Consider the following 115088-nt stretch of genomic DNA (forward strand, 5'->3'; position numbering starts at 1 on the left):
ACCATTTTAATCTTAAATATTTACCGGGCATATATTTGGTTCGCAAGTGTATATACAAGTAAATATGTCCAATTCGGTTCAAACTTATCTTAGTGGCGGTCAAATATGACTTGCAACCTGTGAATATTTCAACAATTATAGGCAAGAAACATCCATCTGTTTAAAGTCCCTGTTAATACAAAATGTTAGACCTATAAAAATACAAATTATTTACCATGAACATGACCATTATTCAAATTTCCTATAAGGGGATAACTGTTTTAGGGACAAACATGTCTGATTTCAAAACAACAAACCCAGACCTGAAATTTTCTTTTGTCCTGGAGTAAGAATAATAAAAAAAAAATACACTAAACAGCGTTATATCTTTTAGCACAATAGTATTGACTTTTGACAACTTAAAAGAAAGTGTATTGGCCCAATTCAAACTGAACCAATTTTTGCAATCGTGGATTGTCATTACTATACGTACATTATAACTCTTAGAATACCATTTTTTTAATAGATTGTAGTATAGGTTTTTCAGTATATATAGGTAAAATAATTGGTTCCTCATCAAAATTTTTTTATAATCACTCATTTCTATCACGTCAACAACTCCCAGAATAAAAAAATTTTGTGACAGAGGCCACGGCACATGTTTTTCGATTTGGTGGCTTAGATCAAGTGATGGGGCTGCCCTCTTGGACAATATGATTGAAAATACATCTGCACGACCAGTATTAGCTAAAACTATTAAAAACCATCGTCGTCATGATGACATGGCTACAATATATGACATCCGTCGCTACCCAGACTAACTTTAGCGTCTGCTTCGCTGTAAAGATATCAGGTTCTTCTTGCTTTACCTTAATCTCCGAGAAATGTGGACGATGGAGTGTAGTGAACGGCCTGGTACATTGACTGGCCGATTGTCGTAAAGTGTCGGTCAAGATGTCTCCATAGAGTACACTGTCCGATCAAAATACTGACAGTGGGAAGTGTTCTGTTCCCATTTATGTTGACCGATATAAAAATGAAGATTCGTGCATTCTCTCCCTGTTACTAAAAAGAGACTCTCTATACTTCTCAGTAGGTGAGCGTGGCCTTGAATAATAAAAAATAGACTGTTCTATATATTGAATAATAGTCATTCCAAAACTTAAATATTTTTGTACTTATTGGCCTGAAAACGTATCAATACCTGTAATGTACAATCACTTCGTAAACAAAATCTAAAACATTTCAAGATACTGAAATATGTATTGGCCGACACTCCGTTCTGAAGCTACCAAATCATTTAGGAGATGAATAAACCATTCGGAAATTTAATTTTAGTAATTCAGTTGTATTTATTTTAGTCTTTTTTATTTAGTTGAAGTACAACAAGTCGCGATGTCCTCAACTAGTGCTGTCAACCTCTATTGTTCGCTAGACAAAGAGAATTTTAATGAAAATCTCGTAAATGTTTAATGTGTTTCCATTTCATTTCAACAGAGTGACACCAAGCACAAATTGTTGCAATATTTAAGAAAAAACAGAAAATTCCATCACCATTTTAAAGTCTTTTAATACCACAGAATAGTTATATAAAGTTTACTTTTTTGGTCACGTATAGGACCAATCTTATATCTACGAAACAGAATTGTATCGATGTTTGGAATTTACACAAATTCTTTGAAATGGAATACAAAGATACAACAAACAAAATAAATGAAAAAGATACAATTTTGAGATAGATTCTTAGAAATTTTGTACAAAAACATAACAATTCGTTTCTGCGAGAATTTTAATGAATTTTAATCCCAATCATAGGAGAAATTGATTTTTGATGCAAAAAAAACGAGAATTTGTTTTATATTTAAAATATATCTCCGAATGGTAATACACGCTTTTGTCGTTTTTCATAACAAATATCAACATTTTTTTGTATGATTTCAAATATTGTTTGAATGACGCCAATTTCGACCCACTTTGCATTTATCCATGATAGTAACCAGAAAATTCATTTGATTTGCCAGAATTTAAAAAAAATCGTTTTTCCCCATTCCGTTTGATATTAGCTCCTTATTATCACTGCTTGACACTCACTTTTGGCCTTTACCATAAGCGCATATTATGAATTACTCATTAGGAGTCCCCCAAAAACATCCACTGCGGTTTTTTTGGTCAACAGATATTCTGACTTAACTGTATACCATATTACAAAACGCCTCCCCCCCCAAAAAAAAAAATAAATAAATAAAAGAAATAAAAATAAAAAATAAAAAAATGGTTTGCATGTTTATAAGCAGCATTTGATTAAAAATATCTACCAAACTACCATTTGAAAGTACTTTCAGATCATTTTTAGGCTTGTTCTTGCTACTAAGATGAAACTCTTCAATTATTGAATCTCAATTAACTCATTGAATTATTTGATTTATATCTAGACTAAACTAAACTAAACACTGAAACCATAAAAACGAGTCAGTGTATAGTGTGAATCTTTTCAGAGATGACCCATGTACAATCATTCAAATACGACGACCATATCACTATTCAAACAAATAATAAATTAGGTTTATAAACGTCGCTTAGACGCTTTCATACAAATTAATCTCGCACTTTCGATGAAATTTTAGCGCTAGTATTTTTACATCTTCACTAAATCAGAAATAAACATTTCTTATTTCTATATTAACGAAATCCTATAACTTTCAACGCATAGATTTCAACAAAAATTGTCAAGTTTCAATGGCGCTTGAAATCTAACCTGTTGGTCGTTATAGTATGTAATGCATATATTATCAATAGTCCTATCTTGCAGATGCGTGTAGTCCGTCATGCATTCTCCATGATTCATATTCTCCGTGATTCATATTTCATGGAACGATTGCGCGCATTTAAGAAGTTTGTCTGTAACCATTTATTAGGATTAGCTTCTGTATAACAAGATTTGATTTTGAAGCCATTTTGCAAAACTATGTGACGTTTGACAAATACAATTAAAAGTATTCAGGAACTTTACCTGTCTTTATAAGTAATTACAGTAGTATGTGAAACGATCATTTTGTGTGCTGGTTGTTCAACCAATGCTATTTTTTGTAAAAATAATAATGGAAAAAAGTGTAATTCGGAAACTTCATGCCTCCGTTCCGTGCTTGATTTTCAAATTGAGAACTAGATATGACAATAGCATAAGTTAATAATTACACGCAGCTAGAGATGATTAACGCTGTTTAATTTTATTTTTTATTTTTTGATTCCGCGCTAACAGCAAAGTTGAAAATGAATGAATAACACTGTTTTTTTAGAGTCGCAGTTCTTACCACTTCATTGCAGCTCCTGCCACGAACAAACCGATGGCGGCTCTTGCCATGTGTTATGGCGCTATTACCGGTATATTAACAAAGTCATGTACCAGATTTTAATTTATCATGCGAAATTATATCTGTTTAAACCTGAAACCTAATCCCAAATCCATCAAAACTTTAAAACTATATCCACAAGAGAAAAGTTTCAATTCACCCAATATTTGTGACCATCAGGACAGTCGTGCCATTACAGCCGTGGTTCCGGCAGCAAAACTTTACCCGCCATTGGTTTTTGATTTGCTGCCGTTGTAAAGGCATCTCGCCAATGGTTTGCGGAAGCTAAAAAGTTAGTCGCCGTGGGTTTGGCCATAGCGGCCATGGTTTGGAAATCCCGCCATGGTTTTGCGGTAGCTTCAGACGCCACAAAATACTTAAAACTGCACTTGGTTTTTTAGAAACCTTCCAAGCAAAAAGATTGCACAAATCGACTTTGAATAACCAAAATCTAAATATCATCACCGTTTTTATATTTTGTGCCTTTTAGTGGTCAGGAAGTATGTTTCAATAATTTAAATATTCAAACAATTATTTTGATCAGCTACAAAAATTCTTTGAATTTACAATTTTTTTTTAACTTCCGTTAGGAAGCAACAAAATTGGAAATGTGGGTTGTTGCTTAGTAACCAAAAGGAAGTGGGTGTTAATTGGCGTTTGATTTGAATCACGCTAATTTCGACTCATTCCACAGTGCCTATGGTAGTAACAAAAAATGCGTTTGATTTACCAAAATTAAAAAATAGTTTTATTTTCCACCCATCCTGTAATGTTTTTCGATTTTAGCTCCTTGTTATTACAGCTTGATATTCACTATTGTCGGCGCTTACATTTAGCGCAGGGGTTCCCAATTTTTATTGGCTGCGGGCCAAAATTAGAATCGAAAGGATGTTCGCGGGCCGAAAGTGCGCGACGGTTTAGTTGGGGTTCTGTGGATTCACTTTTATTTGACATTTTTTGAAACATGTTTGTTTTTCTCATAGTGGTGCTTAATGTCGTATTTCTTCAGAACTGGAATAGTTCGTTGGCAAAAAAGACAAATCGCTGAAGTCTGATTCTTTTCAACGCAGAAATACGAACGCTGACATTAAACCAAGAAACGTCTGTTTTCAGCGTCTAGGTTTCGTTTGCTTTTTGAAATCTCTGGGCTTTCCTATGTGACTGATAATTAAATTCCCGCCCCATGTAACCACAATACCTTACGTATAACTGAGATGGCGATACCGATACCGTGGTTTAGGAACCCCTGATTCAGCGCATATTATGAATTACTCATTAATCATTAAGAGTTCTATGAAAGATAACGATTTCCAAACCTTATTAACGAGTCCGACGATCGGTTTATATAGTGATAGAATTTTAGTGGAATAAGATTATCCAAAACCATCCACTGTAGAATTCTCGGTCATCCGGTATTGTTACTTGACAAGACTGTATAACATATTACAAAACGATATACACATCACAATCCTCTTGGCCATAAATACCAACCACATTCGAATATTTGATTAAATAAAAGTTACCACCGGTGGATTACGGGATCAGTATCTCATATGTGTGGATACAAATGTTACAGCCCAAAATACAAACTGGGTAACATGTTCATACTCATCATTTTAATTAAAAATATTTAACAAACTACCGTTTGATAGTACTTTCAGCTCAATTTTAAGCTAAAATATCGCAATTTTTTGGGACTAAGCTAAAACCCCTCGAATGTCAAATGACCATTGAATTAATCAATTTATAACTAAATTTTGTAAGCGCAACTACGTACTGACAAATCACACATAAAACTATGAAAAAATTCGATGTTCATTGTGAATCTTTCCAGATTCACGGATACATATTGACCACAATTTATCCATGTAAATTCATTCGAATACGAGGTTCATGTCACAATTTGAACAAATAATAAAATTGGTTGTATGAACGTCGCTTAGACATTTTCATACAAATGAAGCTCGCACTTTCGATAAAGTGTCGGTACTCGTACTTTCACGTCTTTACTAAATCAGAAATAAACGTTCAAAGTTTCATACAACGACATTTTTATAAATTCTAAAACATAGATTTGAACAAAAATTGTCAAGTACTAAGAAATCTCAATTGGAATCTAACCTATTAGTCGTTGTAGCATAACTACATAAATTACTGATGTTTCTGCTTTCCATAGTTTCCAGAAGCGTACTCCGCCATGCACTAGTTATTTCTCCATGATTCATATTTCAGGGAACGATTGATCTCATTTAGGAAGGTTGTCTGTAACCATTTATTAAAATTAGCTTCTGTATAACAAGATTTGATTTTAAAGACATTTCGTAAACTGGATGTTAACGTCACATTACTTTGTAACTTTTGACTAATACAATTAAAAGTATTCATAAACTTTACCTGCCTGCATCAGTAATTACACATGCCAAGTATGTGAAAACGATCATGTTGTGTGATGATTGTTAAACTAATGTCATAAATTTGTCGTACAATACGAGTCCACTCAATACAATATTACTATCTAGATTTTGTGTAAATTATAATGGAAAAACATTTGATTCGTAAGCCTTAGACCAGTAGTTCTTAAACTGGGTTCGATCGAACCCCTGGGGTTCGGTGGAGCTGTTCCAGGGGTTCGACGAAGGTGCTCTGAAACAGTTGCATATTATGAGACTTTTTTATCACCCTGCATACTAATTATGCAAAAATAACTATAGTTCATGATGACTAATTACTAATGACTTGAACAATTGAATGGAACAATTAATTGGTGTTACCCTTATTCATATTCTACCGTACTAATAAAATTTAACTCAATTTTACGGATAAATCGAAGATAGGCAGTAATTGTAAATGAATGAATGCAAAATCATAGCGTGTTTGAATTTCACTAGGTGATAAATTTGCGTCAAGGAATAGTTTATCGCAGAGCTTTACCCTAAATTATTATGATCCATTCAGAACAACCTCGATATGGCGCCGAATTAATCCTATCTCTATTTCTGTAAAATAAAACAATTGGCAAACGATTTTATTCGCATTTCAGCGCAGTTTAAAGTCCGAGAACAAATTGCTTGAACTACCAACGTTTATGGGGTATATTATCATCTTTCGGATTTTCAAAGTTATTTTTTATCAGTTTTCGCCTGTTCACCCGCATAACTTATACAACAAAAACCATCTGCTCATTCTGCCGCCAACGCCATTGTGACAAAACAATGGTTATTCCCACATGGGTATTGATATCTAAGGTTTCATCACAATGTTTATATTCTATAACCTTGCAAGAATTAGCTTCCGCTTTATGACGTTACGGTTTGGCTTCTAATTTCAACCGTTCATTACAATGGGGTTCGGCGGGAGCTTGCAGAATAGCGCAGGGGTTCGGCAGGCTCATAAAGATTAAGAACCACTGCCTTAGACCTTCTTTCCGTGCTTGACTTCCAAAATGAGAACCAGATATGACCATACCTAGGTATAAATTACACACAGCTAGAGATAATGGGCCAACTGCAAGATTGAAAATGAATAAATAACACCGTTTTAATATTGCAAAGATTGCACAAATCGACTTTCATAACTAAAATCTTAATATCATCACCGTTTTTTATATTTTTTGCCTTTTAGTGGTCAGAAAGTATGTTTCAATAATTTAAATATTCAAACTATTATTTTGATTAACTACAAAAATTCTTTAAATTTACAATTTTTTTCAACTTCCGTTAAGAAGCAACGAAAATGAAAATGTGGATTGTTGTTTATTAACCAAAAAGAAGTGGGTGTTGGTTTATAAAATTTAAAATAGGAAGTTGTGGTCGTAAGACAGATTACTATAAGTAAGTTTGTATCCATTTTCATTCTTCAAACGACAGTGTGAGAAAGAGTGGTTGGATTTGAAGTTATGCTATCCAAAATATTGACTTTTTTTCATTTTAATTTCACTTATTTTCTGTTTTGTTTTTATAGCTAAAGAATTGAGCATTGGCTTATATATAAACATGGATACCACAGTATTGAAAATAGCAGTGATCTTCATTGTTGTACTAATCTTCCCGTGCGAAGGTAAGATAATATAGGCATGAATGATGAAAATAAAAATTTGTGATATTATTTCGACTACAGCGTGTTAAATTATTTTCATCACAAAATTGTTAACTTTCAATTGAGATCGTTTGTTCGTAGGGAAGAATATTTAGTAGTGTTCTAATATTGGCGACCGAAACATTCCGTATGTCTCTTAGGAACACAGCGTTCCACTGTGATACCTTATTGAAAAATTGTAAAAAAAAATTCGTTTAAAAGTTTAATTGCCCTTTCTTACTTACACTATCGGCGACTCATGTTCTAAAGAAGTGCTCGTCATATATCGACCATTGGCAGACGGGATGGCATCCCGTACTCTGTGCGATGAATGGTTTGAAGATGGGATTAAAATTAAACTTAGTATTTGTCTATGAAATAGGTCAGATATTCTGTCAATAAAAACCGATTTTTTTTACTTTTTTCAATATATCAAATGTTCCATTCTATTTAAATGTAACAATTTTACTTTGAACTTAGATGATTCAATGTAATGTAAATGCATTATGACTTTTGTTGTAGAGGCAAAGTATTTGACGCCAAAACAAAATATCGATTTTTTTTTGCGTTCTTCATTTAAAAACGTTGCACATAGTGCAATGGTTTTCTTCGTTGTGATATTTGTAAGATTTGAATTAAATATTAAGGGCTGAAAGGAATATAAATCTTAAATTAAAGTTCAAAAATTTATAACTTATAGATGGGTTACGCCAAGGCTTCCATATTTGGGACATGAACTGCGTTTAAGCAATAACCCGCACATATTATGTTCGATTACATTTCCCAGGTTTGGATTGTTATGTTTGCGTGGATACTAATTATGACGGGGAAATACATCAAACATGTTTCAAGACAGTGTCTGGAACAACTACAATTTATACTTGTACCGCAGATTCTGGATCTACTGTTCATTATTGTGGAACAAAATTTGTAGTGACAGATGGTGGGTGGTATAACATCATATATTTTTTATCATATTTGACATAAATTATACCAATTATTCAGAATTACCAACATCTACGATTATAAATTAAAGGCATTAGCTAAACTATTTTTTACGTGAAGATTTATTACTTTTTGCACTCGGACATAAAAACTGACAAATATGCCCAATCTTTCGCGTAACATGATAAAACTTAACCAATGGTAATTATAATGGATGTTTTCCCGACCTAACCCCGGGAAAGTTCTTCCAATACTTTACCATTGCGAAACTTTTGATGCTAATTTTAGGAGTGGTACTGTGAGTTGGTGTCTATAAAATAGTTTACATGTTTCGAAAAAAAATTTGATTCTAAATATTCAATCACCTATCATTTCGAAGTGCCGACAGAACATTTTGATAAAGACGAATTGAGTTAGGTAGATTTATACTTAAATTCGCGAAGACAACTAAAAAAACTGACAATTAGCATGCAAAATTACGAAAATGAGGCAATGTTCACAGACATGCCTGAAAATCTTTTGAGTGACAAAAGTATTTGAGCCGATGCTAAAGTTCCCATTGTTACGTCATTTTTGCATTTCTCTGATTAGACAATGTTACGGAAGTAAACGGTGTCAGTGTTGGAGAAACATCCCAATTATTCCAACATTCGGAATTAATTGTTCATAAATCAGTATGTTTCTTTTTAAACGTCATATTAGCAGAAAAAATAAAATAGGTTTTCAGAAATGGTTACTTGCTATCAAAATGTATCTAAAAGTTTAGACTTTAGAATAACAATAAATGTAGATTTGGTCAGATATAATCAAATAACTGATGTTTTTTGTGTATGTATCAAGGAGTAACAACTAGTGTTGAACGTTATTGTATGGCTAGTACATCAGATGAAGATGTTTATACAGACGCAGTACCATCTTCTACAAACTGTAAAACCTATTTGGACGAATGGGGCAACCCAACTTCTACAACTGAATGTTATTACCATTGTACAACTGACAATTGCAATAATATAACGACTAGTAAGTGGTAATTGGTGAGCATTTTAGCATAAGATAATAACTGGGCAATGTTTTTGTTACAGTGATATAAATTGAAAAAAAAAATACTTCAATCTCCTGACGTCGTTGTTTCTGTTTTGGGCACAACATGTACGCATGGATCGTTTTGTTATTATATTGTTGTTGTTGTTAGTATTCTTCATGCTGTTGTGAAAAAATCGCTTCATCTTCATTTACTGGCCCAATTGCTTCAAAATTTCACTATTTTATGCTAGAAGACTATTACTTTTATTTATTTCAAAAATATCTATGGGCTGTATGGGATTCGTTTTTAGTGTGCGATGGCGTCATCCGCTGTGGCGTAAGTGTTCAGGCGACGTCATTTGGACTGCGGTACGTTTTGGTTTTGGTTGTTGTAAAAACTACTGAATCAATTGCTTTGAAATGCTCAGTAGATAAAGATTGTTGCCTTCGCTGGGAGGGTATTGATTTTCATTATTTAAAAAAAACTATGTGGGCGCTTCGGCATCGTTTTTCATTTTTAAATTTCGAAATTTCGCGTGATGACGTCATCAAAATTAAAAATTGTGCATCTTGTGACATGCCGCGATCTGCGATTTGATACTAATTCGTTTTTAGCTTTCGTGTCCACATATTTGGGTATTCCTATCTTGATTTTTTACAAATTTGTATCAGAGACTACATTTTGTAAGCTATATAGATAAACATGCATTTATTATTTCAGGCTCTCTTAAGCAATGTTCATCAGACTGTAATATAGGAACATCACAGGGAAGTTGTAACTATATTACCGGAACATGTGTTTGTAGTTCGCCATATGCTGGATCTGATTGCTCAAGTTAGATTAATCATATATGTTTATATGTATAATAAATAGATTAATTATATATGTTTATTTGTCTAATAAATTACAGTACGTTTTCAGAATCTTTTCTACATTATGTTTATCAACCTCTATAATATGTGCTGCGTATTCCAATATATGACTGCGGTAATACGTATCATAAGTTTTCTACACAGAAATAAGATGATGCAATAAAAATAAATTCAGAAGTTTATCATTTTAATTACTTTCTTGACTAATTATTCGTAAATTGAAACATCCATGAAATGAATGATTATAACTTGAGTCATTTGATCGTGTACAAACGGCATGTAAAAAAATCAATACTTCTTATTAAAATATTGTACTGACCCGATTAAAAACATAAAAGCAGACACGAAATCTTCGAAGGTTCATGATTGCTAGGGTATTCAAAATGTTATAGCTTATTAAATAAATTCGTAAACCGGATGGAATTTTTGTTAAAAAACAGCTCCACAAGTATATGCTACAAGAAAAAGTTGCGTTCAATGTAACTCAGAAACCGAAAGTGGATGTATTTCGTTTACAACAAGCACAACTTGTCCTGGAACTGAAAATTATTGTTCGACAACAACTTCAACTATTTACGATTCAGGTGAGTGACTGACAGGAGCGTGGTCGTGATGTGTCTTCACCTAGGTAAAAGCTGGCTTTGTGTGACTGATTGCGATGATGGTGAAGCAGCAATGACCGACTGCTCTTTGCTGCCAATGTGATCGCCTGGTCATTGCGTGATTTAGCGCAATAATACAAATATTCTCCTGCTACTTGATCTTTAATTTATTCATTCTCATGTAAAACAACATTTATAATTCGTTTATCTGTCGATTCAATTTTTAAAGTTAGGTATAAAGGACATCATTATCCAAAACTTGCCCTGGGCAAATGAAAAGTTTGGTACATCCTCACATACTGCTGACCTGATTGCAGTAATTTGAAATGTTGAAGCCTGCCTTTTTCTTATTGGTATTGAAACTGCGGTCTTTGTCGATTTTATAACCTCTAAGGAAAATAGTCAAAACTCCAGACCTCGATAAGAATTTCTGGTGAACTCAAATTTTTATAAATATTTCATGATAAACAGATACCAAATAGAAAATAGATTTTTCTAACTGGCCCGGTAATAATTAAATAATGAAAATTTTGAATATTCCTGAGGTTTGCTTGCCTTAAGTATTCATGGAACGCTTATTTTGCAGCATTTGCAATTGTCAAATCTACAATAACGAGGGGCTGCACGTCCAATTTGAGGGCTGTTGATGAGTGCAGGTTTAATGATGTGTACACTGATTTTCCGATAAATGACGCTTCTTTAGGATATAAGGAATTTAATTGCTATTCTACTTGTGATACGAACGGATGCAATAATGGCACAGGTGAATATAGTATATTTGACATCATGAAAATCAGTGAAAATTTTTTTATGCTAGTAGCAGAGTGTAAGACAACTGAAAATATTGATTCTATTTTGTTGTTAATATTATTACTTCTTTAATAGTGATTTAAGATAAGCCTTTAGAATCACCTCCATATTTATTTATTTTAGCTGACGGAATAATAAACGGAAACGAGGCGGTGACACTCCAATGTGTTGTTTGTACTGATTCTGTTGGAGCTGGTACGTGCAACACAGCAACTGTGAGGCAAGCTTGTCCATCTGGTTCGACTTACTGTAAATCTACGGTTACTTATCTGATTTCTGAAAAAAATGACCTACGTCATAGAGGTAGGACCCCTCATAAAAATATTACCCCTATAGAAAAAAAAAAAAGCGAAAGCAATGGCGCACAAATATATGAACACAAAGTATACTGGTAACGGCTCGCCTCATTCATTCGTTGATACCGGAATTTGCCTACTGAAATATTATGATTATATAGCATGTCAAACCACTGCATCTCGTTGAAATGACAGTCCGGTATAAATAGTCTGCGATTTGGTCGTTCCAAAATCACGGACTTTGATGGAGGAGCAAGCCGAAACCCAGCAGCTGGTACGTGAACCACATGGTGGCGGCAATGAGCTCATGAATCCTTTTATACGCATTATCTTTTCTGAATCATTAATCAATCGGACGAGTATTTCAACTCGAAGCGATTGCCCATCGGATACATAATAACAAATGAAGTTAATTCAAGTTTTTTTTGGCACTTCATCACATGATTCTTTGTAGCGTCTCCTACATACCATCTAGTCAGCGTCGTTCGTGAATGTGCCAACTTTTCGATACCTACTCAATGCACAGAATCAAATGTTGAAGCAATGAGTTTTAAGAAAATTACGTGTAGTGAAACTTGCCAAGAAGATGGTTGTAACATTGGATGGCGTGAGTTCAAATCATATTCGTTCAGTTTAGAAGTTAGAATTTAGGTTACGTAGGTCAAGTTTCCTGAATGAATGGATATAATATATATTCTTCTTCGGTGTTGCAACAATACGCACTGAAATAGGGTGCAGGTCAGTGTAATTTAGTGTTTATTTAATGTCGAATGTAATTTACCTTGAAATTCTCATCTATTAAACGCTCAAACCACCTACGTGAGAATTGTGTATAAAATCAGCAGCAACTAATAGGGAAATTATGCATTACTAAAATAAAGCATATCTGCCCTAAGTTTTGTTATTGAAAAGTACGTCGAGGTAAACATAATCTGTAAATAATACGCTGTAGTATGTTTTCCTAATACGTTGTAGGCCTACATAAGCTGAGAATGCTCCATTGCCATAGTTTATAAACTGTTTTGATGCTAATTTAATGTTATACACCTCTTGTGTTATGAAGAATTAAATTTTTTTTACTCATTCCAGCTGGGAGACCAAAATGCCTAACTTGCAGCAGTTCTCAGAATTATAATAACAAATACGACGACGATGGTTATGATCAATGCCGCGAAAATCCACCCATTGCAACACCCTGTAGTTTTCCGTATGAAACCCACTGCATTATACAAGAACATGGAATACAGAAAAGTATATTTTCTCGTCTCCCTCGATTTCGCTTTCTAGTTCTTCTATCACAATGTTCTGTTATACGTTGCCTTATTTTGTTCGCTTTTCCATTTATCTCCTTCCCCCCTATTTATCGTTTTCATTATACTCATTTAATCTATATTTATTTTGTAATTTCTAGGTTATATACCTGGGATTCCTAGGAGAATAACTAGAGGTTGTTCCTATTATGACATCGGAAATGAATGTTCTTCAACAATGATTCGGAATATTACAATCCAGAATTGTAATTATACCTGCACTACTGATGGATGTAACATAGGTACGCCTATTGTAACGCGAAAAAATCTGGCCTTTGTTGAAATGTTTCCTTTATGTATATCATAGAAAGATGGTAGGAGTGAGTCCTTTATCTCGATGATCTTTGGGGGCGACAAATACGTTCCGGCAGAGATGGCCGGTCTGAAGACTTTGTTAGCTGGCTTTATTCCTAAATCCCTTTGTCTAATATTACCGACATTGACTTGCAATGTGTTGGGATGTCTTGAAGCGGACATCCACTGACGGCAAAGAAAACTCAAAAATACAATCCCTACCTTGGCCTGAATCCTAAACTAAAAGAAAGCTTCCAAATGCAAAGCGCAACCTGGAGTCTGAGTCGGCCAAACGCTGGCTCGTGGCACGTGACATTTGTTTGACGTCATGATTTGTGTTAAATGACCCGTGACATTACTATAAAATAAATGAGAGAATATTGATGGTTGCAATGGTTTACGAGTGTATTTCTTACAACAAAATTTCAAAATGGGACTTTCATTTCAATAAAATAAATCTAGTTTTGGTTATTATTTGTACTTAATCTTTTTCAGAGTTTTTTTTAACGAGTGTTATATTATTACATGTTTGTATCATTTATCATACATTCACATTTTTGTTACAGGAGGCGCATCGACAGAATCTTTGCAAGCTGTTGTAGCAGCAGTTGTATTCAATCCATGAAACTTCTGAAGTGCATAAAAAGAAAACATACATTATGAGAAAATTAAAATTGTGTATTCAATGCATAATTGTGTATTGACAACACGCTGAATGAGTTTTCTCATAAAGTTAATTTATACTTTCATAATCGGAGAATCGAATCGAAAAATATTTTTTTTTCTTTATTTAAAACATACTCTGTCCAGAGCGTATTCGAACAACAAAATTGTATTTGAATTTCGTATTTTCGTTTTATCGAACAAGATTTCGTCTATAAATTATACGTTAGTCGATTTATTGAATAATGAACAGCAGAGGTGACCCCTCGTCACTTTTGTGATTGGCAGTGACCTATGAATTAAGTTTTGAAACTGGCATTTAGCTTCATAATATAACTTATATATTAATATGTATGAACTAAATTATCATTGTTGTAATCAAATGAGTAAAATAGTAAAGATACATTTGAAAATTTGTTCATGTTTATTTTTCCAAATGTTCATCAAAATACCAATCGGTAGGTTGTCAGAAAGAAGATTTTTATCATGCTTGTGTCATAAATCAGTCTCTTTTTCAAATTGTCGTCATAGATGGACGACGCTCGAATATACAGGGATGATTTAAAATACTCTGATTAAAAATTACCAGTGAGGGACTTTGGCAGAAAAGACAGTTGACGAGAATTTACTGAAATCCGACGACGATATGATCGATATAGGTAATCGATAAACGCTTTGAACATTTTTTCATCTTCGTTATTGAAGTCAATAATTCAAAGATTGAATTCACTTTACTAGTACGCGAGGAAGCGCTGAATGATCACATTCGGGAAGTGAGCCAAAGGATACGATTAACCCAGTGTCAATTGGTCTTTAGCAGGCACGCTTTTCAGGTATTTGTTTTTACAAGTGTATGAATGTCATCTTGAGAATAGATTAAAAGATCCAGTGATCTTCAAACAGAGGGTCCGATAGACAGGGTGCCGAAAAGGATCAAAACGGGTCGCGGTGAAATCTCTCTTGACACTAACCTATGCTAAACGAAAATATCGATTAAATTTGAAGATTTGGAACCGGTACTGAAACCCACCATCATCGAAATAAAGTCAAGATTCGATCTTTTCTGCGAGAATATGAAACTTATCGGTATCAATAATTTCACTTTATTTTTATTTCAGTTCAAGGGGGCCGCGGAAAAAGTTGGCCTTACCAAGTGCAAGGGCAGGAATCAAATTTTATATTGAAATTCACGTGTAAAATGACCAATTATTTACTCAGACGTATAACTTCATCCAAATGATTCAGATGCGAAAATTATCAAAGAGAAAAAATATAGAATTTTGTGACACAAAAATTGAATTGAGGTTTTGCTTTTATATAACAGTTAGACATGAACAGTATTCACCAATTTTTCTTTAATAAAGTTCCGTTTCAATATCACAGTATTTTTATCGAGTGGAAATATCAATATTAATCACAAATGATAACGATTGACCATATGTTGTTCATTCTCTGAGTTTTAAACTAAGAAACAATAACCTTCTGATCGATTTTACGACCTAGCGCATTAAATATTGAATGCGGTTCCGCTAACTTTATTGATATGAGGGTTTATCTCCAAATGTTACGTACAGAAGGCAATCCATGGTTGGTCTTCAGCGTTTCAGTAAAGATTGTAAATTAGATATGTATTGTTGAAAACTAGAGCAGCGTATATGGGTGGGCAAATTGCGTAAAGCACTTCCACGGGAAGAAGTTTACCGGTATATGTATGTATATATGTATATAGAAAAAACGGAAACATTTTTAAAGTGTAAGTTAATGATGAAGAGATTATGCAAAACAATGCTACTTTTCAGAATCTATAGTATATATATCTGAGACAATAAAGAAAAAATATGAAGAAATTATACGGTAATATTTTAGTTTTTGTTTCATCATTGGCCTTGGTTTTGGATGTTGTAGCGTTAGCAACGCCAGGCTGGTTGGTTACGACAATCGATGCAAATGGAATAACGACGTGGACGTGTAATGGAATCTTCTTGAGTTATGTTGGAGAGATTTATTACGGAAAAGGTAAAAGTTTTGAACGACATTTCCCTAAGTTTATTCCTAGGCATAATGCTTAAACGTATTAGACTAGTCATGTTTTCATCGCGGATTAAAAGCCAAGGGTTCATTTCTAATGCCCAGTCGGGGTTTATTAAATTGAAATGGTAGTGCCGGAAGGGAATGGCTGGGTTTCTTCTGGATTACAGTACATCTCTTTTCTAGTATTGGTCGCAGGTATCTTTATCTAGTATCTTTTTCTAGTATCTTTATTTTAAGTGGAAGGCATATTAAACGTCGCATAAAAGATCTTGTAAGCGAGGCTTAAGACGAAATGAGGTTATGGTAAAAATGCTATTCGAATGTTAAAATTTATTCAATAATATATACTACCTCTAATATGCAACGTGTTTAATGAATTGGCATTCTAGAAAGAAAATATATTATTAATAAATAAAATTGCATCTGGTCATTTAACTATCGTGCGCTTGTATTCTTTAATTTCGATTGCATAATTAAGAATGTGAAAATGAATTTTTCTGTGTACCGTTGGAGGGCACTTTTCACAGATATGTCGCTACAGGTAACGGAAGGAGTACATAGATACACTCAATGTCTAAAACAAAAAAAGTACTGGTTCGCTGATAATCACTATATTCAAAGATCTCGGTAACTGGTTATATATCCAGTGGTGGGATTCAGCCGGTTCGCACCGGTTCTATAGAACCGTCTCACGGAATTTTATGAGATCAGCGAACCGGTTGGCATCACTGAAAAAACAACAGAACCGGCTGACAAAAAATTTGAATCCCACCACTGGATATATATAACCCATGTCATTCCCCATTGTTTCCCAAGATCTTGTATTCGATTACATATATATGATATTTTGCTAGCGCTCACAGTTGACGAAACATTTACCGCTGTTCTTCTTGTCGTTTCTGCGATTTCACTTTGTTGCGCAATTACACTCACTATTCGGACGATGATCGGAAAAGAGAACCATAGTATATTAACTATCGAGTTATGTCTTGCTGCCGGTAAGTATCATATAGATACTGTTTGAAATGAGTTTTTATAGATGAATTTGTCTTCTTTAAATATTAAATACCTTTAAGGAAATACATTTAATCATCACATTCAACAAAATGAAACACAACTAGAACAGAAAATTACAGCAAAAATTAACAGAACTGTGAAGATATTTCCACCAGTCATCCAACGAGAAGCTTAGGCAATAGACTAGCCCGTGAAATGTATATTGTTTCTGTCTCACATTGTCGCATATGTACGCCTAAACCAGTGGTTCCGAACCTTTCTACCCTGACGGGCCGGTATAATTAAATAAAATGTACTCGCGGACCGACAAAAATTAAAATGAGTGCAACAGAAAATAATAACATATATTTGCTTAATGCGCAAATCACTATGCTTTTAGAAAGAGAAAGGTACACTTAAAAATAATTTACATGAGGAAAAACTATCACATAATGGCGGCCAGAAATTGAAATGGGTGGTACCCCCCTAAAAAATAATATATATTTGCGTGATAAAATGCAGTGCTGGGCACCCATTATGCATAAAAAAGGCACACATCCCACATAAAAAACATGTACATGGCAAATCATGTAGAAACACAATTAATCCCAGTGAGAATTTTGCTACTGTTTCGTTTCCAATACAGGATTGCAAACGAGGCATCAAAAAATGGTTTTGCAACACGTGGCTCTGCAGCGGTTCACGGTCAATTTATTTGCTTCGTTTCAATTAACTAGAAGTAACTGGTTGAAAATTCGGATTCGGAAAATCTTGACTGTAAAGTAGAGATTTCATCGGGTTCGTCATATTAATCTCTCTGCAGTTGATTTGACAGAGCGCTTTCGCGATGAATCTGGAACCGAAAAGCATGGGCGCCCAGACGACCCCCGGCCGTTAATACCGCACTTATCAAACACCAATATAACGGCGGAAGAGAAACTGTGTGATAAACCAACGTAACTTCGACTAAATAATCAAGAAACGCATTCAGAACGAAATAAGCACGCATGCTGATTTTCAGGTTTCTGAATCTTTCGAGATTTGACGCAGCGCTTTCGCGATAAATCTGGAACCGAAAAGCCTCGGCGCCAAGACGTCGCCAGGCCATTAATACCGCACTTTATCAACCACCAATATGACGGTGAAAGAGAAATTGCGTAAGAAACCAACGTAACTTTGAGTTATTAATCAAGAAAAGCATGCTAACGGAAAGAGCACGCATGCTGATTTTCAGGTTTCTAAATCTTGCGAGATTTGACGATGCGCCTTCGCGATGAATCGAAACCGAAAAAGTAAAAAGTGTGATTACTCGGCGCCAAGACGTCGCCGGGCTATAGCCTACCGCACTTATCACATAGCAATATGACGGCGGAAGATAAATTGCGTAATAAACCAAGGTAACTGCGTCTTATCGATTTCGGTGAAAGGGATTGAGACGGTAGAAAAACAACCAAATGAAATTTTCCGCGGACCGGCAAAAAAGCTCCGCGGACCGGCGGTTGGGAACCATTGGCTCAAACGACATTCACCCAATTTCGAAGTGATTTAAATCGTGTTATAAATTTACTGAAATTGTGAAATACTAAACACTCTGAAAACTTAGCGACTTGGCTTGACTCGTGAGTCGCGACTAAAGCCTTAGGGCGCGGTATCCAACATTGGTAATATTGTTGTTCTGATTATTCGTTCAATTTGAAAATTGAAACCTGGAGTAAAACAAAAATACCTGGCGTTGCTTAAACCTGCGACTTTAAAATATATTTTATTATCATTTACAGCTATTTTTATCCTGTCGGGAATAGCAATATACTGTGTATTAAAATCAAACCGCGGATACTTGAAGCACAGCTCACTAGGATATAGTTTCGTGCTTTGTTGCATTTCTGGTGGACTCTGTCTCGTATCTTCTCTTGTTGCGGCAAAAATAGCAATTCTCAAAGATGATGTTGACGATTATGATGATGCATTTTTGATTTTATGAACTTATTCATTAGAAAAAATTAAATTAAAAAACGATATTAAATTTAATTGCAATGACATACTCTTATTTTTCAATATAAAGAAGTGTTCATGTAACTTTGTGATCAAAATACGATCCGTTACAAATCAGTGCAATTTTATCTGGAATAAAAAACAAATCAGTTTGATGGGTCTCCTATATAGGATGCATCCCCGCGTCACTTCGGGGTTTCCAACGGATAATAGTGTATCATGAAAATGGATGCGCGATCCAACCAGGCAACTTCGTAAAGTTACTGATTACTGCCAGATTCCAATCGAGCAATCTGTTATCTTCCATGCAATATTGTAGATGTGTAACAGCAGCGTGATAGGGAGACCGGGTTTTTTGAAACTGTCAATTTATTATGGGAGCCACGCGTCTCGTAGGCATCCTTGCATGAGTGGTATACAGTGGCTAAAATTGAAACATGTTCACTCAAATCCCTAAGGCCACCTCAGTGTATGGATTATTAAATTATTGATTATTGAAACGCACATTGCCAGGGTGAAAACATAACCCATCTGAGAAAATTCATCCAAATAGGTCGAGCCGTTCCGACCAGGGTGCACAACACATGGCACGATGCCCAATATCACACGCCATGAGCTCGAACGTGGCATGCGAACGGACTCGGTTAGACATTAAATTGTTTCAGTACTGAGTAAATAGTTATCCCTTATCACGTGGCAACTATTCGAACCTACCGTGGCATGTGACAAGATAATTTTAAAAACTTTGGCACGTATTCTCACTGCACACTGGTTTAGATGCTACAGTCAGACAGACAGAACGAATACGGGATAAGAAGAAGGGTCTCCTATAGCTAGAACGAGATCGACTACTCTCGCGCTTTTTATTTCTGATAAAAGTCGCGTCTTCAAGGAGCATTGAATTGTCTCTAAAGCAGGTATACCCATGCTAAATTGCATCCAAAGTGACAACTGGCCATTCTAATCGTCATAAATAACATTTGACAATGGGAGCTTCAAGTTGCGTTTTTATTTTCAAGTTGACATTTTTCGACTGTAAAGCATCAAAATGCCCACCTACTCAGCTCCAAGCTGTGCCAGAAGACCCGATGACATTGCCCAACTGTTGAGCCGCATTGTACGGCGTCAGATTGGTGTGATGGTATGTTTTTTTAAAACATATCAAAAAGGGTGTAATGTTGTGTTCGCGGCAATAGATAGTCTACATTTATTATATATTTAGATAATTCAAATTCTACCCTTTGGTTTTATTCTAGCCGTTTCTAGCCCATGTTTAAAAAAATTTAAAAGAACTATAGAACACAAATTCAGCCTTGTGTGTGCTGGATTGATCTAATCCTGGAAGCAAAACAACCTTCTTGCACGGCCATTTTCGCATTATTTGTTCGAATGCCAATCGCGAGCCAATCCCATTCGGTTATTTTTCTTGAATTCGGCCCAGTAGATTTAGTACGGGAGATATTGCTTTTGCCCTTGGTCAATTTCTACATCATTATAATAGTTTATTTTCGTCTATTCTCGTGATAAATATACGCATATAAGTGTTTCAAGTTTCAGATAGTTGAAAGCAATTAAGTCACAAAGATATGATCATCTTTGGACCATTCGAGTTCCTGGTTTTGTCGTTTATTTTATCATGACGTGTTCATTATGTAAAATCATTATGCAAATACTCGAGAATAAACAATTGTCCATTCTCATATAACAAAGAGAGAGAAAAATGCTTAAATAGCCAATTCATTTCAATACAATTCCCAGAACTAATGACTGTTTAATTTTATAGCAGTAGGCATACACAAAATATTTTTGACAAATCAATTTCTAAGGTAAAATAAGAAATAATAATTAAAATAAATAAATAATTGCAACACGGAGTCTAATCAAAAGTCTCTTTATCTGTCATACGAACGTGTTGTTTAGTAATGCATGAATATATTCCCGATTCCCGATTTTATGCTTTTTTTTACTTTTTCTATGTTATTTCAATATAAAAAATTGATAATTTTGGCGAATATAAAACCAGTTGGTCATAGCCTATGTGTAAGGTACCCATTTACAACGAAAAGAATGCTAGGGATGATGATATCAAGGTAAAAACAGCACCAACGCAAGTAAGCCAAAAGCTGTATCCCATTGAAATAACGAGATGTTTTATTCCTGCTAGTGCTCCCATATTTCCACTTTGCTTCTGTCTTTCAGCGAGTAATATCCCGATAAAGCTTGCAATTCCAGCAATGCTCAAAATAGCTATAATGAAAATTGAAATAGTAAGATTATTATCTATTATAAAATAGCAATTTGATTTCTACCTTTTTATTTTTTTGATTTTACAACAATTTATTGGCATATTTTCAATTTCGTTCATGGGTTGGCATACTGTTGTAGATAGAACGGCATGTCCAAGCTTTCTGTTGCTCACCTCATTTGAGATTTGTTCTATCAAACAGTCGGAGCAAATCAGACCCAATGCAATGTGTAAAAAGATTAGGATACACTAAAATCTAATGATATCAATAGATCTTATGCATTTTAGCAAGAAATCAGCGATGTTCATATAAGCAAGCTTCACTGGCTATTTAGCGCCATCATGTCCTATAATCATGATCATACTAAGAATTGTATTGTTGTCATTTGTCAAGTGATTGATTGTTAAAGGCTTTTTTTAAACTGATTGCGCCGCACCAAGGCTGAATACAATCCAAAATAAAAGTTCTGCGATTAATTACCAACAAAGTTTACCTGAAACCAGAAGGAATGTTCCTCCGATGACTGGTCCCCGTTTCCCGCCTTCTTTGTCGCCGCATACGTGTTGCCCCAGTAAGACCAGTGCAATAAATGAGAAAATTATAGCCGCAGTCAGTGTCCCAAGAACGACTTTGATGGCAGTAAATATTGCCGGGGGAAGTAACATTGCATATAGGTTGTCATTGCTGTCGCCGAATACATACTCTGTACATATATAATAAGAGTACAAGTACACATTTATATCTGTGCACAGTTTTCACTAATTCTAATTATTGCTTACGCGCACAGAAGAAACGTGAATTTGCCTGTAACGTAGTTGTGACAGCAACAAAAAAGCGAGACGCCACTTAAAATAAAAGGTGTAAGTAAGGGGTTCACAAGCCAAGATTCTACTTAAGGCTGTGAGAATGCCACCGGTTGCCAATGAATGTTTAAGAATGCCACCGGTTGCCACATTTTTTTTGTAACATTGTCACGCAGGGTTATCTAAAAACATATGCAGACACAAATAACAGCAGCGCATGTCCCAGTTGTTCGACTCAAAATCGATTTGGAACAGTCATGTACCTGATTATGAGCATCTACAACTATATTATCCGGCGTGAACAAGTAGCATCGGCTGTAATCTCCCTTCATATAAGTCTTGCTATTTAGATGATGAACTAAGCCATAATTTTGCCACTTCTTAATCCCAATTCACCATATTACACATACAAATGTTTTAAGTAAGTCTGATAAGATTGATTCCAAAATATCGACAGAGAGAAAAAGTACTGGTAGACCCAACAAACGTAGAGACTTGTTAAATTGAAAATTCAACTTACCTACAATGCTGCTGCAAGCAGAGTTCCCATATCCAGCCTCGCATATCTGAAAGATGCCTAAAGTGATATCAATTTTCTTCAAAACTGTGCTAATCCAAGACGGCGTTGCTAGACCAACACAAATAGCTAATGTTGCGATTAAAGCTACGACAAATCCCGAGATAGCTAAAGATTTATTAGCCATTATTTCTGCCGTAAGTCCGTAGTCTTTCTCCAGTCACAAGAAAAGCAGCTGCTGCAGTAGACTGAAATTTGAACCATGCTGTCATGGCGCGTGTGCTCTATATAAATGCGCGTCATGCATCCTCCGTTTCCGCTATGTGGGTATTATTGACACTTAATTCTCATTCGCAATAAAGTATACTATGAACGAGTCAATTCTACCAAAACGACGAGGAACGTACATATGCTTCCTACCTTCAATTCTAAAGATGATACTAATTGTTGACGCCTGGACGTTTCCGTCGTGTCAACTCATGACATATATATTATTACGACTAAAAATGTCAGCCAGACGCATAACAATGCCAATCGCGTAAAGTGAGTTGCGCTTTCGACGAATTTTTTGAATTGCCACATTTGAGTTTAACTAAATTGTAGAAAGCACGATGGGAATTCGCGCACTTCGAAGACTCCAAAACTGTGAACCCGTGCAGAGTATCATGAATTCGGCGGAGATTGTAGTTGAATCATCGGCTTTATTTTCACAATGAAAATTTTAGCGCTGTAGTAAGACAGTTTTATGATGGAAGCCATCGTCGCCAAATGCATCTTATTATGGTCAACACATACTTGGTGTTTCAGAATTTCTATCCCAGTTAACGATTTTACATAATCTCATAGAGGTATACGTGTGTGTTTAACAATACTCTAACAAACATCTTACCACATAATAGTTTGGACGAAGCAAAACACAATAAAATACGAAAATATGTCTTTTTTAAAAAATAACATCATGTGCAAAAATAACATCAGAAAACCGAACCAATCACCAACTACTAAAGGAGCTTTATGGAATTATTTAAATTCATGGTAAGAGGAATATACATTTCCGCGCTCAGACAATGACGAATCTCAAGTAAAGAAAATGAAATTCATCATCAATTAAAACATGGAAGCGTATAATTAAATTATCAAGGGCACAGTAACTAAAAATATAAGTGCAAAAAATTAAATTCAAAGAACAAATAAAAATATATATTTTTGCTAATATTTATTTTTTCTTTTTCCCAGCACTCTTTTTTCCCTTTGGAGAAACACTCCCGGAGTTGTTTTCTTGTGCTGCAAGTAAAGCTGCAGCTTTTTCTTCCTCCTCCTCTTTTCTCCTCTGCTCTTCCTCAAGAAGAGTTTGACGATATGCTTCTCGAGGTTTTCGTAACTCAGCACGAGCATCGTCTAGCTTGTTCTGTTGGAGATGTAAAACTCACTGACATGAATATACTGAACTCAATTTTAAGAAAGTGAGTGTGAGATACTCGGGAATGAAATTTATTGGGAAAACAAGAGAGGATGTTCAAATATAATATTATATGAATACAAAGTTGGTACAGTTAAAATATCGTTAATATCAATTAAAGCCATCTGACAAAAATCAACCAATGGCATACCCATGTAGGGTGGTTCACGTTGACCACTGGTCACGTTCGTGCATTGGAAACAAATAAGTAACTAACAATTTCCATACTAACAAGAACTGGTAACGAAGGGCTGCGATGGGCCTATAATTAAGCCATCTCGTCAGCTTATCTCTCCCTCGGAATAAATACGAAAATCCTATCTTATGTGAAGTAGAAATTTGAGGCAAGACATCTCCCCCCAATGATCCCAAAAACAGAAATGAATGTATTGGGCTTGAAAAAGATACTTGTTATTTAACTATTTTATTCAACCAGTGTTTAAAGCCAAAAGAATATTTTTATCCGAACAACAATTTTTTAAAACTATCCATGGAGTTACGTGAAACACACTATTTTTCCCTATACTCTGCCTTTGCGCAAGTGGATCCATATGTGTATAATGCAAGGATGCTGTAGCAAGAATAAAGCTTTTAGTGTGCAGCAAGACTCTTGCATTAGATAGGTTCTTTCCAAGTTCAAAATCGAATATTGGTAACAGGAAGAGAACATACAAGATAACATTCTTATTGTCATCATACATTATCTAGTTCTGGCGTCCTTCAGTAAATATCCCTTTTCATATATGTATTATATATAACATCGCTAAATGAGAGACATAGCCCATTGGTACTCATGATGAGACAAAAATTTCATAATCCTATGAAACTGTTGTTTTTATACAATCTATAAAAACGAACCTGCATTTCTTGGAAAGTCTTCAGTTGATTTATTTTCAGTTGATATCTCTCACATCTTTCTTTCTCTCTCCAATCCATAACAGCCTGCCTTTCTCTAAAATTTTAACAACAAGATATTGGAAAATTGAGCTTGAAACTTAAGACCTAAGACTTGGGAATGAATGATGACTGAACACATACAAAATAAGGCTAAACAAACTGTGCTGAATACTGATGAACAATCTTGTTATTTCTTTTTGTCTGTTGCAATAGACAAAATATTGAAGTCACTTGGCCAGTTACGTCATGCCATCATATACTGACTGATGTCAACGAATAAAATCAAGAAAATCCAACGTTACCCAAGGCCATAAATTAATTTCAAAAGAAATGACAAAGATCAAATTGAATTGAACAAAATTAAAAGTTTTTAGAAGTTTTTAATATTAGTACACCATACAAGTACACCATACAATGACATATCCTCGCTGGGAAACAGAAAAGTTTGCAATATATAAAATTCAAACTGACTTTTCATACTGGTCCACTATATTCTTTTCTTTCAGATCTTTTTCAGTAGAAACATCCTCATCTAGGTCTTGTGTATGAACTTCATCAACCATTTTTGGCCTGAAATATCAGCACAAAGTTTTCCCCTATTAGGTGTCACTTCACAAGAACAGTATCTCAATATAGGATAGGATTTACATATTTATCTCGGGGGAGAGGAAAGCCGATAAGACGGCTTATCTATATGGCGAACCACGGCCTCTCGTCCTGTTACCATTCCAAGTCGGGTATGGGATTAGTTTTACTGTATTGTTTGTTTTCGGAAGCATGGACTTGGTGGTGGAGGAAGCCGTAACCGACCAGCGGTTACGTGAACCACCCAACGACGGCGAGGAGTCCAGCCATCCTCTCGCACATAACCATCCCTGCATGGGATTCGAACCTGCGAACCCACGCAGAGTAATTAGAGGTGCGGTGGCGAGCATATTCCTAACGCTTAGCCGTTGTGCAACACCGCCGTGCCGGTGTCTTAGTCTTAGTTGAATTTTGTGTGGCTTATGTTCCTCCCTAACTAAGCTTAAAGCGATATATTATGCTGTAATAATGGAGAATTGGAATTTCTATGTACCCATTACAATATGTTCTGTTTCTTATTTGATCCAACCCATTGAACTTTGACACCAGATTAATATCTGACCTATCAACCACGCAAACAAAAATGAATTCCAAAATTGTGTTATTTTGAAGCCCCTTACTTTCAAACAATTTCAGTCATATTTAACAATGCTATGTGATGAAAAGAAGGTAGAAATTAAATACAACGAAGTTGGTTAAAAACAAAGTCTTCAGGTAAATATGTTAAATAAAGATTGGATGTGGTACATTTATACACACACGTACAAGCACTGGTTCAAGCCTTTCAACACCTCATAAAATAATAATAACCCAAACCTATAATAGGGAGTGAGATCCAAAGGATTGAGAATGATCTTTGGGGTCGGAGGTCGTGGAGGATGGAGAGTCAAAACTTCATCTTTTGGTTCAGTCGGTTCAACTTCAGACAGTTCTGTATTTAAAATGAATTATTATTACCATTAAAAAATATACATAGATGATTTGAGTCGTAATGGTTGATACTGCCAATTGCACATCAAGAAAATAAAAACTTGCATTACTGACTACAGCTAAAAGATGTTCTGTTTAACTCAAACTCTCACAATTTAACACTAATAAAAAAAACTGTTACATGTAATTCTTGGTTATTAAAAGAAAACACTTATCAAATATCAAATTTAGTCATCAAATGTGGGTCTACCGCCGTCGGAAAAGAGTTTTCTGGCGGTATTCTACATCATTCTAAGTGTTTACAATACGTTTGCGCCGCACTTCTGATTACCCTGCGTGGGAGGGATCCTGAAGTGGTAGTTCCAATGACTATGCTCCACTATTTTAGGTACTCGCGATTTAGATATTCGCGATGATTGACGATGTGTTAAAGAATTGCTGGGTCCCTCAACAGCTTCCTCCCCCAACTATATTCACTTTGACTGAAAACCAAACATTAAAAGAAGATGGCTTTGTTTAAAATTAAGTTTTTTCTAGGCTTTCCTTTCTCTGAGGTAAGAATATTTGATTCTGTGTTCTAAAGTCTTTGAGCAAATGAAAAAATTAGCTCGAAAAATACCAGGACATAATTGCAGTCCTCATATACAGATCAGTAAGTTTCATTTTTCAAAAACAATACCTGCATTTGTGCTTGGAGGAAATTACCTTTTCAATTTTCTGGAGTCCTTATTTAGCGAGATGGGATGTATATTCATGAGAAGTGGGCTGCCTGCCTTTAGTGACTATTTTAATGATTGCTAACAACAATAAAGATGTCACATACAACAAAGGATAATTAAAATTAACATTATTACATCACAATGCAAGCTACTAATTGCTGATGACAGGTGTAATGTGTGCACTACAAAAGATCATGCTATATCTAATAAGATGGATTCTTAAGCTAAAAGATTGATGTTCCGTCAAATCAAGTTCGAATTATCTTTGGCCAAAATAGAAGATATAAATAAATATAATAATAAAATATAAATAAATTATATTTTCTCAATAATACACTATCATATATTACTGTGCGTTTAGCTTTCATAATTGTTTGCGCGAATTTTCATATTGGAAAAAGTCAACTTATGGCAAACCAAATGTTAATGTTTACTGTATGGAATGGCTAAACTAATGTTTAGTAACATAGTTGACTGTAGAATGAAAAATTAGTAGTTATGAAAAATTGTTACTGTGGTTAATGGAGTTTAAGGATGTTAATGTACGTTAATTCAATCATAAGGTAAAATTATTTTGCATCCATTTTGCGACAAAACCATCACATAATTTAAATTTTGTGAAATATCAATGATAATATTCAATAATTTTGCAGCGAAAGCAGCAAATCAGGCTAAATTAGATATTTTACATTCAATTTTATGAATTTTTTGATATACAAAATTACTCCAGGAAAAAATCCAGATTAATTTCACAGTGATTGTTGAAAAACCATGTTATAAATATTCATATCAATGAGTTGTTCAACAAAAACACCAGAAAATTATTTTGTACGAGTACAATAGATGTCAAAAATAATCAGGTAATTTTTGAAATTTGAGTTTGTAAGCAAAAAGCAGAATTTTGAGTACTTGGATGACGAAAGTTTCAAAATTCCGCATTGCCAAACATTGTATGATGAACTACAATATGATAATCTCTTATCAATTGTAAATTATTCAGGCTATTGTGATTTTAAGATACAATAATATAATCTAAAGCTAAAAGAAATTAGTAATATTACAATCTTTACAAAGCTAAACATTGAAGAAAGCAGCGATTCTTCACAATTAGAGTATATCTAAGCTCAAATCTTAAAAAATTAGTAAATTAAGTGTGGATTTTTTAATCACTAAAACTACTCTAAGGCAGTGTTTTCCAAATCTGAAAAATATAAAGAAGAAAACAAAAAATCAATAATATTTTTTTTCAACATTTTTATCTAATCATGCTCATCTTCGAAAAAACGAAGATTTTTAGATATGGTTTATCTTTGGTTGAGACATGATCGGGCAAGTGCTTACTATGTAGAAGTGGAAAATCATGTGAGTGAGGGTTGGGAGTAAGTCCAATCTAGTATTAAGTGAGAAATCACTGTGTTAATTTACTAGAATAAAACTTGGAATCAGGTATAAATCAGAGAAAAATCCTGATTATAGTCTAAAAAGCTCAATCACACTCAAAGAATTCAAAATCTACGGGAAGAATAATAATGGAAATCATAAGCGTATGTGTTGAAAAAATCCTCTATTTCCAATATCTTCTGTTCATTTTTGTTTGGTCCGTCGATAGTCGGAATTTCAAATACATTAGTGATGCTGAGTGACACAATATGAGTGGTTTTTAAATACGCACCCTCAGATTTCATTCCCTCCTCTTCATTTTCTTTATCTGAATCTTTTTCAACCTTTTTGGTTGATTTTTCAAGATATGCTAAACGTGCTTGTAATGCCTGTATATAATGTATATATCGGAAATTGATATGAACAGTTAGTCAGTCAGTAGTTTATTTTTCACCAAAATGAAAATACACTTGATGCGAACAAAAGCTAGGAGAAAACCCAATACAAATGGCATTTCACGTTTAAGGGTGGCGCAAAAAAACTAAAGTCGGTTATCGAGCAGTGACACCTGTGAAAAAAGTCCAACTTTGATACAGGTTGAATAAAAAGAATTTGAACAATATATATCCAATTAAAAAGATTACATCCAAAAACAAATACGTTACAAAAAGAGACTCCGAGCACCGTTGAGATAACCATGAGTAACAGAACGGGGCTGGCTGAGTATTTTTTCAATACAAAAAAATGATTTATTGTGATCAATACATCTTGAACAGAATAGAAAAATAGATCACTTTTTTTAGGAAAATGGATATTTAGAAAAATGATATTTTTGTGTAAATTTCTTATAACAAAGGTTATGGTATAAAAGAATTCCAAAAAACAAATATTCTTGAAGAGAATCTTTTTCCATAGCAGCTTGACTATTCAATTATTTTCAATTTGACTAAAATGACATCTCCCAAGACAGGCTTAAAAGTTGGCACACCATGCTAAGCATTGGGAATACACTCGCCGTCGCACTTCTGCTACACTGCCCAGGTTTTGAATTCCATGAGGGATAATTATGTGCAAGAGGATTGCTGGACTACTTGTTGCCATAGAGTGGATCACGTAACCGCTGGTCGATTACGGCTTCTTCGACCATCAGGTCCATGCATCTGAAAGAAACAACTGTCAATAATACCCATACCTGACATGGACATGTAACCACGCTAGAGACCGTGGTTCGCCACATGATTTAGCCATGCTTATTCTATATACATCAACCTTATTGAACTGAACATATAACAATAGAGGAATGACAGTAGAGCATAGGGTACTACAAAAACGCCGAAGGCAAAGCAAAAATACTTTGATAGTTTCACCTTAACTGCTCTGCCAGGTTGTTGAGCTTCCCAAGCTCTTTTTTCAGCTTTAATTTGTTCCTGTCGATCAATGTCTTTCTTAACTTCAACATCATCGGCTTTCTCATCATCAACAACAACATTTAGAAGCCAGTATGGTTTTGAACTATCATACACAACCTACAAATAAAAAGTCATTGGTAGAAAATAGTTCGATATACCAAAAGCTTCATTGAACACAAATGCATCAATCGTACTGATAAATTGTTGTTGTTGTTGTTAGGAGAAATAGGTTTCATGATTTTTTTAGTTATAGATAAAGATATTTCCCTGGAACACAAGGATTTTCACCACTGCACAGAGCAGTTTTGTATTAATTGGAAGTTTCATATAGTCAATTTCAGATTTTAAAAATAATTTATACAATTTTCATATGAAAATTTGTTATTATGAGCTATTGTCATCTAGTAACCAGACTGAAATTAGTTTGATTACACAAGAGGTAAATACAGAATGGAAAAAACAATGTTCACATTTAAACATTACTAAATTTGATCTTTATGATATACATTTCTTTAGGCATGTTCTCTATTGTACACTACCTAATTAAGACTAAATTCCATATTCAAAAATATTATTCCAAAATGATAAATTTTTTGATTGTGGTTATTAACTATCATCAAATGAGTTTATGCAAACTTGTGCTCAACCAACATTTTGTGCTTAAGATGATGGTACCAATTCATTCAATACAATGGAGCATTACTTCGCATATGCTATCAGGAAGTCATTTTGTTATGAGATATGTTTATACCATATTATACTGTCCTATGTACTTGCAGTCATATGCAGTTGTAGAACAAAATGGTTTTGGGATTATTTCTTTGTGTTACACATTGAGAACATAGTTGTAATGCACTGTTAGGGAGGATTATGTTTGATGAAACCTACAAATAAACATCAGATGCAAAAGGATTTCTCTGGTTGTTAATTATAATTGATACACTAAAAATCCATGTATCTGAAGCAAACAACTGGTTAACTAATCCCACACTTGACATGAACTAGTAACTGGAGACGCTGGGGTTCACCAATATGATTGAGCCGTCTTATCGGATTTCCTCTCCGCTTGGATAAATATGTAAATCCGATTCCATCCTGAATCAAACTTGTTGATTGTCTTGATTGAAAGGTCTGTTTATTTGAAGCCTTGTTCAAAGCAAATATGTGATCATAAAATCTAACAATATTAAAACTGATACTAACTTGAGATGGAGGTCGTGAACCCGATTCCTTATCATGAGTCTTCTTTTCTTTTGCTCCTTTATCCCCTTTTCCCTTCTTTCCTTTATCAGGAGCAGCTGATGTTTTTCCGCCAGATCCAGCGACCTTTGCACTTGGGGATCCAGGTCTATCTTGTTTTGCTAAGGAAGGATAGGAATGGGAGAATAAGTTACCCCCGGTGCCCTGGGCCCCCCAATTTGAAAGATTACGTTTTGATAAGGAATTTCTAGGAGATTTTACTTGAGTATTGTTGGGGGAGTCAGGAGTGAGTAGGTTGTTTCGAGATACGGTTCGAGTTTCTAAATTTGGGATTGAGGATGTAGATCGAGATAAGGACGTTCGAGGAGATAGACTACATTTTATTGAGCGTCTTTTATTTTGATTTGGTTTGGGTTTAACGGATAAACTTTCAGAACGGAATGTTATCTCATTATTTTCATTCACTATATATTCCAACATGCAATAATATATTTATGTATATAAGGGAAGCATGCATAAATTGCAAATCACGCAATGGATGCATAAATGAAACGTGAGTAGTTATGTAGAAAATTCACATAACCAAATTCCAGTAATCCAGTTTTGAATGTTCACAATGTGTGAAATTATCACATAAATTTGTTTTTTATGTGTGATATGAATGATTCCATTAAAAGGCATGTAAAACATTTAACTTAATCACACCATGTTCACAATGTGTGAAATAATATCACAAATTTGATTTTTATGTGTCATATGAATAATTCCATTAATAAAGTCATGTGAAACATTTAATATAATCAAGTCCACATTCCCAAAGTTGACATTATGTGAAATATATCACATAGATTTCATTTGTAAATGTGGAATAAATAATTATATACCGTTAATATATTTTGGTTAAATCAATTATGTTTATCATATAGAAAAATACCATAACATGCATATATTTTAAATAGTTGTAGGTACAGCTTACAGAAAAATGCATATTAAAGTTGAAGTCATGCAAAACCATGCAAACAATGATATTTAAATTATACATAAAAATTAAAAAATAGTTTTTCAAAAAAAAAAAAGAATTGTAATCAAACATGTCCTAGATTCAAACCATGCAATATTAATGTTAATGAGAAATAGGGAAATTTATGAAATTACCGTTAGAAATTGAATGATTAATGCACCATAAACAATGATTTGAATTAAATTGAGCTACAGAAAGTAAAAGATTAGATTAGATGAAAATTGATATTTTGAAAGTTTGAAATCAAAAGTAATTTGATCAGATGGAGTGAAAGAGAGAAATAGACAAAGAGAATGAAAAATAAATATATCGCCAATATCGATACAGAATAAAGAAAAAAATATAAAAGAAATGAAAGGAAAATTATTATTTTACAAGATGGAAGAAAAAAAGGAAACCCAAGTAGAAAGCAAAGACAAAAGAATATTACAGTGAAAAAATGAGAATCAGGAAAATGAAAAAATAAAAGTTTCTTGAAATATGGTTTTGGTATATATTATGAATATGTTGTTGTCATGCAATTAGTATGATGTCACAATCCAGTTAGTACCGGTATGTTAAGTAACATTCCAGATTGCCGCAATAAAAAGTTGAGTGTGGAAGGAATTTTGCGAATCATAAATATTACAGGGATTTGTAAACACACAGAGAAAAAGATAAAGAAAGTACAGAAAACAAAGAAAAATAAAGAAAAATGATTAAACTCAAAATAGAAATTACGAAAAACAAAATAAAAATTAGCAACAACAGCTTTTATATTGCATAACACGGTTTTTGTGTTTGGGTTGTAGTATTTAAAATATTGACTGGTTTAGTTAGTTGTTTTACTATTTTAATTTAGACTGAAAAGTGTTTTAATATTATTATTTTGGATTGGGGGGGGGGATTTTTATTAATCGCCACTAGATTTTTTAATTTTTATTTTTAAATTAAAGAAATTTCATCAATCGTTTTATTTGCAAAGTCAATGATCAAATAAATTGCGTATTTTTTCAAGTTAGAGGGATTTAACAAATCTCCAGTGTCAAATAAAACAAAAATCGAAACGATATATATATATTTATTTTAGTCAGAGGTACAAAACAAGATGAAACATTACTTGATTGTTATATGACTCTATTGTGACAAAACAAAGGATATTCTATATGGGTCATTGATGACCAAAAAAGAGATTCCCTGAGGTAATTTTATAAACAAAAATTATCAACTAAGAAGCTGTAACATTCAAATAAAGAAATTACATTTTTTTGCTACAGAGATTTTTCTTTTTCCTGTGAATTTAGAGCAAAAAAAAAGATTGATTGGATAAATTGTATAAATAATTGAAAAAAACATTATTATTGCCAATTTTTTTGTAGCTTAGCAGAATATGCTAATCAAAATAATCATTAAAATCAATATTTTACAGAGTAAATCAATTCAGAATTAAACTTAGCACTAACAAATTAATTGTAATTACCTATAACACACAACAAATTAGAGTAACACGCAATTGAGTTTACAATTTTTTTTACAGCAACACAACAATCATACTGATGCCAGCACACTTCTACCTGTATATACTTTGATTTCTTCTTTTTCTTGCTCTCGTAGTTTTTGTACAAATGCCCATTGAGATTCAGGCAGAGGCCAGCTATTTCGTTCTACTATTGCTTGAATAGTGTATTTGTGAGGCTAGAGAAAATAATTTTGCATAATATAATAAAACCTTTCTTCTTGAATTATTGTAATAGAAGTAGTACCGTGATATTATAGTAAGGATAGTAAATTATTATGCAAGTATGTTTGCTCTGCGGTGTGGCACATTGTGATAAGCGCTAGGAATTGCACCTCTGATACCTTGTGTGGGTTCACAGGTTCGAATCCTATTGGGGATAATTACGGTATGTGCAAGAGGATTGCTGGACTCCTCATCATCATAGTGTGGTTCATGTAACGGTTACGGTTATGGCTTCCTCCACCATTAAGTTCATGCATCTAACTGACCAACTGATCCCATACCGGACATAGACTGTTAACCGGACAAGAGGCCGTGGTTCACCAATCACCATATGATTAAGATGTCGTAGTGGCTTTCCTCTCCTCCGAGATAAATATGTAAATCCTATCCTATTACGTCAACAATGTAGTTATGTCTAAAATGCCAATCACTAGGTTATCTCACTTACAAATACCATACTAAGAAAGTGAGGTAATATATGAGTGAGTTTCTTTTACCTCTGAGTGAAATCTCAGTGATTTTTAAACAATATTTACTAAAACTCAATTGCTTTAAAATAACTGTTTTCAAATTAATATTTCATCATCACTACAATGATTTTAAACTTACGATGACAGATTCAGCTCCAATATCTTCCGATCCAACACTCGTACCATCTGGTTTTGAAATGCTAAGCTTTCCTGCATCTGCAGAATCCTTGCGACTTTGTTTCTGAGAATTAAAAAATAATTAATAAAAATAAAAATATTTCTATAAACAAACAAGAGAGTGATGCTCAGAAAATTTGATAGCAATTGGTCAGTAATGAGAAAAGCGATTCTTTCATAACAACAAGAAAATGAATTCTAACAAAAACAACATAATAACAAAATGATCCTACTTCTTGTCCAATAACGATTCTGGGTGAAGCAAGAAAGATACTAGAATTGATATGAATTATATTATGTGTTCATGTGAATGGTGAATTTTTGGGGCAGAATAGCATAGGCATCTTGCTTAAATGTTTCCATTGTTGTTGAGTTTGTTAATTGTTCTTAACTTGATTAATCTCATAGAAATCTAATACTTTTATCTATTTTCCAAAAGGCTCGCCATTTTTCATCAATTGATTTCAGCAAGCACACACATTCAGGAAACAGACACACTGGTAATCATGTACCAGGTGCATATAATTGGGCATTGCTCTTTTCCTTTGTAGACAGAATGTGCATTAAAGGCTGTATCGTGTTAGTTTAAAATAGACAGGAAATAATCAATCAGTGTAAGTACCGTAGATATCAATAAATAAATAAATATAATCCATCTGTTTCTACAGTCACACAAATCAGTGACAAACAAACATGATTACAAATAGATAAATGAAATATCATGAAGGCCTGTCCCATGTTCAAATAAATAATTTTAAGACACTATGACAACTTTGATCCAAAATGAGGTACTCCCGTAGTATGTGTACCAGGTTAGGGTTAGGCCATAATTTCATTCCGATTTTCCTTATTTTAGTTCTATTACGAGTTCCGGGACTGTCTGTGTTGGCCAAGTAAATTATACAACTTGATGTGAAGTAGGCGAACAAAATTAGGCAAATAAACACACTTCTGGAGCACCCAAAATGATACACAAGGAAAGCGACGCTCAAATATATGAACACGGAGGCGATTTGTCACAGTAGACTACCGGTACCACAGTTTCCTTGACTTTGCCTGGCCACCATATTGCTAAGGCGAACGCGAAATCACTGCGAAATTTTTTAATTTTGATGACGTCATCCCACACAAAAAAACAAATCCCAAATTTTTAAAATAAAGTAATATCCTTCTAGCGAAAAATACAATCCTAAACCACTGGAAATTTCAAAGCAATCAGTCCAGTAGTTGACGAAAAAGGCAATTTTTTCATAACAACAAACAAACAAATTCTAATAACAACAACACCATAATAACAAAACGATTCCTATGTACACTTTGTGTCCAATAAAGACGATGTATATCCACAATGACACAATTGAACATTGATCTAACAGTGAATAACATCAAATCAAAGTATCAAAATATGTTAGGAAAGATATTTTGTTCACATACTGGGCTGGCTGGTTTTCCATCTTTACTTTTGGCTGAACCAGTTCTTTTCTTTCCAGAGATTCCTAGTTTGCTTGGTTGGTTAACAAGAGCCTTGCTTTCTTGGTGAGCTGTAGTTGTAGATAGTATGTATTATATAAAAATGTTAAAATTGTTAATATTACAATTAGGATCCAGAGTTGACAGTAGGTGAAAATCATCACAAACAGTAGAATAATATTCAAAATTTATTTTCAGAAAAGGATAAAGCAGGTGAAATAACTTGATAATGTGGCAACATGGCATATCTCTGTTTGATTCGAAAAGGGAAGTCTGTCAGACAAAATGTTACAGAAATACATTTGTGTTAGTGTGCAGAAAGACTCTTGAATTAAATAGAATTTAATCTTTATTTTTGCTACAGCATCCTTCATTATAACTTATAAGCATACGCATTGCAATGAAAGGTAGTTATTTTTGTGTAAGTCCAACTGATACTTACGATGGCACGTCCCTGCGTAAGTTTTCAGTTCGAGTTAGGTATGGAAATTGGTAATACCTAACTAGTTCGATAATTCAAATGCATTCCCCAATATAGGGAAATAGAAAATCTAACTATGATGTATGATGAAATGGTCTTATAGAAATTAATAGTACAGAAAAGTATTGAGATAAAATATAAAAATCAGAAAAACAATAACCAACATGAGAGAGACCAAAATTGATCACCCAAACCAAAACTCACACAATCTACTGGAAGCTCTGTCATCTGATTTTTCATCACTCAGGAAATAAAATGCTGGAATAACGCAATGACCTTTGCCCTGTGCACTTGCAATTTCAACTTCATGGTCAAGAACCTGTAATATAAATTATATTGAAAATATTTTAAGACCACCATTCATCACATAAAAGGTAGACAGGACTAATAGTAATTCTTATATTATGTACATAGAAAATAGAGGAAATATCATATTCAGGTGAATTAAAGTATCATTTGTATGTTCAAAGAGTTGCTAGGACACATCAAAATGAGGGTTTCATAAAAAATTTGCAGTGAGTTGCAAAGACAATTTAACGTGTTAAACTAACGATATTGACACTGCAGGTCAAACATTTTGTGTCCAAGTCCCATCCCCCAACACGTCATCAAGGGTGTAACAAATTTGGTACATAAAGGTGGAGCAGAAAGATAACGGTACCAAAACATAAAAGCCCCCTACATCACAGTGGATGTTGTACAGGATCTTATTTAAAAACCCATTTATTAAACAGAATAAGCTTTCTGTTGCGTGACTTTGCACTTTCGCTTTATGCATGGCTATGTAGAGTTTAAATAATTATTTTTCTTCAATAGGTTTGAAATAGCCTACCTGATTTGCAGCACTCTCGAAGGAAACTAAGTAAGAACAGACCACTAATTTTACTAAAAGTTGAAGTCAAAATCTATGATTGCAACACCATTATAGCTGGATGGAGAAAGTAATGAAAAAACACAATAGGTAAAAGTACCTGAAGTTTCACATAAACATCCGGTTTTGCAGTTTGTAGTTGTATGGTTCCAATCATATCTGATTTAGTTTTGACATGGTGTCTGAAATGAATATTCATTTAATGAAAAATTGAAACCTCATGTGCTCAATGCAATAAAATTGTAATTTATGCCAATTTTTGGAAGCTTTGCATAAGTATAAAGTAAAAAAAAAAGATATTTATCAATTTGAGTATAGGATGGGATTTATATATTTACCCCGGAGGAGAGGAAAGTCCATAAGATGGGCTAATCATATAGCGAACCACAGCTTCTTGTCTGATTACCAGTCCATGTAAGGTATGGGATTAGTAAGCCAGTTATTTATTTCAAATGCATGGACTTGATGGTGGAGAAAGCCGTAAGCGACAAGCAGCTATGTGAACCCCTCTATGGCGACGAAGTGTACATAGCTATCCCCTACAAGATTCACACCTGGGAACCCATGCAGGGTAATCAAAGGTGTGGTGGGCATACTTCTAACGCTTAGCATGATCGCCACACCGCCAAGCCCTTTATTCATCTCTAGTTTCTGGATGTATAATAATATTGCGGTTAATTATCGAAAAACAAAATTTTGTTATTTGTTACTATGTTTTCCCCAATGAATGGTAAATCGTTTGGCAAATTATTTAAACACAGTCACCAATCGAACCAATTTGGCATTAGGTGACTCCAATTATAATCAGCTTGACGATATCTTTTGAGGAATACTTTTCTATCCACAGTACATAACTCTTGTTGACTAATTCGGTATCCAATTTGGCAATCCTCATAAAATTATTATTTTGGTGTGGCAAAAGAATTTCTTCATTTTTTTTTCATTTGTTTGTATATTTTTCCTTTTTACTGAGTAATTTAATTGATTTTAAGTCTCGCTTTTTTCACCTCCGACAGTATCATGTCTCGATAATTGTGTGTGTGTGTGCGTGCGTGCCTTAATTAGTTTTTTTTACTTTTGGGTGAGCGAACACGTACTACTTCTTTTATCAATACCTTTCCATATAAAATCTGTACGTTTCAAACCTTACTCTAGGTTTTGTTCGCTCTCCCGATTCTATAATCAGTTACTTTTATTTTTGTTTTTATCTATTATTATTGTCTATTGCTGATTATGGAGTCGAAATAAACTTATTATATACCTATGATTTACCTGTTTTCAAATTAAAATTCTCACTATGCCACTCCATAATTTTAATATAGAGTATAGTATATCAATTTATGCAAAGTAACCTTAAAATGATGTTCTTTTCATTCGGAACATAATATCCATTGTTGTCTTTCACTTTGAAGTGATAATTTACTTGTCCACTCATTGGCTGAGGTAGAGGACTAGATGAACCAATCAATCGCAGTCTCCATTTCCCACCAACAATGGGAGTTTCCAATGATCTTGCCTCGCAGATAAAAGTGTATCCTCTCTGAAACAAAACAAATAACGAATAGAGCAGTGGTTCCCAAACGGCGAGGCGCGTCCAACAATCCTTAGCGTAGAGAATGTTTGAGAGTTCAATTTCGTGCTGTTAGTTCACAGATTCTAGAACCATCTAAACCATCATCTACATGTTTACGACCTTGGATCTTAGGAATTCATAGATGCGCAATTTGTTTACCAGAGAATTTGTGGGGCGCAAGACTTGAAAAATTCTAAAAAAGGAGGGGGGGGAGACCCCTTGTATATAGAGATCATTATGTAAAATAGAAAGAAAGATATTTGTTTGAATTGTCAACTCGGCAGTTGGCATACTAAGCGTGAGGAAATACACTTTCCATCGTATCTTCAATTACCCTTCGCAGGTTTGAATCCTGGAAAAGATAATTACATACGAGAGTATTGCTAGACTTCTCGCTGTCGTACAAGAGTGATTCACGTAATAGCTGGTCGGTTACTGCTTTCTCCACCATTACGTCCATGCATCTGAAACAAATAGCTATCCAACTATTCTGATACCTGACACAGACTGGTAACCAGATGACAGGTGGTTTGTCACATGATTAAGCTGTTTCGTCTTCTCGAGATCAATATAAAACCCAACATAAATAAAACGGTAGATTTTCCGAACATTTCATTACCGTGATAAGTTGTGAACTGAATGAAAATAGGAAGGATTTCTAAAAAAGTGAGCAAAAAAAAAAATTTTCCAAACAATGACAAACTTTGTTTTTCTGATAAATATGTGGAGCCACTTTTTGAAACACTCTCATAATTTCAGTCCCAGTGTCATTGTCAACAACTCGAAGTGAGCATGTTCGTAATGGAGTATATAATTTTGGCACACAAAGCATATCTTCTTCAACAGTAAATATTTCCCTGAAAAACAATTAGGTGATTTTAGAAATACTTTCATAACTAGAACAGCAGACAGATTTTGGGCTCAAGGCTGATAGTATTCTGAATAGATCTTCAAATATTTTTAAGCATGGAATGTAAGCATTAGGATTGTGCTCGCCACCGAGCTTCTGATTACCCTGTATGGGTTCGCATGTTCGAATCTTGTTGGGGAATATAAATGTACGAAAGGAATCCTCCTCACGGTGACGTAACCTATGGTTGGTTACAGCTTCCTTCATCATGAAGTCCATACATCTGAAACAAATAACTGGCTAACTAATTCCATATCCAACATGGACTGGTAACCAGACAAGAAGCCACGGTACGCCATATAATTAAACCGCCTATTCAACTTTCCTCTTCCCTGAGATAACCATGTAAATCTTATCCTATCCTTAAAATGTATTGTAAAATATAAAATTATTAAAATCTGAGATCTTACCTGAACATAACAAACCAAGTGTTAGGTGGTTGGTCATCATAGGTTCCAGCAAAGTCAGCGTAACTGATTTTGTTCCATTCATCTTTGTGAAATGGATATTTTTCAAGGAGAGATGGATCTTCCTTGAGCATTGACCTATAAAGAACAATATGATAGGATAGGATGAGGTGTTTGTTATTACACATTTTAGGAGGTATAAGGTGGAAATATCAAAATTATGGTAAAAACACTCCTTAACGACTCCCCTTCATTCGAACTTCATAAATCATTTGAACCGGTTCAGACAAAAACTTTGAATCGCGTTTTGAAGAGAATCACCCAATTTTCATTATGTAATTCTCTTCCTAGTGAGTTATTGATGAAACACGTTTCCTATTGTGTGTGATAACTCAGCGAACTGAGTGATAGATTCTATGTTTCCAGTAACTTATATGTCTGAAGGACCAACTACAATAAAAAGCCACATACAATTATATCGTATAAATATTGAATTTAAATAATATTCTCCAAGTATTCGAGATTCCATTTCGATTTTATAGTAATAACAATTGAAAGTTTAAATAAATTTCATTGTATGATAAATAACGAAACAACAACAATAAGAGCTATTAATAAACAAAGACAAAATTTTTTTAATTGCTATCATTATAAAATCGAGCGAAAAATTTTGGAAACCCTGTATTTGGCTATATACCTTAATAGTTTCAATCCAATAGGTTCCAAGTTTGGTTGTATAATTTGCCAAGCAGTGTTCAAAACATCTTTTGCAGTGAGATGTTCAGTTGAGTCTTTTCGTGTTATAACTCGTCTCATTCTACGAGCTAGAGCTCCTCTCCAATGCCTTTGTATTTTTTTTATTGCTTTTAGTTCGTCTTCAGTGGGAGTTCGATTCGCCCAGGATTCATGAGGTTCTATAGGATCTGGGATAAAAGATATAATAAGTGAAAATTTTTACTAAAGAGTGCAAAATGCCACAAAAACTTGAACAGGATATAAAAAAAACCTAACAAGACAATTTCAGCGCGGTTAAATATCTCTCAATATCTGTCAAACTTTTTCCAGGAAGATAAAAATTGAAATAATTATTACAAACCTCTGGGATCTCCAAGAATACCCATAGGTTGGGGTGAAAGATCAAAGTTGAAGGATCGCAGAGCGAATGCAAGGGCAGGAACTTTGTTTTCTGCCATCAATTGTGCCATGGTGTCATAAAAAGTCCTGTGCCATATCTGTGTAACAAAGTAAATTTTTTGTCTAAATTTATATTATTAGAGTAAGTAAAATTAATATTTTAATTTGAAATAATTTGAATAAGAATCCTAAACTTCCAAATTTATAGTAGAACCATTACTTACACCATAATGCTTGATTAACTCTGCCTTATTTTCCGCAGTGTATGGCATATGACTTTTATGCAATTCTTTCTTAGCGCTATTCCATGCTTCCATATCACCCATTGCTTCGATACACTTGCCAATACCTTGCATAATACTGATAGCAGTATGTACAAAACGACAGCTTTCCTGAAACAAGATATTTACGATGAATGAAAATTGCTCATTAATTATGCAAAAAAATTAAACAATATTTCAGCAAATTTGTATTGCCAGAATCAAGTTATTAAGTGGATCTGGATTAATAATGAGAAAATCATATAACGTTTTAGACGAGTCTTTTATTGGCCACTACATAAAATAAGGATAAAAAATAATTTTTGAGTCAATGAATATTTGATATTGAGCATTTTATATGAACAGCACTGTAAGGTTCAAGCAACCGCATGTTAGTTACAGCTTCTTCCACCATCAAATCCATGCATCTGAAACAAACAACTGGCCACCTATTCCCATACCAAACAAGGACTAGTTATTGCATGAGAGGCCGTGGTTCGCCCTATGATTAACCGTCTTATCGGCTTTCCTCTTACCCAGGATAAATATGTGAAATCCTATAAATCTTCAATAATTTTTGTTTACCTCAAGTAACGGTTTCATAACAGATTCCTCATCTCCATATACAAAGTTGACAGAAGAACAAATGTTGAGACTGTATCCCAATGGAGTATCGAAGTAAAATCTCAAAACATGGCGACCAGGAGGTAAAGTGAGACATGCAGCACGAGTACCTGAAACAGTTTTGGTTAATGCTTGTTCATATGACTCTGAATAAAGCTTTGCATGAGAAGTAACTAAGGAATAAGAAGTTTCTAAGGTTTGAAAGGAACAGGACATTAATGATTTGCTTTAAAATTACCCTAGTCAGCAGGCATATCAAATTTCTATACCTGTTGTCCTTATTCTGAGTATAGGTTGTCCGACTACTAAACTTTTCCATGAATATGGTTCAGCAACCAACAGTCCAGTTGGAACAGGTGTAGTACTGGTTTCTTTGACACTTGCAACTGACCCCAAAATCAAAACAAAATATAGTTATTTTGAGGGTATTTAACACCCTATAACAAAAATTTAGACAAGAAACTAGCAAGGTATAAGACTACCAAATTTTAATTTTTGTTCATCATGAATTTATCATATCAGAATCAGAGATTCTGTAAATGGTCTAGGCCAGGTATTCTCAAGTTGGGTGATATCACCCTCCATGGGGCAACAGACATCAATGAAGGGGAGAAAAAAATGGAGTAGCAATTGTGTATTCTAGAACAGTCAGATTTATCACAAAACTTGGTTTGGAAGGGGACACTCAGGGAGTGATTATAATGTATAAAGTACTGTGAGGGGGCGAGGGTACAAAAAAGTTTGAGAACCGCTGGTCTAAAAGTTTCCTGTTATGCCTATGTAGTTTGTCCAATGCACTTAACGATACTAAACCAATGAAAAATTCATATTCATAAATCATGATAGATTCTATTTGATAGATATGGTGCTTTATTTATATAACTAACTAACAAACAGTTTTCAATGTCTCAAAAATGATGAGACCACACCTTCAGACACCCCTGTAATAGATTGATTATCCGACATCTTTTTATCTCTTTCACTTTCGCTTCCGCTCCATCTTGGCAATACAGAGAACGATACAACCAGTTCAGTAGTAGAAACATTGTCAACAAACAGAAAACTTGGTGCTCGTTCTTCCTGTATTGAAGGATTTCAAAATAATGAATACAAATATGACATGGATTTGCTTGCTTAAAATGTTGATTATCAACAATTCTAATCAAACGTTTTTGCCAGTGCAGGGTCAAGTGTTAAGAAACGCTCATCAACAATGTGTGATGTGATAGAAGACAAGGCTCGATCGTTGTGATATAATATTTCGTTAACGAAAGTGAAATATTTCATAATTTTATTATCAATATAATATTACCAAGTATTTTGGTGTTATGATTGATAAAAGGGAAACTTGAAAATTTCAACACAAAAAATAACATGATTTTTGTTAATAAGTACATCCGGTATAAAGCCAGATGCATCAGACGCAGGAAACACATTACTTTTTAAGACCACAAAGTCTGAGACTAAATATGTTCAACCTATTTTTATATGTCTATGTTCGTTGTCGCCCATAGATTCCATTTCAGAACAAGTTCCATTTCATAATATGAATAATATGTTGGCTACCTCTTTCTGATAAGCCGATCCTTTCAAATTAGTGTTTGATCCAGCCTGTGTAGCATTAGCTGATCCCTTTTTGCTTGAAGTTCCACCACTAGGGGCTCCTGTGATCATTGAATGTTTGATTTCAGTCGTCAAACGATTGCAAGTGTAAGTTGCAGGCTTGTGAAAAATGACAAGCGTTCTAAAAATAGCATTTAAAGTTAATTAAAATTGGATGGAAATCATTTGAGATTCGCAAAATATGAAAAAACTTACTGAAAACTCATGCAGAAATCTTCAAAGTCCATCCACATTGTCTTGTTAATAGATTCAGTGCTGGTAACATCAGTCTAAACAAAATTTTAAAATTCATCTCAATATGTTTCCATTCAAAACCAAAAATCTAATCTTCCTTTTTTTGCAAAACCAAATTACGGTATTGTATATTTTTTTTGGTGTTTAAGAAAATCCGCTAAAACAATACCAACACATCTTGCCAGTTAATAATTCTTAGTTGCTAAGATGAAACGATAAATGCACAATATTATCAAAAAGTTGGTTGAGGTAGTCCATTTTCAAGCATAAAAGTGTTCGTTATAAGTCCAACTCTAAAAGACCTTAGTATCTTTAATTTCTTCCAAGTGAAGATCATTAATTGCGGAATCCCTTCCATCTTGCTGACTTGTCTCTTGTGCTGCAGCTTGACTCCTTAAACTTTCTCTTTCATGATCAGCATCTTTAAACAATACAACATAATAATTCATTTCCAACTCATAAATAGATACAACCAAAATAAACTTTAAATTGGCTTAGTAACATACTGGCCCTAACAAATTTACAAATTGGTTACAAATTGGACAGACTTGATAGGGTAGGAGTTAAATATTTAGTCAGCGGAGGGAAAAGACAATAAGACGACTTAATCATACGACGAACCAGGGATTAGTGCATAGACTTGGTGGTGATGGAGGCCGTAATCGACTAGCAGTTACGTGAACCACCCTACGGTGGCGAGGAGTCCAGCAAAACTCTCGCACACAATCCCCCATGGCTTTTTGTCCATTACCTCACACAAGAAATGATAAATTTCATAGGCTGAGGTGAACTGCTAAATTCGGGCTTTACACACTAATTAACTAAATACAAACAATAATGAGGTTCAAGTTTTAAATTTACATAATTTGAGAAATTTTAACAATATTATAAAAACCTCTAGCACTACTGATATGACTTTGTACAGAAGGACTTGCACGTCCTGCTGAATCTCGACGATCTTTGTGACGAGATGACAAATCCCGTTTTGTTGAAGCTCTTCTTTTTGAAGATACATGTTGAGCACGAAAAACACCATCTTCTTTAGGTCTAAAATATAGGAAACTGCTAAATAGATTCAAATATCAGACACAATGTGTGAAAGCACATATATTGAAATATGAATAGGGACTGTCGTAAGAAGTGCTGTGATATTAGAATATGCAAATGTATTAAATATATTATAAATTCAGTACACTCATTAATCAGAGCTGAAACTTTGACAGGTGGTTTCGCAAATGGAAACAAATGGTATGGGGATTGAGTGTGTTATCAACTTTCGTTTTCGCTCAGAATAAATATTTGATAAGAAATAGAAATTTAGTTTCATACACTGTTCCTAAATGTGGTAGAATGAATGAGATAATGTTATTGAGTTATAAAATAAATGGTCAGCTTTTTTCAAGTGTTTTTTTTCAAGTGTTGAAACGATGGGACAACAAAATTTGGAAATCATACAAAAGTTTGAGATTGAGTAGGACTGTGTTATATCAAACTTTCAGAACCTGTTCCTACTAAAAGGTTTTCAGTCGTCAGTCTCAGCAGTGCCGAAGCTCTTGGCACTCTAGTGATCACCCATAATTTGGTTTCTTATAAAAATGGCCAAACTATATTCTAGCTAGTCATGATATGCTACATGATAGACTTACACTCATGAATTCGACTGAAACAAGCAAGTTTAAAACTTCCTTTTAATACATACGGTTCAGGTTTATCCTCCACATCCTCATCAATTCCTTTCAATGTGGCCCCAGTCGAAGGTCGAGAACCTTTTGGTCCCAGAGGGGAAGTACGAGACTTGACAAAGTTTGGATCAAGAGGTAATGGATTGAGACGATGATTCACAAATGCTGATGTTATTTCCAACCATTGATCAGGTTTTGGTGGTTCTGGCTCCGCTGAGTAAAGAAAACGAATGAAATTTCAAAATTTCAGAAATTTATAAAGTTGTTCAAGTATTCTGTGAAATAACTAAATAATAATAACTAATAGTGGGGAAAGGAAAGTCGATAAGACTGCACATTGCCCAATATTTCAATATGTACGATATATATCTTGTCCGGTTATCAGTTCATGTCGGGTATGGGATTAGTTAGTCAGCTATTTGTTTCATATGCATGGACTTGATGGTGGAGAAAGCTGTAACCGACCACCAGTTACATGAACCACCTTACGACGGCGATGAGACCAGCAATCCTCTTGCACATTTTTATCCCAAAGGAATTCGAACATGCGAACCCATGCAGGGTAATCAGAGGTGCGGTGGTGAGCATATACCTAACACTTGGCACAATGTGCCACATTGCATTCTGGCTGAAACCGCTATGCAAATAAATACAAAATCAGTTTTTGAGGATTTATATTTGTGACACTTACGAATTGGTTCATCAGACGGAGTCATCTTTTTCTTCTTTGGTCTGATTAATTTCCATCTTGGTATCACAGGCGGAGGTGGAGGTGGTTTGAGAGGAATATCTCGAGTTTTGGTCAACAAAACAGGATGGGGATGTAAATTAGAAAGTCCGACTTTACGAAGTTTTTCACTAGCATCAGCCTAAGACAAATTGGAATGTTCCAGTAAAGAGTACAATTCATGTAGTAGATAGCTGCAAACTAGGATTTTAATGTTTAACCCAGGAGAGAGAACGAGCGCCAAGATGGCCTAAAACGACGTACCATGACCTATGATCCATTTACCAGTCAAAAAGTCAAAATCGACCAGCGGATACGTGAACCACCCTATGTCAGTGAAGAGTCCAGCTTTCTTCCAAAGAATTCCAACCTGTGAATCCACACAGGGTAATCAGACGTATGATGGCAAGAGTTTTAATAATGCTTAGCACAATGCGCCAACTAGATAGCAGAGGTCATTTAAAATTGATTCAAATATCGCTTTTCTGGTGCATAATATTACAGATACAAATACCGTATACTAAATCTAATGAATATTCCCATGAACATACCATTTCCTTCAGAACAGAAACTCTGGCTGGTGATTCCTCAGGTTGACTGAATGTTGCGAAAACAACTGTTTCTGGACGTTTATCAATTTGGTTGACTGATTCTTGTTCAACTGCAGATTCTAGACAAGCACACGAGTAACAGGTTTACTAACACTACTATGTAGTAATCATTTTAAAAAATGGTTCTTATCTATATCGCATCGCAAGACCACATTTTAAATGTTACTTTGGTATTGTCACCTTTCTGAACTGTTTTTTTCTATTTTAGTTTCTGAATATATAAACAGCAGTTAGTTGGAAATTGCTTAAATTATAATAAATTAGTTAGTACACCAGGCTATAAGTTAAAACCAGTACCAGTACTGGTACGCAATAAAAAATAAAGCACTACAATATCTATACCCTGGGCTTACAACGTGCGCAATATATTTTTAGGAGAAAGAAAGGTTTTAAAGTTTGCCTAAATAAATACAGTAAAATATGGTAATTGATGACTATTTCTAAAAAATTCCTTCACATCAATAACCTCAAATAATTATTAAATCAGATTACTAAACCTATTGAAATGTAGTCACAAACAGCGAATGGAAAAACTAAATCATCTACTATTTCAATCATATTATTTTGAATGTAGGATTTGCTATACTCTAATTTGAGCTGTGATCAAAAGTGAAATTCCACTGACATTTTGTTTTGAACTTAATTGCAAGTAACATTACAAGATAGACATTGATGACTTGGTACTTATAAATACCCCTACATAAAAATTTGCCTCATTTTAACTAACAAGCGTAATAAAATAGGTTAGTTAGTGTTTTTTCAGAGTTGGGGATGGTTCCAATCTCTGATCTAATAGGTAGGCCTACAGGCTTTCCGCTCAAGCAAGCATTATGTGTGTTATTGAAGGTGCATTTGTGAAAAAAAATAGATTAAAGGTGGAAACTTGAGCATTATTTGAACACAAAAAACACACAAATAGTATGATTAGTAACTGAACACATATCTATCGAAGACCAAGTCGAAAGTTGGGACAACCTTGATGAGTAGATTTATCCACCACTTGGTTTTCATTTTAATCCATCTACTTGGTTTTCATTTTAATTTTCTGCTGTTTTTAACATTATTTATCTTTACATATTATATATGATCAATCAGTCATAATATCCCATCATGATAATTTCAGAAAAATACAATTCCTTTTTTTTTATATAGTTTTATATCAAAATGTTTGATAATTTAATAATTTGGAATAAATCATATCGATCTAAATAATTTAGAAAGAAACTTTTAGAAAATGTATGTGAAGTGAAAAATTTAACCCGATCACTATATTAAAAAATAAGGAATTTGGAGCATTTGAAATCTGGACTATTTTGAATTTCTTAACATTTATATAAAAAATTCTCATTCTTATTTTTCTGAAGAATTTTAACGCCTTTGCTAAAAATTTTCTTATCAAAAACAACACACAAACTTCAAATAGTATATATTTTTTGGTGTGGAATGAATAAACTTTCATGTGTTATATTAAGTGGTTAGTATTAAAAGCCTGTGTTATTTCGCAACAGCATAGCAAGCCACACTGACTCACTGTCTGCCACTGAACGAGCTGAAACTGGTCGAGCTGAATGTGGAGTTGACTTACTTTTTTCTCGATCATCCTTTTTCTTGCCATCTTTACCTGAAATTGATGAAGATAGCATTTAACCCTTTCCATGCGATTTTTATTTTTTATTAAATAATCGTATTTGCTACGCCGACTCTATGCATTTGTACCCCCACAACTAATCGATCGACTAACGAAAAAGTAATGATCCTCTGCTGCCCACTGACGGCTCGTTGAAAAGCTTATTTAAAGAGCTTGCAATTGGCGATTAAGAAAAATTTTTTTTTTCAAAGGGGTGGTCTGAGTCACAAACCGGATAGAAAAAAAGCATTTTTTTTTCTTAGGTGTTGAAACTTCAAACCGTGATAAAAAATAGAAATATTCGCTAAATCCTTTACTGTTACCGCTTCTTGGTTGGCAAACAATAGCATAATATTGCTGTAGCAATTTCGTTATCTAACTCAAAATACTTTGGTAAATGGAAGGGATAATATGTCTTCTATTACCACCCAAAAAACACCGAAATTTGCATAAATTTCAAAAACACTCCCTCGTTCCGCCGCAAATAAAATTCCCATGGTAAACGAAAGCGAGATTTACCGTCGCCTATGTTAATCTCGAAGAAGACTTCTTATCAATAAACTAAAACCCGGGGCGACCGATTGCTAAATAAAACAGTGGAGTACATCAACGTTCCCGCCGCAATCTAGCGAGTTTTGGCGTGGGTACGTATACGTGCCCACCGCACGAAAAGGGTTAAGAATAAGATAGGATTTACATATTTATCTCGGGGGAGAAAGGGAAGCCGATAAAATGGCTCAATTATATGGTTAATCACGGCCTCTCATCCGGTTACCAATCCATGTTGAATATGGGATAAGTTAGCCAGTTATTTTTTTTAAGCATGGACTTGATGGTGGAGAAAGCCGTAACCAACCAGTGGTTACGTGAACTGCCCTACGGCGGCGAGGGGAATCCAGCAATCTTCCCGCACATTATTTTCACCACAGGGTTCGTTATCAGAGAAAGTAATCGGAGAAAAAATAGATAGTCTATGTGCATAATTTTTTATAAAATTGAACATAAAATTATCAGGAACCCACTAAAAATACCAACCACCCAACACACTTGAAAAAGTTGTTCAAATATAACATTTCCAATCAGACACTACATATACCAATAGCATACCATACCCTATCATCATTATGGTAGTACATACCTTTCCCTCCTTTATGAGCACTTCCCACACTTGCATCTGGCTTAACCACTCCGGACTCCAATCTATCTTTCTTTGAGGTAACTGGTGCAATTGGGATTTCAGATTCAGTAATTCTAAACATATTGAGTTTAGTTAATGTAACACGAGGTTAAATTATTATAACCAAAAAGTAACAGTCTTTTCTAGTTTTTGAATGCTGGAAATTTTTCCCAAAATCCTCTTCTATCATGAAAATAGTGAAACTGTAACTTCTTATCCATGGCTTTTGTTTAAAGTGGAAGGAGTGGAATTGAGTCCAAAAAAAGAGTTTAAAACAAATCTGCTAGTATGTTGCAGCATTGGCAATAATTGGTATAGTACCAGAAGCTATGTAGTCTACTTATTTATGCAATTGTGCAAATACTCGTGTTGAGCCTATTTTAGAGTGTTTTAAAAACTTACGTACCATTCATAAAAACTCAATAAATTCCTGTCAAATTATTAGGCTTACTCTGGATTCCATAAAGCAAACTTTTCTGGAGAAAGGTATAAAAAAGTATAAGATAACACTTAAGACTGAAATTCGACATATTTATATAAAGCACTACAAACAGAATTTTCTGACTGTATTGAAATCTAATCTTATTTAAATGTTAATTGTATAATTAGAATTATTGGCATCTAGAAAATATCATAAATGCAAAAAATCACATACATCGCATTTTTGTAATCAAATAACAGAATAATTCATCCAAACTTACATCTCCTTTGGTTTTTCCACAGGTCTCTGCCACTCTGGTAGAATATCTTTCAATAAAGTCCAAACTTTTTGCAAATGACCATACCTGTTACAAAACATGAAGTTTCAAAAAACAAGCTCAAAAATTATTTTAGTTGACTCAGAAATTAAATTACGGTAGCTCAAATGGATCAAGCATGTGGCACAGATTCTAACCCTAAACTCCAGGCCATTTACAAAACGACTTGAGTTAACAGAAATGATGACTTCAACTGTGGTTTGATGATATTTGAGACATATTTTGATAACAGGAGCTGTTGCATTCTAACTACCTCTCCAGTGTTTATAAAACACAGCCCTGATTTAGCAACTGCCAATTTTTTTATAGCAAAAGCTTTCGCTACAAATTTTTATGTACCGATTTATCAATGATAATATACCTTGCATCTGGGACGCACAGATAATTGAGAGGCCATGGATGATGGCTAACCTGTTTGTGTTTAGTCTATTTCTTTTTTGGGAATGAAATATCTCATGTCTCATCTCATCTTTAATATCAAATATGAGTACAAAAAAATACTTTTCATCAGCATGTGAGTGTTTTACGAAAAATAAGGCGGATCTTTTTATGAGGCGTACTGTCAATAAATTGCGCAGATTGAATTTTCTTCATACAGAAGCGCCCCGAACTATAGGACCAAACAGGCAATACCAATACTGATTTGAGTGTAGACAATAAAGCATAAAGCACTACCTGATCATACATTAGGCACATAAATAACAAAATCGATTTTCAAGATATAAAGGTTTTAAAGTGCGCCTTAAGTTCCGTAAAATACGGTAATCCTTTATCATATACTCTACACTAATCTTACCACTGGTCTGCAGGTATATCAGGAGTCACAATTTCTGCAGTCTCACAATCACCTTCACATCTATTCGATCTATCGCTAGTTAATTGCTTCAAAAGTTGACGCTTATGTATAACATATTGAGTAACAAGTCCTCTGTTATATAACAAAAAGCTTTTAAACTTTATGCTCACACTCTGCTCCTAATGAATTCACCTACTCACTCATACATTTTCTCATTTCATATAGGGTTACCCCAAAACGAAATCCAGGTCATTTAGATCACATGGGTTTGATGGGTCAAAAAGTTATACTTCTGAACTTTCTGCTATATAAATATTCTCACTTCATAAAGGGTGACCCCAAAAAAAACGGAATCCAAGTCATTTGGAACATATTCTATTGATTCCGTTTTTTGGAGTCACCCAGTATCTCTATGATTATTTTTTTTCTTACAGTTTTCTATCTCTCTATACCTATCCCTTAATAACTACTGTAACTGCTCTAATCCTACATACTAAAAAATATATAAAATATATATGTACGTGCAATTGAGTCCAATTAGGACAGATAACTTACTTAAGAGGAATGGTCTCAGGAAGCCATCCTGTCAAACACTGGATAACGAAAAAATCTCCAAATTCACATCCAGCCTCATTATTGGTGTAACTGCAATTGAAAGTATGTTTTATCAATTCAAGAGAGAGAAAGAAATGTCAGGTTTGTCCTCATTGTTGTTGTTTTTTCAAAATAACATCTTTAACGGGGGTGCACAAGTCAAATTTGGATATATGCCAAAATTTTCAAAATAATCATGCCGCACAACGTTGGAATAATTACTGATATTGTAAACGAACTTCCGTAAAAGATATAACTACAAACTTCAGTAAAACATACAAGCTGGGCATGTATGAATTAACTTGCAGATGTAAAAAACCTAACCTAATTTAAACTGAAATTTCATAAAAGTTATGTTAAAATATAGGATTACACAGTAAAGTAGTAAAGTAATATATAAAGATTTTACATAGTATGGTAGTTCTTTTGTTTTTAAAATGCCTTTTAACATGAATTCTGGTCTGACTATTAACTATAAAACAAACTTGAGTAAAAGTGCTGTAACTCTTTACCTAGCTCGGGGTTCAAAATTTAAGCTGATTTAAATTCTTTGGTCGAGCATGTAAGGAAAGTTATTAATATCTTGAAAGAATATTCAAAAAAACCATACTTACTCAATCGCAGCCACTTTTATCAAAGCCTTTGCCAACAACATTGGCCATAATTTATAATCTTCTTGCAAAGCAGGAAACAATAATCTGCCTTCTGAATCAAACGGCATGTAGTCATCAATAGTTATTTTGCGCCAACATCCCTGGATAGAATTGACAAAATAATTTTATAACCGAACTCTATGCAATATGAAACATGACTCCCGCTTCTGACTCCGATTTCAGAGAAATATTCACTTTGTCTCAAACTAAAAAAAAAAAAATTTTTTTGTCTACTTCGAATGCTTCGTCAACCCAAACCTTTTTTAATTTGTTGAAGCAGGCCATGCTGAACCTGAAATATTACGCTCCCCTCAAAAAGTATTTCCATTCATAACATATCAGTGGTATTTTTCTATAACAGGTATGTGCAACAGGCAGCCCGTGGGCCACAACCCGGCCCGACAAGCCTTTTGGTGTGCCCTTGTCAATACTCAGATTTTTCCCTATTAAGCATGAGAATCGAATCCGACAGTTTATGTTTGGAAAGTCGCTCAAGTCTGTAAAAATACATAATATTATTTTGCTCTTGACGCTGCGTAAAATCTTTATGCCGGTGCATTTATTACCACAAGGCTAAGCAATAGCCGCATTCTCTTGTCTTTCCCACATGGAAAAACTAATTTTTTTGTATGGACCCGCTAGATTTAAGGAAGTTGGTTATAATATAACCATATTATAGCCCACCGACAAAAAATGTTGCACACCCTTGTTTTATAGCTTTAATTAGAGAGAATTCATAAAAGTGCTTTCGCTTTACATTCTACAATCTAATTAAATGAAATATCCTACCATCCAATATAGCTTGACAACATATTTTCCATATGGATTATATTGCGGAATATTGGGTCCTTTAGCTAGTTTGGTCATTGCATAAATATGTTCCCATGGTCTCCAGAAATTGTCTTCACCGGGTTCAGGAGTAGCACTGAATGAATGAATTATAAATATGAAATAACAATTTTGTGACATTTCTGGAATATGACTTTCTGAATCATCGATAAATACCAGTATTATGCATATATCTTGATATACATAATAGGAAATATACAGTATGCAAAATGATTACAAGAATCAAAATTTACACTGCAATGAGCTGATATGATGATTTTGAGAAACCAAAAACTAGACACAATTGGTGAGAACAATTTCAACAACCAACAATCGTCTCGCATATATACATCACCCCCAAGATTCAAACCTGCGAACCCACGCAGAATAATCAGAAGTGTGATAGCAAGCATGTTACGAACGCTTAGCACAATGCGCAAAATGCCATCGTATCATATTGATCAACTTTGGAAATTTAAAATTTACAGCAACTGATTTTGTGTTTTATTGTGTAATCTCAGATACTGGTATTTATGTAAAATGGTTTATAAATCAAATTCTTCTTAATTTTACCTATTTCTTGCAGAAAGAGATGTTGTGGATCTGGTCTTACTTGCAGATATATTCCATAACGAAGTAATCTGACCAATAATGCATCTCATCAACTGAAAATCAAATTTCATTGATTTATGGGAAAAATTCAAATTGCCAAAACGACTATAGGTTAAATGTTGCAAACATAAATTTGCTTCAGATTTGCATACGAAAGCGTATCATAGTTTTGTCGAATGAAGTATGTATTCTAATAATAAATATCATCTGGAAGCACAAGCTTAATTTAGTAGTATTGGTATTAAATTTATCAAAATGTTGTGATCACAAAAATTGTGATCTGAATTCACAGAGTAATGATGAAAACAGAGAGTCACATATAGCAACCTATTACAAAGTTTTCAGGTCAAAGTTATTGAGTAAAAAGTTTTTCCAAGTTTCTACTTACATCTAATCCCATAAATGTTTTTAGGTATAAAACTCGTACTATTCATAAAAGCCATAACTATAGCTTTCAAAATAAAAAGTTAGAGATTGGTCATACCTCACTGTGACATAGATGCTCATTTGGTCTCAATAAATCAAAGTCACCTTCATTGTCATCTAAAATAACAGGTGTCTTTCCTTCGAGAAAGTCCTGGAAAAAATCAAGTTTTATGTGTTAAAAACAGTAATTTCTCAACTACCAATCAAATGTTCAAAATATAAAATGATTGATCAGTATTTTATCCCAGTATCGAAGATGTAATATATATATATACCACAGGTCTTTTCCATTCGTGAACTTTTATAGATGATGGTAATTCTAGTTTTCCTTCAGGATCTTCAAATGATGACAAACTTGGACTTTTGCCTTTCTCCTTACCTTTTGAAGCTGATTCCTATTAGAGCAATGAATAACAGAAATTAGGCAATAGAATTTTAATGTACGGTATGTCCAAATAAAGTAAAAATAATAAGACAATTCAATTTGAATAGCATAATAACAGCACAATACAAGTATACACATCTCAATTTGTAGAAAAGGTGATGGAGAATTTACTACCTGACCAATGAGAATGCTTGGTAAACAGCCTTTCATTGGCGAAATTTCACAACTAATAATCTTTAGTAAGCTTTAAACTTACCGGTAATGTACCACAAAAAGAATAATCAGCAACATAATGTTAAAATTACCCAACAGAAGAAAAGCGACAAAAAGAAATATAATTTTAAATTTAAAAAGTTTTCGACCGACCCATTTTTCTGAAGCAATGTCATTTTCTGTAAATTCCGGCCATATTGGAAAAGTTTTTGGTCTTCCTCGACTGTCTACAGATGCTACGCTGCCAACTAGTGACGCAGCTCTGAAAACAAAAAAAGTTGTCAGTCAATAAGGTGTAGTGCGTTTTTCTACTATATATTTCAACTACAAAAATAGAAAAAGAATTTTTGTTTATTTCAAAAAATCCATACTAATGGGTTAATAGACGAAGTTCATTTATCTTGTAACTTCAACAAATTTTAAACAAAGACATAAAACAATGGTTAGTTTACTACCTATTTAGTATATCAAGTGCATGTTCAACATACTAATTTATTAGAAAAACAGAACAATTTTTCAACAAAAATGGAATATAAGACAATAATCCCAACGCCATTCACTTTAGCATGATTTAGTAGTTGTTATCACTATTATATTATAAACGTTTTTTCAATTGCTCCTAAATAAAACACATAGTTCGTGTCTATATCATTTTCAAATCTCATAAACTTGATTCTAGTTAGAATCCCCATTATATTATGACTCTCAAAGTTAAGAACTACAAACTGAAAGTTCTTGATATATAAACCACCAATATCGAAGACTACATTGAAATGGGAAGATTCCAATCCTCCCAAAACCTGTAGCTTCCTATAGAGCAGTGATTCCCAACCTTTTATGACTCATGCCCTCACTCGGAGGCTTTTAGCACTTAATCTGATGGTATTTATAGTCTTATTTTGATTGATAGATTCCAAATCCTATTATATTCAAACAATTCATTCTCAAAAAAATAAAAACACCCTGTAAAATAACCTTATCAAGCAATGAACCTGGGAAGAGCGGATAGTTTTCTTGTTAAGGAAAATGGAAATCAGTTTTGCGTCAAGCACCCTCCAACTGCTCTGTGGCCCCCTTGAGAGGACACTGGTCCCCAGTTGGGTACCGCTGCTATAGAGCTTTGTATGGGTGCAAAATAAAAAAAGCTTAAAAAAAATGATGCATGGACACTTCCTTAAAACAAGAATCTTGCTAATTAGTAGAGGTGCACAAGAGTACAATAGGACCTTCAAATCGCAACATAGTAGTACTATTCTGGTTCGAAAATATATAGGTCCTGATGCTCTTTTATGAAAATAAAATTCATAGAGTCAATTACCTTTGTGCTCGTCCCTCAAGAATACCAGGATACAAACTTTTTCTATGATTGGGTCGAAACTTTGCCGAATCAATCAATGATCTTGGCATAACAGGTAAAGACAATCTACCACCTTTTTGAGATTTTGGAGTTGGTGGTAGGGGATCTTGAAAGCTAACCGATTTCATAGCAAATTTTTGTTTTTTACTAAAGAGTTTCTATTGAAAGTAGTATTTAGAGACTAGTATTTAGAGATTTTAATAAGACTGACGATGCTCAAAAAAGCATATAAGAATTCAAAATTTATGATATCCAATAATTTGTTGAGATACAGACTGTTTTTCTAATAAAAGATAACATTTTGATTTTGGATTGAAATAGATCATTTAAGAATATAAATGTATGAAATTAATTAAAATTAGCAAGATGCTATTCAGAAAACCAAACACCTCAAATATAGGCGTCCGAGACATGATATTAAACCAATGCGTTTAGCATTTAATGCAGGGGTGTGCAAACTACGCCCACGGGCCAAATGCAGCTCACGAGAAAAAATTGTGCAATCCGCAGAAGAGTGCCAAATTTGTAATGGTGTGCTGCCTGCGGAACGAGTTTTTAATTTAGTTATTTATGTGCGAGTAATTCAAATTCCTTTGCATTGCAAGTACTAGTCCAATAATCATCAATGTCTATAACGTTGAGTGCTTCAGAAGCAAGCTCGTGCGAAGTGAACAGCGCATGTCAAAAGATCGATACCCAAAGTTTTTGTACGTGCAACTACTAGAAAGCCTATATTAAATAAAGATGTGACCCACAGTTTCACCTGGTTATTAGTATGTGTCCCTCCTGTATTATTAAAGGTTGCAAACCACTAATTTAATGCAAAAATCAAGTGATTTTGTTGGCTTGACGCTAACTCTTTTTCTGTTCAACTTTCCATACAGTCATTGAAAGATCATTTTTAGCCTGATCTGATTTTTAAAACTCCTTCTGACAATACTGAGGAGAACAATGCTGTATTATATTGAACCAAAATGTCTGCAAATAAGTCGAAAACTCAAATTCAAAAGTGACCAGCAGAGATAAAATCAGTATCATAACTTCAAAGAGACTTTTTTTCTCCTGCTACTATTATTCAATAGTAAACCTATTGTACCAACTTTGATATTAAAATATGACTATCCAGATCAGCAAACAAAATTGAATGAACGTCAGATTATGATATAATCTTTTAGAAAAACAAATTAAATATCTGGCATGTAATTTGCTGATAGGAATCTGTTTTCTTAACTTTATATCCTGTTCACCTGGTCACAAATCTCACTCTGTGCTATTGAAAAACTAAAAATCCTTAATGAAAATTTCAGTTAGTTGAAAACAAGGTCATCGGTGCTCGTGTTAGATCGTTGTTAAAAAAGTTTATTTACTTGACAAGGGATTTAAGCAATATGATTATTTTTATATTACGGTATGCTTATTTTACATATCATGGATCTTTTCACTAATTTTACTCTGTTTTATAGCATTAGCGGATACATTTTAAACCTTGATAATTAGGTAAATGATTTATGCAAGAAATTCACAACAAATAATCTAGCTCAGGATTGGAAATTCAAATTGATATTTTGCAAAGATGGAATGGACAAAACCTCTGGGATTGAGTTCAAAATTAAATTTAGATCCATAGCAAGATTTTGATCATAAAAATGTGTCAACATGAGAAGAAAACTGGATCATGAGTGTCTGACCAAACTCAGGTAACAGTTACTTACCGGTACCTAAGGGAATACTAAATAATTACCGGTAGGCTACTATTTATTTATAAAACTGCCCCTCAAACTCTGGGAAAATTTAGCGCTATTCAAGTAGCTTATAAGTATACGAATTAAAGCTTAAAAATTTTAATTTTAATAATTTGAAATGTTTTCCGATGATTCACAGCATAAAAGGCAAAATCACCATTCTCCGAAAAAAAAATTTCAAGTATCACATATTGCAAAATTTAATATTGATACTGGAGATTTGTTCATCCAATACTAGGTATATAACTATATGCTAATCTTTGAACCAACAACTACATAAGGATGCAGATATGAAAAGTTAAACATTTCATTCTCTTGCAATTCACTGAATAGATTTCTTTTTTTCTAGCTGAAGCTAAATTGTAAGCATCTCATGACTTATCATGCAACCCAAAACTCTAACACCATATTCTTTGAATCTCTCTATTTTATATACGAAAAGAGACACTTTTCTACTATCCGACAAATTTCTTTAAATGACTTTCCAAATTTCCTTTCAACCTAAAAGATCTATTAGTTGAAAAAACATCTCAAGATCATTGTTCTTGATAAGAAAACTAAACAGCTCGCTTATTCAAAAACGTAAATTGAAAGCAAGTACAAAGCTATATATTTTATTACTATCACAAAATTGAATCAAGATATTTGAACAACAATTTCAACAACTCGAGTTTATAGATATGACGCAAATATTGAATAAAATGCTTACATTTACCATTATCAAAAGCTTTATATCCAGAATAAAAAAGGGTAAAAGCGTACACTCATGTATTGACAAAACCACAAGAAGAATGATACCATCTCCATCAATCATTCGAGACTTTCATTGTGTTCATGTCAAAAAAGTTGTAACTTTCGTCACCAATGGTAAATTAAATAGGGACATCCGTGAGTCATAATATTTTTTTTTTGCAAAAACAAATGATGTTTATAGGCAGTGAATTGCTACATTTCATCACACTGCCATATCCACGATTATTAAATTCATGAACTTGGACACAAAATGATTGCACAAAATAACTTGTTTATGCCATAAATATCTGATTAAACATGTTAGTACTGAGACAATCTGGGACATCATGTAAATTCTGTATTGCAATTAACTTTATTAATTTTATGTTATCTGAATATATATTTCATTTTGCACCATTATTTATTTGCACAAATAGGACATAGGTTATGACGTAAAAAACATGATAAAATAACAGAGAGAAATGATTGAGATGATAATCGGAAATTTTAAAAACATATTTTTTCAAATTTCAAAATTCTATCTAAATTTGTAGAACATACATAAACGAAATTGACTCCCGAAAAAAATTAAACTTGGGTACCTGAACATAGTATGCGATGTTAATTATAAATTTTAAAAGTCAAACAAAAAAAAAACTCAAAATATCACTTAAAAAAGTTCTTAACTTACTCAATATATTTGAAAGTAATGAGATACAAGGAAGAAAATTAATGAAAACTAATGTTGAATCATGTAGCTCAGTGTTTATCGCTGAGTAAGAACAAATTTGGGTTCGGTTTTCAACAAATACATAAAAGCTATTGATTCCGGTTTGAATTTTAACCCTTATTTTTTCTTCAATATCAAACACTAATAATATTTGTTTATGTGGGAGATCTTACGACAAAAAAAAATTTTGCAGCATCTATTTCGGCATGCTTTGAGTAAAACATGTCTTTATTTCAAAAACTTGCGAACAAGGCAGCTCATTAATAATTGTAACTTTGAAGTAATAAATAAATGCTTGCTAGTAAAAATGTTTGAAACCACTTTTGTTTGCAATACATTTGAAAGTATGCCATCAAATGGCAAAGTGTTTTAAAACTGTATATGTTTATTTTTTGAGCAGAACATTCAATGACGTTACCATAGTGTGCTAAAGTTAACTCCCGGATATAAAATGTTAGCACAACATAACAGCTATTTGTTATTTTAGTGTGTCTTTATCTTACACTGATAGCTTATAACATCTTTTTGTACCTTAAGAATATAGAATCAAAAATGAGATATTACTGATCAAATTCTAAATACACATAGTTGATAAATTATCCCCAATTTCGTTATCTAGAAAAAAAATTCTGACCGAAAGATTGCGATCTGAAAAGGGATATTACACTATTGTATAAGACTCTCCTAAATAAAAACAGAAATATTTATCGAGAAATAATTGTATGTTTGACGAATGAAGAATACTTTACTACTTGTGCTATCCGAAATTGGAAGAAAAAGTGCGACCTTGGACAAAACTGACAAAAAATTAGGTCCATTGCAAAAATAAACGTTGCGATTTGATATAGAAAAATATAATGTAAATTGAATAATAATAACCATGTTATAAAGAGATGTTTTAACAGTAGTATGGCTGAATAGAAACTTAAACTAAATCAGAAGCCAAATTGAACCTATTCTTCATGTTCATAACAAAATCATACGTCTATAGCAAACACTAGTAGGAATATCACTAACAAAAGACCAAATCTGACTGCTTGCTAAATAGATTAATTTAGACAATATACATTGCAGATTTGTAGAGTTCAAGAACTTACATCAGTTCTACACATAAAAGTAAAGTATCTTGCTGTACTATCCCATCTATATACGCTATTTGGTCTAGATACAACTCGGATAAAATGTTGTACGGTACCCACATAACATTAAAAACTGTTACACTGCATGCCACTGCGGTCAATGAATTTTTATGGCTCATGATGACCAATATAAACAATCTTTTCATCCCAATTACACATACAATGTGAAGTTAAATTACCAATTAACTTACCTCGAACGAAAACCAGGTAAATCTGGCACCAAAAGAGTAATGAACTGCTGACTTTTTTTCGCTTCCATACTACATTCAATATCACAAACAAATGGTCATTATTTCAAGAAATATTTTTCAAATTGTGATTTTATTCCTTCAACTTTTTTTCATTACAAACAGTGGGATTCAACTGGCCAATGATGAAAAAACTTGATATTGCAATGGCCGTGTTTGAATATTAAATAAATCTCTAATTCAAATTCAATTAAATAGCATCTAACGCTATTAAGAAGTCTCCTTAATGTCTCACATTAAGAAAAATCATTCATGAACACAATACCAAAATCAAATCCTAAACCGCTAAAAACAACAGCAATTATGTTTAAGTACACAAAATTTCAATGAGAATGTCAGTCATCCTCACAGAAAAGACCTCCCCATTATATTATTTGTTATTTCAAGTTCAAATTGAAAAGCCCGATTAAAATAATTAACTCAAGAAAGTGATTCTTATTTGAGAAAGGTAGCCAAGTAACACACAAAATATAAAAGTGTGACCTTAAGCTTTGGTAAAAGTAAAAATAAGAAAGTTGTTTGAGGATAAGTGCTTTTGTTTTTTCTATGGTAATTTCTATCTTGATACAGAGGTGAATGTTAACTTTAGAAATTTTTAATTGTAATTACTTAAAGTAAGGTGTAGAGCGGGGGCCGGCAACCTACGGCCCGAAGTAATATAATCCGACCCGCGACACTTCACTGAATTATACTAACAAAACAGCTGTTTTGACGATTATATTCGTTACGTAACAGAATTTATTGTGAGACAAGTGTAGACTAAATTATATTATAATCTAACAAGTATAAAATTCCCAATTACTCGTTTAGTGAGCCTATAATTTAATTATAATTAGGCAAAACGAAGAAAAGTTGATGCTAAGTGCTAAAGGGTTTAATGGCGCTGAAAATATTCAGATGAAATTTTTTAAGATGCAATGAGGAAATAAATCTATATTCTATTCGAGAGATGTATCACTGCTTGATTATTGTTATAAAAAGTATCATTTGTTCGGTCTTCAACTTTCTAAAAATGTGTGCGGCCCGCCAATGACGTGTCTTCAGGTAATATGAAACAATATGATGCGGCTAATTGTTTTCCCGATAGAAATTTCACTTACAAATGTGTTTACTCAACTTAGGCGTTATTTTCCTTCTATATCATGATTATATAGTATGAATATTGGAGGATATAATAAAATATGAAGCCAAAAATGAAGTTATGAACAGCAATTCAGTCTACTTTTTATATACAGAACAGATATAAGTAAATTAAATATAATGTTTACTTTACAGTTTAAATTTTAAAATTTGTATCAAAAATTGTTTTTATATGCCAAATAAATTATTGGGATGAAACACTATATGCGTAAACAATCCTCTATAAAAGACAGTCAGTCGTAGTATAATGTTAGTATAGTATAATGAGATGGTAAAGTGAAGCAAATAAAAACGGCAACGCTTGTAAACGTATTTTTATAAATAAAAACTTACGCGCTTTGGAATCGTAATTTCACATTTGCTTTCGAACTTCGACGACTTGCAGATGTTGGTGGGGAACCTGACATTATGACCTTGACACTACGCTTATGGAATTGCCAATTTTTTTTATCAATTATATTTATGATGACTCTTTACAATATTCAAGTAAAGGTACTTTGATACTTATCGCTTTCCACCCTATTTTTTTGACAAATTAGTTAAAAAAGAAATTGAGTCCTCAAGAAAATTTCTACATTTTATTTTATCTGACAATGATAACAAGCGAATGTTCAACCGATAAAATATTTTACCAGTTTGACTATCTTACTTAACCATAATCCTATACTCTCAGTGCGTAAACTAAAGTTCTTGAAAAGCTGAGTAAATACTTTACGCCAATACAGCCCTTTGCTAACGAGATCCTTGAAAGTCAATTATGTAGTTAAAGCTAACCTGACAACCTGATAAGAATTGACAGGCATTTGTCAGAGTACACTTCAAAAGAATACGCAGAATGGTAGAAGCCCTATTTTAGCCTATAATTTGCAACTATGCAAAGCGTTAAAGCGAGGTATTTAATCTTATGTGCAAAAATGGTGTTACCAAGTCCTATACAAGTAATATACTAATTGCAGAGATTGAATAAAAACAATTTGAGTAACGGAAAATTTTTCTTTTAGTTGAAAATTCATTTTTGATTAACCTGATGATGACATTCATATTTAAACAAGAAAGAAAATATTGAGACAGTCAGAAAAGGGTTAAATAGTGAAACAACAGAAACAAAAGCTCATGTTTTGGGTCAAAATAAATCTTTTGAAATTGATTTTGAACAAAAGATGGAGGTAACTAATTACGAACAAAAGAACAGCAGTACTATTTTAGCTACTTCAGTTAGGCAGAGTAGTTGAAAAGATTTTGAGCAGAGCATTTACTGCAGGAAACAATAAATAAATTTTCAATATCTTATTACACGTACAAATAGGATTCAGTAGCAAGTTAGCAGAAAAAGCTTTGTGTAGTAAATAAAATAATATAATATATAAAGTTAAGACAAAATAAAGCTTAATATTAGTCATTTTCAACAATAAAAGTTTTAATTATACCAACTACAAATAAATATCCTTGAATACAACTTGAGTAATTTGATTCAATTACCTTAAAATTTCGATAAACAAACAATTTTTCAGAATGAAATATTTATGGTAATGATTGGCCATATATGATACTCAATAATATAATCGTTTTTAAAACTGAATTATCTATATATTTTGTTTGTTATTAACGTAGCCCGCTTAATAAAGAAAACAGTAACAGTTTTCTTTTTTGGATATATTCTTGCAGATTACCAGGTCAAATTTTGTTGTGTTAATGAGCTTATTTTTCACATGTTATTAATTTTTCAGGTATCTATACACACAAATAGCTACAAAAACTGTTGTAAAATATCACCCAAAATTAGTTAAAATTAGTAAGTAATTTTATAATTATCATTACAAAAAGTAAAATCTTTATTTCAATTTGTACATACGTTATCATTGAATTTCAACCACATCAACAAAACAAATTCCACCACATTTTTCCACACAAACTACTCAAACCTTTTCGATTTTCCTTGACTTTCACTCATTCTTCAAAAACATTTATACTGTTGATCAGAATTTTTACATACGAATGAAGAACGTTAATATCTAACTGTACAAATTTTTATTGATGAAAGCTCATTAATTAGAAAACTTTGTTGGAATATTAAAACTACTTTTTCACTATGTTGATTTTTATAACTCGCTTATGTTGAAAAAACCTTCATTTAAATTAAGAATAAAAGTAAATCATGGATAACAAGAACATTACCCCCATCCACACCTATAAAAAAATATACAAATTACAAATTTTTAAGTTAAATTCCTTATATTTGGAATTATCTTCTGAAGTGGAGAGAAAACCAATATTACTACTCCATATTCAGCATTGCATTATTAAACACTAAAAAAAATTCAAAGAAGTACCATCTCTATAAAAAGGCACATTATAAAAATAATTGGGCAAACTATTTTTATGTTATCTCCAAAATTATCTTATCACAAATGTCTCCTCAAGACACTCAACAAGCGCTTCGTAATAAATAAACATGACAAAGTCAATCCAGAATTTAAACCTAAAACTTACTTCCTACTTAAAATTGGCTCCTTTTCTAAATCAATACTTCTCATTGCATAAAAATTCAGTCATACTTTTTAGATGCTTTACAAAGAAATAAAAGAGTAACAATATGAATATAACATTCCTGTGCCATTCTTTGTTAAACTATAGGCCATATCAAATAAAAATCATTTGTGAAATGTAACACCAGCGATATGTGTTGACCTGGAATGACATTAATGTTATAATACAATGCAATAGATGTTACTGTATTATAGTCGAAAGATACTTATGAAAACAAATATAAGGAACAAATAATAATTTATATAAATATGATTCCTAATGTCCTACTTCAGACGTCAAACAAATCTGTACTGGGTATACCTCCCACTATGAATGTCATTGTGAATAAAATGAAATACAAAAAAGATATATATAAAGAATAACTTCTTCCTCAGAAGCAAATTAAAAACAAAATTTTGGAAGATTCTGATAATTATTGCAATATTTTATAAGGAACAGTATAAAAATTATAAAATAATTCTATTTCAGTCATCGGGACATAATAATTTTTATCTCAGCAACCATTGTGAATGAGGAATTGGAAAAAGTTGTTCTTCAATTGACAATACAATACAATAAACTCTTGTGACAATATGATTTTTGCACTGATGAACAAAATGATAATTGGGCGTTAGAAAATGATATATGTTTTTTTTTATTGCGAGACAAGTAATCATAGAAACGTTTGCTTATTTCTGTCTACTTTAAAATTCCAAAATATTGAATTTTAAAACTGAATTTCACCAAAACATTTGGAACCAAAATTAATCAGTATTGTTTCGAGAAGAAACAAGAGAAATATCTTGCTCGATTTCGGATGATTGTCTGCCGACCATCCGTATGTACATTGGAGGGCCGTGTTACGTCACATCGGACTTCGCAGTGATGTAATTTTCGGTTGACATAGTCAGGTGGCGGTTAGGAATGTCATGTGCAAAAATTGTTAAGCAAGACTAACCAGAAGTAATTTCAGCGTGTACTTCAGGAGACCCATTATTTTTAATTTTTAGATAAAATAACAACAATGATTCAGTTTATATGGTATGTTTTTAAACAGATATGTTCTAGATTTGTAAACTTGTTTCCCTAAACCACAAAATGTAGCCCAAGTAATAATTTTAGCCAGACTGAAGTGTTTTTTCTATGACATCTTCGTTTACTGGGACATCACCAGGAGTATAATTTCTCTGTGAGCCAACAAAACAAAATTTCTATTCCTAGTTTCCCATTATTTTGAAGGAGTACTTTGAATTATTTAAAATTAAATTGGTAATTCAAGATTGTTTCAGAATTGTGACACAGCTTGGTGAGCAATTGCATCAAGTAAACAGTAATTAAATATGATGTATAATCTTGTAAGGCCAACTAACAAATTATGGGCATAAGAAAAATTAAGAGTAAGTTTATTTTAATAATTGAAAACTGATTAATCCAGAATGTAGAATGAAGTTAGGACTGGACAGCGTTCCTAACTTAAACCTTTATTTGCAGGAATAAGCCTAGCTGAAATGTGACAATATCATTCTAATGTTAGAAGACACGTTCATAAATATTAGAATGCTGATGTTGCTATTGAAGTAATATTCTCCCAAGTTTATGGAATAAAATCGTAACTGTCAGACTTTGTAATCAAAATCACAAGAGTAGACTTTACCCAAAACAACAAGAATCAAGTTATGTATAAAATCTTTGATAAAATAGTCAATTTGAAATTGGCACCGAAGCAAGACAAGAGCGATATTGAATAAGATAAGAGTGGGAAAAAATTTTGTCATTGCTTCATCACTGCATTAGTACAGTAGTCTATAGATCCGAAGATCGGGTCTAGTATAGTTTAGTACCACAGGTACTTCCATTGGGCGTAGCATAACAAATTTCGCATAGGTTATTCCTAACCCCCACCTGACTATGCCATCCAAATACTACGTCACAATGACGTCACCATCACGTCATATGGCTTGCCAAAGTATAATTACGATCGCCCGAAATGGCATCTGCGCCGCCGATAACGAACTTGCTACCGCTGGCGATCTCTCTCCTATCGTGATCGTTGTGACGAGAAAACGAGAGAAATAACTTGTTCGATTTCGGGTGCTCATCTGCGCGTTTTGGACGACCATCTACATACTTTGGTGGGCCTTATTACGCCACTGTGACATCGAAATAACGTAATTTTTCGGTGACTTGATCCGGTTGGGGTTAGGATTGACATATGCAAAAATTGTTGAGCCAGGCCAACTAGAAGTGCATGTGTTACTAAACTATCCTATACCAGACCCCGAAGATCTGGTTACAGATTTTATAGAAAGAATATAAAAAAAACTCACAGTGCTTGTTGTGTGGCTTGAGTGAAATCATTTTTCAATGCACCAGAGTTTATTCTATTAGAAGAGTCCTTCTTTTTCCCGGCCTTGGACATAGTTTGGCCAGAATACCGCAATTAATATTTCGGTTTTCAGGGCTTTTCCAGAAACATGAATTTCCTGGCAGCAGTAAGCGTTTCTATAACGACGCTTATGAGCGACATCTGCCGGCAATATAGATCAGAATATAAAACCGGTAGTGGTACAACTTGAATATTTTCGCAACAGTCTTTGTCCGAGTGTATCGAATAGGGCTTGTAACTATGGATTATTATGTTATTCAACCCATTTATATTAATAGCGAAATAGGTCACTTTATTATTGCGGCAGCGATAAGCTTTCTTTGAAGCGACCAATTTAGATGACGTCAAAAATTTTGACGGCCATTTTTATTTTTATGTTTTCTGATTTATAGAAATATAAATGCTTAGGAAATTGATTATATTTTATGCAACAAATGTAGAGATAAAAAGAAAACACAGAGGCGCGTGAAAACACGTTATAAACTGCTTCCGACATACGGCTTTGTGCACACTATAGTCGCATTTGCCGCGTGTTCTCATATACCACCATGTTTTCCCGAAAATAAGACTGGGTCTTATTTCAATTTTTTTTACAAAAAGTAACACTGGCCCTATTTTTCGGGGGATGTGTTATATTCCTATTTATTAAAAACAAAATTACAAAGAAGAGAATTACGAGATTTTCAAATATGTAAAATATAGAAACCGATATCCATTCACTTATAAAAAACCTTTTTTATTCAACTGCAAAACATGAATACCAATCATTTTAAAACGTGTATGAGAGATTTCTTGATATCGACTTGGTAAAAAAAATTCGCGTTATTGACTAGGTCTTATTTTAAGGGGAGGGCTTATTCTCGGGGAAAAACGGTATGTTTTATTTTTTTTAATTTAGAAATTTAAAATGTTATTTTAATATTTGCTAGATATTGTGCTTCGTAGGGTATAGTTTTTCATGTAGTACGCGCTATGTTTTTATAGTTTAAATTTTAACAGGTACTCAACCGATTGCTTTCTGGAAATGTGATATTATGGTTATCTTCTTCGGAATTAATTACACTTGATTACAGCGGAATATTGTCAAGAAACAGGGACGATAATACACAATCAACAGCAAGTAAACAAAGAGAAACAGAACAATCAGAAAAGCGAGCTTAATTTGCGTGGTCGCTCTTTACCACACACATACACATACAAACCATGAATAGCACTCAAATAAAATAAAACTCGAAATATATATATCCGGAGCATTTCCTAGTTTAGTACAATGCTTACCAGAATTTCAAGACAAGAAACTGAAGCAAAAATAATGGAAACTAAATTTTAGCAATACCATCTAAAAATATACCTCATAAGATTTTGCTTACTTTTTTGACTGTCGGTTTCTTGGAGAGTTTTTATGACCAAAACTTGAAGACGATGCAGGAGAAGCGTTCTCTCGACCACTACCTTGTCCGTCACTAAATCCAACATGGCCGCGACGTGTCGCAGTCCGGCTCATGCTTTTCACACTCGAACATTTTGTTGAAGACACTGAAGGAGATCTTGATCGAGCCTTCGGCACAGGAAGCATACTACTGTCAAATCCTTTCATTGGCGATTTGTTACCACTCTTAGCCATGATAAAATAACCCTCGCGCTAAGTTGAACGTTAACACTTAAGATTAACAAACTAAAAATTGAAGTAACTTGAACCAGTCGAGGCAACACAAATTAGTACACCCGATATCAGGCAAAACACAATACAATTTGTTACTAGCAACCTGCTGAAATAGTTGCTATCGCGCGACAATTGCTTGACATATACCGGGTAAATATTACCCTAAACTATTTCCTAATACCCTACTTACCAAGCATGAGCCACAAAAAATATTTTGATATGTCGACTCAAATAAGGTCGGCCTGATAAAATCTGACAAAAGTAGTTTGTAAATACAGACTATCATTTGTAAATATTTTCAGTTACCCACGAATACTAAAACCAGGCAAATATAAAGCCATAAATCACAGTATATGCTACGCTTTACGTCATATAGGGACATTTTATATTTATTCGAAATAATTAAAATTTTCGGTTTCTATTTAACAGTTTCTATCTATACGGAGATTCAATATTGCATGAGATGTAGAATTCTGACAGTAAGTGTGATCCTTTATACGTCAATTCTTATCCATTTAAACAGCAAAGGGTGTTGGGACATTAATCAGTAGTGCGGATATTTTTTAAACTAATCCTATGCTGCTAACATAATTTGATTGCCAAGAATATACTTATCAAAAAATTTTTGAACTAACAACTTATTCTTGTTTCCCAGAATTATTCAACAAGAAATATGTCACCGAACAATATAAACCTATGTCACGTATTCTTGTTACAAAAGGTATAAATTTCGATAATCATTAACCATGTGTGGAGTAAAGATAATCTGTGCTTAAAAAAGACAATTAATCATACACCAATATTGAAAAGTCCCATTTAAAAAAATGTCATCAATCTGTTTGCTTTTACTATAACAGCTGGTGGTTTTGTTTCTTGGCGGATTACTGAATAACTGTAAGACATTTGATTGTGTGTGTTGGACAAACGAATCGCGTATCACTTGTTAGCAGATCCACGGTATGTGTATTTCTTAATTATTAAATACATTTTTCCGATAACTGTGATTAGTTTGAAAATGATGTAAAACACAACAAAATTTAATTGGAGCACATTACAACCCAAAACTTATTAGATTGTACAGAACCAACGTAACAACGGAATAAGGAGAGGGTAATTTAAATAATTCCATACTTTCTTAGTTCTGTTATACAATTCATCGCATATTTGACATTTTTTAGAAAGCATTCTTATTAAGAATTACTTTACAATGTTACATGGTAACTTCGTTGAAAATGGCTGTTAGCAAATATCCTATACAATTGGTGATGACCGGATTAAAAGTTCATGTTTTTAATCTCACGAGAGTGGGAAATACGAGACCACAATTTAAACCGACATTTTACTAAAAAAGCTAAAGAATTTGTTAGTAAGAATAGTTTCTAGTTGTAAAAACTAGTTCATACAATCAAGCGGTCACCTTAAATAGTAGGTAGAGTTATATATAAAGAGTAATTGCCGAAGGTAAATTCTGGTAAAGACAAAGATACGATGAACATAAGTTTAAATGACTCTTATTAGTTTATCACGTTTAGATTTTGCAATTTCAGTTTTGCATTAAAATAATTACTTTGGTACCTACTTCACATCTATACCATGTTCGATAAATATCAACAATTAACTGGTGTGTCTGTGGGATGCTATTATTAATGCGTCTGGTTAAATCGAATAACGGATCATTTGTGTCTTCTATCATTTTTAAAGATAATTTTTTGTTCGCGTCTTATTTGAGCGAGTAATTTATTTCAAATTCAACGTATATTTTCATTACTCAGTATTCCTGTCATAATCTTCGACATTCATGAATGGAATAAAAGCGAAAATTGTTTATAGCTGACCCATGCAAAAACCAAGAATATTAAAATAAAAATCGTTCTTCATTCCAATCAACTTCTTCGCTGCGTAAGAATGTCCTAACCACTGACAAATATTTAGTTAATTATATTCAATGGTCTTCGAGTGTTGATAACATGAAAATAAACATTGTGTCTTTTGTAAAGATGACAACCGAATCCTATTGATTTTGTTTGATAAGCCCAGTGGTTTATGTTGTTTGTTTTACAGCTGCGACATTATGTCAAAACGGTGTCATAAGAAATTGTCAGTATTCGAGGCAAAATCAATTAAACAATGCCACTCGAGAACATATTATGCCAATGTTATATCCCATATTATCCCATATATGTCATATTCCATATTATAAACTTTATAAGACAAAATGAATTAAAATACGTTGAAGTAAAAGACAAATAATACTTATATAGTCTGAGAGTGAGGAAACAGGTGTGAAAAGCTGAAAATTTGGGAATTCGATGATTCCATATAGCTGTCAATGTGTGTCAAGAGTCCTGATGCACTAGCACAAATTAATGGAACGTTTCGTTTGAACAACATCAGATTTTACGGACAGAAGTTTAAAATTTGACTCGTTTATATAAAGGTAATATATTCAAGTACAATATATCCACAAAAAATAGTTAATCGTCATTTTTTCTCTTCGTCACTATTTTCTTATCATCTCTCATATTGATACTGATAAAATATAGACCTATTTCTTGCCCTACGACACACTCCAGACATGGGCAAAGTACAGCCAGCGGGCCAAATCCAGTCCGTTGGGTAATTCAATCTGGCCCGCCTGATGCTGCCACAACCAAACTGAAATCAAACACTGTGAATATTATTCATAAAATGTGACTTTTCATCTCACTCTCACATGGCCTGCCAGTCTAGGTGGGCACATTTTTGGCCCCTGGTTCAAAAACCTTGCACACCTCTGCTGTATACAATTACATATCCCTAAATTGATCTTTTCAAAATTATTAACATGTAATCATCTAACTGGACTCGACTGGAATTATATCCCAACAACCGATATTTCTGATTTGGTGAAGTTTAAAACACAAAGAACAATTTTGAGTGAAAATTAAAATATATATAATACCTCCTCGAAGCGTCGTTAAGTGTCGTCTTCTCTTGGCGATCGGACACTTACACTCGACGAAGAATAGAAATATCATAAAACATAGATACATAGCTTAAAATAATTATCGTTTGTCATAAGTCCGATATAAACAACAAATATGTTGTCATGACGACAAATCCTAAGTATACACTCAAAATTTACTTTTATATTTTGATAAAACAATCGTATCCTCTGTCCACTTAGACATTGACCAATTGCACTCAACAAAATTTGATTTTGCGAATACGCTTTCTTGTCGACTAATTATTGATGCTCTTCCATGATTACCTTTACCTACCCACTCGTGCGAGTTTAGCATGTATTCCTAGATTGAACTGTTCGAATACTTTGAGGCATTACTGTATTATTTATATATATTTACCATGATTCCTAGCGTTGATTAAAATAAAAATCTCACCGGCTAGTTATGGATCTCCACTTTCTTTGAATTCTTCTGCTTTTTGCACTGAGTGGTGGACGCTTTGGATGTTCTGATATTGTCACGCTCGACTTTCCGCTTCTAGCAGATACAGCACTCAGCGAAGAATCACTGAATTCAATTTTATAATAGGATTTTACACGGCCATTTTTAACTTTTGATAGGAAATATTTATAGCTTTCGCAAATGTATTTAAAACTATAGCAATTTTGAGATAGTTAAAAATTTAATATCAGATAGAAAATGTGATCGCGTTGCCAATTCAAAGTGTATTTCCCTTCACGACGTTTTACAGTGTAATAGCTTGTAACTGTGTACAGCAGTAGTAGCAAACTGTGGCTCGCGGGTCAAATGAGACCCGCAAACTAATTTTTATGGCCCTCAAACTAATTACTTTCCTTGCATTAAAAACAAAATTTCCTTATTTGCACCTTTGTCGTAACAATGGGTTTTGCACGGCGTTTGTTCTGTAGTAATTAACGAAAGCCTATGTCAGTTATATGTTGTTTACTCTTCGAACCAAACTAGTTGGGCCCACACGCTACCGGAAATGTGCATATTCGGCCAAGTAAAGTTTGCCGAACACTGGTGACAGTGTAACAGTTTTGAATCGTTTTGTTTGTTTTGTTTATATAAAATCAAAGTTGAGTCTGTGCACGTATCAAAAAACATTGTCTGACTATTATTTGTTTTATTTCTGTATGTATACGAGTAATATTATTTATATTACCTGCGTTTCAGTATCGCTCTCCTCTTCTTACCATCTCTAGTTGATGGTTTGTCCGTATGGCCATTATGATCATTTAATTTGTGAGACAACAAACTTTTCTTATTTCTTTCTTTACTGTGATCTGGTGTAGATCGATGTTTTGAATCCTTTTTGTGCTGTAACTCCTCTCTCTTTTCATGCTTCGGTCTGTCTCCGGGTGGATGATGAGAATTCGTTCCAGTGACGTCATTATTATTTGGAGACTCATTGTCGAGTGTCATAATCGTTTTAGTTCATTTATACATTTACGAAGTAAATTTTTCTGCAAACTTTACTACAACATAGTGTCAACATGACCTATTCAATATTTCATCAGGATCATTTAACTAAAGGTGGATTATTTTCAGGTCTTACACACGACCAGTATTTGAGAAAGGTATAATTTATCCTTATATGAATGGATATGGCGTTTTTCTAGTCGTTTTTCAAGGTCCACGAAACGGGCCTGTCAACAAACACTTGTCCTTAAAAAATATTGAATTACTCATTTTAACTGGTAACTGTAGAATGTTCGTAATTACTATCCTATGGAATTCTCGATGAGCTGGAACAAAAATAAACGCATTTGCTTCACATATGAAAAGCCCCTTCATTTATCATTATATGTTTCGATAGACAGTGGATGTAACGCGTGAATAATGAAGTAATAATCAACAATAACAAATTTTCTCATTTTTCTACGTGATTTTATATGATTCTGAATTGGCGTATCCACGCTATTATATTGTTTGTTAACAACAAAGACTAAAGCACGCCATTTAACCCATGTTACTACGTACATAACAAAGGCAAAGAAAGATAAAATAAAAATATGATTATAGATCTTATGTTGCAATCTATTAAAAACTGAAGAACTGTTTTTATCGCTGACTATCAAAAAATTCCCGACTGGCTCAGTCAATTTTAATGCGTATCCAGTTGCTCACTTTTACCCCATCCCTGTTCCTTTCGTGAGATTTTGGACTGCTGACTTTTCATGTCAGTAGGAATACTATAATTTTTACCAGGAATCTAATTATGTCAAAACTATTTTGTAAAATACAATCAATTTGACGACAACCCAACAGTTTTTAAAAAATTGTAGTATTTTTAAAATGAACGTATATGTGAAAACATAAAATTCATTTTCTTACCAATATGTAAAATCCTGTCATATAAGATACTATAAATCTCTCCTCTGACTACGTATACATTATTTTGATGAATGGCGTATTTCATAGACCCCACCAGTCATTAACGACTGGTTTATACGTTAGCACAGTACAATAGACATTGGTAACGCTATTTTTATGTCAACAGCCGCGACATTTCTATAGAAATTAGGGTTATTAACAATTGAATAAAATTTTGAATGCCATCTTTCCCTTAGATAAACATTGAGAATGTGTAGATAGTACACACAAGGAGAAATAGTTTACAACACATTGCTACTATATATTGCCACTTTGCCAGTGATAAACTTTATTGTATAAATTTACAGAGTTATAAAAACACTAAAAGGGCCTTTGAAATGATAGCAAAACCCAAGTATATTTCAGTGTTGCTTCCTGGCCTTGTCCGGTCTATTTGATTGGTCCATGCACCAACTAAAGACTAAATACAAATCATGACTAAAAATAATTCGTTTTGTGGTCGACCCATCATCGCAATTGCGCACAGATTTCCCAATAATATTATTCATTAAATTCGATCTTCGTTTACTGTCGTATTAGAGCCAATAAACGAATATCGAAGTCAACTGTTCACATTTAATCGTTAAGTAATGTAGGCCTATATGCAGTTAATTTGTGGATGGAATATTGAAGTTTAGCGTGAATTTGAGAGTAAAATCTAAAAATTGTTATTATAAAGTTTTCGTACGTTTTTTTTCTGTACTTTTCATGCCTAATTCTTTAACCCCAAATTTTGCTGAAAATCAAAAAAAACTTTTGGTCAGCAAAATTTGTAGGTTTACATGAAGATAATTGTAAAATGGTTTTCAAAATGTGATAACATTTTACTGAACACTAGGAATCTTGTGGCATATTCCGTAACGAATCAACAAATCCAGACTGATAGGTCTTTAGAGATTTCATATATAAATATATGCTAACTATAATGGAGTCGATTTTTTTATGTGGTTATGTTCACAATCATCCGCAAACTACAACCATTGCTACGTAAGTTATAGAAACTATCAACTGTGATGCAAACGAGTCATTTGTGACTAAAATTCAATACCTTACTTTCTCTTGCTCCTGAGTTACCAAAAGGTGAGTAAAATTGATTTTGAGTTGTTTCCATGATTGACATTCAGTAAAGTTTCTACTGATAAAAGTTTACGCTATTGAAAGTTTGTAAAAATGATAGAATATTCTCCTTTAAGTATATATGCGTATAAATATTGTAGCCTTCTTCTTGACATGTTTCGCTTTTAAAACGTTTAAACCGGACTATAAGTGTTCCTGTACGCACAGTGAAACAGAGAATGCTCTTTGAAAGTGTATCTCAGGCAATGGGCGCGGCTTGAAAAGTTAAAGGACCACTGCTCTACGGTTTCCGTAATTGCTTATTGAGAATGAAGGAAACAGTTTAAGCAGTTTTAGATTTATTCATTAATTTGCGTCATCATGCTTTACAACTGTTTCCTTGCCTTGGAAAAGTATTGTAAATACAGCAATTTATATATATTTAGGTGGAGAACCGTGTGTGAGGAAGTTGAGGAACGGTCGTCTGATATCAGAAGGATCCTGCCAGAATCCAAATGCGGATGGTAATATATGAAAATATTATAATATTGTCAACTTGTTTATCGACAAAGTCATCCTCATCTATCGTTCGTTTCTCTTTAAAAGATAGCTAGCTACTAGCTGGCGGCCCTAAATTATATTATGTTAATTAAACTAAAGAATCTGTCTGATTTTACAATATTGCTCGATAACTATCACGTCTGTCAAATATCTAACTTGCCCACATGATTAGCAGTTGTAGTATGCTTTGTGCCAACAGGTTGTGCTCTCGTGTATTTTTCAACACAAATGATTAGGGCAGAAAATGAACAATGTATAATTCAGCGTATATACGTAAATTAACTGTGATATACATTTAAACCACTAAAATCAAACAGCAATGCTCAAAGATCGGTGCTCCCGTAGTGTGTGTACCAGATTAGGGTCAGGGGATAATTTTATTCTGATTTTCCTTATTTTAGTTCTATTATGAGTTCGGGACTGTCTGTGTTAGCCAAGTGAATAAACCCCCTGCCCAGACGTTTCAGTTCCTTTACAGTTTGCGTAACTTGATGTAAAGTAGGCGAACAAAATCAGTTACCTCCATATTGGTACACACACTTCTGGTGCGCACAAAAATCTGGCTGAAAAACTGAATTTTGAGCGCCTTTCGTAGCTCAATGACTAAAATACTTGTATCGTTATCACCAGATATCATCAATCAACTAAGACAAAATGTATACAAAAAAACAACTTGGTACCCAGCAAGCAATGGCTTCTCATATAAGCTGTTCCATGAGAGAGTGAATTACAGAACAGCCCAATTAGAGTGCGAGAAACATGGTGCAAGTCTCGCTTCGGCTGGAATCCGGAGTCCTACAGTGCGCAGGTAAATATTTAATGAACTGCCATAAAATTGTTCTGACCATAGGTTCTCAAAGTGCTCTATACGGTACCCGGGGTCTCCGCGAGAGTAACATATAGGCTTCGGGGCTATCCGTGAACTTGAAAAACTTTGTAACTTTTCAAAGAACCAATGAAGGCATTAATAAATTTTGACAATGGTAGTGTTAATTTAAATTTGACATTTTTTATATAAGTTCTAATATATATAGATAATGCCATGTTTCAGTTACAGCCTTGTTGCCACATTCGACACTACTGTCAAGTGTCATAATGTGTGGGTCTCTGTAAATTGTAGTCAATCTCTTCGCGGACGACATATCGCCAAAAGTTTAAGAGATAGCCCAGGTTTAAACTACTTCAATTTGGTGTAGTTGAGCCCAGAGATCCAGCGACTATTAATTAAAGATCAGGGACATGCTATGAAAATTGAAACAAAAATTGGTATGGACGTAAAAGGGTATAGTGAAAAAGAAACAGGAAAGTAAGTTTGAAACAAATGATTACGACAAATCCGACATGTAAATTTTTCCAAACGGTTATTGATTACATTAACAGTGGCCACCTACGAGTTATGTGGGGTTTTGGATTGTGCGGACATATCGTGGCAACAGAAGCCGAGGGCCTCACTTTTTATTGAAGGCAATCATATAGTATTCTAGGTAATCAACATTTTACAATTGGTATAATATTTAAAAACTTTTTAGAAAACTAGATTTTCAGATTTCTGCATCAACGAGCGACCTTTGTGTTCATATATTTGATCATTACTCTTATGTCACGGTGACCGTACATTTGAACCCAAGTACATTTGAACCCATGTGTATATCCGCGGGTTCAATCTATATGCGGGTGCTAAAACCCATGGGTTAGGTTAGTATGGGTTCAAATATCCGTAAAACAAAAAAATTTTCTGTAGGTGCAATAGTATGCAGATGCAATCGTCGTGGGTTCAAATGTACGTGGGTTCATATGTAATGGAACCTTATGTCACATGTAAAATCGAGTTAGATTACTGGGAATTTTTTGCATTGATGTTGCATTTGATAAAATATGGAAAAACCTGCAGATCGTTTCCTTATACTTAATGGTTTATTGACGTAAATGTTATAACGACTAACGCTAAAATAGTGTTCATGTTGATTACTCACTATTGAACTATAGGAAATGATCCCGCAGACGGGAACTAGAAATATCAGTAATTAAAACTTTATTATGCAACGTGGCATTTTGCTGTTGTTTTGGGTTCAATGACACGGAAATTAGCAGATGGCGGCATTTTTTAGTTTCCTCATTATATTATTTTGAATAACTGCACTTTAAACTTGGTATAAAATTTAAAAAACAATCAGCAGTCAAATACACCAACGTATTTTTATTCAATCTGAAACGTTTGTACATAACTTTCTAAAATTCAAGCAATGAAAAACAACTTCTTTGAATCAGGAATAATATTGTTTGTTTAATTTTCATTATAGTCTGTGAATTACCCTCTGTCAAAGAGTATCTATTTTATATTTGTTGATTTTCAAACAAAAATATTTTTGTTAATTCGACCCAAATACACAAATCAATATTAAGCGAAATAACAAAATCACATCTTGTCTGCGAAGTTAGCTGCACCTAACAAAAATTATCTAGAGATACCTCTCGAATTGAACAAAATGCAAGATAGTTTGTAATAAACTTTTTGTTTTGATTAGTTTGTTTTCAGTGACTACCAATGCCTCAACAGTAATTTATTCATATCATTCATATTCATCACACATTCTTCGTGATATGAGCGACGCGACGTTTGTTGTGGGGTACTATGATTTCATAATTAGGCTATCACTGTACGTTGAAACTATCGTTCAACAACCACACTTCAACAAAATGCAAAGTGTTGCATTGTACTATTCCCGCGGTAACTCGATAAATGGACAAAGTGCAACTCTAAAATCACAAACACAGTGCTATGCCTACTACTAAAATCGATTGGATATCAAATATTTCACTATTACTTGACCTTCAATTTATTTATTCTCATGTATAAAAACATGTTGAAACCCCAAATTATTTTTGATATTGGGTATAAGAGGCATCATTATCAAAAACTCGCCCTGGGCACCAGAAATGTTTGACACACCCCTGCTTGTAGGCTATACATAAGTGAAATGGGTGTATATGTATATTTATGTATGTGCACATCAAGTTAACGCCACAAGTCATTAACATAAGTAGCATGTTTCATATTTCAGTTTATTTAGGCATCTCAAACTGTTTCGGGTGGACTATGGTGTATATATATGTTTATAATGGTGACCGAGTATCTTTAGATTGGAATCATTCAAAACTTCTTCAACAACGTTTTCAATTGAGTCTAATATTTTTGTCCGACACTCCCAACAAAATCCATGTTACTCGGCTGGTAAAAGCATCTGATCTTAGATTTTGAGCAATTCTTCCAAGTTGACTTAATTACCTCCTGCTTAGATGTCTTAATTCATTAGTAAAGAAAAAATTGCGATTGTATAATCTTTATACAATATTTTCTTAAACAGTGAAATAATGCCAATGATCAAAAAAGCGACAGCCGGCATTTGGATTGGTTTGGATGACATTCAACAAGAAGGCAAGTTCGTTTGGAAAGACGGCGTCAATTCAACTAGGGAAAATACCGTTTGAAACAAAAATCAACCTTCCAGCTCTGGGAACGAAGATTGCGGAGAGTTACTACCATACGCCCCGTGGTATATAAATGACGTTCCTTGCTCTAAACACATAAAGTTTCTCTGCGAAAAGAAATATTAATTGTCTTAGTCTTCAACAACTGTCTATTCATGTCCACAAATTTACTTCCAACAACAAAATATGGCGGCAATTTTCACAATCGACATATATTCACAAGTTAGTTTGCAAAAGTCTAGCAAGGTGTAATAACTACTCATATAAGTGAGAAACCAATTCTTCAAAATGTCACGACTAATACATAAGCATCACGGTGCATTTTTCATCCCGACATAATTTCGAACTCGACAAAGGTGTGGTTATATTGGGAAACGCAGTTTCGAACCGTTTTGTTTCTGTTTATGTGTGCCGTGATGAGTAATTAACTATCTCATGAAGAATAGACTAATAATATGTAATCGTCATTTTTTGTGAATCACTTCCAACATGACGTTATTCGAAATATAAAGGTATATTTCCATGATACATTGATTTTGTCTTTGAGGGTGATTAGCCTACGTATGTGCTTGTATCTACTTGTTTTTAATCTTCCCCGCTTCTATTCGTTGCACTGTTTATATGAGGTTATGTGAATTATAGCATCTAATTAACGTATAGAATAAAATGAAAACCATACTCAACTTTTCCGTCTTTTTTGTTATGTTGTGACTTGTGATAGGATTCTTTTGTTTATATCAGACAAATGACTCAATCATGTTACATATCAATCGGTTGTTAGCCCAGATTGGTTACAGAATCAGCCTGTTCAACTCGTTCAGATTTGTGGACGAGGATGGTAATGATGAGGTTGTTAATGGCCTTTACACCGATTGCAACTGTACCAAGGACCGAGTTGTTTAATGTACTTAGACCTAGTTACATAACAGATCTTAGTTTTTAGACCCCTCAGAGTAATTCCGAGATGAGCAATCTCTGGTCATTAACAGTATAGCTAGATTACAAGCTCTCTCGAGTCAACTAAAATTGTTTCGCAGAATACCAACTTTTATTTATTTTCGTTCTCAAGTGTCATCTTAGCCGTCTATAAATAATTGTAGGTATGAGACGCTTTTTAATAGTATTGGAGTTACGATGAAATGTCATTCAAATATTTCATTACTGACGATTTTTAAAAGTATTACTATTAAAAATCGTCAGTCGTGTAACGGTCAAATGGCATTTCACCGTAACCACATTATGTTAATATTCGATTTCGTACCGAGGAATAAGCAGCACCAGAAATTTTTTTGCCGAGTTTTCATTAATGCCTCGGTGTTTAAGAAATGATTGATCAGACGATTCATAAATCAATATTGGTCTGGTTGAAATAAATTTGCTTATTTTCTTCCTCAAGTATCATCTTACCTTTTATAAATGTTTGTAGGTATGAGAACTATTTTTTAAAAATAGGATGTAATTCTATCATAATTTGGCCTTCAATCAGTTATCAATACTGAAACTAACTTATTCAATTCCAGATGATAACACGAAACACAAGTTAAATTCCTATTGCTATTATTTATATATATGGAGCACCAAAGTATTAAGTACTTAGGGCGGGGTGGGCAATCTTTCTTGGCTCGCGTGTCAAAATCGGCTATATTCAACGACAAAGTTTTCAAGACACGAAGAGTTTTCGGGAATGGCATTCCAATCACGCAATAGTTAGATTGATTCTCTCTTGTATTCCCTTACCTAATCGCTTGAATTTCTTTCGAAATCAATTTATAACAGTAAGTTATCAAATAACTAACCAACATGAGCTGTACAACTTCAGAACTCAAGCAGAAATAAAGAAAAGGGGTGACACAGACGAACTCTAATACAGTTAGGCTAGTCAGCTCTGCGCTACTCAGTGTTTTAAATATTGTAGCAGTAGTGGTATGTAGCTAAGTGTTGAATTGCGGCCAGTGGCGTAACTACCCATTGGATCTTGTGGATAAATCCAGGGGCGGCACGTTGCTGGAAAGCGGCAAAACGTTTAAACGAAGCGGAAAAACGTTTCAAATGAACCAATGAGCATATATACAATGAGTGGAAACTTCCAAATATTTGCTCATTAATCCATTGTGCCCTGCACTTTTACGTCGTCCAGCTAAATGGTTCGTTGCATATGGAGAAAGCATATCGTTCGCTGCAAAAATCATTTGTTATAGCTGGGCTGGGTGCGAAATTGGCCGTATTGAGACTTTTAATTTTTCGATTCGTGTTCGGTTTTGGGTTCGAAGTATGGTACGTTGAAAGCATACTAACTAATACTGATACTGGTTTTAACTGTACTTATTTCAACTATAAATTACTCTGGGATATCTTGCCATTGAAATTTAAATATTGCCATTTTCATGTCATGTCACCAAAAGTTCAATTCACGACGGCGTGATGCATGTAATAAATTAAAAACAATGTGTAATTCACCGCGAAATTCCACAGTTACGTGTAGCTCGACTCTGACGGTGTTTGGTGAATATATACAAAAACACGCTCGCGTGTAGCGCCGATCGAATAGATGGATGGGATGCGGGATGCGATATTTGTGATACTGATATTTGACATTTTTATGTTTTAATTTTATATCGTTTCCGTGTTACTTTCGTATTTGAATAATAATTAAAAAACTCCGCAAATTGTTGAGTATTGAGTATTCACGTAACTCAGCTTTGGTTTAAAACACTAATACTTAACACGTGGAAAAAACAGCAATAATGGTATTTCTACGTGGTCAAAATATTATTTCTCCACAATATCTCAAGAAATTTGCATATAATACATTATTCACATGCCTTGCTTATCTGATTCAACGTTTCTAAATTTACAAAAACGATGTTGACGCGATTTACGCAAAATTAAAAATTGAAAAATATGATGGCGCAAAAATGAAACAAAACGAAAAATTCTCACTTTCATCGTTTCTGCCTGTTGGCGATAGCCGCAGTAAATTTTACGTAACTCATTGTAAATTTATGTTAATAAATTCTATTTTGCTTTTCAATGCGCCCTGTATTTGTTTTAAAATAAAAGAGAATGTCCTTAAATTAGCTTATAACCCTTCTTTCATTTTGAACTTCCACAACGGCGGTTACATACGCGTTACTGAATAACAATCAACAATCACGCATTCCTATTTATCATTATCAGCGCCAACTAAAAAATATAAAGAAGTCTGGCGGTGTTAATTGCGCTACAGTGATAATACACAGAATAAATATCGTTTTGACGAAACCAAAGCGCGCGACCGTAAAACGACGGTGCTGCTTTTTTGTGGAAGAAATTTCGCAGGAAAAAACACGAATTGAAAATTGCAAGCCTCAATACGGCCAATTTTGCACCCGACGCGACGGAAGCAAGGGATTTTCGCAGCGAGCGATATGCTTTCTCCATATGTAACGAACCATTTAGCTGGACGACATAAAAAATGCAGGGCACAATGGATCAATGAGCAAGTATTTGGAAGTTTCTACTCATTGCATGAACCAAGGCAGTCACATTAAACGACTTAATTTACCACTGAAGCCAAAAAATTACACAAGATATACGTCTAAACCATGTGTTTTATGGCTCGTGTCCCCCTTCCAGCGCCTTTTTGCACTCGCGGTCTCCGTGTTCGCCATTCCAAAAAACGAAACGTGTTGGATTGTATTATGTGTTTAAGACCTATTATGGAATGCAAAAGAAAACCACAGACATGAAAGCAAACGCTCTCCAGTATACAATCAAAGGGAATCTTGCGCTTAGGACTGTCCGACGAGGTTTCTCGTATTGGGCGCAGTCTTTTTCATAGCTAGACGAATGTCAACATTAAGACGGTTTATAAATTTTGTTTTTGTGGTAATAAAAATTGGCTTTTGCTCCGTAATGATTTATTGCTCATTACATACGAGCAATGCCAGCATTAATCACATTCTCTGGCATCTCAATTCACTTTGGTAGAGTCAACGGAACTGTTGTTGTTGTTGTTGTTGTTGTTAGTACATCTGTCTGTGCTTGAAGGCCCAGGAACGCAGCTATTCATGTGTTCATCCAAAACGGAACTGTAGTTCAATATTCGTAATTGCGTCTATAATACGCTAGCAAAGATTATCTCGCAGTCGAGTGGAATTGCCCTTCTGTAGGTTAGACCAGACGGCCTACTGGCGAACTATTTTCATTGGTAGATTTCAAATTCCATTATGATCAAACAATTCACGCACAAGAAAGTGAATACACCCTATGATCGCAAATAATCCTATTCAGGTAATGAAACTAACGAAGTTGCTATATAATAAATTATTAGTCTTGTATCGTTGCCCCCTCGAACTGTTTCGTGGTCCCTGTAGAGAGCCTCCGGATGAGAACCACTGCACTAGTACGATCAAGTGATTTTACATTTAAAAATGACAGATGATAAATGATTAAATTTAAAAATGACAAAAATGATACAGCGCTGGACGTCCTGCAGTGGTTAAGCAAACATCGTTTATGTGAATCAACACCTTATTTATTCCCGAGTCTCAAGCTTTACCTCACTGTTGCCGTTCTTTTCACAAGATGCGAATAACGAATTCAAAACCTAAGTTGATAAAGTTTTACTTGAGATCGACCATGGGAGAAAGCAGGCTGTCTTTGCCAGCAATACTGCTCATTGGAAGTGATTTAGTCGAGACATTATCTTTCGACGATATAATTTCTGAATTTACTTCAATGAAACCTAGACGTATTAAATTTGGAACCTTCGATAAAATTTACTATTCACCGCTTTAATCCTTCGTTTTTGTAGAATTTTATTCAGCTTTTACGGCGGTGTTGAGGGGGCGCATTCCGCGCAAAGATCCAAGGGCGCCACATTGCGTTGTTACGCCACTGATTGCGCCCAGCTATTTTATTCTTTGTTTATCCTTTTGTCACGTAACTATAGAACTATAGCGTCAATTTTAAACCTGTGCTGGTCTATACAAAATTGCAGAATGTCAGGCGATAACAAGAAAAGAAAAGTTGACACAGAGTGCAGGGTATTTAACAAAATTTGGACAGCCAAGTATTTATTCACCAAAGTTGATGGAATAGCTGAGGGAAGGTCGTGGTTCTTAAGGTTTTCAATTTGAAAAGGCATTTTAAGACAAATCACGCAGAAAAATACAAAAATCTCAGTAATAATGAAATGGCACAAACAGCAGAGAGTATGGCTGCAAAGCTACAAAAACAGCAAAGTTTTTTCACACGACTCCATGCGTCTAATAATGCAGCAGCTGTCATGGCCAGTTTCGTCGTAATAACCGCTTAAAACAGCAAACCATTTTCCGAAGGGGAGTTCATCAAAGAATGTTTAGTAGAGACTGCAGCAATTGTTTGTCTTCGTAAAACAGATGCATTTAAACAAGTTACGGTATCGAGAAGAACTGTCATCAGAAGGGTTCAGTGTATCGCTGGAGATTTGAGAGATCAGTTGCTTCATTATGTCAAACAATTTGACTTCTTTATTTTAGCGTTAGACGAGAGTTGTGATGTACGCGACACTGCTCAGTTGCTTATTTTCGTTCGTGGCATTACTTGTGATTTTAAAATTACTGAAGAATCAGCTGCAATAATAAGGCCAATGAAAGGAACAACAACAGTTGCAGATATTTTTAGCGAGGTAAATGCATCCATGTTTAAGTTGGGCCCTAAAATGTGAAAAATTGGCGGGAGGGACGACAGATGGGTGCCCAATTCTTACAGGAAAAATGTGGGATTGTTGAAGCGTATGAAAGATAAAGTTAATGAAATTGACCTGATGTTGTTACAAAACTAGTTAACTTCATCAGATCTCGAGCACTAAATCACAGACAGTTTATTTCCCTGTTGGAAGAGCAAGAAAATGAGCACACTGACATAGGATATCATAGAACTGTGAGATGGCTCAGTTTAGACAAAATACTGAAGCGAGTTTGGGACTTGCAGCAGGAGATTCGAGTATTCTGTCAAACAAAGAACAAGGATATTCCGCAGCTTTCAGATAAGAAATGATTATCTGATTTTGCTTTTGTTGTTGATGTCACTGCTCTATTAAATGAGATGAATTGCAAACTCCAAAGTAAAAAACTGTTTGTGCATGATATGCACAGTTTGGTAAAATCGTTCATAACGAAATTGCAGTTTCTTTCACGTCCATTACAGAACAATAATCGCGCTCATTTTCCCACACTTAACACAGCTACCACATCTGCACATAATTTTCAAAAGTACTCTACAATGCTGGATGTACTGCATGCTGAATTTTTGAGACGATTTGAAGATTTCTAATTAATTGAGAAAAAAATGAGTATGGTCTCTTCTTCTTTCACCAGTAACGTGGACAACATATCATCTGAACTCGAGCTTATTGATTTGCAGTGTGACACTTTACTCAAAATTTAAATCATCTGAAATTCTGGATTTTGATTCCTCTCTGAATAAATAAAGTTTTCCCAACATGAGGAGACATGCTCAAAAGATGCTAGTTCTTTTCGGATTCACATATAGGTGTGAGCAAACCTTCTCAGTAATGAATTTTATCAAATCGAAATTTCGGTCGTCTCTCACAGTTGAACATCGTTCTGATTTTCTGAGAATATCTACGTTTGCCATTGAACCTGACATTCAAGGACTTGTTAAGGCGCAACAGAGCATACACACGTCTCTTAAAAATAACAATTGTATTAGGTTTTGTTTCAATCAATTGTGTAATAAAATACAATAAAAAGCGCAATGTGGTCCCTAAGCAAAAATAATTGCTCAGCCCTGAATTGTAGCCAAATGAATTCTGCGCCCTTCTCGATAAAATTTCTCGAGAGCTCATTCATTTGTTACGTCATACTATATTTGTTTGTAGCCACATGTCATAAATAAACAAAAACAGTTCAAATAAATAACGGATTGTTAACAAACGATTATGAATAAAGGAACACCGATTTTCATTAGATAATTCAGAGTCTTGAAACCTCCTATCTGAATGAGGATGATCTAATTTCCGAGGCCTCGCTCGCGTGCCGAATAAATGGACTCGCATGCCACGTTTAGCACGCATGCCAGGGATTGCCCACCTCTTGTCTGGTTAGGGCCATCAAAAGCCATAAGCCAGCTAATTTTTATTATATATATGTGTAAATTAAAAAATTTAGCATTCTGTTTGACACGTTTCGTTTCTAAACGTCTAAAAAAAAATCCCTATTAGCGTTCGCGATGGTTGCACAGTGAAACAAGGAAAGTTCCTTGCTTATTGCGACTGATGGCAACAGTTTATGAAGTTTTAGCACATGTACAAATCATTTCGTGATTCATTAATTCACGCCATGATGTTATACAACTATTTCCTTGTCTCGAAAATGTATTGCAATTATATTAATTTATGAATATTCAGGCGGAGAAGGAACGATCGTCTGATATCGTAAGGATCCTGCCAGAATCCAAATGCTGATGGAGCAGATAAACCGTGACAAACTTTCGACTTCTATCTATCATGACGTTCTACTCAATGCTGATGAACTTTGTCTCAGAACAACTTCTTTCTATCTATCACGTGATCTACGGTTCAAATGAAGCAATGACCAATGATTACTGGATCAAACTTATTGTGGGCATAAGTAATAATTGCCAAGAATGTGCGCCCTGGTTCAAACATGTAAACAAGCCTCGAAGTTTTAGCTCTGAAGAAAAATATTGAAATGCTGACGTATTTGGGCTGTTTGGCACCTAAAGACTGTGTAACTAACAATTTAGGAACATGTAATTAGCAGCCTTGGATCCTCTTATGACCATTGGTCAAGGTCGACCGATAATATTCACTTCCCGGGACTCAAAGGGTGGTGTTGATGATATTTACTGCTCAGCGATCATCTGGGTAGCAAATGATCCGACAAGAAAATTCTGCACTCCCGGAGTATTTGAATAATATGGCGGACACCGGAGCGTAGTATGTTTCCGGGTGAGGGTTAGGCCATAATTTTATTCCAATTTTCCTTATTTTAGTTCTATTACGAGGTCGAGGATTAGCCAAGTGATTCCCGTAGTATTTGTACCTGAAATTATGGCCTAACTTTAAAACTGGTACACATACTACGTTCCGGTGTACGCCGTCTTGGTTCACATACTCGGGAGTACCGAAAATTTAGCGTGGCCATAACATAAGGGGAAAGACGTGCGTTTGGCAAACGTTTATAAATGGTTTATTTTTCACGCAGTATAACGGAACAACACAAACACCCACATTCAACACGAAGGCGAATGTTGTCAAAACATTCTTTGTGTATATGTATATATGACGCACGATGAAGTAACAAATAATAATTCATAATGTAACTAAATTGCAATGAAGACAAAGAAGAATGGCAAAAGATAGTTCAGATTACAGAAATAGTGTTGTGACAATATGAACAGTGCCTCTAAGTTTGAAAGTTTGCCTCCATAGTCCATTCTATATGCATGTTTGATTGGCGTCATGCTTGTGGATTATATCTTTAGAGTTACTAAATAATTGATTGAACATTCCATAGCTACCAACTGCCAAATGGAGTGCAATTTGAAAATAATTTTGATTTTCAACTGGTTCTTGCCTGTCGCTCAGCCAACAACGCAACGTGAGTAGAATACGCAACATGCCTCAGGATATGAAATTGAAATAACAACTGGAATAATATTATACTCTTGGTATCTTTGAGGCATTTTTCAACTATAATGAACACTATTTACGGGAAAATAATTCCAGTCCACAAGCTTCTATTAGTGTCCCTATCGTAAAAGGATGAATATGTTTTCATAATTATTTTCATTTATCCCAACCTTATAATTCCATTTCGTATAAATAAGTTGAACGCACACATCATTTTTTACGACACTGATGACTGGAACTGCGCATTTCGAATCGAATAGTAAAAATTTCAAATCGTCGTCAACTATTTTTTCGAGGACAGGGTGAATCTATCAATTTTTGTATTGAAGCCATATTTTTAGAATGCAATTCTGACATTTGACTGTTTTCCTAGTAAGTTATTGATAAAACGTGGTTTTTATGTGTGTGAACACTTAGCGAACTGTGAGAGTGATGGATTCTAAGTTTTTAGTATCTTGTACTTCATAAGGACCGATCACGATAAAAAAAAGTCACATACAATCAAATATTTTTCAAATATTAGATTCCAAAAAATATTTGGTTCGATTCTGAAATCATTAGGTATTTGAAAATTATTGATGGCTTGTATTGAAATTGATGGCGATCCATCATTTTGTGATACAATATCAAATTTAGCACGAAGAAGTTATATATTGCAAGTAACAATTTGGAATTTTGATTATTTACACAGAATAACCAACATAAATGGAGATAAAATCTCCTACAAAATTTCGACTTATAAAACTGGCCAATGAATAAAAATTTATATTAAATTTCATGTCTATTAGGCTTCATTAGGAATTTGAAAAAATAAAGTATAAAAATAGTTTCCGAACGATTTCTTCCAAATTTGAGTTTGGAATAGATTGTTCCATTAGTTGCGAAGAAACAAATTTTTTTTTGCAACAAAAAAATTCTCCTCATCAATAACAATTTAACAAAACGATTCCTAGGTTACACTTTGTTTTGAATATTTTTCCAATTTGATAGGATTCAACAATCTAAATAAAACAAACTAGAATGAGATAAGAGAATTAGGAGAAATACTGCAAACAACAAACATGAATTCAAGATATTGATTCCCGATAAATTTCTGCCCACCTATACCCAGAATTCTTTAATTTTTGGTATCGTTGTTAAAATTTATTTTCTATTCCGGTGTCTTTATGTTTGCATTAATAACATGAGTATTTCTATTCATTCAGATGGAGAATTATGTGTTACTAAATGGAAGAACGGTCATTTTGTAACCGAAGGTTCCTGTGAAAGTCCAACTAGCAATGGTAAAATATAAAATAGAACTCTGTCGCAAAAAAAGCTATTTTAATTCCAGCTTTACAAGAGTCAAATTCATACTTGAAAAATGGGTTCAAGATGTTTACCTTCCAAGTATCTGCGATAATTACTAGCAGGACATTCTTGTTCAGTGCTTAGCATAATAACAACTTCAAACATTCATAAAACTTCCAAATGGTGATGTTATTTTTGAAAAAAAAAACAGACTAACACGCTGAAATAATGCAGGCATTGTACCTTCCATTGACGAAATTCCTATTTTTATCGTGAAACCTAATTTAAGCAACCACGGATATTCCGCTTTCCCTGACTGTTCCCTGTTGTATAGCGAAGTAATATGGTATTTCAGCCTGTGATACTGGTAGAAGAAGGTAACGAACCGGTAAGGTAACAATTTAAGAATGGTTGAAGTAAGAAAACGCTCCCAGCATCTTTGCTTCGCTTTGATTGCAATTTGCTTAGAACTTACATTTTGCTCGCTCTTTACGTCTATTTTAGTAAAATTTGGAATTTAGTCGCATTACGCAGCATTTTGTTTTAAAATGTTCATCTGAATAATATAAAATTAAAGACCTAAATCCTCAACTACTGTAGGACAGTGACATCAGTATTGTAACCAACATTGTGTGCATGTGTTCTTTGTACCATTGCATCTTAAAATCTCTTTCATTCGCACGTATCAGCTAACTCAGCGGCTCCCAACCTTTTTTCTGTCGTGGCCCACTTTCGTTGCACAAAACTTCTGTGGCTCAATAACTTTCTCATGTAAGGAAAAACTACCAAAAAAATGAAAAATAAAAAATTATTTCCTCAAAAATAAACACCTCCACTTTTCGATTAGAATTACCACTCAGTAGGATATACCGTATTATTATTCTACTTCCATCATATTTACCTAGGTTATTATTAACTCTAGCAATTTTCAAAAAGTTTGTGTCCCACCTGACAATGTATCTGTGGTCCAGCAGTGGGTCATGGCCCGGTTGAGAACCGGTGAGCTAGCTAGTAGCCAAGATGATTCAGCAGATGGTCGTAATATTTGGGAGTGTGACCTGATTTTTCTATTTAAAAATATTCATTTCGACCATGTAACTCACATGTTCTCAAACAGACATCGTCAAGCATCTAAAACAAAGAGTATACAAAAATACTTGGTATGTGGCAACCAATAATTTTTCCTATAAACTGTTCCACGATACGGTGCCGTATGAAACTGCCCAATACGAATGTCAGACAAGGGGTGCCAACCTCGCTGCCGCTGGTATTCGGGATCCTGCAGTGCGCAGGTAATGGTTTAAAATATCTACCAAATTAGTTTTTTGTACAAAATAATTGTATATATACGTAGCCTATATACTAGTGATTTATTGTATAATATGTTTGTGCAAAACATTTAGTTTCGTAGATTAGTCAATTCTATAGGAAGAGGATGTCGTATTTTAGTTTATTTCGACACCTTCATTAAACGATTTCCTGTTGAACGTAGTAGTCGATGTGTAAAATGTAATAATAGCTATATGTATTTAAAAGTGGAATTGTTTACAACTGTTTAACAACAGTTTCTCTTCTCTGTTAGGGTTCTGAGCTTGGGCGTGTCAAACCTATATGCTGCTCGGGGCGAGTTTCTGATAATAATGTCCCTTATACCTAATTTTAAAAATAATTCGGAGGATAAACAAATTATAGATGTAGTTATACATGAGAATAAATAACTTAAAGGTCAAGTAAGAGTGAAATGTTTATATTATTATTATTTAAATTTTAAATCATCTAACTAAGCAACAAATCCTAAGACTTAGTGCCCGTGGTGGATGCCTCTATGGCTCCCTCTAGACACGTCTTTGGTTGTGTGTGAGGGCTCGATTAAAAAAATCTGTTTCTCCTGGCTGGTAAAAAGTAGATATTCTTGAATTTAAACGTTCATGACCGTAATTGCTTTCAAGTCAAATTACTAACTCCTACCTGGAAATATATACAAAGTACACCAAATGCACGCGTTTGGTTGGTGAAAGAACGCAATGAGACTGTTCAATCTTCTCGAAACAAAATTTGTTTTAAACAGTGAATTAATGCCACTTATTAAAGAAGCGGGATTCGACACTTGGATTGGCTTAGATGACATTCAACGAGAAGGCAAGTTTGTTTGGAACGATGGCGTCAATTCAACTACGGAAAATACCATTTGGTTTATTAATCAACCGGATAATTACGGAAACGAAGATTGCGCACATTTTCATCCACAATATGATTGGATGCTAAATGACTTACCTTGCTCAAACCACCTAAAATATTTCTGCGAAAGAAGAAATTAATTGTTTAGTCTTCAATAAACCAAAACTATATGTATGTCCACGTATTTACTTCCAAAAAACTGAATATGGACATGGTGGCAATTTCCACAATCGACATATATTCATAAATTGATGTGATGAGTAATTAACTCGACTTTGCATAGTATCTATTGATTATTTCTTTGTGAATTACTTCCAACATGACGTTATTCGAAATATAAAGTTATATTTCTGTAATTGACACATTGAATCATCAGTCTTTGATTGTCATTACGTACGTGCTTGTATCTACTTGTTTTCCCCTTCCCCGCTTCTCTTCTCTGCACTGTTTATATGTAGTAATGTAATGATTCCGTTAAAGAAAAGAATTATAGCAACTAATTAATGTATAAAATAAAATGAAAACCATGTTTTTGTTATGTTGTGACTTGTGATAGGATTCTTTTGTTTATAACAGGCGGAAGAAAGATGACTCAATCATGTTACAAATCAATCGGTTATCAGCCCAGATTGGTTACAAGATTAGCCTGTTTAGTTCTCGTTAAGATGCGTGGATAATAAAAATACCTAAACTATCTTAACTTTGCCAAGAATTTAGCATTTTTTCTTCTAAGCTGAACCATATAGGTATAAAAACTCGTAATTAGATTAAACAACATATTAAATTGAATTATTCCTTGCAATAAACTGGCAAGACGAACTATAATATTAGCACGACACACAAAAACCCGCAAATTCTTTAGGTTGAATTATTTAATTAAACGTTCAATTGAGATTAATGTTACGAGAATACTTTTAGGAACGCTGCAATTCCAATGAATTAATCCAAAAATAAACAATCACACAATCTAGAATTTAAAAGGAAATATATAAATTGGCCACGGTCAGTTCGAGTGCTCAACCTAAACGGTGCTAGTTGGTCGTGTAACGAGTTAACACTGATATGCAAAACAGACAAGCGAAGATTCTTTCGATAACGTCAGTCACGTGTGTTCCGATAACGTGAGTCAACGTGTAAATGATTGGTACAGTTTGGGGTGGTGATTCAAATGAGTCACCACCGGGTATTAGTTGTCCAGCAATATTATTTCACTTCGCTTGAGAATACATATATATTTATTTGATATCACTGTTTTTCACGTGGTTCATCTAAATTCTAAACGCTCTGCTGTTAGGATAAGAAGATAGAACACAGATTGATTACCAATTGACAATAACAGCACCCCCGCCGGTCATGGTATTTTGTTCAAGACAATTGAATAAAATTTTGAATGCCATCTTGCCCTTAGATAAACATTGAGAATGAGTTCAACGTTTAGATAGTACACACAAGGAGAAATAGTTTACAACACATTGCTACTATATATTGCCACTGTGCCAGTGATAAACTTTATTGTGTTATAAGAATTACTGAAAAGGCCTTTAAAATAATAGCAAAACCCTAGTATATTTCAGTGTTGCTTCTTGGCCTTGTCCGGTCTAATTGATTGTTCCATGCACCAACTAAAGACTAAATACAAATCATGACTAAAAATTCGTTTCGTGGTCGACCCATCATCGCAATTGCGCACAGATTTCCCAATAATATTATTCATTACATTCGATCTTCGTTTACTGTCGTATTAGAACCAGTAAACGAATCTCGAAGTCAACTGTTCACATTTAATCGTTAAGTAATGTAGGTCTATATGCAGTTAATTTGTGGATGGAATATTGAAGTTTAGCGTGAATTTAAAAGTAAAATCTAAAAATTGTTATTATAAAGTTTTCGTACGTTTTTTTCTGTACTTTTCATGCCTAATTCTTTAACCCCAAATTTTGCTGAAAATCAAAAAAAACTTTTGGTCAACGAAATTTGTAGGTTTACATGAAGATAATTGTAAAATGGTTTTCAAAATGTGATAACATTTCACTGAACACTAGGAATCTTGTGGCATATTCCGTAACGAATCAACAAAACCAGACTGATAGGTCTTTAGAGATTTCATATATAAATATATGCTAACTATAATGGAGTCGATTTTTTTATGTGGTTATGTTCACGATCATCCGCAAACTACAACCATTGCTACGTAAGTTATAGAAACTATCAACTGTGATGCAAACGAGTCATTTGTGACTAAAATTCAATACCTAACAGAGTGAAACACCTGTCGTCATAGTTAAACGCGTCCAAAGATGATCGCAGTTTGAAAATGAAATAATAAATGTATAGCGAATATTCACTTATACATTTACTTCCTTGATTATTTTGCTAAAGGTGAATAAAAGGGACAAAGTTAAAGTGAACGCTGAATGCAAATTATTATCCAGGCGCTCAGATTTTTGATATTCGGATATATTACATGCGCTTGTAAATATCGACTCATTTTATTTTCGGCTGTCCGTGTTATTGTTACGCTAATTATAATTCACATTACATAATAGTCGTTAAATGCAGAAAGCAGTCGCAACCAGCAATCTGTTTAAAAGTCGCTAAAGAGGATAGAAAACCAAACAGCTGAAAGAGTATTACAATTTGAATTGTAATTCGTAGGCAGATATTTTTGCCAAATGATATTTTTCAAATGGTTATAGATGTAGAATGATTTAATAAACATACCAATTTCAAGAATTTAGTAACTTGGTTTTCATTTCACAATTTATAAACCAGTTTAGTTTACAGCTTAAACATTAATCACACTTTCAACTGCACATTACACAATCAGGAACAGGGAATGGAGTGCAATATTAAAACAGGTCTTCTTTTCATCTGGTTACTTTCTCTTGCTCCTGAGTTACCAAAAGGTGAGTAAAATTGATTTTGAGTTGTTTCCATGATTGACATTCAGTAAAGTTTCTACTGATAAAAGTTTACGCTATTGAAAGTTTGTAAAAATGATAGAATATTCTCCTTTAAGTACATATGCGTATAAATATTGTAGCCTTCTTCTTGACATGTTTCGCTTTTAAAACGTTTAAACCGGACTATAAGTGTTCCTGTACGCACAGTGAAACAGAGAATACTCTTTGAAAGTGTATCTCAGGCAATGGGCGCGGCTTGAAAAGTTAAAGGACCACTGCTCTACGGTTTCCGTAATTGCTTATTGAGAATGAAGGAAACAGTTTAAGCAGTTTTAGATTTATTCATTAATTTGCGTCATCATGCTTTACAACTGTTTCCTTGCCTTGGAAAAGTATTGTAAATACAGCAATTTATATATATTTAGGTGGAGAACCGTGTGTGAGGAAGTTGAGGAACGGTCGTCTGATATCAGAAGGATCCTGCCAGAATCCAAATGCGGATGGTAATATATGAAAATATTATAATATTGTTAACTTGTTTATCGACAAAGTCATCCTCATCTATCGTTCGTTTCTCTTTAAAAGATAGCTAGCTACTAGCTGGCGGCCCTAAATTATATTATGTTAATTAAACTAAAGAATCTGTCTGATTTTACAATATTGCTCGATAACTATCACGTCTGTCAAATATCTAACTTGCCCACATGATTAGCAGTTGTAGTATGCTTTGTGCCAACAGGTTGTGCTCTCGTGTATTTTTCAACACAAATGATTAGGGCAGAAAATGAACAATGTATAATTCAGCGTATATACGTAAATTAACTGTGATATACATTTAAACCACTAAAATCAAACAGCAATGCTCAAAGATCGGTGCTCCCGTAGTGTGTGTACCAGATTAGGGTCATGGGATAATTTTATTCTGATTTTCCTTATTTTAGTTCTATTATGAGTTCGGGACTGTCTGTGTTAGCCAAGTGAATAAACCCCCTGCCCAGACGTTTCAGTTCCTTTACAGTTTGCGTAACTTGATGTAAAGTAGGCGAACAAAATCAGTTACCTCCATATTGGTACACACACTTCTGGTGCGCACAAAAATCTGGCTGAAAAACTGAATTTTGAGCGCCTTTCGTAGCTCAATGACTAAAATACTTGTATCGTTATCACCAGATATCATCAATCAACTAAGACAAAATGTATACAAAAAAACAACTTGGTACCCAGCAAGCAATGGCTTCTCATATAAGGTGTTCCATGAGAGAGAGAATTACAGAACAGCCCAATTAGAGTGCGAGAAACATGGTGCAAGTCTCGCTTCGGCTGGAATCCGGAGTCCTACAGTGCGCAGGTAAATATTTAATGAACTGCCATAAAATTGTTCTGACCATAGGTTCTCAAAGTGCTCTATACGGTGCCCAGGGTCTCCGCGAGAGTAACATATAGGCTTCGGGGCTATCCGTGAACTTGAAAAACTTTGTAACTTTTCAAAGAACCAATGAAGGCATTAATAAATTTTGACAATGGTAGTGTTAATTTAAATTTGACATTTTCTATAAGTTCTAATATATATAGATAATGCCATGTTTCAGTTACAGCCTTGTTGCCACATTCGACACTACTGTCAAGTGTCATAATGTGTGGGTCTCTGTAAATTGTAGTCAATCTCTTCGCGGACGACATATCGCCAAAAGTTTAAGAGATAGCCCAGGTTTAGACTACTTCAATTTGGTGTAGTTGAGCCCAGAGATCCAGCGACTATTAAAGATCAGGGACATGCTATGAAAATTGAAACAAAAATTGGTATGGACGTAAAAGGGTATAGTGAAAAAGAAACAGGAAAGTAAGTTTGAAACAAATGATTACGACAAATCCGACATGTAAATTTTTCCAAACGGTTATTGATTACATTAACAGTGGCCACCTACGAGTTATGTGGGGTTTTTGATTGTGCGGACATATCGTGGCAACAGAAGCCGAGGGCCTCACTTTTTATTGAAGGCAATCATATAGTATTCTAGGTAATCAACATTTTACAATTGGTATAATATTTAAAAACTTTTTAGAAAACTAGATTTTCAGATTTCTGCATCAACGAGCGACCTTTGTGTTCATATATTTGATCATTACTCTTATGTCACGGTGACCGTACATTTGAACCCAAGTACATTTGAACCCATGTGTATATCCGCGGGTTCAATCTATATGCGGGTGCTAAAACCCATGCGTTAGGTTAGTATGGGTTCAAATATCCGTAAAACAAAAAAATTTTCTGTAGGTGCAATAGTATGCAGATGCAATCGTCGTGGGTTCAAATGTACGTGGGTTCAAATGTAATGGAACATTATGTCACATGTAAAATCGAGTTAGATTACTGGGAATTTTTTGCATTGATGTTGCATTTGATAAAATATGGAAAAACCTGCAGATCGTTTCCTTATACTTAACGGTTTATTGACGTAAATGTTATAACGACTAACGCTAAAATAGTGTTGATTACTCACTATTGAACTATAGGAAATGATCCCGCAGACGGGAGCTAGAAATATCAGTAATTAAAACTTTATTATATCACATCTTGTTAGCGAAGTTAGCTGCACCTAACAAAAATTATCTAGAGATACCTCTCGAATTGAACAAAATGCAAGATAGTTTGTAATAAACTTTTTGTTTTGATTAGTTTGTTTTCAGTGACTACCAATGCCTCAACAGTAATTTATTCATATCATTCATATTCATCACACATTCTTCGTGATATGAGCGACGCGACGTTTGTTGTGGGGTACTATGATTTCACAATTAGGCTATCACTGTACGTTGAAACTATCGTTCAACAACCACACTTCAACAAAATGCAAAGTGTTGCATTGTACTATTCCCGCGGTAACTCGATAAATGGACAAAGTGCAACTCTAAAATCACAAACACAGTGCTATGCCTACTACTAAAATCGATTGGATATCAAATATTTCACTATTACTTGACCTTCAATTTATTTATTCTCATGTATAAAAACATGTTGAAACCCCAAATTATTTTTGATATTGGGTATAAGGGGCACCATTATCAAAAACTCGCCCTGGGCACCAGAAATGTTTGACACACCCCTGCTTGTAGGCTATACCTAAGTGAAATGGGTGTATATGTATATTTATGTATGTGCACATCAAGTTAACGCCACAAGTCATTAACATAAGTAGCATGTTTCATATTTCAGTTTATTTAGGCATCTCAAACTGTTTCGGGTGGACTATGGTGTATATATATGTTTATAATGGTGACCGAGTATCTTTAGATTGGAATCATTCAAAACTTCTTCAACAACGTTTTCAATTGAGTCTAATATTTTTGTCCGACACTCCCAACAAAATCCATGTTACTCGGCTGGTAAAAGCATCTGATCTTAGATTTTGAGCAATTCTTCCAAGTTGACTTAATTACCTCCTGCTTAGATGTCTTAATTCATTAGTAAAGAAAAAATTGCGATTGTATAATCTTCATACAATATTTTCTCAAACAGTGAAATAATGCCAATGATCAAAAAAGCGACAGCCGGCATTTGGATTGGTTTGGATGATATTCAACAAGAAGGCAAGTTCGTTTGGAAAGACGGCGTCAATTCAACTAGGGAAAATACCGTTTGAAACAAAAATCAACCTTCCGGCTCTGGGAACGAAGATTGCGGAGAGTTACTACCATACGCCCCGTGGTATATAAATGACGTTCCTTGCTCTAAACACATAAAGTTTCTCTGCGAAAAGAAATATTAATTGTCTTAGTCTTCAACAACTGTCTATTCATGTCCACAAATTTACTTCCAACAACAAAATATGGCGGCAATTTTCACAATCGACATATATTCACAAGTTAGTTTGCAAAAGTCTAGCAAGGTGTAATAACTACTCATATAAGTGAGAAACCAATTCTTCAAAATGTCACGACTAATACATAAGCATCACGGTGCATTTTTCATCCCGACATAATTTCGAACTCGACAAAGGTGTGGTTATATTTGGAAACGCAGTATCGAACCGTTTTGGTTCTGTTTATGTGTGCTGTGATGAGTAATTAACTATCTCATGAAGAATAGACTAATAATATGTAATCGTCATTTTTTGTGAATCACTTTCAACATGACGTTATTCGAAATATAAAGGTATATTTCCATGATACATTGATTTTGTCTTTGAGGGTGATTAGCCTACGTATGTGCTTGTATCTACTTGTTTTTAATCTTCCCCGCTTCTATTCGTTGCACTGTTTATATGAGGTTATGTGAATTATAGCATCTAATTAACGTATAGAATAAAATGAAAACCATACTCAACTTTTCCGTCTTTTTTGTTATGTTGTGACTTGTGATAGGATTCTTTTGTTTATATCAGACAAATGACTCAATCATGTTACATATCAATCGGTTGTTAGCCCAGATTGGTTACAGAATCAGCCTGTTCAACTCGTTCAGATTTGTGGACGAGGATGGTAATGATGAGGTTGTTAATGGCCTTTACACCGATTGCAACTGTACCAAGGACCGAGTTGTTTAATGTACTTAGACCTAGTTACATAACAGATCTTAGTTTTTAGACCTCTCAGAGTAATTCCGAGATGAGCAATCTCTGGTCATTAACAGTATAGCTAGATTACAAGCTCTCTCGAGTCAACAAAAATTGTTTCGCAGAATACCAACTTGTATTTATTTTCGTTCTCAAGTGTCATCTTAGCCCTCTATAAATAATTGTAGGTATGAGACGCTTTTTAATAGTATTGGAGTTACGATGAAATGTCATTCAAATATTTCATTACTGACGATTTTTAAAAGTATTACTATTAAAAATCGTCAGTCGTGTAACGGTCAAATGGCATTTCACCGTAACCACATTATGTTAATATTCGATTTCGTACCGAGGAATAAGCAACACCAGAAATTTTTTTGCCGAGTTTTCATTAATGCCTCGGTGTTTAATGAAATGATTGATCAGACGTTTCAGAAATCAATATTGATCTGGTTGAAATAAATTTGCTTATTTTCTCCCTCAAGTATCATCTTACCTTTTATAAATGTTTGTAGGTATGAGAACTATTTTTAAAAAATAGGATGTAATTCTATCATAATTTGGCCTTCAATCAGTTATCAATACTGAAACTAACTTATTCAATTCCAGATGATAAGACGAAACACAAGTTACATTCCTATTGCTATTATTTATGGTTCCATTACATTTGAACCCACGACGATTGCACCGGCATACTATTGCACCTATGGAAATTTTTTGTTGTTTTACGGATATTTGAACCCATACTAACCCTAACCCATGGGTTTAGCACCCGCATATAGATTGAACCCGCGAATATACACATGGGTTCAAATGTTCGTGGGTTCAAATGTACGGTCACCGTTATCTATACTGAAACTAACTTATTCAATTTCAGATGATAACACGAAACACAAGTTACATTCCTATTGCTATTATTTATATATATGGAGCACCAAAGTATTAAGTGCTTAGGGCGGGGTGGGCAACCTTTCTTGACTCGCGTGTCAAAATCGGCTATATTCAACGACAAAGTTTTCAAGACACGAAGAGTTTTCGGGAATGGCATCCCAATCACGCAATAGTTAGATTGATTCTCTCTTGTATTCCCTTGCCTAATCGCTTGAATTTCGTTCGAAATCAATTTATAACAGTAAGTTAGCAAGTAACTAACCAACATGAACTGTACAACTTCATAACTCAAGCAGAAATAAAGAAAAGTGGTGACACATACGAACTCTATTATTTTAGAGGGATACAGTTAGGCTAGTCAGCTCTGCGCTACTCAGTGTTTTAAATATTGCAGCAGTAGTGGTATGTAGCTAAGTGTTGAATTGCGCCCAGCTATTTTATTCTTTGTGTATCCTTTTATTAATGTAACTAGAACTGTAGCGTCAATTTTAAACCTGTGCTGGTCTATACAAAGTTGCAGAATGTCAGGCGATAACAAGAAAAGAAAAGTTGACACAGAGTGCAGGGTATTCAGCAAAAGTTGGACAGCCAAGTATTTATCCATGCGTCTAATAATGCAGCAGCTGCCATGGCCAGTTTCGTGATAGCTCACAATATCGCTCGAGACAGCAAACCATTTTCTGAAGGGGAGTTCATCAAAGAATGTTTAGTAGAGACTGCAGCAATTGTTTGTGCTGATAAAACAGATGCATTTAAACAAGTTACGGTATCGAGAAGAACTGTCACCAGAAGGGTTCAGTGTATCGCTGGAGATTTGAGAGATCAGTTGCTTCATTATGTCAAACAATTTGACTTCTTCACTTTTGTTGCTTATTTTCGTTCGTGGCATTACTTGAGATTTACTCAAGAAAATTACTGACTGAAAATTACTGAAGAATTGGCTGCAATAAGGCCAATGAAAGGAACAACAACAGGTGCAGGTATTTTTAGCAAGGTAGATGCATCCATAGATAAGTTGGGCCTTGGATGGGAAAAATTGGCGAGAGTGACGACAGATGGGTGCCCAAATCTTACAGGAAAAATGTGGGATTGTTAAGCGTATGAAAGATAAAGTTGATGAAATTGACCTAAAGCAGAAGTTAGTGTTTTTTACATTGTATCATACACCAACAGGTATTGTGCAAGTCAGTGCTAAAAATAAGCCATGTCACTGATGTTGATACAAAACTAGTTAACTTCATCAGATCTTGAGCACTAAATAACAGACAGTTTATTTCCCTGTTGGAAGAGCAAGAAAATGAGCATACTGACATAGGATATCATTGAACTGTGAGATGGCTCAGTTTAGACAAAATACTGAAGCGAGTTTGGGACTTTTGCTTTTGTTGTTGATGACACTGCTCTATTAATAAATGAGATGAATTGCAAAATTCCAAAGTAAAAAACTGTTTGTGCATGATATGCACAGCTGGGTAAAATCGTTCATAATGAAATTGCAGTTTCTTTCACGCCAATTACAGAACAATAATCGCGCTCATTTTGCCACACTTAACACAGCTACCACATCTGCAAATAATTTTCAAAAATTACTCTACAATGCTGGATGCACTGCATGCTGAATTTTTGAGACAATTTGAAGATTTCTAATCAATTGAGAATAAAATGAGTATGGTCCATTCTCCTTCCACCAGTAAAGTGGACAACATACCATCTGATGCACAACTCGAGCTTATTGATTTGCAGTGTGACACTTTACTTCAGGAAAAATTTAAATCATCTGAAATTCTGGATTTTTATTCCTCTCTGAATAGAGAAAGTTTTCCCAACATGAGGAGACATGCTCAAATGATGCTATTTCTTTTCGGATCCACATATATGTGTGAGCAAACCTTCTCAGGAATGAATTTTATCAAATCTAAATTTCGGTTCGTCTCTCACAGTTGAACATCGTTCTGATTTGCTGAGAATATCTACGTCTGACATTCAAGGACTTGTTAGGGCTCAGCAGAGCATGCACACGTCTCATTAAAAATAACAATTGTATTAGGTTTTGTTTCAATCAATTGTGCAATAAAATACAATAAAAATTGCCGCTAAGCAAAAATAATTGCTCAGCCCTGAATTGTAGCCAACTGAATTCTGCGCCCATTCTCGATATCGAAAGCTCATTCATTTGTTACGTCATACTGTATTTGTTTGTAGCCACATGTCATAAAAGAACAAAAACAGTTCAAATAAATAACGGATTGTTAACAAACGATTATGCATAAATGAACACCGATTTTCATTAGATAATTCACAGAGTCTTGAAACTTTCTATCTGAATGAGGATGATCTAGTTTCCGAGGCCTCGCTCGCGTGCCGAATAAATGGGCTCGCATGCCAAGTTTAGCACGCATGCCGTGGGCTGCCCACCTCTGGTCTGGTTAGGGCCTTTAAAGGCCATGAGCCGCCAGCTTATTTTTATTATATGTGTAAATTAAAAAATTTAGCATTCTGCTTGACACGTTTCGTTTCTAAACGTCTAAAAAAACTCCACTATAAGCGTCCGTGATGATTGCACAGTAAAACAAAGAAAGTTCCTTGTTTATTGCGACTGATGGCAACAGTTTATGAAGTTTTAGCACATGTACAAATCATTTCGTGATTCATTAATTCACGCCATGATGTTATACAACTCTTTCCTTGTCTCGAAAATGTATTGCAATTACATCAATTTCAGGTGGAGAAGGAACGGTCGTCTGATGTCGGAAGGATCCTGCCAGAATCCAAATGCTGATGGAGCAGATAAACCGTGAAAAACTTGCGACTTCTATCTATCATGACGGTCTACTCAATACTGATAAACTTTGTCCCAGACAATCCTCTTTCTTTTTATCATGTGGTCTCTGGTTCAAACGAAGCAATGACCAATAATTACTGGATCAAACTTATTTTGGGCATAAGTAATAATTGCCAAAAATGTGCGCCCTGGTGCAAACATGTAAACAAGCCTCGAAGTTTCAGCTCTGAAAAAAATATTAAAATGCTGACGTGTTTGGGGCCTAAAGACTGTGTAATTAACAATTTAGGAACATGCAATTAGCAGTCTTGGATCCTCATATGACCATAGGTCAAGGTCGACCGATAATATTCACTTCCCGGGACTCAAAGGGTGGTGTTGATGATATTTACTGCTCAGCGATCATCTGGGTAGCAAATGGACCGACAAGAAAATTCTGCGTTCCCGAAGTATCTGAATAATAGGGCGGACACCGGAGCGTAGTATGTTTCCGGGTTAGGGTTAGGCCATAATTTTATTCTATTTTTCCTTATTTTAGTTCTATTCCGAGGTCGGGGATTAGCCAAGTGATTCCCGTAGTATTAGTACCTGAAATTATGGCCTAACTTTAATCTGGTACACATACTACGTTCCGGTGCCCGCCGTCTTGGTTCACATACTTCGGGAGTACAGAAAATTTAGCGTGCTGGCCATAACATACGGAGAAAGACGTGCGTTTGGCAAACGTTTATAAATGGTTTATTTTTCACGCAGTATAACGGAACAACACAAACACCCACATTTAACACGAAGGCGAATGTTGTCACAACATTCTTTGTATATATGACGCATGATAAAGCAACAAATAATAATTCATAATGTAACTAACTTGCTTTACCTACAATGACGACAAAGAAGAATGGCAGAAGATAGTTCAGATTACAGAAATAGTGTTGTGACAATATGAACAGTGCCTGTAAGTTTGAAAGTTTGCCTCTACAGTCTATTCTATATATGCATGTTTGATCGGCGTCATGCTTGTGGATTATATCTTTAGAGTTACTAAACAATTGGTTGAACATTCCATAGCTACCAACTGCCAAATGGAGTGCAATTTGAAAATACTTTTGATTTTCATCTGGTTCTTGCCTGTCGCTCAGACAACAACGCAACGTGAGTAGAATACGCAACATGCCTTAGGATATGAAATTGGAATAACAACTGGAATATTATTATACTCTTGGTATCTTTGAGGCATTTCTCAACTCTAATGAACACTATTCACGGGAAAATAATTCCAGACCACAAGCCTCTCTTAGTGTCCCTATCGCAAAAGGATAAATATGTTTTTATATTTCTTTTCATTGATCTCAACCTTATAATTCCATTTCGTATAAATAAGTTGAATGCACACATCATTTTTTACGACACTGATGACTAGAACTGCGCATTTTGAATCGAATAGTAAAAATTTCAAATCGTCGTCAACTTTTTTTTTCGAGGACAGGGTGAATCTATCAATTTTTGTATTGAAGCCATATTTTTAGAATATTTTTCAAATATTCGATTCCAAAAAATATTTGTTGGATTCTGAAATTATCTGGTATTTGAAAATTATTGATGGCTTGTATTGAAATTGATGGCGATCCATCATTTTGTGATCCAATATCAAATTTAGCACGAAGAAGTTACATATTGCATGTAACAATTTGGAATTTTGATTATTCACACAGAATAACCAACATAAATGGAGATAAAATCTCCTACAAAATTTCGACTTATAAAACTGGCCAATGAATAAAAATTTATATTAAATTTCATGTCTATTAGGCTTCATTAGGAATTTGAAAACATAAAGTATAAAAATAGTTTCCGAACGATTTCTTCCAAATTTGAGTTTGATTGTTGAAAATCGATTGCTCCATTAGTTGCGAAGAAACAAATTTTTTTTCGCAACAAAAAAATTCTCCTCAACAATAACAATTTAACAAAACGATTCCTAGGTTACACTTTGTTTTGAATATTTTTTCAATTTGATAGGATTCAACAATCTAGATAAAACAAACTAGAATGAGATAAGAGAATTAGGAGAAATACTGCAAACAACAAACATGAATTCAAGATATTGATTTCCGATAAATTTCTGCCCACCTATGCCCAGAATTCTTTAATTTTTGGTATCGTTGTTGAAATTTATTTTCCATTTCGGTGTCTTTATGTTTGCAATAACAACATGGGTATTTCTATTCATTCAGATGGAGAATTATGTGTGACTAAATGGAAGAACGGTCATTTTGTAACCGAAGGTTCCTGTCAAAGAACAACTAGCAATGGTAAAATATAAAATAGAACGCTGTCGCAAAAATAGCTATTTTAATTCCAGTTTTACAAGAATCAAATCCATACTTGAAAATAGATTCAAGATGTTTACCTTCCACGTATCCGCGATAATTACTAGCAGGACATTCTTGTTCAATGTTTAGCATAATAACATCTTCAAACATTGATGAAACTTCAAAATGGTGATGTTATTTTTGAAAAAAACAACTCGCTGAAATGAGGAAAGCATTGTACCTTCCATTGTCGAAATTCCTTTTTTGATCGTGAAACCTAATTTAAGCAACCACGGATATTCCGATTTCCCAGACTGTTCCCTGTTGTAATATAGCGAAGTAATATATATGTTATTTCAGCCTGTGATACTGGTAGCAGAAGGTAACGAACCGGTAAAGTAACAATTTAAGTATTGTTGAAGTAAGAAAACGCTCCCAGCTTCTTTGCTTCGCTTTGTTTGCAATTTGCTTGGAACTTACGACTCCTGGGTTAAGGAACAATGCTTAGGACAAACTATTTCGCTCGCTCTTTACGTCTATTTTGATAAAATTTGGAATTTAGTCGCATTACGCAGCATTTTGTTTTAAAATGTTCATCTAAATAATATAAAATTCAAGACCTAAATCCTCAACCACTGTAGGACAGTGACATCAGTATTGTAACCCACATTGTGTGCATGTGTACTTTGTACCATTGCATCTTAAAATCACTCTCATTCGCACGTATCAGCTAACTCAGCGGTTCTCAACCTTTTTTCTGTCGTGGCCCACTTTCGTTGCACAAACCTTCTGTGGCTCAATAACTTTCTCATGTAAGGGAAAACTACCAAAAAATGAGAAATAAAAAATTATTTCCGCAAAAATAAACACCTCCACTTTTCAATTAGAATTACCACTCAGTAGGATATACCGTATTATTATTCTACTTCCATCATATTTACCTAGGTTATTATTACCTCTAGCAATTTTCAAAAAGTTTGTGTCCCACCTGACAATGTATCTGTGGTCCAGCAGTGGGTCATGGCCCGGTTGAGAACCGGTGAGCTAGCTAGTAGCCAAGATGATTCAGCAAATGGTCGTAATATTTGGGAGTGTGACCTGATTTTGCTATATAAAAATATTCATTTCGTCTATGTAACTCACATATTCTCAAACAGACATCGTCAAGCATCTAAAACAAAGAGTATACAAAAATACTTGGTATGTGGCAACCAATAATTTTTCCTATAAACTGTTCCACGATACGGTGCCGTATGAAACTGCCCAATACGAATGTCAGACAAGGGGTGCCAACCTCGCTGCCGCTGGTATCCGGGATCCTGCAGTGCGCAGGTAATGGTTTAAAATATCTACCAAATTAGTTTTTTGTACAAAATAATTGTATATATACGTAGCCTATATACTAGTGATTTATTGTTTAATATGTTTGTGCAAAACATTTAGTTTCGTAGATTAGTCAATTCTATAGGAAGAGGATGTCGTATTTTAGTTTATTTCGACACCTTCATTAAACGATTTCCTGTTGAACGTAGTAGTCGATGTGTAAAATGTAATAATAGCTATATGTATTTGAAAGTGGAATTGTTTGCAACTGTTTAACAACAGTTTCTCTTCTCTGTTAGGGTTCTGAGCTTGGGCGTGTCAAACCTATATGCTGCTCGGGGCGAGTTTCTGATAATAATGTCCCTTATACCTAATTTTAAAAATAATTCGGAGGATAAACAAATTATAGATGTAGTTATACATGAGAATAAATAACTTAAAGGTCAAGTAAGAGTGAAATGTTTATATTATTATTATTTAAATCATCTAACTAAGCAACAAATCCTAAGACGTACTGCCCGTGGTGGATGCCTCTATGGCTCCCTCTAGACACGTCTTTGGTTCTGTGTGAGGGCTCGATTAAAAAAATCTGTTACTCCTGGCTGGTAAAAAGTAGATATTCTTGAATTTAAACGTTCATGACCGTAATTGCTTTCAAGTCAAATTACTAACTCCTACCTGAAAATATATACAAAGTACACCAAATGCACGCGTTTGGTTGGTGAAAGAACGCAATGAGACTGTTCAATCTTCTCAAAACAAAATTTGTTTTAAACAGTGAATTAATGCCACTTATTAAAGAAGCGGGATTCGACACTTGGATTGGCTTGGATGACATTCAAAATGAAGGCAAGTTTGTTTGGAAAGACGGCGTCCCTTCAACTAAGGAAAATACCATTTGGTTTGTTAATCAACCGGATAATAACGGAAACGAAGATTGCGCACAATTTCGTCCACAATTTGATTGGATGCTAAATGACATGCCTTGCTCAAACCACCTAAAATATTTCTGTGAAAGAAGAAATTAATTGTTTAGTCTTCAATAAACCAAAACTATATGTATGTCCACGTATTTACTTCCAAAAAACTGAATATGGACATGGTGGCAATTTCCACAATCGACATATATATATTCATAAATTGATGAGATGAGTAATTAACTCGACTTTGCATAGTATCTATTGATTATTTCTTTGTGAATTACTTCCAGCATACGTTATTCGAATATAAAGTTATATTTCTGTAATTGACACATTGAATCAGTCTTTGATTGTCATTACGTACGTGCTTGTATCTACTTGTTTTCCCCTTCCCCGCTTCTCTTCATTGCACTGTTTATATGTAGTAATGTAATGATTCCGTTGAAGAAAAGAATTATAGCAACTAATTAATGTATAAAATAAAATGAAAACCATGTTTTTGTTATGTTGTGACTTGTGATAGGATTCTTTCGTTTATATCAGGCGGAGGAAAGATGACTCAATCATGTTACAAATCAATCGGTTATCAGCCCAGATTGGTTACAAGATTAGCCTGTTTAGTTCTCGTTCAGATGCGTGGAAAATAAAAATACCTAAACTATCTTAACTTTGCCAAGAATTTAGCATTTTTTCTTCTAAGTTGAATCATATAAGTATAAAAACTCGTAATTAGATTAAACAACATATCAAATTGAATTATTCCTTGCAATAAACTGGCAAGACGAACTATAATATTAGCACGGCACACAAAAACCCGCAAATTCTTTAGGTTGAATTATTTAATTAAACGTTCAATTGAGATTAATGTTACAAGAATACTTTCAGGAACGCTGCAATTCCAATGAATTAACCCAAAAATAAACAATCACACAATCTAGAATGTCAAAGGAAATATATAAATTGGCCACGGTCAGTTCGAGTGCTCAACCTAAACGGTGCTAGTTGGTCGTGTAACGAGTTAACACTGATATGCAAAACAGACAAGCGGAGATTCTTCCGATAACGTCAGTCAATGTTATTGTGACGTGTAAATGATCAGTAAAGTTTGGGGTGGTGATTCAAATGAGTCACCGTGTATTAGTTGTCCAGCAATATTATTTCACTTCGCTTGAGAATACATATATATATATATATTTATTTGATATCACTGTTTTTCACGTGGTTCATCTAAATTCTAAACGCTCTGCTGTTAGGATAAGCAGATAGAACACAGATTGATTACCAATTGACTATAACAGCACCCCCGCCGGTCATGATATTTTGTTCAAGTCGTATTTTTTTTATCTCCAGACGAGGGAATCAGTTCACGAAACCAATTGTACCCCGAATATAAATACTATAAAACTCTCATCTGGCTACGTATACATTATTTTGATGAATGGCGTATTTCATAGACCCCACCAGTCATTAACGCCTGGTTTATACGTTAGCACAGTACAATAGACATTGGTAACGCTATTTTTATGTCAACAGCCGCGACATTCCTATATAAATTAGGGTTATTAACAATTGAATAAAATTTTGAATGCCATCTTGCCCTTAGATAAACATTGAGAATGTGACCGACTCATTTAGTTCAACGTGTAGAGCTAGTACACACAGCATGAAGAAATAGTTTACAACATATTGCTACTATATATTGCCAGTGATAAACTTTATTGTGTTAATTTACGGAGTTATAAGAACAGAACACTAAAAGAGCTATTAAAATGGCAGCAAAACCCAAGTATATTTCAGTGTTGCTTCATGGCCTTGTCCGGTCTGTTTGATTGATCCATACACCACTATACAAACACTAAAGTTATTGCGCAGGTAAATATTTAATGAATTTCCATAAAATTGTTCAGATCATAGGTTCTTAAAGTGGTCCATACGGAGCCCAAGGTCTCCGCGAGAGTAACATATAGGCTTCGAGAGCTATCCGTGTACTTGAATAACTTTGTAACATTTAAAGAACAAATAAACCATTAATAAACTTTGACAACGGTATTGTTAATTCAAATATGACATTATCTAAAAGTTCCAATATAGTTATGCCATGTTTTAGTTACTGCCTCGTTGCCACATTTCGACACTACTGCCAAGTGTCATAATTTGTGGGTCTCTGTAAATTGTAGTCAATCTCTTCGCGGACGACATATCGCCAAAAGTTTGAGATAGCCCAGATTTAGACTACTTCAATTTGATGTAGAGTTGTGCCCAGAGATCTAGCGACTTTTAAAGATCAGGGACATGCTATGAAAATTAAAACAAAAATTCCTATGGACGTACAAGAAAAGGATATAGTGAAAAGGAAACAAGAAAGTAAATTTGAAACAAATGATTACGACAAATACGACACAATTTTTCAAAACGGTTATTGATTACATTAACAGTGGCCACTTACGAGTTATGTGGGGTTTTGGATTGTGCGCGACATATCGTGTCAACAGAAGCCGAGGGCCTCACTTTTTATTGAAGGCAATCATATAGTATTCTAGGTAATCAACATTTTACAATTGGTATAATATTTGAAAACGTTTTAAAAAACTAGATTTTCAGATTACTGCATCAACGCGCGACCTTTGTGTTCATATATTCGATCATTACTCTCATGTCACATGTAAAATCGAGTTGGATTTCTGCGTATTTTTTGCATTGATGTTGCATTTGATAAAATATGGAAAAACCTGCAGATCGTTTTTTTATACCTAATGTGGTTTATTGACGTAAATCTTATAACGACTAACGCTAAAATAATGTTAATTTTGATTACTCACTATTGAACTATAGGAAATGATCCCGCAGTCGGGAGCTAGAAATATCAGTAATTAAAACTTTATTATATCACATCTTGTTAGCGAAGTTAGCTGCACCTAACAAAAATTATCTAGAGATACCTCTCGAATTGAACAAAATGCAAGATATTTGGTAATAAACTTTTTGTTTTGATTAGTTTGTTTTCAGTGACTACCAATGCTTTAACAGTAATTTATTCATATCATTAATATTCATCCACATTCTTCGTGATATGAGCGACGCGACGTTTGTTGTGGGGTACTATGATTTCATAATTAGGCTATCACTGTACGTTGAAACTATCGTTCAACAACCACACTTCAACAAAATGCAAAGCGTTGCATAGTATCATTTCCGCGGTAACTCGATAAATGGACAAAGTGCAACTCTAAAATCACAAACACAGTGCTATGCCTACTACTAAAATCGATTGGATATCAAATATTTCACTATTACTTGACCTTCAATTTATTTATTCTCATGTATAACAACATGTTGATACCCCAAATTATTTTTGATATTGGGTATAAGGGGCATCATTATCAGAAACTCGCCCTGGGCACCAGAAATGTTTGACACACCCCTGCTTGTAGGCTATACATAAGTGAAATGGGTGTATATGTATATATATTTATGTATGTGCACATCAAGTTAACGCCACAAGTCATAAACATAAGTAGCATGTTTCATATTTCAGTTTATTTAGGCATCTCAAACTATTTCGGATGGACTATGGTGTATATGTTCATAATGGTGACCAAGTATTTTTAGCTTGGAACCATTTAGAACTGCTTCAACAACGTTTTTCAATCGAGTCTAATATTTCATCCGACACTCCCAACAAAATTCATGTTACTTGGCTGGTGAAAGCATCTGATCTTAGATTTTGAGCAATTCTTCCAAGTTGAAATAATCACCTCCTGCTCAGATGCCTTAATTCATTGTAAAGAAAGAATTGTGATTGTATAATCTTAATACAATATTTTCTTAAACAGTGAAATAATGCCAATGATCAAAAAAGAGGGAGGCAACACTTGGATTGGATGACATTCAACAAGAAGGCAAGTTCGTTTGGGAAGCCGGTGTTAATTCAACTGCAGAAAATACTTTTTGGGGCCAAAATCAACCGAACAATAATATTAACGAAGATTGCGTAAATTTCCGATCAAAGGGCCCATGGCTGTTACATGACTTTTACTGCTCCAAACCCCTAAGATTTCTCTGTGAGAAAGAAATCAATTGTTTTAGTCTTCGGCCACAACTAACTATCTATGTCCGCGAATTTACTTCCAACAACAGAATATGGAGACAATTTCCAAAATCGACATATATTCACAAGTTAGTTTGCAAGAACCTAGGAAGCTGTAATAACTCATATAATTAAGAATTCACATGAGATAACAATTCTTCAAAATTTCACGACCAATACACATGCATCGTGGTGCATTTTCCCCCAGACAGAATTTCGAACTCCGACTGAGAAGTGGATATATTTAGAAACGCAGTATCGAACCGTTTTGCTTCTGGTTATGTCTGCTCTGATGAGTAATTAACTCGACTTTGCATAGTATCTATTGGTTATTTTTTTTGAATTACTTCCAACATGACGTTATTCGAAATATAGAGTTATATTTCTGTAATTGACACATTGAATCAGTCTTTGGTTGTCATTATGTACGTGCTTGTATCTATTCGTTTTTAATCTTCCCCGCTTCTCTTCGTTGCGCTGTTTAGATGTAGTAATGTAATAATTCCGTTGAAGAAAAGAATTATAGCATCTAGTTAATGTATAAAATAAATGAAAACCATGCTCAATTTTTTCCGTCTTTTTTTGTTATGTTGTGATAGGATTCTTTTGGGAACATCGATAAAATGACTCAATCATGTAACACCGTGGTTCTCAAAATGGGCGTCACGACGTCTAACTGCGTCGTTTCAATTTTGCTAGGGCGTCGCAAAACTTTTTTTCTTTTGCGGAATTGTACCCATTTCGCGGTCCGTAGAAAAAATCTAAATATAAAATTGCACGAAATACACAAGCTTCAAAAATGATACTAAACAAGAAACATCTAAAATGAAAACTCGTAAGTATGATGAAAGCTACTTGGACTTTGGATCGTTCAAGTTTTAAGTACAAAAGCTTTTTGTTGCAACTGGGGATGCGATGTTACTAAATGCCGTTCCGGCTTATTTGGTAACATGCTTTCACTGGCCAAAATCTTGCTACAAAAAACACATTGCGGCTTTTCTTCGCCATTTTGTTGAACGGAATCGACATGAGAAGAAATTTTCATTCTAAAAATGTAATGAGTTCTTGGATTTTTTTGGATAAAGATTATTTTTCCTTTGTTAAAATAGCGTTGCGCACTCTCATCCCCTTTGTGACTTTTATTTATGTGCAGCAGGCTTTTCTACCATGGTCATAAAAAAGACAAAATATCGCTCTCGAGTAAATGTTGAAAGGGAATGCGTTCTCAAAGGGAATGCTGTTCTCACAATTCATCCCAAGGTTCAATGACAATCGTAAAAAGAAGCAAGAACGCCCATCACATTAAATGTGATTTCATTGACTTTCGTCAAGTTTTGTTTGTTCTCTTTGATAAAACTCATTGTAAAAAAAGATCTATTATTGAATGGTATTAGGACGTTTTTCATCAGGAGTCGCAACTTGAGCATATTTGTTAGAGGACGTCATAATACAAAGAAGTTTGAGAACCACTGATGTAATACTTTACACCTAATCACCTGGCCGGTTAAACTAGTTTAAATACTGAGACATATACTGATTGGGAGGTTGTTTATTACCCTTAGTATTGCATCAATGGATGAGTTGTTGGATGTCATTAGACATAATTACAGAACATATCTTAGTTTTTTAGACCTATCAGAGTAATCCCGATGAAAGCACTCTCTGGCCATTAACTGGATAGCTAAATTGCAAGCGCTCTCCAATTAAATAAATGTATAAAAACTTGGACTCGACACGTTAGATTACTAACATTCTAAATTGATTTATCCGTCAGAATAAACTGGGAAGTTGACTTACACTATTGGCACGACACGCCAAAACCCGCAAATCCTTTAAATTGAATTCTTTGAAGAAAAGTCCAATCGAAAATACCGTCACGACAATATATTCAAGAACTCTGCAATTACAAGAAGCAACCCTGAGTAAACAAACAAATAGTGAACAAACCCTGAGTAAACAAACAAACCAACATGACAACAAAATCAAAAACCTAATTACGGTCAGTCCGACTGCGCACACCAAATGGCGCTAGTTAGTCGTGTAAAGCGTTAACATTGAGTGACGCCGCAGACAACCGAAGATTTTACTGATAACGTCAGTCGTTGTTTCGTGGTAAAGTTTGGGGTGGTGATTCAAATGAATCACCCTGTAATGGTCATATTGCAATCTTTTTCACTTTTCACTGACTGTCCTTAGACCGGAGTGGTAATATGAATCGTTTTCTTTGTTATGTTGTTGTTTTTGTTGGACACGGAGTGGATCGTTTTGGTTAATTTGTTCTTGGACACGTCAGTAGACCTATGGATCGTTTTGGTATTTTTGTTGTTGTTCTTGTTGTTATTTTTCGTCATCATTACAAAATCGCTTTTCTCTTCGAATACTGGACCAACTGCTTCGAAAATTGTTTATTTGCCAGAAGACTATTACTTTTACTTATTTCAAAAATTCCTTTGAACTTTGAGAGATTCGTTTTTTTAAGTGCGAAAATGTGATCAGAATAAAAAATAGCGGACCTTGTGGCGATTCCGCGAAGCCATATCAGCTGAGAAGCGAACGTAATTCTCGCTTCGCTAAGCTTTGTTTGTGGGGATTGGTGAACTGCGCGGTACGGATACCTGGTGTTATAATATAGTAGTCACTCGGATCGCTTGTGTTACTATTACTACATTTGTGAGTCAGATCATCTTGCAATTTCAATTTACGCTGGCAAAGGACAAAAACTAGTGAAGATAGGGCAGTTCGAGTTACGGTACCGCAACACAGACATAGCACGGTGACACTAAACTAACTGTCTCGTGAAAGTGGGGCTTGCACTCATTGTTATTGTTAAGTGCCTCTTTTTAATGTGGTGCTTTCCTTGGAATCGCTGAACTCTGCCGTGCTGGGTAAGTTACCGTATCGAAGTCATGTAGCTGTTTCACTGTTCAGCTTCGTCCAGGATGCCCTATGATTTTTGGTGAATTCATGATAAAATATTTCGCTTTGACTGTTCAGCTTCGTTCAGGATAGCCCATGATTTTCGGTGAATTCATGATAAAATATTTCGCTTTGTACTACGTGTCCATATATTTAAGCATATCACTCTTGTTGTTCTTGTTAGAACTCTTCTTCCTATCACTTTTTAAGTTGAAGATTAATTTTTTCGGCAGAAGGCTATTACTTTTATAAATTTGAAAAGTTTCTGTGGGCTCTAAGAAAAACTCTTTTTTGTTCGTGATGACGTCATCAGAATTAAAAAATAGCGCTCCTGGTGGCGATTTCGTCTTGTTAAACTCAATGTCGTGGTCGAGCGAAGCCGTGAACGACTGGACGCTGCGCTCTCTTGTTTTTTACATATATTCACTACCTCATACCTGTTTTCCGAATCGTATTGACATGAACTGCTTTGAGTCTCGCGTCAATTTACTAATTTACGGTATTTACTAATATGCAATTCCAAACTACAATGATTTATAGTCCAAGTAGCTTATTTCAGTGGTCGCTCTTAACTCGGATCAGAGATCATTATTCTCTTATATTTTTCACACGGGTCATTTGAACGCGCTGCTGCTATAGGATAGGCACACAGAACACAGAGTGTTTAATAGCACCCCTACGTGTATTATATATATTGAGATCGAATCGCATTTTTTTATATTTATCAAGTCGAG

General features: G+C 34.2%; 5 protein-coding genes across 18 annotated transcripts; 4 read left to right on the top strand and 1 right to left on the bottom strand.

Moving 5' to 3' along the window:
* Positions 1–7270: 7270 nt before the first annotated feature.
* Positions 7271–19274, top strand: LOC120330380 (uncharacterized). Its single transcript, XM_078118308.1, has 13 exons — positions 7271–7385; positions 8191–8346; positions 9189–9368; positions 10093–10206; positions 10685–10828; positions 11433–11609; positions 11780–11959; positions 12407–12559; positions 13042–13203; positions 13364–13504; positions 14123–16235; positions 17105–17248; positions 19025–19274. Exons 1-11 carry the CDS (start codon positions 7322–7324, stop codon positions 14179–14181), a joined length of 1530 nt encoding a protein of 509 aa, XP_077974434.1. The 5' UTR covers positions 7271–7321; the 3' UTR covers positions 14182–16235; positions 17105–17248; positions 19025–19274.
* Positions 19275–20848: 1574 nt separating this feature from the next.
* On the bottom strand, positions 20849–73516 carry LOC120329227 (androglobin-like). 12 transcript variants are annotated; one of them, XM_039395774.2, is made up of 44 exons: positions 73242–73516; positions 72491–72622; positions 55601–55709; positions 55125–55244; positions 54908–55000; positions 54385–54476; positions 53773–53908; positions 52945–53084; positions 52292–52381; positions 51737–51868; positions 50884–50967; positions 50144–50256; positions 48910–48999; positions 47319–47437; positions 46732–46909; positions 46058–46253; positions 45254–45405; positions 44661–44779; positions 44320–44393; positions 44068–44245; positions 43431–43581; positions 42771–42887; positions 42463–42611; positions 41842–42009; positions 41580–41715; positions 41181–41406; positions 40487–40621; positions 39870–40023; positions 38946–39133; positions 37694–37775; positions 36927–37041; positions 36206–36312; positions 34734–34835; positions 33958–34078; positions 33646–33675; positions 31387–31544; positions 30142–30300; positions 29067–29163; positions 26562–26676; positions 25632–25730; positions 25122–25215; positions 22808–24212; positions 21978–22187; positions 20849–21485 (listed from the first exon to the last, which is right to left on the bottom strand). In XM_039395774.2, the coding sequence occupies exons 1-42, from the start codon at positions 73499–73501 to the stop codon at positions 24021–24023; spliced, it is 5502 nt and encodes a 1833-aa protein (XP_039251708.2). In that variant the 5' UTR covers positions 73502–73516; the 3' UTR covers positions 20849–21485; positions 21978–22187; positions 22808–24020. The 12 variants fall into 12 exon arrangements, with proteins under 12 accessions (XP_039251708.2, XP_077974425.1, XP_039251709.2 ...); XM_078118299.1 differs by lacking the exon at positions 33646–33675 and having other exon boundaries at positions 31387–31847; positions 48964–48999; XM_039395775.2 differs by lacking the exon at positions 33646–33675.
* Positions 73517–87924: 14408 nt separating this feature from the next.
* Positions 87925–92109, top strand: LOC120329253 (lectin-like). Its single transcript, XM_078118786.1, has 4 exons — positions 87925–88167; positions 89405–89482; positions 90607–90781; positions 91558–92109. Exons 1-4 carry the CDS (start codon positions 88098–88100, stop codon positions 91805–91807), a joined length of 573 nt encoding a protein of 190 aa, XP_077974912.1. The 5' UTR covers positions 87925–88097; the 3' UTR covers positions 91808–92109.
* A 2299-nt stretch (positions 92110–94408) lies between these two features.
* Positions 94409–111325, top strand: LOC144430679 (C-type lectin BML-2-like). Of its 2 annotated transcripts, none has more exons than XM_078118706.1 (4): positions 94409–94573; positions 94996–95073; positions 95741–95918; positions 98088–98874. In XM_078118706.1, exons 1-4 carry the CDS (start codon positions 94504–94506, stop codon positions 98209–98211), a joined length of 450 nt encoding a protein of 149 aa, XP_077974832.1. In that variant the 5' UTR covers positions 94409–94503; the 3' UTR covers positions 98212–98874. The 2 variants fall into 2 exon arrangements, with proteins under 2 accessions (XP_077974832.1, XP_077974833.1); XM_078118707.1 differs by lacking the exon at positions 98088–98874 and adding an exon at positions 111185–111325 and having other exon boundaries at positions 94410–94573.
* LOC144430793 (lectin-like) lies at positions 103694–107809 on the top strand. Of its 2 annotated transcripts, none has more exons than XM_078118912.1 (4): positions 103694–103948; positions 105031–105108; positions 106266–106440; positions 107210–107809. In XM_078118912.1, exons 1-4 carry the CDS (start codon positions 103810–103812, stop codon positions 107457–107459), a joined length of 642 nt encoding a protein of 213 aa, XP_077975038.1. In that variant the 5' UTR covers positions 103694–103809; the 3' UTR covers positions 107460–107809. The 2 variants fall into 2 exon arrangements, with proteins under 2 accessions (XP_077975038.1, XP_077975039.1); XM_078118913.1 differs by having other exon boundaries at positions 103694–103751.
* Positions 111326–115088: the final 3763 nt, after the last annotated feature.

This window comes from Styela clava, chromosome 12 (genome assembly GCF_964204865.1).
Source record: "Styela clava chromosome 12, kaStyClav1.hap1.2, whole genome shotgun sequence".
Taxonomy (NCBI): Eukaryota; Metazoa; Chordata; class Ascidiacea; order Stolidobranchia; family Styelidae; genus Styela; species Styela clava.

What these genes read in the sequence shown, in the direction of transcription:
- LOC120329227 (XM_078118298.1), bottom strand. Translation starts at nt 73,501, where the DNA reads ATGACACTCGACAATGAGTCTCCAAATAATAATGACGTCACTGGAACG. An exon ending in ACGAATGGAAAAGACCTGTG is followed by an intron (nt 55,001 to 55,124) that starts GTATATATATAT and finishes GATTTTTTCCAG; the next exon opens with GACTTTCTCGAAGGAAAGAC. An exon ending in ATGTTTATGTGAAACTTCAG is followed by an intron (nt 37,042 to 37,693) that starts GTACTTTTACCT and finishes TTTATATTACAG; the next exon opens with GTTCTTGACCATGAAGTTGA.
- LOC144430793 (XM_078118912.1), top strand. Translation starts at nt 103,810, where the DNA reads ATGCTTGTGGATTATATCTTTAGAGTTACTAAACAATTGGTTGAACAT. An exon ending in CGCTCAGACAACAACGCAAC is followed by an intron (nt 103,949 to 105,030) that starts GTGAGTAGAATA and finishes CTATTCATTCAG; the next exon opens with ATGGAGAATTATGTGTGACT. An exon ending in CGGGATCCTGCAGTGCGCAG is followed by an intron (nt 106,441 to 107,209) that starts GTAATGGTTTAA and finishes TGTTTTAAACAG; the next exon opens with TGAATTAATGCCACTTATTA.
- LOC144430679 (XM_078118706.1), top strand. Translation starts at nt 94,504, where the DNA reads ATGGAGTGCAATATTAAAACAGGTCTTCTTTTCATCTGGTTACTTTCT. An exon ending in CCAGAATCCAAATGCGGATG is followed by an intron (nt 95,074 to 95,740) that starts GTAATATATGAA and finishes CGTTATCACCAG; the next exon opens with ATATCATCAATCAACTAAGA. An exon ending in CGGAGTCCTACAGTGCGCAG is followed by an intron (nt 95,919 to 98,087) that starts GTAAATATTTAA and finishes TTTCTCAAACAG; the next exon opens with TGAAATAATGCCAATGATCA.
- LOC120329253 (XM_078118786.1), top strand. Translation starts at nt 88,098, where the DNA reads ATGGAGTGCAATTTGAAAATAATTTTGATTTTCAACTGGTTCTTGCCT. An exon ending in TGAAAGTCCAACTAGCAATG is followed by an intron (nt 89,483 to 90,606) that starts GTAAAATATAAA and finishes GTTCTCAAACAG; the next exon opens with ACATCGTCAAGCATCTAAAA. An exon ending in CGGGATCCTGCAGTGCGCAG is followed by an intron (nt 90,782 to 91,557) that starts GTAATGGTTTAA and finishes TGTTTTAAACAG; the next exon opens with TGAATTAATGCCACTTATTA.
- LOC120330380 (XM_078118308.1), top strand. Translation starts at nt 7,322, where the DNA reads ATGGATACCACAGTATTGAAAATAGCAGTGATCTTCATTGTTGTACTA. An exon ending in ACTAATCTTCCCGTGCGAAG is followed by an intron (nt 7,386 to 8,190) that starts GTAAGATAATAT and finishes TACATTTCCCAG; the next exon opens with GTTTGGATTGTTATGTTTGC. An exon ending in AAAATTTGTAGTGACAGATG is followed by an intron (nt 8,347 to 9,188) that starts GTGGGTGGTATA and finishes GTATGTATCAAG; the next exon opens with GAGTAACAACTAGTGTTGAA.